Source organism: Hyla sarda, chromosome 3 (genome assembly GCF_029499605.1).
Source record: "Hyla sarda isolate aHylSar1 chromosome 3, aHylSar1.hap1, whole genome shotgun sequence".
NCBI lineage: Eukaryota > Metazoa > Chordata > Amphibia > Anura > Hylidae > Hyla > Hyla sarda.
Window position 1 is genome coordinate 51976228 of NC_079191.1, and position 144179 is coordinate 52120406.

Below are 144179 nucleotides of genomic sequence, written 5' to 3' on the forward strand. Positions count from 1 at the left end.
TTACACCGGAGTACCCCTTTTAACCAGTGGTTCCCTCCCAACCAGGGTGCCTCCAGCTGTTGCAAGACACACAGACGGAACCTATAGCCCTTTTAATACTGTAGTTAGTTGCTTGAAGGAACTTAAGTTTTACACTGGAGTACCCCTTTTAACCAGTAGTTCCCTCCCAACCAGGGTGCCTCCAGCTGTTGCAAGACACACGGACTGATATTTGAGCCCTAAAAAAGGCTTTTTTGGGTGCTGTCCTTAAAGCAGATGTTAGACTAGTGCTTTAGGAGTAGAGTGGACCCTGAATACACCACCTAGCAGCAACCTAGCTATCGCTTTCCCTATTACAGCAGGAGCAGCTTCTCTGCCCCTCCACTTTCTAAGCCTGCAGCATGCCGAATGAAGGTAAAATGGTGTCCGTGCAGGAGGTAGGAGGGTCTGGAAGGGAGGGACTGCTGCTGATTGGCTGTAATGTGTCTGCTGACTCTGACTCACAGGGTCAAAGTTTACCACAATGTTAAAGTATAGGGGGCGGATCAGACTTCACATATGTTCGCCCGGCAATGCGAACATGCTAAGTTTGGCGGGATCTGTTCGCGAGCGAACAATTCGCGACATCTCTACTAATTTTGTTTGGTTCTGATTTTGTCTATATATCCATGTATAGTGTAAGCCATGTACACGTAATCAGTGTAGGCACTGTCACCCAGTTTGGGGGATACCATTTACATAGTTTAATGTAATATTATATTTATTATCAGACCTCTGTTTTGATCTCTTACTTTTCTCTGGATTCTGATTTTGTCTCTGGCGTGCCTGTTTGGTTCTAACCCGGTTAGTATGTTAGTCTATGTATAGCGAAGGCTCTGTGCACTTAGTCAGTGTAAGAACTATCACCCAGTTGGGGGCCACCAGTTACATATTTTTAATATGATATTTTTTTTGCCAGACTTCTGTCTTTCAGACTATTCTCTGGTCTTGTCTCTGGCTTTGCTGTCTGGTTCTGTTTGTTTTACCATTTATAGCGTAAGCCCAGTGTACTCAATCAGTGTAGCAACCACCGCTCAGTTGGGGTCACTAGTTAGGGCAAATTGTGGAAGAAGGTAGGGGCAATGGAGAGGGTTCACAATAGGGCTGCACTGCCCCTCCTATTCAATACAGTTGCACTGATGAAAAGAATGAAGGCTGTGTAAGGTGCAATGAGAGGGATCATACTCCATGAACACATGAAACCCAAAGGGCAGGATATTTTAAGCTCCACCCCTGCCCTACATAGGAACATGCTTATAGAGGTCATCCCATCTTTCTAGCCACCATCAACCTGTTTGTAGCTGCTGGGGCTGGTTGAAAAAGCTGAAAGCAGCTGGAGCTGGAAAGTTACGCAATTTGCATAACTCCCCTTGTTACTCAATTTGCATAAGCCCCACAAAATATGCTGTTTATATAACTCTGGGAGTTACGGGACAACCCCTTTTAAAACTGCCAGAAAGTATTTGTGTTTTACCCATTATTTTAATCCTCCCTGTGATGATAATAAGATGGCTGCTGAGACCAAATCTCTACAGGAAGTGCAAACCTAATGCACAGCTCAGTGTCCACAGTGACAAATGCAAGATTTTAGAATTTTTTAAATCCCTGATGACATTAAACCTGCATGTACACAAAAAGTGCACAAGCTGCTCTTGCTTTATAGATGGTTAGTGGCAGCTGATGTAGATCATTTTACTCCAATGTGCCATGATCAATAGTTATCTCAGAATGTAAGAGCCTAAATGACAGATGCTGCCCAGATGCCCAATCAGTACCTCCACAACATATTTGGGAGGCTGTCTATCAATTTCTATAGCAGCAGGAGGCCTAGGCAACCATGCCTGCCACAGTACAATCTACTAATAGTCTGTCTCAGCCAGACTCTACTAGCAGAGCGCAGATGTAACTGATCAATGCTATTCAAGAGCCTACCATTGATTAGTAAAAGCAATCCCGTAAAAAATGATATATTTTTTTAAATATAAAAAAACCCTAAACCCTTTCGTATTGCTGCATGCAGCCTTGTCTGAACTATTAAAATATAACATTATTGTTCCCATATAACAAATATAACAAAATAAATAAAGAAACCTTACAATTGTTGACTTTTGGTCACATCATATAACAGAAAAAAATGATAAAACAAGATTATTAAATAATCACATCTAAACTGAAATGATACCAAATAAAAGCAAATGATCATGGCGCAAAAAGTTAGCTCTCAAACAGCCCATGTAGATTAAGTTATAACAGTCAGAATAAAGTAGTATGATAGTTACAGTCACAGACGTAAATGTTGGCACTGAAATTTTTCAAGAAAATGAAGTATGTCTCACAGAAAAGGATTGCAGTAACACATGTTTTGCTATACACATGTTTACTCCCTTTGTGTGTATTGGAACTTAACAAAAAAAGGGAGGAAAAAAAGCAAATTGGACATAATGTCACACCAAACTCCAAACATGGTCTGGACAAAATTATTGTCACCCTTAACTTAATATATGGATGCACACCCTTTGGAAAAAATAACTGAAATCAGTCGCTTCCTATAACCATCAATAAGCTTCTTACACCTCTCAGCCGGAATGTTGTACCACTCTTCCTTTGCAAACTGCTCCAGGTTTCTCTTATTGGAAGGGTGCCTTTTCCAAACAGCAATTTTAAAGGGGTACTCCGCTGCTCAGCATTTGGAACAAACTGTTCTGAACGCTGAAGCCAGTGTCGGAAGCCTGTGACATCATAGCCCCGCCCCCTCATGGTGTAACGCCCCCCCATAGACTTGCATTGAGGGGGCGGGTCATGACATCACAATGGGGCTGGGCTATGACATCACAAGCTCCAAGCACTGGCTCCAGCGTTCAGAACAGTTTGTTCCAAATGCTGAGCAGCTGAGTACTCCTTTAAGATCTCTCCACAGGTGTTAGATATGGATTCTTTGCTGGCCACCCTGAAAACTCTCCAGCGCTTTGTTTTTGTGGTATCCCGGTACCGGACTCGGTCCTGTACTTTTGGTTGTAAGTCCCTATAGTCAGAGTTCCTCATGCAGATAGGGCTCTCCTGGTGGGATAGCCCCTGGTTTCCTCCTAGTGTTCTTAAAATTGTATATATTTAATATATTATAATGTAGTGTAAGTAATATATAGGACCTTAGGTCACGTGATCAATGCTATTTGTGTTATATGTGAGATTAAGGACCTTCGGTCATGTGCTGAGGTCACGTGTTATATCCACAATCCTTTGTACTAGGACTGACAGGTTTGGGAACCAATAAGCTTTGAACCTGCCCCTTCAGAAATAAGGCCACTGTATCCAATGATCGCTCTCTTTCCTCCGGGATATGACAGCGAGTGGAGCTCTGTGTAATTCTACAAGCAAACTAGGCCAGAAGCCTACCAATTTCAGCTGCATACTGAACCGTGAGTTTATCCAACTCCATCCTAAAATCCTACATGACTACTGAACCTAAAATATACCCCTAAATTCAGTGGAACAGCTTAAAGCAAGGATTCAAAGCTCATTCCCTACAAGATCCCAGCCAACCTGTGAGGAGCCTAAATTCCGGTCCTCCTGTAAAGACATTTGTTGATTGCATCCTGCATAAAATCTGCAGTAAAGTTATTTCAAGTTCAATACAATTCCGGCTGTGTACAATCCTTTATTCCTCCATATTGTTCCTGGGACGGGTGGCGGTAGGCTCTCTCTCTCTATATATATATATATATATATATATATATACATTGAGGAAACCCGCACCCTGGCGTCACGACAATTAAGGGTTGATCCTATACCCAGTAACACTATCCTGCAACACCCCCGTTCACTCCTCATCCCAAGTCACCACATTGCCATCCATTTATGGGATCTTTTTGACATATTTTTGGGGTTATTGTCCTGCTAGAAGACCCAAGATCTCGGACGCAAACCCATCTTTCTGGGCTGTACAGTGCGACTCAAAATTCAAAATTAATCCTCAGGTTTAATAATGCACATATTCAAGGCACCCAGTGCCAGAGGCAGCAAAACAACCCCAAAACATCATTGAACCTCCACCATATTTCACTGTAGGTACTGTGTTCTTTTCTTTGTAGGCCTCATTCTGTTTTCGGTAAACAGTAGAATGATGTGCTTTACCAAAAAGCTCTATCTTGGTCTTATCTGTCCACAAGACGTTTTCTCAGAAGGATTTTGGCTTACTCAAGTTCATTTTGGCAAAATGTAGTCTTTTTTATGTCTCTGTGTCAGCAATAGGGTCCTTCTGGGTCTCCTACCATAGTGTTCCATTTAATTTAAATGTCGACGGATAGATAACGCTGATACTAATGCTCCATGAGCTTGCAGGACGGCTTAAATATGTTTGGAACTTGTTTGGGGCTGCCTATCCACTATCCGGACAAACCTGCATTGACACCTTTCATAAATTTTTCTTTTCCGTCCACGCCCAGGGAGATTAGCTACCTCTTGATAATGTTGCGCACTGTGGACAAAGGAAAATCTAGATCTCTGGAGATGGACTTGTAACCTTGACATTGTTGATATTTTTCCACAATTTTGGTTCTCAAATCCTTAGACAGTTCTCTTCTCCTCTTTCTGTTGTCCATGCTTAGTGTGGCACACACAGACACACAATGCAAAGACTAAGTGAACTTCTCTCCTTTTTATATGCTTTCGGGTGTGATTTTTATATATTTCCCAAACCTGTTACTTGCCCCAGGTGAATTTAAAGGAGCATCACATGCTTGAAACAATCTTATTTTTCCACAATTTTGAAAGGGTGCCAATAAATTTGTCCAGCCCATTTTTGGAGTTTGGTGTGACATTATGTCCAATTTGCTTTTTTTTCCTACCTTTTTTGGTTAAGTTCCAATACACACAAAGGGAATAAACATGTGTATAGCAAAAGGTACTACTACAATCCTTTTCCGTTAGAAATACTTCATTTTCTTGAAAAATTTCAGGGGTGCCAAGATTAACGGCCATGGCTGTAAAAGATGTAATTACAAGATATAGTCCTGATAAAAACAAGCCTTCATATTACTCTGTGGATGGAAAAGAGGTATGTCTGTAAATAGGAGAGGAGGAAAAAACTAAAATGTAAAAATAAAATTTGTCTTAGGCTGAAAACTTGCGCTCCCATATGCGGTCCCGTATGTAATTAATTTTAATGAGCTGACCGGAGTGAAACGCTAACTCCGGTCGGCTCATTTTTGCCCCTTATGCGGTTTTCCATCGTACCTAAAATCGTAGTCGACCACGATTTTAGGTGCGGTGGGAAAACCGCATACCGGGCAAAAATGAGCAGACCGTAGTCAGCGTTTCACTCCGGTCAGCTCATTGAAATTAATTACATATGGGACCGCATACGGGAGCGCAAGTTTTCAGCTCCCCCTGCCGTATGCAGTCCCGTATGGGACAAAATGTAGTGTGAACCCAGCCTTAGTCCTTAAATGGGTACTCCACTGGCCAGTGTTCGGAACATTAAGTTCCGAAAGCTGTGCGTGCACTGGGGGTAGGGTCGGCCATGCCCCCTCGTGATGTCACACCACGCCTCCTCAATGCAAGTCAATGGGAGGCGGTGTGGTGGCCATCACGCCCCCTCCCATAGACTTGCATTGAGGGGGCGTGACCAACTCCAGCAGCACGCGCACACGGCATTCGGAACTAAATGTTCCGAACGCTAGCCAGGGGAGTACCCATTTAAAGCTCAAAATGGCTTGCTCCTAAAGGGGGCCTCATGGACTTCTGGGTTACCTCATGGACTTCTAGGTTGCCAGATTAGACCACTGGCAAGAACTTGCCCAGTATGCCATGAGTGTTCTGTTTTGTTCACCCTCCAGTGTAGTTTCAGAGAGAGTGTTCAACACGGCAATTGTTGTTTTCACCCCTAGGCGAACAAGATTGTCAGCCAGCAATGTGGAAAAACTCATTTTTGTAAAAGTAAATCAGGCATGGATCAGTGAGGAATTAAAACCCCCTGTGCCAGATGCCGCTGATTAGACAGTACTACTACAACCTCTGCTGTCTGCTGGCTACTCTGCTGTCTGCTGGCTACTCTGCTGTCTGTTAGCTACTACAGTCCGCCATATCCTGCTGTACGCTGACTACTACTACTTATGCCAGTCTGCCATCTCTTCCTGTACACTGACTGCTACTACTAAAACCAGTCATTCACCTTCAGCTGTACCCAACTACTAGTAATACTGGTCAGCAACCTCCTGTTGTACATTGGCTGCTACTTGTAATACCAGTCTGCCACCTCCTGCTGTTTGCTTGATACTACTAGTAACACCAGTCTACCACTGGCTGTTTTCCGCTGACTACAACCACCACCAATACACCAATCTTGCTTCTGCTACTACCAGCCAGGCCTCCATATATACAACACATGATCCCCAGAAAAGGCATATATATTTTATTTTCATTGATTTTGGGACATCAATCCTGTTTCAATATTTGAAATACTTGGAAAAAGCCATAGGGAAGATTTAAGATTCCTTTTTTTTAAATAGTTTTTAGTCTAATTCGCATGTTTTTATGGATTTGCGCATATGTTTTCACTTATTTACTTACAATATGTGATTTCAGAAGATTTGTCTATGTTGGACACTTTAAATGCAAAGGTCCTTCATTTATTATTTGTGATTTTTTTTTTTAAATATGCAAAATTACAACGCAATGGTTTAAAAAAAAAAAAAAAAAAAAAACACGCAAACATACACCACCTTGAGTCCTGCTCAAGAAACCTGCTTCACAAAGTCAGAAATAGTGTTGTGAAGTCATCTTGTTAGTTTTGTTGGACACACATGATAAATTATGTTTGTGTGTCTGCCAAAAAAAAAAAAAAGTGACTTTAAAAATTATATACAAAACAACTGTGATAAATCTCCCCATTTGGTCTTCTGATACCTCCATTTTAACACTGAAAGGCATATGACAACAAAAACTGGGTACTTTTTGTGATAAAAAGCATGCAAATCTGCTAGTGCAGTGTGTTTTTAAACAAACTGTTAGTTACCATGGGTTACCGCTTGTCATCATAACCCAGCCTTATTACCACTTTATGACTACGCGAACACATTCCTAGGTGATCCTAGCAGTGTTATATAGGACTTTTTGTCAAACTCTACTGATAGCACATTTCCTGTAAGGCTCTGTTCACATCTGCACTGGGCACTCCCAGATTCTGTCCTATTTCATGAAAAAAAAAATTCTGCCAACATGATTGACATATTGGCGGTGTTGTCTATCTCAGGGCACTGTTATGTGACAGATCTAGCACTATGTTGTAGTTTGCTTTATAAATGGTATACCAAAATACAGAGATAAACAGAAAATCATTTTGCTTTTCTTACCTTTACTATTATTTAAACGGGTACTCCGATGCTCAGCGTTTGGAACAAAATGTTCTGAATGCTTAGAGCCAGCACCCCGGGAGCTTGTGATGTCATAGCCCCGCCCCTCATGACATCATGTCCCGTCCCCCAATGCAAATCTATGGGAGGGAGTGTGACAGCCCTCATGCCCCCCCTCCATAGACTTGCTTTGAGGGGGCGGGGCGTGACATCATGAGGGGCGAGCTATGATGTCAGAAGCTCCCAGCGCTGGCTCTAAGCGTTTGGAACATTTTTTTCCAAACGCTGAGCAGCGAAGTACCCCTTTAAGTATACAGTTTTTTTTTTATTTGAATTTCAGTTGAATAAAAAATGATTTTATGTAAAGTAAAATATCTGTCATGATAACTAAACAAATGCTCCGGTGCTCTGTGTATAGGCTATACAGTACTATATGATGAATACAATTTACAGTCAATAAAAAGAACAATAGATGAACATTTGCCTCTGGGGTTAGATTTTCTGCCGCTTCAGACAGAATATATGACAAAGTTAAATTATGCTTCAGCATTTTCTCTTGTTTGTTTTAAGCAAATATGCCAGGGAGACAGATGCAGTGATATAGAGAGCGATGCTCTTACATTCTTCACTGGGAAATTCAATTCAAATATAATAAATCTCTAGTGTCTCAGGTCTATAGTTGGATTGTTGTTTGCTTCGCTTTTATGTTCCGTTTCTGGAAGATGAGTTTGTAGTTGAATGGATTTGGTTCTGTATACTCTTTTAATGGAAAGCATTACTGCTTGATGCATAGAGAATCATTTACATTTTGGAGATTAGTGATACGTGAAACATACTTCAATTCCTTTTAGGTGATGGCATTTGCGGCGGCAGATCACAGAAGCTTGGAGCTTCTGCATTTGTGATGTCATGCCACACCCCCTCCATTTATGTTCATGTAGTATATTAGAAAGGTTTATGTTTTACCAAGATGTACTATCAAGTTGACCAAAATGATTCTGACTGCCAACAAATATATATATATATGTATGTGTATATATATATATATATATATATATATATATTAATACTGATATATTTATATGTCATTTCTAATGCTCAAGGAAAAATATATTTGTTGAACTATGCACCACTTTTCTGAGTTTGCAATCTGCTCGTGACTGAATAACCTTGGATCAATGCCAGAAAGCCCAAGATGGAGGTCAAAACATTTGAGGAAGATGCAGATCGTATAAGAAGGGCAAAGAACTGACATTTTCCAATATTAGAGTGAGAGATCTGCATAAATGAACTTTGGGCAAGAAAGAAATTAATGGACACTAGATATGCTAATATATAGGGACACAATATATTTAAACAACCATTCAGAATGTAATATGCTAATTGTGATGTCATTATTCACCCTCCTTCTTTGTACAATGTAAAAACCAAATTTACTTCCTGTAATAAACAGAACTCCCTGGGGTACCGAGGAGGGAACTCATATCAACCTGGCCTGGTGTGAATTTTCTTATGTCGACACTCGGAAATTAGTACAGCAGTAGTCACTCACAGATTAAGGCCGCACATTAAGGCATCCTTAACAGTACAACATAGAAAAAGTTTTGGATCCTGCAAAACAAGAGCAGATTTGGTATCTACCACTATATATAGTAGTGCAGGGCGAATGTTGGTTATATTGGTGCTTGTATAGTGATAGCATACACTAATCTTTTTGTGATTGTGTTTATATGTTCCATTTATTTCCTTCTTGTGTTAATGGTGTTGTAAAGGATATGATCAAATGTTGCAAAATTTTCTACACTGCTTTTTTTTTTTGCACTATAAGGGAAGGGGTGATATAATGTAAAGAACTGACGGGGTTTGTGAACAGGGGCCTCTTTTCAGTCCCAATCTGGCCCTGCAGCTATCCTATTCTGGGTCCCTCCTCACCAAGCCTCATAGCAGTGACATGGTCCTCTTCTCTTTTACTCTATTTGTTTGTATTCTTGTAGTTTAATTGCTGGTTATTGGTTGGTGGTCTTTATTAAGGCATCTAAACTCCACAACTGCAATCCCCTGAATAAATATAAATAAATCGACGTGCGCTTTTGTCTGCACTTTAAAGGGTTTTCAGAAGCTCCCTGGGTTGACGACACGCCTTGGGCTATTGACATATCCTTTTGTGCCATATGAATGAAACGGTAAATTGATCTCAGTGGTGTTTCTTCTGACAGTGAGCACAGTTGCCTTCTTGCAAGCAAAGTTTTCGAACACAATTGTGTTTATTATAAGACCATGCGCTAATCAGCATCCAGAATTTAGTAAGTATTTTAGGACATTTAAGTCTCATTGTTTATTGCTATGAGTAATGATTGTTGTAATGTTGATGTAAATTCATAAACAACACTGACTCGGTCGACACAAATAACGCTTACACTTGGCAGATTGTTTGATGAAATGTTTGCAACTGCCCCGAAACATCTGAATAGGGCTTTCTGAAATATATGCTTCAGAAACAACCCTATTCAGATATATGGAATTTCTACATGGAATGAATCTTCTGTATTGCGATATTGTAGTATGTAGGAAGTCCTGGTTTGTTCCTTGTGTATTGGTTGTGCATTGTGTATTGGTTGCACCTTGTTCCTGCAGCCCCGTTTCCATGTACCTGGCACAAGAGTATAACCAAGCCCAGCGGCTCTATGAGACAGCTGATTGGCTGGAATACCAAGTGTTGGTACCTCTCTGGTTGAATAAGTAGATAATCCTGAGGATAGATCATCACTTAAAACATCTCAGAAATACACATTTAATATGGGATGGTAAAATAAAATATGTGATATCATAAAGTATACAACTAAAAGTGGTGTTTAGCTTGGATGCTTCCTTTTCATTAGGAAGAGTCATCTGACATAATTATGGGACAACCAAGAGTATTGCATGTAAACTAGACAGCCAGTGTCCATGTCGAATTGTTACAGAGAAATTCAGGCTTTACACAGCCCCACAGTGCCTACATACTATTAAAGCTGCCTCACAACTACTATTATTATGATGACCTTGAGAAGAAAGGGTCCAAGTCAGGCTAGAACAATCCCCATCACTACAACCATAGCAATATCTGCAAGTGAGTATGAACCATCCATAAGGCAATCCTACAAGAGATGAGAATAGGGGTGAACTGACATTTTTCTAAATTATATTTAAAAATCAATGGCAAAAATACCAACCAAGCTGTCTGTCTGGAGTTCACAATTATGAAGTGTTACAAAATGTTGTCAAAAAACAATGGAAAGGGTCATATGGCTAATTCTTATCCATAACTTATGGGTAGTTGAGCTGCACAGGCATTAGGGCTTCGGCACCACTGCAATTTTGAGAACAATCCAAGAATACAAGAATTCCAAAGGCACTCACCGGGTATTGTGTGGCTTCCTCTTTATTTTGTGCGATACATACAAGCAGGTTAAGGCGGGAGCAAGCAGCTACGAGAGTGAGACACCAGTGTGCATTAATCAGTGACAGCTATTTCCTTCCGTAAGGAACTTCAACAGACGGTCTGTTGAAGTTCCTTACAGAAGAAAACAGCTGTCACTGACCAATGCGTACTGGTGTCTCACTCTCGTAGCGTCTTGTTGCCGCCTTAACCTGCTTGAATGTATCATACAAAATAAAGAAGTCACACAGAATTCTTGTATGCCTTTGGAATTCTTGTATTCTTAGATTGTAGTTAGAGATGAGCGAACATTTGAAAAATTTGATTCGGCCGATTTGCCAAATTTTTCAAAAAAATTTGTTTCGATCCGAATTTATTCGTGGGGAATCTATATTAAAAACTTCAATTTCTAGAATCACTGCTGCAGAGCGGCACAATGACAGAGCATGGATGTGGCATCAGTATGAGGAGACCATATAGTGGCTAAATGACACAGCATGGACGTGTTGGCAGCATAAGGAAACCATATACTGGCTGAATGACTCAGCTTGGATGTGGCTGAAGCATGAGGAGACATATAGTGGCTGAATAACAAAGCGTGGAGGTGTTGGCAGCATGAAGAGACCATATAGTGGCTGAATGACAAAGCGTGGAGGTGTTGGCAGCATGAGGACACCATATAGTGGCTGAATGACACAGTGCATAGGTGTTGGCAGCATGAGGAGACCATATAGTGTCTGAATGGCACAGCCAGGAGTTGCCAGCAACATGAGTAGACACTAGGCCTTCACAATCCCTAAGATTATAAGATGAATTCTGAATTTTAAACCAAAGATTTTGGATAGCTAGTGCTACCATAACAACATTTTTATTCCCAGGCCCATCAGTAAACCATATATTGCCTGAATGACACAGCCTGGAGTTGGAGACCCCAGGGCTTCACAATCCCTAAGAAAAAAAGACGAAGTTTGAAATTTAAAGTGAAGATTTTGGGTAGCTAGTACTACCATAAAAAAAGGTTTTATTCCCAGGCCCAGCAGCATCAGTAAGACATATATTGCCTGAATGGCACAGACTGGAGTTGGCTGAAGCATGAGGAGAACATACAGTGTCTGAATGGCACAGCCTGGAATTGGCAGCAGAGGAGGAGATAATATAGCCTCACAACCTCTACTAATAAAAGATTAATTTGGAAATTTCAGTTAAAGATGTATGTTACCTAGTGCTACCATAAACATATATAGGTAATGTCCTAGGCTCAGCAGCATCACTCAACCATGTAGTTGTTATATGACACATACAGGAGCAGGCAGCAGCATGAGTACACAAGAGGGATTCACAACCCCTAACATTAAAAGGTGAATGTTGAAATCTCTATTGAAGATGCATGTTAGCTAGTGCTATCATCCAAAAATGTAAGGCCCAAGCCCAGCAGCATAAATAACCCAAGTAGTTCCTGAAACACACAGTCAGGAGCAGGCATCAGCAGTACACCAGAGGGTTTCATAACCCCTTACATTGAAAGATCAATGTTGAAATTTCTATTAAGCATAATTTAGCTTGTGCTAAACATCCAAGAATTTAAGGCCCAAGCCCAGAAGCATCAGTAAGCCAAGCAATTCCTGAAAGACACAGAAGCAGTCAGGAGCAGGCATCAGCAGTACACCAGAAGGTTTCATAACCCTTTACATTGAAAGATCAAGATTGAAATCTCAATTAAAGCGCAGCTGTCACAAATTTGTACTCCCATAAACTAATCAAAGGGTAACAAAGTTCTTTAGAATTACTCTCCTGCTTTCTAGCAGCCTTTATCAGGCTAAAAAATGCTTTATAAGACAGCCAGCAACAGTCGGATAGGCATGGCTATGGCCCGCGGCCACCATGCCTATCTCCTGTATGTCATTGCTAGGACCGCTGTGTGATTGGTCCTAGCACATAGGCCCCTTTATTTTCCTTATCATTGGCGGTGAACATACAAATTTATAGGTAAAACAAGTGCCCATTCTTCTATCAGTTTACAATGACCGTTCTATTTTCCTATTAGGTTACAGTGCCGTCACAGCGGGTTAGTCTGCATAGCAAGCACCAGTGCATTAGGCTGTGCACTGGGGTCGGGAGGGAGCACTTGCTATGAATACTAGCCGCCCGCAGAGCCGGTGATGTGAAGAAAACTGTCTCCTGATGGTGTGGGCCGCAAGCGCTCTCTCCTGGTGGCCCTAGTATGCTGTGATCACATCACCGCATGTGAGTCAGGGTCATCCCGCCTACCTCCCTTCCCGCCTTGCCTTCCCCTGCCCCATGTACTGACATGTGGATCCACCATTTTAGGTGTCCAGGATACTGGAACGCTGTAAAATGAAGTTTAATGAAGCGATTTGCGCGATAGAATCGCGGCGATATTCGCATTTGTTGCGAATCGAATATTTCCTGAAATTCGTAACGGATTAGGGTTCATCTTCTTCAATTTGCTCATCTCTAATTGTAGTCACATGCTGCTGGTTCTACAAATGAGCACCACCCCACAAGTACCGTGTTCAACTTTGTTCACTGCGACATGCTTCTCTTATGTTAAGACTTTTACCCTGTGGTAGATTGTATCCAAAACATCTTTGTAGAGGAAATCTTGGGGATGGACATATAAACAAGTGTGTTCCACAAAAAATGAGTGATGCCGTTTTTCACTAACCACTTCTTCTGGTTCCCTACAACCTCTGGTATATATTGTAGATATACCCCAGCTTTTATCCAGTGAATGCCTTAAAAGGAATTATCCAAAAATATTAATTTATCTTCTATATGTATTTAATCAGTGGGCGTCTGACTGTAGGGAGTCCCCTGATCATAAGAATGAAGATCCCTTGTCTACCATGTGAATGAAACAGCAGTGTGCAATGTGCATGCTCGGTTTCCGCACCATTTACTTTCTAGATGACTTCTGAAGCCAAACAGCTGTCTCTCACAAGTCCCCTGCAGAGTGGCAGTCAATCATGTTTGTTACCACATAATTCACTTGAGAGACCACCATTCTTGTGATCTGTGGAGGTCCAAATGTAGGATCCCCACCAAACAGCTAGTTATTAATTCTGTGGATAGGTGATACGTTTTAATCTTTAGATGAACCAAATCAATTCTTATTTGATACTTGGAATCATCTGTGTTTAATCATAATTCATTTTATTTTAATAACTACATAATTTTATCAGAAACTGACTCTTTCTGTTGATTCATCCGATGTGTCACCCAATCCTTCGGGGATCCACAACAGTGCGGGGATTGCATCCAAAGACAGACAGGCTATCAGTCATAAGCTGGAGGTGGAATATCAAACAATGCCAGCAATTTTATCTCCACAAACTGTTTTGACTATTATATGTACAAAAACAATGTAACATTCTGTAAATATGTTTATTGGCTTTGACTTTTCCCACAGATCACATTGCATGGCCAAATACCACAAACAAAGAAAAAGACTGAAATGATAAATCTCTGTAGAATGTGAAGCTCATAGTTCTGGGCCTAAAGAAAACATCACTATTTTATCTATTCGCAGCCTCGCTGATCATCCCATCCATTTCTAGAGTTGTGTACCTGCATTCTGTAAACTGCACTGGCTAAAATATCAGTTTGCAGCCCTAAGGTGTATCTTATTCTGTGTCCAAGACAGTTGGGTGTACAACCACGCTCTGGTGTCTGGCACTGCAAGTCGTTGAGGTGTTTTGTGCTGAACTTATATGCTGTATAGGAATGTTGTTGTCACGGTGCCGGCTGGCAGGAGGTGGATCCTCTGTGCCAGAGAGGGATTGGCGTGGACCGTGCTAGTGGACCGGTTCTAAGTTACTACTGGTGTTCACCAGAGCCCGCCGCAAAGCGGGATGGTCTTGCTGCGGCGGTAGTAACCAGGTCGTATCCACTAGCAACGGCTCAACCTCTCTGACTGCTGAAGATAGGCGCGGTACAAGGGAGTAGACAAAAGCAAGGTCGGACGTAGCAGAAGGTCGGGGCAGGCAGCAAGGATCGTAGTCAGGGGCAACGGCAGGAGGTCTGGAACACAGGCTAGGAACACACAAGGGAACGCTTTCACTAGGCACAAGGGCAACAAGATCCGGCGAGGGAGTGCAGGGGAAGTGAGGTATACATAGGGAGTGCACAGGTGAACACACTAATTAGAACCACTGCGCCAATCAGCGGCGCAGTGGCCCTTTAAATCGCAGAGACCCGGCGCGCGCGCGCCCTAGGGAGCGGGGCCGCGCGCGCCGGGACAGGACCGACGGAGAGCGAGTCAGGTACGGGAGCCGGGGTGCGCATCGCGAGCGGGCGCCACCCGCATCGCGAATCGCATCCCGGCTGGAGGCGGTATCGCAGCGCACCCGGTCAGTGGATCTGACCGGGGCGCTGCAGTAGCGAGAGTGTAGCGAGCGCTCCGGGGAGGAGCGGGGACCCGGAGCGCTCGGCGTAACAGTACCCCCCCCTTGGGTCTCCCCCTCTTCTTGGAGCCTGAGAACCTGAGGACCAGACTTTTGTCTAGGATATTGTCCTCAGGTTCCCAGGATCTCTCTTCAGGACCACAGCCCTCCCAATCGACCAAAAAAAAGGTTTTCCCTCTGACCTTCTTGGAGGCCAGTATCTCCTTTACGGAGAAGATGTCCGAAGAGCCGGAAACAGGAGTGGGAGAAACAAGTTTGGGAGAGAAACGGTTGATGATGAGTGGTTTAAGAAGAGAAACGTGAAAGGCATTAGGAATACGAAGAGAAGGAGGAAGAAGAAGTTTGTAAGAGACAGGATTAATCTTGCACAAAATTTTGAAAGGACCAAGATAGCGTGGTCCCAATTTGTAGCTGGGAACACGGAAGCGGACATATTTAGCGGAGAGCCATACCTTGTCTCCGGGAGAAAAAATGGGGGGAGCTCTTCTTTTCTTATCAGCAAACTTCATCATGCGTGATGAAGCCTGTAAGAGAGAATTTTGGGTCTCTTTCCATATGGTGGAAAGATCACGAGTTATTTCATCCACAGCGGGCAAACCAGAGGGCAAGGGAGTAGGGAGGGGGAGAAGAGGGTGACGGCCGTACACCACGAAAAATGGGGATTTGGAAGAAGATTCAGAGACTCTGAAGTTATACGAGAATTCGGCCCATGGTAGAAGATCTGCCCAGTCATCCTGGCGGGAGGAAACAAAATGCCGTAAATAATCACCCAGGACCTGGTTAATTCTTTCTACTTGCCCATTGGATTGAGGATGATAAGCAGAAGAAAAGTTTAATTTAATCTTGAGTTGTTTACAGAGAGCCCTCCAGAATTTTGACACGAATTGGACGCCTCTATCCGAGACGATCTGCGTGGGCAACCCGTGAAGACGAAAAATGTGTACAAAAAATTGTTTTGCCAACTGAGGTGCTGAAGGAAGACCAGGAAGAGGAATAAAATGTGCCATCTTGGAAAATCGATCAACGGGGTAAGTCTGTAATAAAGTCCATACCAATCAGAGACCAAGGCTGTTCGGGGACAGGCAGAGGATGAAGAAGACCAGCAGGCTTCTGGCGAGGAGTCTTATCCCGGGCACAGACAGTGCAGGCCCGCACAAAATCAACAACATCCGTCTCCAGAGTCGGCCACCAATAGAAACGAGAGATGAGTTGAACGGATTTCTTGATGCCCGTATGGCCTGCGAGATGGGAGGAGTGACCCCATTTGAGGATTCCGAGGCGTTGGCGTGGAGAGACGAAGGTCTTCCCTGGAGGAGTTTGCCTGATGGAGGCTGGAGAAGTGGAGATCAGGCAGTCAGGAGAAATGATGTGTTGCGGAGAGAGCTCTACTTCCGAGGCATCCGAGGAACGAGAGAGAGCATCGGCCCTAATGTTCTTATCGACAGGGCGAAAGTGAATTTCAAAATTAAACCGGGCAAAGAACAGAGACCACCTGGCCTGGCGAGGATTCAGCCGTTGGGCAGACTGGAGATAGGAGAGATTCTTGTGATCGGTGTAAATAATAACTGGAAATTTTGATCCCTCCAGCAGATGCCTCCATTCCTCAAGTGCTAATTTAATGGCCAGTAGCTCTCGATCCCCGATGGAGTAGTTCCTCTCCGCCGGAGAGAAGGTCCTAGAAAAAAACCACAAGTAACAGCATGCCCAGAAGAATTTTTTTGTAGAAGAACCGCTCCAGCTCCTACTGAGGAGGCATCAACCTCCAATAGGAAGGGTTTAGATGGGTCAGGTCTGGAGAGCACGGGAGCAGAAGAAAAGGCAGACTTGAGCCGTTTAAAGGCGTCTTCCGCTTGAGGAGGCCATGACTTAGGATTGGCATTCTTCTTGGTTAAAGCCACGATAGGAGCCACAATGGTGGAAAAATGTGGAATAAATTGTCTGTAATAATTGGCGAACCCCAAAAAACGTTGGATAGCACGGAGTCCGGAGGGGCGTGGCCAATCTAAGACGGCAGAGAGTTTGTCTGGGTCCATTTGTAGTCCCTGGCCAGAGACCAAGTATCCTAGGAAAGGAAGAGATTGACATTCAAACAGACATTTCTCCATTTTGGCATAAAGTTGATTGTCTCGAAGTCTCTGAAGAACCATGCGGACATGCTGGCGGTGTTCTTCTAGGTTGGCAGAAAAAATCAGAATATCGTCCAGATACACAACAACACAGGAATATAAGAGATCACGAAAAATTTAATTAACAAAGTCTTGGAAGACGGCAGGGGCGTTGCACAGGCCAAAGGGCATGACCAGATACTCAAAGTGTCCATCTCTAGTGTTAAATGCCGTTTTCCATTCGTCCCCCTCCCTGATGCGGATGAGATTATAAGCACCTCTTAAATCCAGTTTGGTAAAGATGTGGGCACCTTGGAGGCGATCAAAGAGTTCAGAGATAAGAGGTAGAGGGTAGCGGTTCTTTACCGTGATTTTATTAAGTCCGCGGTAGTCAATGCAAGGACGTAGGGAGCCATCTTTTTTGGACACAAAGAAAAATCCAGCTCCGGCAGGAGAGGAGGATTTGCGGATAAACCCCTTTTTAAAATTTTCCTGGATGTACTCAGACATAACAAGAGTCTCTGGGGCGGACAGAGGATAAATTCTGCCCCGGGGTGGAGTAGTGCCCGGGAGGAGGTCAATAGGACAGTCATAAGGCCTGTGAGGAGGTAGAGTCTCAGCTTGTTTTTTGCAAAATACGTCAGCATAGTCCATATAGGCCTTAGGGAGACCGGTTACAGGGGGAACCACAGGGTCACGGCAGGGAGTACTGGGAACCGGTTTAAGGCAGTCCTTGAAACAAGAGGTACCCCAGCTCTTGATTTCCCCTGTGGACCAATCCAGGGTTGGGGAATGGCGTTGAAGCCACGGTAGTCCAAGGAGAATTTCGGAAGTGCAATTGGGGAGGACCAAAAACTCAATTTTTTCATGATGAGGTCCGATGCACATTAGGAGGGGCTCAGTGCGGTAACGTATGGTACAGTCCAATCTTTCATTGTTAACACAATTGATGTAGAGGGGTCTGGCGAGACTGGTTACCGGGATGTTGAACCTGTTGATGAGAGAGGCCAAAATAAAGTTTCCTGCAGATCCGGAATCCAAGAAGGCCATAGTAGAGAAGGAGAAGGAAGATGCAGATATCCGCACAGGCACAGTAAGACGTGGAGAAGCAGAGTTGACATCAAGGACTGTCTCACCTTTGTGCCGAGTCAGCGTGCGTCTTTCCAGGCGGGGAGGACGGATAGGACAATCCTTCAGGAAGTGTTCGGTACCGGCACAGTACAGGCAGAGATTCTCCATGCGGCGTCGTGTCCTCTCTTGAGGTGTCAGGCGAGACCGGTCAACTTGCATAGCCTCCACGGCGGGAGGCACAGGAACGGATTGCAGAGGACCAGAGGAGAGAGGAGCCGGGGAGAAAAAACGCCTCGTGCGAACAAAGTCCATATCCTGGCGGAGCTCCTGACGCCTTTCGGAAAAACGCATGTCAATGCGAGTGGCCAGATGAATGAGTTCATGTAGATTAGCAGGAATTTCTCGTGCGGCCAGAACATCTTTAATGTTGCTGGATAGGCCTTTTTTAAAGGTCGCGCAGAGGGCCTCATTATTCCAGGATAGTTCAGAAGCAAGAGTACGGAATTGTATGGCGTACTCGCCAACGGAAGAATTACCCTGGACCAGGTTCAGCAGGGCAGTCTCAGCAGAAGAGGCTCGGGCAGGTTCCTCAAAGACACTACGAATTTCCGAGAAGAAGGAGTGTACAGAGGCAGTGACGGGGTCATTGCGGTCCCAGAGCGGTGTGGCCCATGACAGAGCTTTCCCAGAGAGCAGGCTGACTACGAAAGCCACCTTAGACCTTTCAGTAGGAAACTGGTCCGACATCATCTCCAAGTGTAGGGAACATTGTGAAAGAAAGCCACGGCAAAACTTAGAGTCCCCATCAAATTTATCCGGCAAGGATAGTCGTAGGCCGGAAGCGGCCACTCGCTGCGGAGGAGGTGCAGGAGCTGGCGGAGGAGATGATTGCTGAAGCTGTGGTAGTAGCTGCTGTAGCATCACGGTCAGTTGAGACAGCTGATGGCCTTGTTGCGCTATCTGTTGTGACTGCTGGGCGACCACCGTGGTGAGGTCGGCGACAACTGGCAAAGGAACTTCAGCGGGATCCATGGCCGGATCTACTGTCACGGTGCCGGCTGGCAGGAGGTGGATCCTCTGTGCCAGAGAGGGATTGGCGTGGACCGTGCTAGTGGACCGGTTCTAAGTTACTACTGGTGTTCACCAGAGCCCGCCGCAAAGCGGGATGGTCTTGCTGCGGCGGTAGTAACCAGGTCGTATCCACTAGCAACGGCTCAACCTCTCTGACTGCTGAAGATAGGCGCGGTACAAGGGAGTAGACAAAAGCAAGGTCGGACGTAGCAGAAGGTCGGGGCAGGCAGCAAGGATCGTAGTCAGGGGCAACGGCAGGAGGTCTGGAACACAGGCTAGGAACACACAAGGGAACGCTTTCACTAGGCACAAGGGCAACAAGATCCGGCGAGGGAGTGCAGGGGAAGTGAGGTATACATAGGGAGTGCACAGGTGAACACACTAATTAGAACCACTGCGCCAATCAGCGGCGCAGTGGCCCTTTAAATCGCAGAGACCCGGCGCGCGCGCGCCCTAGGGAGCGGGGCCGCGCGCGCCGGGACAGGACCGACGGAGAGCGAGTCAGGTACGGGAGCCGGGGTGCGCATCGCGAGCGGGCGCCACCCGCATCGCGAATCGCATCCCGGCTGGAGGCGGTATCGCAGCGCACCCGGTCAGTGGATCTGACCGGGGCGCTGCAGTAGCGAGAGTGTAGCGAGCGCTCCGGGGAGGAGCGGGGACCCGGAGCGCTCGGCGTAACAGTTGTACTGTTGTACTTGTTAGGTACTCTTGGGGTACAATATTGCGCTACAGTAATATTTGCTTGGTGCTGCTGGAGAGATACTTTGTGCTGTACTGTTGTACTTGTGAGGTACTGCTGGGGTAGTATGTTGTGCTATATTGTATTATTTGCTTAGTGCTGATGTAAAGTTGTAGAGGTATTTTGTGCTGTACTGAGGTGTATGTTTGGCACTGCTGGGGTGGTATGTTGTGCTACACTAGTGTGTTTGTTTGGTGTTGCTTGAGAGGTATTGTGTGCTGCACTGTGGCATTTGGTTGTCATAAGGAGATATTTTTTGAGTTGCACTCAAAAGTCACACCCCCTCCCATAGACTTGCATTGAGGGTGTGTGGCCGTGATGCCACAAGGGGCGTGGCTGACCCCAGCAGCACGAAAACAGCGTTCGGAACATTTACTTCCAAACGCTGGCCAGTGAAGTACCCCTTTAAAGGGAACCAATCATCACTTTTTACCCCCTGTAACTATTAAAAACACGTCCTAGAGCATGTAACCATTGTTTCTACCATGTTTCTGTAGTGCATGGCAATGAATGAAAAGCTCCGAAAATCAACTTATAAATGTCCCGCGCTGTATGTAAATTTCTGTAAGTAGTCACTTGGGTGGTGCTGCATTCCTATTTAGTCACCGTGGCCAGAGCTGAAATCACGCCCCTCCTGTCCTAAACACGCCTACATGGGCGTGATTAACAGCCTGTCTGCAGTGGAATCAGCCTCGTCTCTCCTGTCAGCTCGTGCAGGGAAAGGAGCGCGTGAGTCTGCAGACTGCTGGAGTGCCGCTGGGTCCTAGTGCCAGCCGGATACATACAATCTCCTGCTGTCAGTGGAGAGCATAACATCTAGAGATCGGCGAGGGACACATAGGACATATTGTACTTTAATCCTCCTGTCCACCTGTCTTCTTGGGTAGATTACTAAATGTTAGTTAGATGTATGTATTAAATTATGTTATACACTGAAAAGAGTGGTGGTGGGGGGGGGGGATCTGATGATCACTAGTGCTGATAATCAATGAAGGGGGGGGCAGAGGTGGAGGGATTAGGGGATTAGTACTAGTTATCCTAGTTATACTAGAGTACTATGTTATAGAAGTTGCAATACTAAAACTCCCAGCATGCCCGGAAAGCCAAAGCTTGTCCGGGCATGCTGGGAGTTGTAGTTGAGCAACTTCTATAACATAGCAACACTGACTGAGTGACGCTACCTAATGAGATAAGCCAGTGTTTCCCAACCAGTGTGTCTCCAGCTGTTGCAAAACTACAACTCTCAGCGTGCACGGACAACCTTTGCCTTTCCGGGCATGCTGTTAGTTGTAACTTTGTAGCAAAATGTAGGCATACCTGTTGGGAAACACTCGCATGTTACCTATTGGTTCACAATTAGTGTGCCTCCAGCTGTTGCAAAAGTACAACTCTCTGCATGCACAGACAGACTTTGGCTCTCCAGACATACTGGGAATTGTAATTATGTTATACCCCCACACTCCCTTTTCAGTGTATAACATAATTTAATACATACACCTAACATTTAGTAATCTACCTAAGAAGACAGGAGGATTGAAGTACAATATGTCCTATGTGTCCCTCGCCGATCTCTAGATGTTATGCTCTCCACTGACAGCAGGAGAGTGTATGTATCCAGCTGACACTAGGACCCAGCTGATTCCACTGCGGCCGGGCTGTTAATCACGCCCATGTAGGCGTGTTTAGGACGGGAGGGGCGTGATTTCAGCTCTGGCCACGGTGACTAAATAGGAATGCAGCACCGCCCAAGTGACTACTTACAGAAATTAACATACAGCGCGGGACATTTATAAGTTGATTTTCGGAGCTTTTCATTCATTGCCATGCACTACAGAAACATGGTAGGAACAATGGTTACATGCTCTAGGACGTGTTTTTAATAGTTACAGGGGGTAAAAAGTGATGATTGGTTCCCTTTAAATGAGCACTACACAGTGGTATATGGTACTGCAGGGTAGCATTTCTTTGCTGGTGGTGCCCCTACATCATTATGGTTTGGCTAGTAAGGCCTCGGAAGAAAAAGTTGTGCCCTTAAAATATAGAAGGCAAGAAACTGTATTTTTATCTGCAATAAACATTGCTGAACTCTACAAATAAGGTACATGTGTAAGACAATACTGTAGCTACAGGGATGAAAGAATTTACTGTGAGAATGTGATTTAATAAAATCTGTGGGGGATTTTTTTTGATGCCTCCATTATTAGCCAAACCCAGGTCAGGTTGAGCACAGAATGTAATACGGCTATGTTTACTCAAGCCTAGATCCACAGTATCATAGGTTATAAAACAATTAAGCTGAATGTAAAATATTTTCTAAATGTATTGAGATTTCATTCTCCTGCCTGCAGGAGAGAACTCCGAGTCCTAAAGTGACCCCTGCAAAGTCTGGGTCTAGACTCCCAGTTCTGTACAGAGAATGAGTCACGAGTGCTTGGGGTTTGAGTCATAACTTACAAATTATCAATTTTCAGAAATGTATGAAACTCCGAAATGACTTAAATCAACTGAAGTGCAGGAAAAATGCAAACACATCAGACACAAAGTTCTCGAGTAGGTCTACAGATTCTTTACTTTTTATTCTAATTCCCGGCACTTATTATTATGGACTGTTGATTGTCAATGTACTTGCAAATTATGCTTTCAATCTTCTACAGAACGGGAACAATCTTGTCACAAATGTTTTAACTCCCACAGTTTAGTCGTGATTTGAATGCTAGGGTTTTTACTTTTTTTCCAATCTTTCTGGTAACGACATTTACAGATAGATTTTCAGAGGAATAAAAACAAGTATACTTGGATAAAGTGTCAATGTGCAGTTTTATGCAACTACAAGTCTACAGAGCACTCAAAAATGTTACACCATCATATATTGACACGCTATCTAAGTTTGTCTTCTTTATTTTAACAACTCTCATCCTCCCATGGAATATCATCTCCTTTCTATCTTTTGGACTTCTCCCGTGCTACACCTATTCGGTGGAACTCACTGACCTGGTCTGGAATTCCAAAATTCCACTTACAGCAGCCTCCTCTGGAATTGGCAGTTAATGTCCACGTCAATCTGCGCTGTCCCATTCAATACAGCGTAGTACCGGAACTTCTCTGACAGATAATCTTTTGTCGAAATCTAATTCCCTTTTGAAAGTTCCATTACAGAACTTATGTAGTGTGTACTCAGCAGACTACTATTGAGACTAATGGGAGTCTGCTGGAAGTGGAATCTGCTGAGAATTTCCATGCCAGAAATCTGTAGTGTGAAGGGGACTTAGACTTGGGCCATACATTCCTGGTTTTCTTAATGGCTTGACCACTTATTTCTTTAAAGAGGCACACAGTGGGTCTCATTTTCTAAGGGTTTTCCAAGTAACTTTTTTAGGGTTTTTTGTGTCACATGTGTGATGCGCCAGAATTTCTGACCAAAAATCCAAAAAATCCTACTTACTCTCCTCTTTACTCAGAAAACCCTACAAAGGGGCATTGCCATTAAGGAAAAGGAGTGTGTCCCAAAAAAAAAAACTACATTTTGGAAAGAAACCTACACATTTACTAATGTTTCCAAATAAAATGTGGTGGATTTGAGCTCTCGAAAACCCAACAGCTAAGACCATGGCCCTCATTTACTATTATCAATCCGACTTGTTTTCTCGGGTTTTCTGTTTCTGCGCCTGTCGCAATGTGTCAGACACATTGCGACCCTGTGTGCCTGTTATTTCCGATCTACCCGAGTTGGCTTTTCAAAAACCCGAAAAAGGGGAGTTACCCGACAGAAATGCCTTTTTCCAAGGTATTTATGAAGAATCCTAATTTGTCGGGTTGTCAGGATTCGGCAGGATGGAAGTGGATCCTCTGTGTCAGAGAGGGATTGTCGTGGACCGTACCGGTGGACCGGTTCTAAGTTGCTACTGGTTTTCACCAGAGCCCGCCGCAAAGCGGGATGGTCTTACTGCGGCGGTAGCAACCAGGTTGTGTCCAGCGGTAACGGCTCAACCTCACTGACTGCTGAGAGTGGCATGAGACAGGAGGACTAGACAGAGGCGAGGCCAGACGTAGAAGAAGGTCAGGGCAGGCGGCAAGGTTCGTAGTCAAGGGCAACGGCAGAAGGTCTGGTAACACTGGTAAGGGCACTAACAAAACGCTTTCACTAGGCACTGAGGCAACAAGATCCGGCAGGGACAGGAAAGGGAAGTGGGTTAAAATGCACCTGGAGCAGGAAGCTAATAGACACTGATTGGGCCAGGCACCAATTAGTGGTGCACTGGCCCTTTAAATCTCAGAGAGCCGGCGTGCGCGCGAGCCCTAGAGGGCAGAGCTGCGCACGCCAGGACGTGACAGCCGGGGAACGGGACAGGTGAGTAGATTGGGATGCGACCCGCGAGCGGACGCGTCCTGCTACGCGGACCGCATCCCCGCCGGCAGTGACAGTGCAGCGCTCTCGATCAGCAGGTCTGACCGGGACGCTGCAGAGAGGAGAACGACGCGAGCGCTCCTGGGAGGAGCAGGGACCCGGAGCGCTCGGCGTAAAACGGGTTTTGGGCTAGATACTTACCGACACCTCCTAGCAGTAGGGAAATTTGCGTAGTATGTGATCTGAAGCTGCCCTTACCCCCCCCTTTTTTTTTTTTTTTACTTTATACACTAGTTTGGCCTTTGATGTGTTCTGTTTCATTTTGTTTTTTGTTTGTTTATGTAGTATTACTGTGTATGTATTGTTTAAATCTGTTCTTTTTGTTATTTATATGTTATGTTGTCATGTTATGTTTGACAACTTATTTTTTTTTTCTTTTTTTTTTTTTTTTTTAAGTTGATTAGCATACTTTGATTCTTTGCACTTGTTTTGTTTTTTTATTTAACATAAATTGTGGATATCTAAGCATTAACAATCTTTAATTAACCATTCTTACGAAACCTTGTTGAAGTCAATACCTTTTAAAACCAATAAGTCATCCAACATTTCCACAACCATTCTCGTTTATGAACGCGCGGAAAGCCTCCGAAAGCTCCTCTTTGTTGCGAGCCTTGACGACCACTCATTCTCCACTGCCGTCACTTCCTGCGCTTTAACAACATAAAAAACATTGACGGAGGGAACTGACAAAACTTGTCGCAACACGAAACCCTCGTGCGACAAACAAAAAACCTGTGCGACACAAGTGTGCGCCACAATAGTAAATATGTTGGAAAAAAAAAATAAATGACAGGAAAAACCACAAAACCAACAGGGAAATCATAATAAATGAGGGCCCATGTGTAAAAAGAGCCATACGTAGGGAAAATTACCAAATGCAAGATTCAATAGTAAATACCATCGAAAAATACTGTACCTGTCGGAAACAAAAAACCCACAAAGAAAACTATACTCCACTCTTAGTAAATGAGGCCCAGTATGTTTGTTTTTTTATAGTTCAAGGCCTTCAGTCTTTAACAGATTTTTCCACTTCCATGTCCTCAGCTAGCTACTATTGTCAAAGCACTCTAAACTTTATATCAAAGTTGTAAAGTAGATAAAAGATGTGGCACTGGAATAGTGCTGTCCAGTAGTGATCAATACTTTTATTGAGACATATATATATATATATATATATATATATATATATATATATATATATATATAAAATAATAAAACAGTACATCAAAGGCAAAAGGATAACATATGAATAATTTTATTGAAAAGTGTATATATAAAAAACAAACAGTATATTAAAGGCAAGACGGGTTTCAGGAGGCTAATCTCCGTTCCTCAGTTGACGTACATCCGCCACTGAGAAAGGGAGATTAGCCTCCCAAAATGCGTCCTGACTTTGATGTACTTTATGCTATTTTATGTGTCAATAAAAGTATTGATACTTTATCCTAATGGAGTTCTTATTAAGCAGCACCATTTCAGTACCACATCTTTTATTTGCCTACACAGGTTTCCTACTCCGGATGCCGGTCAAGACGCTGTTGGCTTGTAGCCCAGGCTCCAGTCTTACCCCCAGGAGAGGGGTGACTTGCATGCATACAAGGTTTACTTCAGGTGAGAGTCCATTGCATCTAGGATCTCATGATCTTTATAGTATCCTCTACACTCACAGAATTACACAAAGTCACTGTCCTTTTTTCTTTTTCCCTTTCTCTTCAGCTCAGATACTGTCTGGGCGACTGGTTAATGCAGCTATATACCTATTATATCCCTTTTTCTTTGCATTTAGCTTTTAAAGTTTTATGAACAGGGACTCATAACTTTGTTCCTCTTGTATTGTTTTTTTATCACTTATCCTTTTACTTGTTTGTTACTTTTCCAACAGTAAAGTGCTGCCGAATATGTTACTGCTCTGTACAAATGCAATGTTGAAGTCTGACCTGTTTAACGCCAAACAAGTAAAGTGACTTCCTTTACACATGATCTGGATGCTGCGGCAATTGCGCTTGATTTTTAACGAAACATGCGCCACTCTTGAATATGTGGCACACATGACTCACTTTTGCCCACACACTGAAAATGCTTACAATTCTCCAGTTTTTGATTATCTTCTTCCTTGTTTTTAATCATGTCAATGTCTCTCCCAGCCTTATACACAGAGACTAGAACATGGGTACAACTGTGATTCTGTATAAATATTTACCCATTTTATGCTAGGGATTTTGTTTGATTTAAACAAAGCAATTAGAGGAGATGGTAGTATTAGTGTAACTCCTTAGCTGGCAGAGGAAGACTTGCCACGTCATTGTATGCATTCCATTCCTATGTATAACCTGACATTAAAGGGTACTCATATTTTGGAAACTGAAGGTTATTCTTGCATTAATAAAAGTTATACAGTTTTCCAGTATACTTTTTGTATTAATTCTTTGTCTTTTATAAAGTCTCTGAATTTACAAGTCATGTGATTCTTTTACCACATGACCACAAAATCTCCATTGTGGAATTTGGAGAAAAAGGGGCAGACAAAAAACAAAAAGTACAACAGCGTCCTTTCGTGAAATGGCACACAAGTAGGAGTACCTGAATTTGCTGATCCCATGGGAATGTCTAATTTGATCAACTTATCTATTTTACCTACCTGAATGCGCTACTGCCCTGTACGTTTTTGGATAACAAATAGATTAATAAATAAACAAATAAACTTTTTCATGGAAAATATAAATCTGAACTGGGTGGATTATGCAGTTGGGATATGGAACATATGGCTCTAGTGGATATGTGGATTAATAAATGACGGTAGTGAGATAAATGAACACATGGGTCACGATATCCCAAACGTTTTTTCCAGACCTTCTCGCTATGTTATTTTACTCCACACCTTTGCCGCCTGCCTTGACCTTCTGATATTTTGACTACACTACTGCCTGATCCTTTGGTACCTCGCCTTGCCCAGATACCTGTGTGGTCATGCTGTGTCAGGGGTAACGACCTGGGTGTCGCCTGCCGCAGCAAGCCCATCCTGACTTGTGGCGGGCTCTGGTGAAGACCAGTGGCACCTTAGACCCCGCTCCCCAATACGGTCTGAGTCATCAGCCACACAGTTTGGACGATCCACATCCTCTGTCAGATAACCCGGATCTCGCTTCATGGTGCTCCAGTCACAGCAGTTGGCCCAGCAGGCACAGCAGTTGAGCCAGTTATCCACCATGATGCAGCAGTTGCTAACTGCTCAGCAGCAACCGTCACAACTACAGCCTCCTCCTGCTCCACTACTGTCTTCCGCATCTGCAGTCTCCTCCGGAACGAAACTCCGCTTGTCTCTTCCCGAGAAATTTGAGGGGATCCCAAGTCCTGTCGGGGTTTTGTGACTCAGTGCTCCATGCACATTGAACTCATGGCGGAACAGTTCCCTTCAGAACGAGCTAAGGTGGCCTTCGTCATCAGTCTCCTAACTGGAAGGGCTTTTGCCTAGGCAACTCCGCTTTGGGATCACAGTGATGCTCTCACAACCAATCTCCAGGCTTTCCTGACAGAATTTCGGGGTGTCTTTGAAGAACCTGCCCGAGCATCTTCTGCTGAGACAGTGTTACTAAATCTTTCGCAGGGCAACTCCTCTGTGGGCGAGTTTACTATTTAGTTTCGTACCCTGGCATCAGAGTTATCATGGAACAATGAAGCTCTTTGTGCCACCTTCAAGAAAGGACTATTCAGCCATATCGAGGATGGGAATTGCCTTCTACCTTAAATGATCTTATACAGCTGGCATCCTGGATTGATATCCGTTTCTCTGGGTGACACAAGGAACTTTGCCAAGAAAAGGAGTCTGCATGCCCTCGGTCCTTTCCTTGTCTGGCAACAGTCTTCCAGCAACCACAGCAACCTTCTACGTTGCCTCCCGCAGTGGAGGCTATGCAAGTGGATCGGTCTCGCCTGACCCTGCAGAAATGAAGAGAATCTATGCCTCTACTGCGCCAGTGCAGATCAAAAGATTGTCCTCTACGTCCACAGTCAGGGAAACGCTCGCACCTAGAGTTTGTGGGAGAGGCCTCCCTAGGTGTGAATACCACCTCTCCACGCTTAAATTTGATGGTCCAGCTTTTTCTACCCTCCAAAGAGATTGTCTCTGTTCTTGCCTTCTTGGATTCTGAGTCCGTGGGAAATTTTATCGATCCCTCCCTAATACATAGGTATCATCTTCCTGTATCTCGCCTATTAAAGCTCTTGTACATCTCTACAGTCAATGGAAAAAGACTGGACTGTACTGTGCTTTATTGCACTGAACGGTTGTCTATGCAGGTCAGAGCCTTGCATACGGAGAACTTGACTTTTTATGTACTCCCTCATTGTACTTTTCCTCTCCTGCTTGGCCTACCGTGGTTGTAACTCTATGCCCCGTAGCTGGATTGGAAAACTGGAGAAGTTCTCAATTGGGGACCGCATTGCAACAATCACTGTATTCAAATACGTTTGGCTAAGTTGGAATCATCTTCTTGCCCTCTGCCTGGTTTGCCTTCATTCCTCAAGGACATTGCTGATGTCTTCAGTAAAAAACAAGCTGAAGTCTTACCACCTCATTGTCCATATGATTGTCCTATTGACTTACTGCCCATCTCCACACCCCCCCTGGGGCAGAATCTATCCTTTATTGGTCTCTGAAACTCAGGCTATGTCTAATTATGTCCAGGAGAATCTTCAGAAGGGGTTTATCAGGAAGTCTTCTTCCCCTGTCGGTTCTTCTTCGTAGAAAAGAAAGACAGGTCTCTGCGACCTTGCATCGACTACCGAGGCTTGAATAAAATTAAGATGAAGAACCACTGCCCACTTAAATCTCTGAATTATTTGATCGTCTGCGGGGTGCCAGAATCTTCTCTAAACAAGATCTTCGTGGGGCCTATAATTTGATTTGCATACGAGAAGGGGGCGAGTGTCCCCTTCTCGTTCAATATTCACGTTCAATATTTGTGAAAGACACTTCGAGTATCTGGTGATGCCATTTGGACTCTGTAATGCTCCAGCAGTCTTCCAGGAGTTTGTCAATTACATTTTTCATGACCTCCTAAACTCCTGTGTCGTTGTCCATTTGGATGACATTCTGATCTACTCGCCCAATCTCTACACTCATCGTTCTCATCTCTGCCAAGTTTTACAGTGCCTCCGAGACAATCACCTCTATGCAAAACTTGAAAAGTGTACTTTTGAAAAGACCAGCCTTCCATTTCTGGGGTATATTTTTACCAGTCAAGGTCTACAAATGTATCCTAACAAGTTTTCCACTGTACTGGATTGGCCTCGACCTTCTGGCTTGAAAGCGATTCAGTACTTCCTCAGCTTTGCCAATTATTATCTGCAATTTATTCCACACTACTCCACCTTAGTTGTCCCCATCGTCTCTCTTACCAAGAAAACTGCTAATCTGAAGGACTGGACTCCTGAGGCCGAAGAAGCATTCAAACAGCTAAAATCCGCCTTCGCTTCTGCTCCTGTGTTGTCAATACCAGATCCAGGCAAGCCATTTATTTTGGAAGTGAATGCTTCTTCAGTTGGTGCAGGTGCAGTTTTGGCACAAAAATCATCCGAAGGAAAAACTGTAACCTGCGGTTTCTTCTCTAAGACTTTCTCTCCTGCGGAGAGAAATTATACAATTGGAGATCGTGAGCTCTTGGCTATTAAGTTGGCCTTGGAAGAATGGCGTCATCTCTTGGAGGGCTCTGTACATCCACTTACCATTTATACTGACCACAAGAACTTACTATATCTACAGACTGCCCATCATCTCAACCCTCGACAGGCTCGCTGGTCTCTGTTCTTCTCCAGATTTGACTTTTTTATTCACTTCCGTCCAGCAGAGAAGATCTAGATCCTCTGAAGTACAAGACCAAGAATCTCACCCTCAACATATTGTACCTCCGAATCGGCTCATTTCCGCAGCACCAGCAAATCTTCAGCACCTGGCTCTTGGGAAGACCTACATTACTTCTCGCCTAAGACTTCGAATTTTGAAATGGGGTCATTCCTCTCTGTTGGTCGGTCATGCCGGTATTCGTAAGTCCTTGCAACTCATCTACCGACAGTGTTGGTGGCCAGCTCTAAAACAAGATGTCATTGAGTTTGTTAGTTCGTTCCTTCAGTCTGTGCCCAGGAAAAGACCCCTCGTGCCAAGCCTGCTGGTCTACTACATCCTTTGCTGTTCCTGAGCTGCCCTGGACCGACATAGCAATGGACTTTATTACTGACCTTCCTTCTTCTGACAGCAATACGGTCATCTGGGTTGTTGTGGACTGATTTTCTAAAATGGCTCATTTTGTGCCCTTGCCAGGTTTACAATCTGCACCGCAGCTTGCCAAGCTATTCCTTGGTCATATCTTCCGTCTCCATGGATTGCCTACTCATATCGTTCCGATTGGGGAGTCCAGTTTGTCTCGAAGTTCTGGAGAGCCCTCTGCTCTCGTCTCCAAGTTAAACTGGACTTCTCCTCAGCTTACCGCCGACAATCCTATGGTCAGGTCGAAAGGGTGAATCAGGTCCTGGGGGACTATCTGCGCTATTTAGTCTCTGCTCGCCAAGATTTTCTTACAACCATAAAGATTCTGAATCTACTGGGACTTCACCCTTCTTTGTGGTCTATGGGCTTCATTCTCGTTCTCTTCTTCCCTTGTCTACTTCTTCCTCCGGAGTACCTATGGCTGACGAACTGGTGCGTAATTTCGCTTCCATCTGGCAGAAGACTTGTCACTCCCTTCTTCATGCCACGACCCGTATGAAGTCGCAAGCGGACAGGAAAATACGTCCTTCTCCCGAGTTCTATCCTGGGGACAAAGTGTGGTTATCCTCCAAATACATCCACTTTAAGGTACCCTCTTATAAACTGGGTCCACACTTCATGGGTCCCTATACAGTCAAAAAAAGACTTAATCCTGTGGTTTATTCCCTCCATCTGCCCTCCTCTTTCTGGATCCTAAATTCCTTCCATGTCTCCCTCTTGAAGCCTGTCATCCACAACCGCTTTTCTCAAAAGGGCATCTCACTTTCCTCCATCTCTGGTACCTCTGATGTCTTTGCTGTTAAGGAAATTCTAGATTCCAAGCTGGTCAGAAGAAAACGCTTCTTTTTTGTGGATTGGGAAGGATTTGGTCCAGAGGAGAGGTCCTGGAAACCACAGGACAATATCTTGATCCAGGATCTTCTTAAAAAATTTCTGAACCACAAGAGGAGGGGGAGACCAAAGGGGGGGGGGGTACTGTTACACTCTGCGTCCCTGTGTCCCCATCTGCCGATGGGGCTGGGATTTGCAATGCAGGAAGCGCCCGCATGCGAATCCAAGCCCATCACTCACCACGCTCCACTGTCTCTGTGTCTCTGCTCCGGCGCGCACGTCCCCGTCTCCTAGGGCACGCGCGTGTTGGAGCTCTGAAATTTTAAGGGCCAGAGCGCCCATAATTAGTGTTTGCACCTGACAGCCCAGTATAAGTCTCCCACACTTCCCTGACAGAACTTCAGTGCCCCTAGCCTGAGGTTAAGCATTCCATTTTGCTTGTTGCCTTACCCGTGTATCCAGACCTTCCCACTAAGTTATTTGATTCTGCACCTTTGCCGCCTGCTACGTTGACTACACTACTGCCTTATCCTCTGGTACCTCGCCTTGCCCAGCTACCTGTGTGGTCGAGCTGTGTTGGGGGTAGCGACCTGGGTGTCGCCTGCCGCAGCAAGCCCATCCTGCCTTGCGGTGGGCTCTGGTGAAGACCAGCAGCACCTTAGACTCCGCTCCCCAATAGGGTCCGTGTCATCAGCCACACAGGTTGGAGGATCCACATCCAGCTCCGTTACAAAGGGGAAGAGGTGGCAGGAATCATGGCAGAGGACGTGATTGTGTGAGTATTTAATAAATTGATATACTTGTTTTAAGTGTACTTTGGAAGTCTACTAATCATATTGCTTCTTGATTCTTTTGCTTGTTTCCTTAACCCCTTAAGGACCAAGCCCATTTTGACCTTAAGGACCCGAGCATTTTCGCACATCTGACCACTGTCACTTTAAGCATTAATAACTCTGGAATGCTTTTTCTTATGAATTTGATTCCGAGATAGTTTTTTCGTGACATATTCTACTTTATCATAATATGAAATTTCCATCGATACTTGCAACATTTCTTGGTGAAAAATTTGCAAATTTCATGAAAAATTTGAAAATTTTGCATTTTTCTAACTTTGAGGCTCGCTGCTTGTGAGGAAAATACACATACCAAATAAATTATATATTGACTGAAGAGGGCGGCTGGATTGAAATGCAATCCCTTTGTACTCTAGAGACACAATATAAACGTTCTCAACAAGACAGTATATATAGAGACTTGATCAGAGTTAGACATGAATTGCTAGAAGTCATGAACTCCAAACACCGATATTATAAACAACTCACAGGGAAAGTCTTCTATGAGTGGAGCAATTAGCCAGGTCATCTTCTTGCCTCCGCTCTTAGAAAGAAGCACACATCCACATATATCCCAGCGATTCGGACGGCTGCGGACTCCGTATCCCATCTGACCACTGATATATTGTCTGCCTTCCACAAATACTACACTGAGCTATATAATCTCCCTAAACCTACTGCTTTGGTGACACGGTCCCCTTCTACTACTTCCCTACACCAATACTTAGACTCCACTGCATTACCTAAGCTCCCCCTTGATGTAGTCCAATCATTGGAAGCTCCTTTCTCTACTGAAGAACTTGATGATGCGATATCGGCCTTGCCGTCTGGTAAGAGTGCTGGACCTGACGGCTACACCAGTAAATTCTACAAGGCTCTCAGGTCAGAACTGATCAAACCCCTCCTTGCAACATTTAATGCGGTTTTGCAGAACTCTCCACTACCCCCCTCCTTCTTGCGAGCTTATGTAACGGTCATCCAGAAAGAGGGCAAGGACCCCCTTTTCTGCCCAAGCTACAGTCCGATATCACTCATCAATATTGATACCAAGCTGTTCGCAAAACTACTGGCGAACAGACTGGCTGACCACTTGAGCTCGCTCATCCACCCCGATCAGGTGGGCTTTGTCCGCGGACGTGAGGCAAGAGACAATACCCTACGAGCTTTCTCTACCGTACATTATGCGCGGAAGCATAACATCCCCTTATTGCTCTTGTCTCTAGACGCGAAGAAAGCCTTCGACCGGGTAGATTGGGACTTCTTAAATATGACGCTCTCTCAAATTGGCATTGGTGATGCTATGATGGTCCGAATTATGGCTCTGTACTCTAACCCCCAAGCCCAGATACGAGTAAATGGCCAGCTTTCCTCGCCCTTTTCCATTAGTAACGGCACATGGCAGGAATGCCCCCTGTCTCCGCTTTTATATGTGCTCTGCATGGAACACCTCCTTATTGACATCAGACAGAATCCTGACATAAAGGGGATATCGGTGCCGCCATGCCACTACAAATGCTCGGCCTTTGCCGATGATTTGCTACTATTCCTCTCCTCCCCACAGGTGTCCTTGCCCTCTCTGCTAGCTGCGAACCGTAGATTTGCTAGTTATAGCAATTATAAATTAAACACATCCAAATGTGAGGCACTGAACATCTCCACCCCAACACATACTCTCCAAACCCTGAAGACTTCGTACCCGTTCAGGTGGCAATCGCGCTCCCTTAAATATCTAGGTGTCCAGGTACCTGCTGATCTGGCTGATACATACAGACTTAATTCCCCCCTTCCCCCCTGCTACAGATGCTGTGCTCTGACTTGACCAGGCCTCTCTTGGCTGGGGAGAGTAAATGCATTTAAAATGAATATCCTCCCCCGCCTTCTATACTTATTTTCAGGTATCCCGGTGCTCTTGCCCCGCTCCTTTTTTAGAAAGGTTGCTGCTATCCAGTCTGGTTTTGTGTGGGCACACTGTCACCCTCGTTTGGCTAAACACATACTAATTAGGCGAAAACGTGACAGCGGACTGGCCCTCCCGGATTTCTCTGCGTACTATTTGGCATCTACCCTTACCAGAGTGTTAGACAGTTTTCACCATAGGGACGGTAAACGGTGGGTGACTTTTGAGCAGTGTATGTTGGGGATTGATCTGCGGGCGGTATTATGGCTTCCTACTAAATCTTGGGCCAAACAAACGTCATTAAATATTCCCCCTGTGATGGCCTCTGTAATTTGGCCCCATAAGATGTACTACTCTCGGATGGCCATGTTTCCGGCCACTAGCCCCCTATCCCCGCTCTTTGGTAACCCACTGTTTCCTCCTGCCCTATCCTCCTCGTCCTTTCTGTCTCGATGTAGAACCTCTGCACCGACAATACGTGACTTCCTATCCTTGACTGGTGCTTGCTGACATTATGGGCAATACTCTCTGTCTCGGCACCTAACACTTTCCAATACCTACAGTTCAAACACTTTTATGAGACTAATAAAACAAAATTAGACCTACATAGGGTTCTCACACCGTTTGAGCGTCTATGCACTTCCGCGTCACCTCTGCGTGGTACTGTTAGCATCCTATATGCCATGCTCCTGGATAGTCTAACTACGGAGCCAATGTCCCATTGTTCCGCCTGGGAGAGGGAACTTAATTGCTCCATCTCTGAGGAGGAATGGAAACAGGCGTTCACGTGCTGTCACCGGTCCTCCATCTCGTCTAAGGCACATGAGACGAGCTATAAGGTGATGACACGTTGGTACCGTGTTCCATCTCTTCTGGCCCGCATCTATCCGACTGTCCCTGATGCCTGCTGGCGGTGTGGACGACAGGGAGGCACCATGTCACACGTCTGGCTAGACTGCCCATCGCTTAGTTCCTACTGGTCACAGCTAATGGACATTGTTGAAAAGGTATTGAAGACACGCATTCCTAGGATGCCCAAAATCCTCCTCTTGTCGATTCTCCCACCCACCATACCGAGGGCCTCTGTCCGCTTGCTCCATTTATTACTCTTGGCTGCTAGAACTGTGATCCCTCGTCTGTGGAAATCGTCAAACCCCCCCCCCATTTCGTCCTGGCTTCGGGAGGTTTCACACATACATAGGATGGAGGAGTTAGTTGCAGACTCACATGGTCAATTAGATAGATTCACATCCATATGGTGGCCTTGGACTGAATTTATGTCCTCAGACGAGTTCACGACCATCCATGGGTCTGACAATTAAAGCACTCTTCTAATACTAATATTCGCTGTCAGTGTTCATGCTCCAGGTGCTCGAGATCTCCGGGCGCAGCTCCGTGCCGCAGGGTAGGTACTCTTTGACTATTGGTCTATTCTTTTCTTTCCCCTTCTTTCGTCTCTTTCTAATCCCTCACCCTTACCTCCTCCTCTTGTTTCACTTTCACAAGTGCACTGTCGACCCACTGTATACCACTGGCAGACGCGTTATGTGATGAGCGCCTGTTGCAGACAGACTAGCACACTTTAGTTCCACTTTTGGGGATGCAACTAGAGAGAACACACACTGATAGCACAACTTCTGTAGTGCCGTTTAAGGATTGTTTACAGTGCTCTTGTTGTACTATGCTATGAATACTTTAATAAATACGTATTTTGAAAAAAAAAAATATAATTATATATTGATTCACATATACAATATGTCTACTTTATTTGCATCATAAAGTTGACATGTTTTTACTTTTGGAAGACATCAGAGGGCTTCAAAATTCAGTTGCTATTTTCCAATTTTTCTCAAAATTTTCAAAATCTGGATGGGACCAGATTTTGAAAATATGTGAAACTACACCCCTTACGGAATGTAATAAGGAGTGCAGTGAGCATTTACACCCACTGGCTTTTGACAGACTTTTGTGCAGTGGGCTGTGCAAATGAAAAATTAAATTTTTCATTTTCACGGACCATTGTTCCAAAAATCTGTCAGACACCTGTGGGATGTAAATGCTCACTGTACTCCTTGTTACATTCTGTGAGGGGGTTAGTTTCCAAAATGTGGTCACATGTGGGGGGCGTCCACTGTTCTGGAACATGGGGGCTTTGTAAACGCACATGGCCCTTGACTTCTATTCCAACCAAATTCTCTCTCCAAAAGCTCAATGGTGCTCCTTCTCTTCTGAGCAATGTAGTTCGCCCGTAGAGCACTTTATATCCTAACATGGGGTATTTCCATACTCAGAAGAAATGGGGTTACAAATTATGGGGGGGGGGGGGCATTTTTCCTATTACCCCTTGTGAAAATAACACCAGAATTTTAGTGAAAAAATTAAACATTTTCATTTTCACATCCAATTTTAACATAAATTCCTCAAACACCTGTGGGTAGTTAAGGCTCACTATACCCCTTGTAACATTCTTTAAGGGGTGCAGTTTCCAAAATGTGGTCACATGTGGGTGTTTTTTTTGTGTTTATGTCAGAACCGCTGTAACAATCAGCCACCCCTGTGCAAATCACCTCAACATGGTACATACATGGCGCTCTCACTCTTGATCCTTGTTGTGCGCCCGCAGAGCATTTTACACCCATATATGGGGTATTTTCGTACTCAGGAGAAATTGCGTTACACATTTTGGGGGTCTTTTGTTCCTTTTACCTCTTGTGAAAATGAAAAGTATGGGGAAACACCAGCAAGTTAGTTTAAAAAATTACATTTTTTATAATAACATGCTAGAGTAGATTCTAACTTTCCCTTTTCATAACAGGTAAAAGGAGAAAAAGCCCCCCAAAATGTATTAAGCAATTTATCCTAAGTATGGAAATACCCCATATGTGGCACTAAAATGTTGCCTTGAAATACGACAGGGCTCCGAAGTGAGAGAGCACCATGCGTATTGGAGGCCTAAATTAGGGATTTGCATAGAGGTGGACATAGGGGTATTCTACGCCAGTGATTTCCAAACAGGGTGCCTCCAGCTGTTGCAAAGCTCACAGCATGCCTGGACAGTCAATGGCTATCAGGCAAAACTGGGAGTTGTTGTTTTGCAGCTGGATGCTCCGTTTTGGAAACAGTGCAATATCAGATGTTTTTCATTTTTATTGGGGGCGGGGGGAGGTAATTGTGTAGGGGTATGTGTATATGTAGTGTTATGCCCTTTATTATGTGTTAGAGTAGTGTAATGTTTTTAGGGTACATTCACACAGGTGGGGTTCACAGCGAGTTTTTCACTGTGAGTTTGACCTGCAGCAGAAAATTTGCTGCATCTCAAACTTGCAGTGAGAAACTCGCTTTAAACCCCTGCCTGTGTGAATGTAGCCTGTACATTCACACGGGGGGGGGGGGGGGGGGGGGGGGCAAACCTCCAGTTGTTGCAAAACTAAACTATAACTCTCAGCATGCTGTGACAGCAGAGGGGCATGCTGGGACCTGTAGTTGTGCAACAGCTGGAGGCACACTGTTTGCAAAACACTGAGAGTTTGTTACTTTACTCAGTGTTTCCCAACCCGTGTGCCTCCAGCTGTTGCAAAACTACAACTCCCAGCATGTATGGTCTGTAAGTGAATGCTGGGAGTTATAGTTTTACAACAGCTGGAGGGACACGGGTTGGGAAACACTGAGTTAAGAAACAGACAATGTTTCCCAACCAGTGTGCCTCCAGTTGTTGCAAAACTACAACTCCCAGCATGCCCAGACAGCCGAAGGGCATGCTGGTAGTTGTAGTTTTGCAACAACTGGAGGAGAAAAATTTGGAGACCACTGTGTAGTGGTGTCCAAACTCTAGCCCTCCAGATGTTGTAAAACCTCAACTCCAAGCATGCCCAGGCTGCCCAGGCATGCTAGGAGTTGTAGTTCGGCAACATCTGAAGGCCCAGATGTTGCAGAACTGCAACTCCCAGCATGCCTGGACTGTCTGGGCATGCTGAGAGTTGTTGTTTCGCAACATGTGGAAGAGCACAGATTGGAGACCACTCCACAATGGTCTCCAAACGGTGGCCCTCCAGATGTTGCAAAACTACAACTCCCAGCATGCCCGGACAGCCAAAGGCTGTCTGAGCTTGCTGGGAGTTGTAGTTTTGAAACTCCTAGAAGCAGCAGTGAAGATCACTTTACAGCGATCTTCACTGCTGCCTCTGATGTCGCCAACGCTGCCTGATCCACTTGCCTGCCGCAGGTCCCTGCTGCCTGCGTCGGTCCCAGGTAAGTGCCGCCGTTGCTCCCCCACCCTCGCCACATTGTCCCCCGCAGCTCTTGGGGTCCTCTGCCCCCGCTCTGCTCGAACTTCTAGGGGCAGGCAGAGCGGGGGATCTGAACTTTCACCCCCCCCCAGTCAGCTGAGACACTGTGATTGGTCTACAGGGACCATTCACAGATGGTCCTGGGGGACATGCAGAAGTTGTCTCCCGCCGGTAACAATGAGAGTTCTGCCTGTTAACCCGTGCAATGCCGTGCATCGCCGGGTTAACTGAATGACTTATACAGACGTTAGGATGCGCAAGCTACCTGCATAATTGCCGTTTATATAAGTCATTCCGTGGGAAGGGGTTAAAGCTTTAAAGAGCCAATGTGATTGCTTGCATTGTCAATTGAATACACTACAGTGTTTGCAAAACTATTAACAGAATCTTTCAAATTTCAGGGTGGTGCACGTGCTGGTCGGGCGAACATTGAAGGGGGGCAGGACGACCTGAAGATCATAATAGACACTGATCTCCTAATAGCGATGGCCGAGGCTTGCCCTGCTCTGTGGGACTCTTCAAACCCACACCACGTCAAGCGGCAATGTTAGCAGGCTCTTTGGATGGAGGTGTATCATTCCATCTGCACCAACTGGGAGGACCTGTCATCTAATGTAAGATGGAGTGTCTGTAAATATTTTTCTATTGAAGGTTTTACATTTTTTATTTTGAATGTTTTTATTAGCCGATCAGATTAGAAATAGGTGGGCATCCATCAGTGCCTAGCACATGTATGATCTTAGGGAGGAAGGAGAAAGGCCCAGTGGATCCGGGGCCTTCAGTAAAACTCAATACTACAACCGTCCACCCCTCAGATTTCTTCAAAAGTGTCACGAGATACGGAAGTACGTCCAAATTTTTTTTTCTTTTTAAATGTTTTTTTTTTTATAAACTAATTTCTTTTCATTCAGGACACATTCAAGTGTATCGAGAAAAAAAAAAAAGGCTCAGGCTCTCGAACATGCAACACTAGGGCATACAAGCTACCCCCTCCGATATCCTACAAGCAAAGTGTACACACAACATGCAAATACATCAGCAGTTTGCTATCAAAAGTGATTTTTTTTTTTTTTTTTTAAGTAGAAATTTTTATTTTCCTTAAGAGAGATAAACAAACAGTTGTGCAGTAACAGGCAACAATAAATTTAAATGGTTACAGAAGACAATAGGGTAGGTACCTCTGAGCTATAAAAACATTGCATTGGTAGAAGGACATCAAAAGTGAATTTAGCTTAAAAAAAAAGATCAAAAAACAGTGCAAGAAAGTTCAGAACATACGATCCAGCCAAGACACTCTGCCTGCTTCTGTCAGGAAAAACATTGCAAAATCATCTCTGAGACGCATGACAGCCTGGGTTGATCTTCTTGATGCCTCCTGTAGTCCAGGCAGAGTTGCTTCCACTTCTTCTGGATCTCTGGGGGGGAGGCTCCTTGGTTAGGACGAAGTTGTGGAAAACAATAGCTGCCTTAACCACCTTATCAACCACGTCCGGGTGCAGTTGGATTGGCCGTGTGAAGATCTGCCATTTGCCTGCAAAAATTCCAAAGGCACACTCCACATAGCGTCTTGCATGTGACAGTCTGTAGTTGAAGATCCGCTGACGGTGGTCGAGTCCTCGGCTGGTGTACAGCTCCACCAAGTTGGCACACATCCAGTGGCGTCGCTGGGGCTTGTGTCACCCGATGCGTTAGAAAATGATGCGGCTTGTATGGCAAGCAGGTACATGATTCCTGTGGGGGGGGGGACAGGGGGGGTATGTGGAGCTTCGTGGTCTCACCCCATCAGGCTGGTGTCACCCGGTGCGGGCCACACCCCCTGCACCCTGGTTGCTACGCCACCACACACATCTGGAAGGCCTTGTCCTCAACAAACACAAAGGGCATTGGAGGTACATCAGTCCCCGGAAACTACCCTTGCTTCAGGAAGTCCCATCTCACCAGAGTAGATCCTCCTCCCCATGGCAGAATTCTTAAACACACAGGAGTCGTTGGTTCTTCCATATGACCCGATGTCCACAGCGATTAATTTGTACAGCGCATCCTCAATGGCCATAAGTATGGTGCAGAAGAACCTCTTGTAATTGTAGTAATCCGACCCGGTGTGCACCGGCTTCTGGATCCTGATTTGTTTCCCGTCGACTGCTCCAACACAGTTTGGAAACTGCGTGACTTCCTGGAACTTCTCTGTGATGCCAAGCCAATGTTCTGCTGAAGGATGTGGAAGAAAGTCTGCTAGAAGGCAATCCCACAGGGTCTCGCAGGTGGTCCAGACTATCCCAGAGTTGGAGGAAATTCCCAGGCAAAACTGGAAGTGGAGCGAGGAAAAACTCTCACTGGATGCCAGGAACCTGAAATTCACAGTGAAAAAAAAAGGGGTTTTAGTATTTTACAAAACAGATTTGATGAACACTAAAAGAAATAAGATTTTAACTACATACCTGAGGGTTACGATGATGCGTTCCTCTGGCGAGGGTGTCTTGGCAACGGATCCTTTCACTGATGCATTGGAGAAGGTCATCAAAAGTTGCTACAGACAACTGTAGATATCTTGCGAACTTCTCTGGGTTCTGGCGCAGCTCCACATTCAAAGTACCGTGCACCCCATGGGTCATCTGCAGTGATGGGATGGATCCAATATCTTTGGCGATGTCTCTTATCATCTTGGGATCTGCTCCTTCTTCATTGGGCACGCCACAGCAGCACATCGAAACTGTAGGAAAGGTCTGACAGCAAGAAATCCAAGCAACAGTACTCTCCCTCTCAATGCTGAAATTCAGACTGATGTTGGATCATTGTGGCACCCTGGTATACCTTTCCCTTGGAGTAGGAGGTGGAGCTTCAGGTGTTGCCAGATGTGACAGCTAGGAGAGGTCAAAAAAGGGTTAAAAAAATGGACATTATAAAAAGTCATAATGGATGTAATAACTGGTAACGGGTAAAAGATTTCACGGTTTCAATGACGGGACTTTGAACCCGTCATCACCCGTTATTTCATCCGTTTTTTAATGATCCTTTAATACAGAGAACGGATGTACAATAATGGGTAGTGTGAAAGGAGCCTTAATCTTATCCCCTATCCGAAGGATAGGGGATATGATGTATGATTGCGGTGGTCTCGCCACTGTGGACCCCGGCGATCTCACCTGCGGCACCCAAGACATCCGTTGCACTTAGCGAACTTCACTCTGTGCCGGATGACTGGCAATGCGGGCGGAGGCTCGGGACAACATGGTCACGCCACGCCCCCTCATTGCAAGTCTAGGGGAGGGGGCCATCAGGCCCCCTCCCATAGACTTGCATTGAGGGGGCGTGGCCGTGAGGGAGCGTGGCCGTGACTTATTACACAAATATGTATATGAGAAAAGCATAGGCCCTGATTTATCAAAATGTGTGAGAGAAAAAGTGGAGAGATTTTGCCCATAACCAATCTCAGCTCAGCTTTCATATCTTATCGAGCTCTGTTAAAGTGAAAGCTGAGCTGTGATTGGTTATGGGCAAAATCTCTCCACTTTTTCTCTCACACATTTTGATAAATCAGGGCCACTGCAAGTCAATGTCTGCACAGGAAATTTCAGCAGATTGTAAACTTTGGTTTTAAGGGAAATCTTTTACACCACGTTCTACACTGTTGTACACCATTTGAAGTTTGCATATGTCTGTGTTTATTTTTAATGAATTTTTGATATGGAGAAAATGCTGAAAAATGTTTTACATCTTATATGAAATACACAGATCTTTATGGACCTATGGCCAGGGGGGGATTTTATATTAATCTACATTATTCAATATTTGATAAGACTAATTTTGTTTTGATAGAATATACCGTATTTTTCGCCATATAGGACTCTCCGGCATATAAGACGCACCCAATTTTAAAGGAGGAAAATCTAGAATACAATGTAAAGTATAGGATAGTGATCTTCAACCAGCAGACATCCAGATGTTGCAAAACTACAACTTCCAGCATGCCCGGACAGCCGTTGGCTGTCAAGGCATGCCGGGAATTGTAGTTTTGCAACACCTAGAGGTCCGCAGGTTGAAGACCACTGGTATAGGAGGTAATACTCACGTGTCCCCACTGCTCCGGACCCGTCACCGCTTGTCACCGCTGACCTTGATGTTGCCCTCCATCGCTGTCGCCGCGTCCCCGGGGTGTCCCCGTTGCTCCGGAACACCTCTGCTGCCCGGTATCCTCACTCTCCGTCGCCGCCATCACACTGCTATGCACGCCGTTCCTATTGGATGACGGGACGGCGTGTGTGACGACGTGATGGTGACGAAGGAGAGGGCCGGCCATGCAGAGGGTTCCCGGCATTGAGCAGACACCGAGGAGGCAGGTAAGGTCCCTCCCGGTGCAGCCGGGTTAGTGTCACTTTCGCTTCAGACGCGGCGGTCAGCTTTGATCGCCGTGTCTGAAGGGTTAATACAGGGCATCACTGAGATCGGTGATGTCCTGTATTGGCCGCTGGTCCCGGCCGTTGATGGCCGCAGGGACCGCCATGATAGGACAGGGTTTTAATGTGTATTCGCCGTATAAGACACACCAACTTTTCTCCCCCAGTTTTGGGGAAGAAAAAGTGCGTCTTATATTGCGAAAAATACGGTAATTTGATTTTTATACATGGTTAAGTTTGACTTTTTTGACTGTTGTGTATATATATATATATATATATATATATATATATATTCATTATTATCATTTTTTTTTAAAACACATAAATACACATAAACAAACAGTTAACCCAAATTTCTCACATGTCACATGTCCTATATTTCTATTTCGCACAATTGACCATTGAACAAGCGGAAAAGTTGTGAGGTGGGTAAATTCATTGTTTGGCAGTGTTCAAGAGTCTCATAGAGAGTGAATGGAGCAGTGGATGAACATGCTCAATACCACTACATTTGTTTGGAGGACATTTGTTCTACATTCTATGGTGCAGGTCCCAGCAATCAGCCCTCCCCCCCCCCCCCCCCACGATCAACTAGTTGACCCCCATTAGGTGGATAGGGAATGTCTTTGCCTCTTGGAATAACCCCTTTTTGGATCACACAATGAAGATTAAATCTACCTGTCATCCAGGGCCGGATTAAGAGCATCATGGGCCTGGTGCTAATCGAAATATATTAAATGATAAAATATGTTTGGTATCACTGCATGCATAATTTTCCAAACTAATAAATTATGACATTCCTGATGCTGCACGGTGAACGAAACAAACGTGAAAAAAATTCTGAATGCCAAAATTGATGATTTTTTTGCACATCACGTTCTAGAAAAAAAATGTAATAAAAAGTGATCCAAGAGACAAATATATGCAAAAGTGGTACCGTTAAAAACTACAGCTCAGGTAGAAAAATAAAAAATTTCTAGAGGTCAGAACACTACATTGAACAAAGGCTTTTTTTACCCTGTGAAAGTTACAAAGGGACATTAACCTGTTCAGGATGCAGGGCGTCCCGAGTCCTTAAGGACTGAGGGCGTATGGATACGCCCGTGGGAATTCCCGGTCCCCGCCGCTAGCCGGCTAACCCCCCATTCTGCCCACCCCTGGATGTCGGCCAGAACAGGGGGGGGAAGATGGAGGCCTTTACCTGAGGACCAGATGCGTGGGGCCCAGCGATCTTCGCAAACATCCAGCGGAGATCACGGCTCAGGTAGGGAATCGACGGGGGGGGGGGGGGAGAAATTAAAGTGAAAGTAATGTGATTTTTACTGTGGCAACCACTAGGAAGGCCGGACTGCAACTCCCAGCATGCCAAGACAGATGTCTGGGCATGCTGGGAGTTGTAGTTTTGCAACATCTGGAGGGTCACAGTTTGGTGACTACTGTTACAGTGGGGCCCAAACAGTAGCCCTCCAGATGTTGCCAAACTACAACTCTCAGCATACCTGGACTGCCCAGGCATGCTGGAAGTTGTAGTTCTGTAACATCTGTCCCTTCAGATTTAGCAATTTTCATGAAATTTGCTAAACTTTCATTATATTTTGGGATTTTTCAACAAAAAAGGATGCAAGTAACGCCGAAAATTTTCCACCAAAATAAAGTAGAATATGTCACGAAAAAACAATCTCAGAATCAGAATATTCGGTAAAAGCGTTTTTGCGTTATTAATTCGTAAAGCGACGGTGGTCAGAATTGCGAAAAAAGGCTCAGTCCTTAAGGTGAAAAAGGGCTGCGACTTAAGGGGTTAAAGGGGTACTCCAAAACATTTGTTTTTTTAAATCAACTGGTGCCAGAAAGTTAAACAGATTTTTAAATTACTTCTATATAAAAATCTTAATCCTTCCAGTACTTATCAGCTGCTCTTTGCTACACAGGAAGTTCTTTGCTTTTTGAATTTCCTTTCCATCTGACCACAGTGCTCTCTGCTGACACCTCTATCCATTTTAGGAACTGTCCAGAGTAGAAGCAAATGGTGCTGGTGCTGTTGGCTCTGGGTTCCTCCTAATGCAAGACAATGCTAGACCTCATTTGGCTGGAGTGTGTGAGCAGTTCCTGCAAGGCCAGTCCAAGGCATTGATGCTATGGACTGGCCCGACCATTCCCCAGACCTCCATCCACCAACGCCACGTTGCACCACAGACTGTCCAGAAGTTGGCGGATTCTTTAGTCCAGGTCTGGGAGGACATCCCTCAGGAGACCATCCACCACCTCATCAGGAGCATGCCCAGGCATTGTAGGGAGGTCATACGGGCACGTGGAGGCCACACACACTACTGAGCCTCATTTGACTTGTTTTAAGGACATTACATAAAGTTGGATCAGCCTGTAGTGTGGTTTTTCACTTTGATTTTGAGTGTGACTCCATATCCAGACCTCCATGGGTTGATAAATTTGATTTCCATTGATAGTTTTTGTTTGATTTTGTTGTCAGCACATTCAACTTTGTAAAGACGAAAGTATTTCATACGATTAGTTCATTCATTTAGATCTAGGATGTGTTATCTTAGTTTTCCTTTTATTTTTTTGAGCAGTGTATTTATCTTTTATATAAATGGCAGCTGGAGTAAACTCTAGAATGTAGTGTGGTAGACGGGGTAATGGCGTATATTGCAGGCTGTAGGGTGATGTGACTGAGGTGAATGTTCGTGATGCCAGGAGTGTTAACCTACCACACTCTAAGTGATGCGGTTGCTGGTGCCAAGCGCCAGGTAAAGGATACCATCAATGCCAAGTTAAGGTAACCAACTGAACTTTACTCAAACAATTACGAGAGAGGTAGTACAGACAGTTCAATTCAGCAGATGTGCAATTGTAGTGAAGGATGCAGTACGAAACCACAGTTACAATAAAAGTCTTGTGTGGTGCTGTGCGGTGTCCATTGCTGCCGTGGCACCATGTCTATGGGGAGGTGTGGTCCTGGGACTGATTTGAGTGGCATTGGGGCTGCTCTGCCAGTGGGTTGTTCTCCCTGTGGGCACTGGTGTTGGCCATGACGTGGCTAGTGGGCTTGCACTTCATGATCATAAAGTACACTAATGACCTCTTTGTTTAATAAATGTTGCTGAGAAGCATTAGATCATTGTGCATGTTGTGGATGTGCAACCATGTCTGTTTTCATTATTTGAATTTGCAATAAAAGTCTTAACCGACTGTGACGTGACTTAGGCTGAAATAAACAGGACATGAATGTACTTGACCTGCATTGATTTGACTTGACTTAAATAACCTTGACTTGACTAGACTTGACTATAGCTGACTATCACTGCCTTGCGCTGCATCACCGTATGGAATCCAAAAGGAGTGCTTACCACCAGGATGGCTTTTAATTGATAGGGGCGGCCTGAGGATCTTCACCCCTATACCTTGGGTTGCCATGGGGCCTGTCAGATACTTCTATTTTCCACAAAGCTGACTTGGATGGGACTGACAACCTGGTCAGCAGGATCCTTGTGAAGAGTGTAGTCACTCTTACTGAAATGACTTTTGCAACTGGGTCTTTGAACAAAACCCCATGTGGTGAGGGACAGGTCACACAGTAGAGGTCTTGTCTCCACCTTTTCTAACTCTGCACTACTCTAGACTAAACTAAACTGGTCATACTAGGGTGGTGAAAAGGCAGAAGGCATTGACTGGCGGAACTGCTTATGTGGTTTCTTACCCATGCTCCTACAGAAATAACATTAATTCCTTACATGACATGAAAAATGCAGTAAAAACATTTGTCATAACACAATACATTTTGAGACAGAGCTGTGGGGCCAGAAGTGGGTACCATATAGTGACATCCACCTGATAGGGCAGGTAGACAAGGGTGTTCCACTCTGGTAAACCACAGTAGATGTTTAGGCACTCAGGTTACATGGTTGGTAGGAAGGGTAAAAAATTATTTGACAAGGAATGTATGGATTGTCTACAGGTCTACAGGTGACCTAATAGGCCCCATAATATGTCTAGCAGATCTCTAGTACAGCTTGCTTGCTTGATAAAACACACTTCTAGAAGTTTCCTACTCATTTTCAGTCTTTAGTGCCTCTATACAATAAGTCAGAGTTTTCCAAACAGTGTGTCTCGAGTTGTTGCAAAACTACAATTCCCAGCATGCCCTGACAGCCAAAGGCAGAGACCCTCCAGTCCCATATTACAGACCTATAAGGACTCCATGTGCCACCAGATGGTGAATCTGTATGACGCCATATCATGCAGATATTCATCTTTGAAAAAATTCTTTTTCAAGGGGAAAATATGTTTGTAATAAAAGAACGTATGGCACAAAGCATGCTTCTTTTTATAAATGTACTGTAGTATGGGCATGCTTAGGTACAATTTGATGCCACAGATGTCTATGGGTGCTGTGGTGCTTCAGCTTCTTTAAAAGGGTATTCCGCCCCTAGACATCTTATCCCCTATCCAAAGAACAGGGCATAAGATGTCTGATAGCGGGGGGAGTCCAGCCGTTGTGACCCCCTGCAAGAACACCGGCTTGCGTTTGTGATGTCACGACTCCGCCCCCCCCTCAATTTATTTGTATGGGAGGGGGCGTGACGACTCTGTACTTCTGCTCCACAGTCATCACACCCCCTTCCATAGACATGAATGAAGGGGCATGGCATCACAAACACGGAAGCCTGAAGCTGGCTTCCTGAACATGAATGTTGCCGACCCGGAGATCCAAGTGGCCGGACCCCCTGGGATCAGACATCTTATCCCCTATCCTTTGTTAGGGTGTAACATGTCTACTCACCATACACACCCTACTGCCAGAGTACTCCTTCGATGCATTTTATATTGCACTGTACACATATTGTAATGCACTGTCAGTGACTCTAATGCCCTAGGATATGTATTGATGTATATGCACAACCTTATCATATGTATTGTGTACTTAATCCCATTTGATGGTTTCATTATTGATGTATGAACATTCTCACATGATGGACCATAAATATTATGAGCATCTTTGGCTTGATAAGGATGCTGAGAGGGGAATGGAATGTAGCTGTGTTTATGTACTCTATCTATCTCATATCTATCTATCTTATATCTATCTCATGCCTATCTATCTATATTTCTGTGTCATTTTTATCTATCTATCTCATATCTATCTATATATCTATCTATCATCTATCTATCAATCAATATATCTCCTATCTATCTATCTATCTATCTATCTATCTATCTCATATCTATCTATCTATTTCATATCTATCTATATATCTATCTATCATCTATCTATCAATATATATCCTATCTATCTATTTCATATCTATCTATCTATCTATCGAATTGTTTATTTATCTATCTTTTCTTTCCTTTTTATGCTATTTTTACACTATTTTATGTTATTATACATGGTGAATGACTTATCTCTTCTTATAACACATGTAGTCATTCTTTTACCAGGTAATTTAGTGACAGATTGTTTTTGTCCCATGTCAGATTATTAGACGTTCCAGTCCATTATAATAGAATTTTACTGTAGATATATATATTTTTTTATTAATAATTCCTTTCACTGAAGGATTATGAAGAAAATAACAGGAACTAATCCTTAAACTGGAACAAAAAAAAAAAAAATCAGCTTTTCTACAAGATTAAACAATTTTTTGGATACCATTCATGTCCTGTGAATACATGCTAATCTGTACTTAACGCTCCAGAGATGACTGTCTTCCAGGCTTTTATCAGGCACCAGGAGGTGAATGTAGACAGACACTTTATTAGAGACTGAAAGGTAGGCATTTATTCTTAAAAGCGTCCTTCCATCAAGATTCTCCACTTCCCTCGGTTAACAAACTGGATCTTGTTGCAGGTCACAGGTTCCAAGTATTGAAAGCAATTTATCGGTTTTTGAGAACTGTTCGCAATTTACTTTTCAGACGTGTAGTCTAGGAGAGGAGTTAGACAATAGTGCACTTACCATTATTCTCCTGCTAAATCCAAGAAGGCTTCCGGCTCCTGATTGCCATTTAAGAACTGTGAGACAGAGGCTTCTGCCAACTCTTCTCTCCACTTGAGGGAAAACTTTAGAAATATTCTAGGAGGGACTCATTTTGATCTGGACTCTTTAAACTGGAAACTGGAGACGGATGTGGCTAATCTACTGGGCCTTTCTAAATCAGGGTTAGCCAAAAAATTCAGAAAACAGAATACAACACTTGTTATGGACATTGTCTTCTATGACACAGAATGTCAAGATGTTTCAGACTACTGAACTTTTAATACTTTTACTCTTCATTTTTATCCTAATATTTTAAGGTTTATTTAATGTTTTAATGAATATTATTATTATATTATATTATTTTAATTAATATTTTAAGTTTCTTTTGCAGATTACTGTCAAAGAATAAACTATTTTACCAAATAATACAAAATTATCAAATGCATTTGTGATTTTTTTGTGCACATTTAGACACGTTGGACGCATTTATCGTTCAACGTGTAAATGGCATCAAAATTAGGCACCCAACCTAGTATATATATTGTTAGAAATCCTTAATTCCTTTTCATCCTATGGCAGCAACAAAGTGTGAAGTGGCTTTACCAGATTTAGCCAGAAGAGCAATAAAAAGGAGGATTAATGATTCAGTTAAGAAGCGCAGCCAATCTGATGAGGACCCATGAAATAAACACACATACAAACAATACATTTTTGGGGGTCATGAACATACATACGTACTGTATTATAAGTCAGTGCCCTAGTATAACAAGCTATTTTTGGAGTATTCCTGTTGATAATATGTAGTATAGGGGGTAAATGTCAGATCATGGGGGCTCCGACTGCTGGGACCCCGCAATCTCCTGCTTGGCCCCCCGGCTTTCCCTAAGAATGCAGTGCCCGACACACCCCCTCCATGTATCTCTATGGGGAGGTACCAGAATGTTTATGTCCCATAAAGATACATGGAAGGGGCATGTTGGGCACTGCAAGTGCGGGGGTCAACACGTCTGTTCCTAGGGAGAGCTGGGGTGCCGTACAGGTAGCCCCCTGAGATCAGACACTTATCCCCTATCCTTTGGATAAGTGTTCCTGCATCACAGTACTCCATTAATCTTCTATTCTCCCATAGATTCAAGCTCCACTGCTTCAAAAGGGAGATTGAGTTATCTGACGCTGGGCCACACATATCGGATGACAACTTTTGGTTCATCAGAGAATGCTGATCAAAAATTGTATAGAAAATATGAAAATTGATAAAGGAAGTTTTTTTCTGCTTTTCCAGGAAAAGGAAAACCCTTTACCAGGCCATCAAGTGCTAAATTCTATATTGAAGAAAGAGTGAGAGGAAAGGAGACATGAGAGACACATGAGAGACCACCTAGAGACATGGGCATTGCTTTTACTTTTAGGCTGTTTATACGCATGATGCATCTGAAGAAGAGAAGTGGAACTCAGCCGCAAGGGTCAACTCTGCAGTAGCTAAATGTAGCAGCTAAACTTTCCAGAGGATGATTGATCTGTTCTACATGGATCATAAAGGAAATTGTTTTCTTAAAAAGGTCTAAGGTGCAGGCATCTTTGTCTGCTGTTCCAGTGTCTAGAGCATTTTGGATTTTGCATCATCAACTGGGGAGAGACATCCAAGGTGGTGTACCAAGAGACAAAAGACTGGGCCAGGGTCAGGTATGGGCAGGGAAAAGTGAAGCCCTATCTGACCCACAGCTGCTGTCCCTACCTATTGCCTATCCACCCTAAGTGAGGGATCGACAAACCCTCCCTGCTAAGTGCCGTGGCAGCGTTGTCAAAATAAGAAAATACAAAAACAGTAGGAGTCAGGGAACAGCTAGAGGCACACAAACTAACAGATACACTAAGACACACACAAGGTCAAATCAATGTCAGTCTAGCCGAGGTCAGTACCAGGATATAGCAAGTACAGGAATGCAGAGCAAGAGAAGAGTCAAGGGAAAAGCCAAAGATCAATAAACAAGCAGGTATCCAGTAAGCAGGATGTGTCAGCTAAGGTATAACCTTTCGCAGACAATGAACTGATCACTTCTCTTAGCTTATATAGGCAGGTGATCAGGGATACACCTTCCTGATAGGTAGCAGAGTTGAGAACCATACCCAGACTACACAGTTGAGCTCCCAGCAGCTCCAGCCCAACTACGTTACAACCAGGTTTCCACTCAGCAGATGCCCCCCTCAAAAAAAAGAGAAAAAAAATCCTTTTGGAACATGTTAAACCAGGTCTTTTTTAGAACACAGTTGGATGGGATTTTAGAGGCCAACAAAGGTGAAACAATCATGTTTTCTCCTAATCTAGAATTACCCAAAAATTCTATAATTTTGCGTTAACAAAAGATATAGAGAAAGATGCTTTTGACAAAAATTTCATAAAAATACAGAATATGAAAAAACAAGTCCATCAAATACAAAAACAGAGTTCTGATGTTCTCTTGCTTAAAGCAAGAATGGCAGATTCTCAGATTGGACAACATCTACAATTACTTTCTAGAAATATGGTTATAGACTGGAGTTCTGAAAATTTCAAGGAGATAAATATCTGCTAAACAAAGAAAATTTTGTTATTCTAAAATAATTCTACTTAAAAGGAGCTTTAGACCCATTCCTCTGGATGAAAACAATCCAGCGTTTTTGCTGTTCCCAGGATGGATGAAACAATTAAACTGTTCTAATAGACCTTAGATATCGCAATCTATGTCTATTTAGAAAGAAGTTCAGGATCAATACAATTCGTTTAGTAACACAGCAGTGTTGCTATCCTTACATTTGAGGGCCGGGTCCTTTCAGGTTCCCTTTTACCCCCTCTCCATTAAATTTCTCAGATAAGCGATTCCCTGTCAAGGATCAAATCTTCAATTATAATTCTGACTTTTGCTGTGTGCTCTCTACCCAGCTCCCATAATATTCTTGGTTTTAGTAGTAAAATTGATGAATAAACAGCAAGGTTATGAGCAAACAGCAAGGTTCATTGATGCATTTAGAAAGCAAAGGCTAGCCTGTCTGGTCAAATTCCTTAAAGGGGTACTCCGCCCTTAGACATCTTATCCTATCCTTTGGATAGGTGATAAGATGTCTGATCGCTGGGGGCCCTTGCGATCTCCCTGCTGCACCTGGCATTTGTTTAGAGCATCAGGTGCAGCGCCGGAGGTTCATGATGTCACGGTCATGCCCTGCTCTTGATGTCACGACCACGCCCCCTCAATGCAAGTCTTTGGGAGGGGGCGTAAAGGCCATTACTCCCCCTCCCATAGACTTGCATTGAGGGGGTGTGGCCGTGACATAATGAGTCTCCGCCCCACATCCCCAGTCATCCAGCATGGAGCAACGTTTGCTCCAAGCACCGGCAGCTGAGATCGCGGGGTTCCCCAGCGGCGGGACCCCGCGATCAGACATCTTATTCACTATCCTTTGCATAGGGGATAAGATGTCTAAGGCCGGAGTACCCGTATAATAGAGATACTGTAGCACAAATTGCTGTCGGCAGTGATAGTTATCAGAACACGCAGGGTATAACACCTTGCTACATATAGGGGTGGGTTACTGCAGACTGATCAGAGTGCCCTTGCTGACCTGGTCCACCACCAAAGTACCTACATGGAACAATGTAAGAAGTAGACCCGGTCTGAGGAATCAAATGACATTTTCTTTTACATCATTCCTTGTGTGTCACTTACTTGGGGAAGAAAATGAACCAGGATGCACTATGACAAGTCAAGCTGGCTAACCCAATATGATGCTCCTGGCAATGTTATGTTGGGAAACCTTTGTTCCTGGAATTCCTCTGGATGCTAGTTTGACATGTACCACCTGCTTAAACATCATACAGACCAAAAAGCCCCCTTCATGTCAACAGTTTTCCATCGCCTCTTTCTGCAGGATAATACTTCAGTAATAGAGCAAAAAATAGTTCAAGAATGGATTAAAGGGGCACTCCGCTGTTTAGAGTTTGAAACATTTTGTTCCAAACGATTAGAGCTGGCTCCAGGGCTCGTGATATCACATCCCCGCCCCCTCGTGGCATCACGCCCCACCACCTCAATGCAAGTCTATGGGAGGGGGTGTGACGGCCATCATCCCCTCTCCCGTAGACTTGCATTGAGGGGGTAGGGCGTGACATCATGAGGGGGCGGGGCCGTGATGCCACGAGCCCCGAAGCTGGCTCTAAGCATTCAGAACATTTTGTTCCGAACACTGAGCAGCAGAGTACCCCGTTAAGGAACATGTAGTTTGAGGTGTTGATTTGGCCTTCATATTCCCCTCTGATGGGAGGCATGGGGAAGAAATGGAACCAGGATGCATTATGAAAAGGCAAGCTGGCTAAGGCAAAGGAAAGTTCTGGGCAATGTTACTGTATGTTGGGAAACCTTTGGTTCTTGACATGTACCATCTGCCTAAACATTATACAGACCAAGTAGCCCACCTCATGTCAAAGTTTTTCCATAATGGCAGTGGCCTCTTTCAGCAGGATAATACTTCAGCGATACAGCAAAAAATTGTTCAGGAATGGGTTAAGGAACATGACAAGTAGTTTCAGGTGTTGACTTGGCCTTCAGATTCCATAGATCTCAATCTGATGGGAGGCGTGGGGAAGAAATGGAACCAGGATGCACTATGAGAAGACGTTCTCACTAAGGCAATGTGATGCTCTCGGCAATGTTATGTTGGGAAACCTTTGGTCCTAAAATTCATCTGGATGTTATGTTGACATGTACCACTGGTCTAAACGTTATCCAGACCAAGAGACAATGGCCTCTTTTAGCAGGATAATACTCCAGCAATACTGGAATGGATTAAGGGACAAGTGTTGACTTAGCCTTCAGATTCCCTAGAACTCAATCTGATGGGAGATGCCAGAAAAAGGCTGCACCTCATAATTTACAGAATATAAAGGATCTGCGACTAACAAGTTTGTGCCAGACACCCCAGGACACCTTTAGAGGTTTTATGGAGTCAATGCCTTGATGGTTTATAGCCTTAGGGTTCTAAGCACTTCACCGAATAAAAATGGCATGGTGCAAATGTGAAGAAGCCACAATGTTTTTTAGGGTATACAACAGGGACAACACCTTTTACTTCTCTCCTCGCCAGCACAACCTACTCAATATCAGTGCAGCATGGTGGCTCAGATGTTAGCACTGTTACCTTGCAGTGCTGGGGGTTCAAATCCCATCAATGACAACACCTGCAAATAGTTGTATGTGTGGGTTTCATCCCACGTTTCAATATATGCTCATAGGTTTATATTGTGAGCCCCAATGGGGACAGGGACCAATTGGAGTATGGCTACAGAATCTGTGTGTGCCATATCAGTAAAGAATTATTATTAGGTGGATGTTTTTAATTTTATGGCTGATCTGTGAATATCATTTTGTAAATGTGTTCCTTGTTTACTTCACCTATACACAAGGGGAAAAAGGATCCCCGTGTTCTGTTCCTGAACTATCTGTGCACATCTTCGGCATTTAGCTAAAAATTACACGTATTCCAGTTAACAGGCTGCGATTGTGGCTGCGCTCCTCTAGGCGAGAGAGTTCAATTGAGGTGACACAGTCAATGCAAGAACATGCTGCACTAAACCTGCATTGAATTTTAACTCACATCCCCCTGCGCCAAGGATAATAACCGTGAACTGCAGGACAGTATCCTCTCACAGCAAACTAATGAGTTTTCTGTAGAACCTCCCAAACATCCTGTACGGACTGACGTCTTGTCTAAATCTTAGCAGAAATGGAACTGTCATTTTTACGGCCACGATTCATTCACAGCATTGAAGAAACTGTTTTTATCGAGTCCCATAAAGGCGCACGCAGGAGTCGGCGGCCGGGCCTGAGCTGTGCTGCGCCAAAGATCGGCCCATTTTACCGGCACATTATTGGTGACATTTCACAAAGGTTATCGAGATTTTATGCCACAAAAGAGATTATTAAGCGAGATTTATGAAGAATGTTTTTTTTTCCCAGTTCTTATGACAATTTTCAGTGATCACAGAAAAAAAAGACTGAAACATTTCAAAGGATGACAGCTAAAAAAAATAATAATGTGATTAAAAACATTTCTATCCAGTTCAACTACTGCACTTTTTCCTTTTTTCTTTTTGCAATAGCCAAAAAATAATACAGACAAAATATATTTATTCTGGTATTAATAGGAGCTGATTATAAGAATATCAATTACATTGAATTATAGTGGTCCCTCAACATACGATGGTAATCCGTTCCAAATGGACCATCGTTTGTTGAAACCATCTTATGTTTTGGGATCCGTGCAATTTAAAGTATAGGACAGTGGTCTACAACCTGCGGACCTCCAGATGTTGCAAAACTACAACACCCAGCATGCCCGGACAGCCGTTGGCTGTCCGGGCATGCTGGGTGTTGTAGTTTTGCAACATCTGGAGGTCCGCAGGTTGAAGACCACTGGTATTGGAGGTCATACTCACCTGTCCCCGCCGTTCCGGACCGTCACCGCTCGTCACCGCTGCCCTGGATGTCGCCTTACATCGCTGTTGCCGCGTCCCCAGGTTGTCCCTGATGCTCTGGCAAGGCCTTTGCTTCCCCGGCATCCTCGCTCTCCGTCACCGCCATCACGTCGCTACGCACACCGCTCCTATTGGATGACGGGACGGCGTGCGCAGCGACGTGATGACGACGATGGAGAGTGCCGACGATGCAGGGGATCCCGAAGAGGACGCGCCGGAGCCCCGAGGACAGGTAAGTGATCGTCACCCGACCACACGGGCACCGTAAACGGCTATCCGGTGGCAGCTGAAGCAGTCTGCGCTGCCAGATAGCCATTTATGCGATGGCCCAGACATACAAAAGCATCGTATGTTGATGCTGCCTTCAACATGCGATGGCCTCTGAGAGGCCATCGTATGTTGAAATGATCGTATGTCGAGGCCATCGTAGGTCGGGGGGTCACTGTTTAGTCATAGCAAAGTGGTTAATTTTATATACTGTAAAGATTTCATTAGAGCAGTGTATTCCAACCAATGTTCCTCAAGCTGTTGCTAAACTACAACTCTCGGCATGGCCAAAGGATATCCGAGCATGCTGGGAGTTATAGTGTTGCAACAGCTCGAGGCACTGTGGTTGGGAAACACTAGATAAGAGACACCATATGCCCCGACAATTGTAAGCAATATTTTAAACAAGCAAGTTATTGCTGTTTTTTATTTTATTTTATTTATTTTTTTAGCCTCACTATTTCCCTTAAATGCTCTTAAAGTGTGCCGGTCATATCACAGAAAAAAAATATGCTTCTATTGGTACACGCTCCTATATTTGGCTCACAAATCCCTCTGTTCTCCTGCTCACTTATTCTGACATCCACTGCTCAGGAAGGGGTGTGTCCGAGGCAAGCACTGAGCCCACCTTCACTCGTCATCCATTCATTCTGTTCTGTAACCCTCGTATCATATGCAGCACAATGGAAGATAGCATACATCACACAGTTCTTAACTTCTAAGACCCAGCTGGGTAGTAACTCACGATACAGATGGCTCGCTTCTTATTCTTTGTTTATTCGTCTTGAAGATTCATGATATCTTTATGCAAAATAAAAGTGGCGCTTGATAGCGGATAAAGACATAGTGAGAGCTGAGTTCACCTTCCTGCTCGACACCTTGGACCACCATTGTTCAGTTATTTATCTCCTATCCTATGCATAGGGAATAACCCTAAATTGTGGTATAGCCCCTTTAAAAAAGAGAGGGAGGGAAAGTGCTTTACTATAGACAATTGCTTCCATATGGAAGCCACGATGTTAATCATTTGCAGGAATATCTTCTTACACCCCTTTCAAATAGCTTGAGCCCACCAGAGTGGCCCACCATTTGATATAAACTGGGCCTTTCATTAGATCTGTAGACAACACTTTAAACTTTTTGGTTCTTACCACAACAACTTCCTTTTTTAATTTCCCTATCTTTCCATAACAAAATCCTAATGCTTTTGGGTGGCCTTCTTTTTCTTTGATATTTCTGGTCAGGTAATCTTAAAGACTTGGTAGACACCTAAACTCATTGCATGGTAGAGTCAGTAAACTACCTGGCCTTGTGCTATGGATGTTAAAGTTTAATATGATCTTTTATGGACCTTTCATAAGCAGGCAATATGAAAACCAGAGTAGGAAAATCAGATTATATGTAGCTACTATCTCTCGCAAGTCAACAGTATTCAAGAGTCAATTTAGGTACCTGTATTCTGATAATGAAGAGAAGCCACTGTAATGGTCCCGAGACCCTTTCTAGAAGGACGATACCGAAGGTTAAGGTTCCTTAAGTGGTTCTTTTCTTACCTTATGATTCATTGGAATGTGATTTTCTCTCTTCTGTTCTCCCATATTATCAGAATCCCTGACTCGTAAGAGAGAGACTTGGAAAACAAGAAAAGACAATAGTAATGCTGGACACACTATTCCTTGAAATAAAAATAAAAAGTTAACAAGGTTAAAACCAGCAAATTATGTATAGAGTTGGTGAAACGTTTCATAGACCTCTATCTCAGGAGTCTGACCAGTTTAAGTGTGAGAACTAGTAGATCCTTTAATGTTAGGCCACTATTTAAGGCTTTATTTTCCTAACTGCTAAATAAAAGTATGAAAACCATCTCCATGCTTATAGGTAGAGATAAGTAAGTCAATCTGGAACAAATCACATTAATTCAGAATTTTACAAAAAAAAAATGTTAATTGGTTCAAATTCAACTTTTGTGATTTGCTTTTGGATTCACTCTGTGGCAAAGAATAAGCTGTATATCAGGCCTATCAGCCACAGAAATGTTCTGTATACTCACCTGCTGACTGCTCCTGTCTGTGGCCAGGTTTGGATCGGCTCTTTCCTTGGCCTCTAGTGACCAACTAGTGATTACAAGATTGAAAGTAGACACGGCCCTATACCAAGTGGTCTGAGATATTGTTCCCTGGAGAAGTGGCATTGTGGTGCAGGCAGCACCCAGATATTGATAGCCCTCTTCTGATGTTGTGTCCACAGAACTGTTAGGATGCGGCAGGCTGGATGTGGTTCCTCTGTGTCAGCGAGGGATTGGCGTGGACCGTGTCGGTGGACCGGTTCTAGGTTGCTACTGGTATTCACCAGAGCCCGCCGCAAAGCGGGATTTTCTTGCTGCAGCGGTAGCAACCAGGTCGTATCCACCGGTAATGGCTCAACCTCGCTGACTGCTGAGAAGACGTGGGACAGAAGGACTAGACAGAGGCAAGGTCAGACGTAGCAGAAGGTCGGGGCAGGCGGCAAGGTTCTTGGTCAATGGCGATAGCAAGAGGTCAGGAACACTGGTAAGGCAAACACTATAAACGCTTTCTCTGGCACAAGGCAACAAGATCCGGCAAGGAAGTGAAGGGGAAGTGAGGTATATATGAGCAGGGAGCAGGTGGAGGCTAATTAGACTGATTGGGCCAGGCACCAATCATTGGTGCACTGGCCCTTTAAATCTTAGAGAGCTGGCGCGCGCGCTCTAAGGAGCGGAGCCGCGCGCGCCAGGACGTGACAGCCGGGGACCGGGACAGGTGAGTGACTTGGGATGCGATCCGCGAGCGGGCGCGTCCTGCTATGAAAATCGCATCCCCGCCGGCAGTGTCAGTGCAGCGCTCCCGGTCAGCGGGTCTGACCGAGGCGCTGCAGAGAGAGGAACGCCGCGAGCGCTCCGGGGAGGAGCAGGGACCCGGAGCGCTCGGCGTAACAAGAACAATGCTGTAAAGTGAGCGTACATCTACTCAACAGGGTTATCTGCACATGTAGCACCTTGTTGACTTTTCTTTTTCTTTTTTCACATTGTCTACAGGGAAGGGGAACCCTAAAGTTGAATTATTTCACATACAGAACAGGAATTCGTATCTTACTTTTAGACCTAGTGGCCAGAATTAATTTCTGGATTATTTTACATTATAGACAGTAAAAAACATCTGCACAATTTGTATATATATATTTTTTTTTTTTTTTACAAGAAAACCCTATTTAAGCAATATTGACATTTTTGGCCTCAATTCTAAGCATCATGTCTTTGGTAAACCATGCACTGCTTCTCAACTGCCCAATACCATCTCAAGACTGGTCAGGAATAAGGGAAAGTAGAGTGGAGTCAAGTACAGGAATATTATTTATGAAAACCAACAATACAATAACCCTAAGTACCCAGCCAAGAGTCAGACAAAACAGGAGCTGCCTAGGGACAACGCTGTGAATGTCCTCGAGTGGCCCAGCCAGAGCCCAGTGCCCTGACTTGAACATAATGAAACATCTGGGGCAGACCTGAAAATGTCTTCCACCCATGGTTCCCATCCACCCTGACAGAGGTATTGAGGATCTGCAGAGAAGAATGGTGGAAAATCCCCAAATCCTGGTGTATAAACCCGGTGAATTCATCCTCAAGAATACTGGAGGCTGGAATCACTGCCAAAGAGGCTTCAATTAAGTCCCAAGTAAAGGGTCTGAATATTTATGTCACTGCGATATTTTAGTTTTGAAAAAATTTGCAACAATTTCTAACATTCAGTTTTTACTGTACTATCATTATGGGGTATTCGGGGGAAATTTATAAAAAAAACTGTCCAAAGGAAAAGTTGCTGAGTTGCCCATAGCAGCAAATCAGATCGCTTCTGTCATTTTTAATAAGGCCTCTGCAAAATGAAAGAAGTGATCTGATTGGTTGCTATAGGCAACTCAGCAACTTTTCATCTGGACAGATTTTGATAAATGTTCCCCAAATTGAGTGCAGTATGATGGGGGAGGGGTACATGATGTGAAAACTTATTTCTCGTGTAATATGCAATTGTTAGTAACTAAACACTATCGAGGCCTCCTGGATAGCTCTTTCATGCCTTTCGTTTACTGCACACACAGCCTAAAAATAGCAAAGTTTTTAATATGCTTTATGATGTGAAAGTCAATAGAAAAGAGGTTACATATACACACAATGGAGCTGGAGAAGCGTCACTGCTAGTACGAACTAAGTATTAAATCATAGGTGAGGAGTGAATCAAGGCTAGTTGAACAGTCTTCCTATCCAAAGTATGAGTAGACGGTGGTGCTAGGATATAATATGAAATAGCGAATCAATAAACTGTATATCAAAGAACTGGAATACATATCCGCACTCACCACAAAGTAAGCAACTCGATGATCCTCAGACCGGGACCGACCGGGGACTTCAGCAGCAGATGTGCATGGGGCTCAGAGGCGAACAACCGGCGTTTTCGCACACTTAGTTCTTCATCCGGCTTCTTTTATAGAAAGATATATATTTTTCAGCATACAATTTTGTATAAAATCATGTGTGAAATATGAATGTTGTAGTTATGACTAGAGATGAGCGAAGTTACAGTGATTCGATTCATCACGAACTTCTCGGCTCGGTAGTTGCTGACTTTAGCCTGTATAAATTAGTTCAGCTTTCAGGTGCTCCGGTGGGATAGAAAAGATGGATATAGTCCTAGGATAGAGTGTTCTAGGACTGTATCCACCTTTTCCAGCCCAATGGAGCACCTGAAAGCTGAACTAATTTATGCAGGAAAAGTCATCAACTGCCGAGCCGAGAAGTTCGTGATGAATCGAATCACTGTAACTTCGCTCATCTCTAGTTATGACCTAATTTTCTGATGTATGAAATTAAATAATGTTAATAGAGTAGCCACTTGAACAAGTCTATGGGCTGTTCAGCTTCTCTACTACGCAATGTTTACGTCGAACCTCCAGCCGATTCATTTATTAGGAATGGGCGACCAATCACAGGGATGGGAAGACATGACGTCATTTCCTGTGTTGAAGCCGAAGCCGAATACTTCAATATAAGAAGTCACGTGGTCGACCAATGCCTGCTGTCCGATAATCTTTTTCCAAACGGTGAAGAGCCAATAATACTCGTGCCGACACTATCTTTATAGTATCGTATTAGTATAAAAGCGCTTTTACGCTGATCTTCTAATTTAAAAAAAATCCGATGTATGTCACTTCTTTTGGCGCTGATATTCCTATTTAAAAAAGAGCTGGTTAACGTATCAGGTTATTGCTGCTGTTTTCTCGCTTTGGTAATATTACTCCTGAAGGCTGTATTGTGGCGGCCAATCGGCTGCTTGATGCTGCAAAGTTGTGGTAGACGTACCTCCTCACTGCTGGGGATGAGAGGGAATTTTTGAATAGATGCTATTGCAGGTAGGCTCCATATTGTGAGAGTCATCGCGGAGGGCTGTGAGGCTCATCGCACAATACTGTTGGGTCTCAGTTCTCTCATTGGTCGTTAGTTTTTAGGGTAGGGACCAATCAAATTGACACCTACCACAGGTCAATGGAGGGAGGAAGAATCAAGTAATTGAAGTGATGTTGAAGTATGTAATTGTTATTTTCTAACGATAGTTTGTTTTCCCTTAGTCCTAACAGTGGCACAGATGGGTTATTCCGCCCCCCGTGGACTGGTTAGGACCGGTGGAAATTTATTGACAACCTAAAATAAATGCTTTAGACCCTCCCACTCCCCCTATAAGTAGGGAAAAGAGCCCAACCCCCTTGTGAAATTACAGATAGAAGAAAAGAATAGTCAGTAAGGGAGGGATTGTTGTGCCACTGTTAGGACTAAGGGAAAAAAAATTATCGTTAGAAATTAAGGATTCCCTTACGTCCTAACCAGTGGCACAGATGGGAATTTAGCAAGTAGATACCCCCATGGGAGGGCACTCATGCTTGGCGGAGGATAATACCGACCGCCCAAATGAGGAATAGCTAGCTATTCTGGAATCTACTCTATAGTGAGAGATGAAAGTGGAGTGAGAATTCCAAGAAGCAGATTTACAGATGAGTTCCAAAGAATAGAGCTTCTTTCTGCAAAAGAGGTAGCTACTGCTCTGGTAGAGTGAGCTTTAACAAATTCAGGGGCTCCAGACCCTGGGAAACATGAGACTCCCGAATGGCTTCCTTAATCCACCGACTAATAGTTGGTTTGGAAGCCCTGTGTCCCTTATGGGCGCTAGAAAAAAGGATTAGAAGGTTTTAATCCTAATGGAATTCCTTGGATCGATCCAGTTAGGACTTAAGGGAATGGACAGTTATTCGATATTCAGGATTCTTGGTCTGGTATAATGGCTCTTGATGTAATATTTAAAGCGTACCTGTTTGATCACCAAAAATAAAAAAATAAACTGTTATATGTTGCTCAGTATCTCATTCTGATCATGTACATATAATCTTTATGTGCCTATGCCCAATATGTCTCTTAGAAGTCACTTTATTTACTTGGAGTGATTGCAAAGTGAAGGTACTTTTCATTTACAGGCAGAGGGGGGGGGGGGGGTCCCTTACTGTGATAACCACTCTCCCTCTCTCTGCTTTGGGAGCAGTAACCCTTTCCTTTCTGGTTTTATGCTATTCACACATAGGGCCTCATTTACTAAGAGTGTTGGGCTTTTACTAGTGGGAAAAGTTTTTTCAGACTTGCAGGATTCCTCTCAATTTACTATTGGGAAAAGTCAGGAACATGTTTGGACCAGCTTTTTCTAGGTGGATATTTCCAGCCATTTATCCACAGGATTTTCTGTGAATTCAATAGTAAATTGGTCGGGTTGTGAAACCACGCCTGTTTTTGGGACAGCTATGCCCCCTTTGCGACACACCACTCCCCCTTTTTGGCTTTTCACAGTGCAATTTCAAGTTTGTCAGATTTTCCATGCGCATACTGTCGCACACTGGCGCAGACTGGCGCAGACTGGCGCCAAAATAACCAGACAAAAACTGTGTTGAGCGCGAATGTTCGAAATGCAAATTTTTACCGCGTATATCGGCACTTTGCGATTTTGCGAATATTTACAATATCGTGATATATTCGTAATGACAAATATATTATTTTTTTAATGCAAATTTCTATTCAAATTTATGCGAATATCGTCACTTCCAGACTGGACACTGATCCCTCTCTTTTTTTAGGTGAAAGATATTATTGTGTATGCGTACTATGCTAATTTCATTGCAAATTTTCGAATGAAAAAAACAAACATAGCGAATATGCAAATTTCACGAATATAGGATGAATATTTGTTAATATATTCGCAAAATATCGCAAACTTTAATATGGCCCCTGCCGCTCATCACTATTCACACACACACACACCCACACACAAGCTGTGTGCCTACAGCTTTTACAAAACTACAGCTCTCAGCATGCCCACACATTCTTTTGAGTTGTAGTTTTGCAACAGCTGGAGGCATATGATTGTAGTTCCTCTGTATCACACACACACACATTCACTCCATATATTCACTGATATACACACATACATATATGCAATACAAAAAGAGAAACACATCCACACATCCACCATTTGTAATTTGATCTACTTGCTTCTCAGCATAATTTCAAAAACTAACAGGTTGTTAGTATACATTTTGATCAAAAAGTACAAGCCCACTCGCCACGTCAAGGCCACCTCGTTAGAGTGGGTCCCTAACCTGACACTGGTGTAGCGCCAGGTGGCGACCACTGCCTCCGAGGCCCCATGCTCAATGGGGGGAGTGACCCAGTGGCCAGGCAGCCCCACTACTGCCCGACCAAGCCCCTGGCTCTGGGCCACTCCACCCCACAGACAAAGCATCACAGAAACAATGACCGCCACAGAGAACTACACCAGTATGAAGCCTAACATGTGCTCACTGCCAGAGGGCTGGGAGAATGGTAGGAGAAAACCCTTATGCAGTTGGCTCCTGATTAAAAACACCTGGGCCAAATGGGTGGAGTGAAATGCTGGCCATGGAAGAAGGGAGAGACTACAAATGTGCAATACAAAAAGAGAAACCGCTGGGGGCTACGCCAGTATCAGGTTAGGGACCAACTCTAACTAGGTGGTCTTGACGTGGCGAATGGACTTGTACTTTTTGATCAAAATGTATACTAACAACCTGTTAGTTTTTGAAATTATGCTGAGAAGCAAGTTGATCAAATTACAAATGGTGGATGTGCGGCTGTTTTTCTCTTTTTGTGTTACACATACATATATATCCACACAATATACATACATGCAGGGACACTTACTTTTTAAACAAATAAATCCTCTATTCACCAGCTGCAGTGTGTTTCTGCCCCTCTGCCCCTGAGCAGACAGTCAGTGAGAGCCCAGCTGCAGTGTGTTCCTGCCCCACCCCTTCTCTTCACAGGGCACACAAGTAAACACAGGCAGTGATGGAGCTGAGAGCAGAGCAACTTGCTGTCAATCATGAAGCGGGTCCATGACGTAGTGACACAGCAGTGGACACAGCAGGAGTGGAATGCTTCCTAGTAGGCAGAGGGGGGGGGGGGGGGGGGGAGTTCTTTGACTATGAAATACTAAAAATTTTCTAATGAAAGCAATTGCAAAACCTTTTGGTTTTGCATGCTTTACAACATATCAAAAGTTTTTATATCTGACAGTGCCCATTTATGGCAGAGCAGAAAATCATTTTCTTTTACACAGTATGTTCCATATATTTATTTAGTCCTAACAGGATCAAAGTTTTTAACTTGAAAATCCCAAAATTTTCCCTTTTGCATAGTTGTGTGTGCTGTCGGTTACTGGTAGTGGGGACATATTCTATTGGTAATGCAGAAACATTTGAGAAATTCCAGTCGTGATTTAGTGCAGCACGTGGTCAGACACTATGCAGCTGATGCTGCAGTTCAGGGTGCAGCATTGGAAAGACTGTGATAGGTTGAACAGCTCTTTTTTGAATAGAAAGATCAGCACCAAAAGTCATGACATACACCTTATTGGTTATTTTTGAATTAGAAGATCAACGCTAAAGCGCCTCTATACTAATACAATGCTATAAATATAGTGTCGGCACGGGTATCATTGGCTGTTCACTGTTTGAAAAAAGATTACCGGGCAGCAGCCATTGGTCGACCGGGTGACTTTATATATTAAAGTATTCGGCTTTGGCTTCAACACAGGAAATTACGTCATGTCTACCCATCCCTGTGAATGAACCAGCAAGAGATAGTAGAGAAGTTGAACAGCCCCAAGCCTTGTCTTCAATACAGAATTTCCAAGCCTCGTTCAAGCGGCTACTCTATTAACATTATTTAATTCCATACATCAGAAAATTAGGTCATAACTACAATATTCATATTTCACGCATGATTTTATACTAAAAGTTATGCTGAAAAATGTATAAAAGTGCTATTTTAACCACTAATCTGAATCTTTCCCGTCACACCCCCTTTGACCCCTGAACCTTGTACGGCGCTCTAAATTTAGTGTGTACTATACTGTATGCTTTTAGACAGTTTTTCTGCAATTGAGAAAGGGGGAACTTGCCCCCGAAATGTGTCTTGCATGTCTGTCCTTTATACTTATGCGTCAATAAAGGAGATTGATACTTCACATGGATCTCTGAATGGCAGCACCACCGCACTTTCTTCCCTATTACTTACCTAGGGAAAGGGGAGGAAGGGGCTCTGCCCACCACCTCTGTGAGAACTGCAAATAGGCTGATGGAGGTTGTAGTTTAGCAAAAGCTGGAGGCACCCTGGTTTGGAAACACTGCCTTATGAGCCCAGTTACACTTGCTACCTCTGCATCGTCTTTATCTGCAGCATACATAGGCATGTCCTGCAATATATACTCACTCACATTGTTCTTTCATAAGCCACATTTATCACAAAATAATATAAAGTCAACTTTCACTTGACTTGGCAGCTGTGATGAATAGATTATAGGTTATTTCACTAGGATATGAGATATTTTAGAGTAATAAAGATGGAGCCATTGCAGAGGAGAGGCTGGCGGGATACATGGAGATTAGATAAGGAGCATTTCACTTCAATCAGCACTGACTGCCAGTTAATATCCTTTATCCAGCGTTGTGTGAATACTGACGATAAAATCTAATAGGGAATTGTCACGATGCCGGCTGGCAGGTAGTGGATCCTCTGTGTCAGAGAGGGATTAGCGAGGACCGCGCTAGTGGACTGGTTCTAAGTCACTACTGGTTTTCACCAGAGCCCGCCGCAAAGCGGGATGGTCTTGCTGCGGCGGTAGTGACCAGGTCGTATCCACTAGCAACGGCTCACCTCTCTGACTGCTGATGACAGGCGCGGTACAAGGGAGTAGACAGAAGCAAGGTCGGACGTAGCAGAAGGTCGGGGGCAGGCGGCAAGGTTCGTAGTCAGGGTGGATAGCAGAAGTACTGGTACACAGGCTTTAGACACACAAAACGCTTTCACTAGGCACAAGGGCAACAAGATCCGGCAAGGGAGTGCAAGGGAGGAGACTAGATATAGCCAGGGAACAGGTGGGAGCCAATTAAGCTAATTGGGCCAGGCACCAATCATTGGTGCACTGGCCCTTTAAGTCTCAGGGAGCTGGCGCGCGCGCGCCCTAGAGAGCGGAGCTGCGCGCGCCAGCACACGACAGCAGGGGACGGGAACGGGTAAGTGACCTGGGATGCGATTCGCGAGCGGGCGCGTCCCGCTGTGCGAATCGCATCCCCAACGGCCATGACAGAGCAGCGCTCCCGGTCAGCGGGACTGACCGGGAAGCTGCAGGGAGAAAGACGCCGTGAGCGCTCCGGGGAGGAGCGGGGACCCGGAGCGCTAGGCGTAACAGTACCCCCCCCCCTTAGGTCTCCCCTTTTTTTTGTCCGGTGACTGCCTCCCCTGGGATGAGGACACCGGGAAGGAATGGATGGTTTCCTCAATGGCAGGCAGTACAGCAGGAGTAGGAATGGGGAGGGAGGGCAGAGGGTGAAGCTTGGCACGGGGCAGGGAGACACAAGGACGGGAGCCAAGAAGGGACATGGAGGCTTGCCTGATGGGACTGGGAGGGGGGGAGAGGCATTTCCTGTGGAGGGCAGAGTCCTTAATGACCTTAGGGGGACCGGATACAGGAGGAACCACAGGGTCACGGCAGGGAGTACTGGGAGCCGGTTTAAGGCAGTCCTTGGAACAAGAGGAACCCCAACTCTTGATCTCCCCAGTGGACCAGTCCAGGGTTGGGGAATGGTGTTGAAGCCAGGGTAGTCCAAGGAGAATTTCGGAAGTGCAATTGGGAAGGACCAAAAATACAATTTTCTCGTGATGAGGTCCGATGCACATTAGGAGGGGCTCCGTGCGGTAACGCACGGTGCAATCCAACCTGGCTCCGTTGACCGCGGAAATATGGAGTGGCTTGACAAGACGGGTCACCGGAATGCGGAACTTATTCACCAAGGACTCCCGAACAAAATTCCCAGAGGCACCAGAGTCCAGGCAGGCCACGGCTGAGAGGGAAGAGCTGGCTGAAGTAGAAATCCGGACAGGCACCGTGAGACGTGGAGAAGCCGACTTAGCATCAAGAGACGCCACACCCACGAGAGCTGGGTGCGAGCGTGCGTTACCCAGACGTGGAGGACGGACAGGGCAATCCACCAAAAAGTGTTCGGTACTGGCACAGTACAGACAAAGATTCTCTTCCTTACGGCGATTCCTCTCTTCCAGGGTCAGGCGAGACCGATCCACTTGCATGGCTTCCTCGGCGGGAGGCCTAGGCGCAGATTGCAATGGAGACTGTGGGAGAGGTGTCCAGAGATCGAAGTCCTTTTCCTGGCGGAGCTCTTGATGCCTCTCAGAAAAATGCATGTCAATGCGAGTGGCTAGATGAATGAGTTCATGCAGGTTAGCGGGAGTTTCTCGTGCGGACAGAACATCTTTAATGTTGCTGGATAGGCCTTTTTTAAAGGTCGCGCAGAGGGCCTCATTATTCCAGGATAGTTCAGAAGCAAGGGTACGGAATTGTATGGCGTACTCGCCAACGGAAGAATTACCCTGGACGAGGTTCAGCAGGGCAGTCTCAGCAGAAGAGGCTCGGGCAGGTTCCTCGAAGACACTTCGAATTTCCGAGAAGAAGGAGTGTACAGAGGCGGTGACGGGGTCATTGCGGTCCCAGAGCGGTGTGGCCCATGACAGGGCTTTTCCAGAGAGAAGGCTGACTACGAAAGCCACCTTAGACCTTTCAGTGGGAAACTGGTCCGACATCATCTCCAAGTGCAGGGAACATTGCGAAAGAAAGCCACGGCAAAACTTAGAGTCCCCATTAAATTTGTCCGGCAAGGACAGGCGGAGGCTAGGAGTGGCCACTCGCTGCGGAGGAGGTGCAGGAGCTGGCGGAGGAGATGATTGCTGATGAAGTTGCGACTGAAGTTGGTGCACAATGGTGGACACTTCCGACAGCTGGTGGGTTAGATGGGCGATCTGTCGGGCTTGCTGGGCGACCACCGTGGTGATATCAGAGGCAACTGGCAGGGGAACCTCAGCGGGATCCATGGCCGGATCTACTGTCACGATGCCGGCTGGCAGGTAGTGGATCCTCTGTGTCAGAGAGGGATTAGCGAGGACCGCGCTAGTGGACCGGTTCTAAGTCACTACTGGTTTTCACCAGAGCCCGCCGCAAAGCGGGATGGTCTTGCTGCGGCGGTAGTGACCAGGTCGTATCCACTAGCAACGGCTCACCTCTCTGACTGCTGATGACAGGCGCGGTACAAGGGAGTAGACAGAAGCAAGGTCGGACGTAGCAAAAGGTCGGGGCAGGCGGCAAGGTTCGTAGTCAGGGTGGATAGCAGAAGTACTGGTACACAGGCTTTAGACACACAAAACGCTTTCACTAGGCACAAGGGCAACAAGATCCGGCAAGGGAGTGCAAGGGAGGAGACTAGATATAGCCAGGGAACAGGTGGGAGCCAATTAAGCTAATTGGGCCAGGCACCAATCATTGGTGCACTGGCCCTTTAAGTCTCAGGGAGCTGGCGCGCGCGCGCCCTAGAGAGCGGAGCCGCGCGCGCCAGCACACGACAGCAGGGGACGGGAACGGGTAAGTGACCTGGGATGCGATTCGCGAGCGGGCGCGTCCCGCTGTGCGAATCGCATCCCCAACGGCCATGACAGAGCAGCGCTCCCGGTCAGCGGGACTGACCGGGAAGCTGCAGGGAGAAAGACGCCGTGAGCGCTCCGGGGAGGAGCGGGGACCCGGAGCGCTAGGCGTAACAGGAATGGAGGCAGCCATAGACCGAATGAGTCAGAAGGAGAATGCCCTTGGCCCCATGAACAGAATGTTAGAGCATACCCAAATTCTCTGTTTTTTGGTATATTTTATTAATCTAAGCAACCCGTCATATCATAAGTCATGGCCGTAAATGTTGGCATCTCTGAAATTTTTTTATGAAAATGAAGTATTTCTCACAGAAAAGGATTGCAGTAACACATGCTTTGCTATACACATGTTTATTCCATTTGTGTGTATTGGAACTAAACCAAAAAAGAGAGGAAAAAAAGCTAATTGGACATAATGTCACACCAAACTCCAAAAATGGGCTGGACAAAATTATTGGCACCCTTCAAAATTGTGGAAAACTAAGATTGTTTCAAGCATGTGGTACTCCTTTAAACTCACCTGGGGCAAGTGACAGGTGTGGGCAATATAAAAATCACACCTGAAAGCAGATAAAAAGGAGAGAAGTTCACTTGCGTGTGCCATACTAAGCATGGACAACAGAAAGAGGAGAAAAGAACTGTCTGAGGACTTGAGAACCAAAATTGTGGAAAAATATCAACAATCTCAAGGTTACAAGTCCATCTCCAGATATCTAGATTTGCCTTTGTCCACAGTGCAAAAGTTTGCAACCCATGGTGTGGACGGAAGAGAAAAATTGATGAAAGGTGTCAACACAGAATAGTCCGGATGGTGCATAAGCAGCCTCAAACAAGTTCCAAAGATATTCAAGCTGTCCTGCAGGCTCAGGGAGCATCAGTGTCAGTGTGAACTATCCATCAACATTTAAATGAAATGAAATGCTAGACCCAGGAGGACCCCACTGCTGACACAGAGACATAAAAAAGCAAGACTAAATTTTACAAAAATGAACTTGAGTAAGCCAAAATCCTTCTGGGAAAACGTCTTGTGGACAGATGAGACCAAGATAGAGCTATTTGGTAAAGCACATCATTCTACTGTTTACTGAAAATGGAATGAGGCAGTGAAATATGGAAGTTCGATGATGTTTTGGGGTTGTTTTGCTGCCTCTGGCACTGGGTGCCTTGAATGTGTGCCAGGCATCATGAAATCTGAGGATTACCAATGTATTTTGGGTCGCACTTTACAGCCCAGTGTCAGAAATCTGGGTTTGTGCCCAAGATCTTGGGTCTTCCAGCAGGACAATGGCCCCAAACACACGTCAAAAAGCACCCAGAAATGGATGGCAACAAAGCGCTGGAGAGTTCTGAAGTGGCCAGCAATGAGTTCAGATCTGAATCCCATTGAACACCTGTGGAGATATCATAAAATTGCTGTTGGGAAAAGGCGCCCTTCCAAAAAGAGAGACCTGGAGCAGTTTGCAAAGGAAGAGTGGTCCAACATTCCGGCTGAGAGGTGTAAGAAGCCTATTGATGGTTATAGGAAGTGACTGATTTCAGTTATTCTTTCCAAAGGGTGTGCAACCAAATATTAATTTAAGATAGTATGTAGGAGGAGTACAGCTGGCACTGCCACTGATCTCAGCTGACTCCAGGTCCCCCCTTCCCCGGAGGGTGCACTGCTATCGCAACTGACCAGCAATGCCGTAAAGCGGTGCTCCATCCCTTGAATTCAAAACCTGCTGATATATGTACAAGTAGAGATGAAGCAGACGGCAACTCACTTGAATCCACAACTTCTTTATTTGCTGAATAAGGTGCAAAGGCAAACAGGTACAAACTGATAGAGCAATGTTTCGCGTTACACGCTTCTACCAGCTCACTGGTCATGACGTGGTACCGGCACGGCTAAATACGTCAGCCGAAGTCCTCACCGTGGCAACCATAAAACGGCACATCAGCGCCGCTACTAGACAGGTAATACCTACATGTGAATTTAAAAAAAAGGTAGAAAAAGAGCACATTTAACTAGAAGAAGTCACAAAAAACACTCATATGGTTCTTATCGTTCAATCCAGGTGCTTCTAGGGTGTTGGTTTTCAGGTTCCTGGCTGATTCTTTCTGGAGTAGAATCTCGTGATGGTCTCCACCATCTCTTGGTGTATTTACGGCCTCCAATCCTGAGAATGACAACACATCCGCAATACCTGCATGGTAATAAGGCGACGACATCACTGACCTGTTCTAATCGAGCATATGTGTTCTTGTACCCTAATGTCCCTATATATAGAAAGACTTACAAGGGCACAGAATCACATAAACTATGAACTTCGTCTTGCATGGGATGAAGTGAGGTATCCTCCAATCTACTCCACCCAGCTGACAAATCTTCAATTCGCCGTTCAATTTACACATAGAACAATGCCTACACTTAAAATGACCCTTAGGTGGCATTCTCTCTAGCCAATTCTCATTGTTCTCAACCAATCTTGTTCTCAACCAATGTGCATCTATAGGAGAACAGTGGTTACCTGAGTGCCACTTCTTTAAGGTCGGCATCATGCTCTATAAGATGCCAATGGCGTTGTATGGCAGACTGGATGACCGTATTCATGGATGAGTGCTGGAATGAGAAAATTTACCTTTTTTTCCGCCATAGGATTTCTCCTATGCATCAGGAGCTGATGTTGCTTATTCCCCCTAGCTCTCTCTAATGCTGACCTAACCTCTCTAGGGGGGTAACCCCTCTCAATTAACTGGGTGATAAGTCCTTCTACCTGTCTTTCAAATTTAAGGGCATCATTATTTAGTTGTCTAAGACAAATAAACTGGCCATTGGGGATGGCTTTCTTGACGTGAGGGGGGTCATAGCTTTCATGATGGAGCAATGCATTGGTCGCTGATTTCTTTCTGAACCGTGTTGTCACCAAGCTTCCATCTGCTATCTCCACCCTCACGTCAAGAAACTCAAGAGACTGACCTCCAAATACTGATGTGAACTTCATATTCATTTTCAGATCTTTGTTCAGATACTCCACGAACTGTGTGAACTGCAATGGGGACCCAGACCAAACAATAAATGTATCGTCAATATAATGAAGAAATGTGAAAATCTGAGCAGCAAATGGGTTTTCTAAAGAAAAAATATACCGTTTTTCAAAAGCTGCTAAAAATAAATTTGCAAACAAGCTACTGGGGTCCCCATTGCTGTTCTAGAGTCCTGGTGATACCACTTATCCTGAAATCTGAAGGCATTATGGGATATAAGAAAACTGTGTGGCCTCTCCTACGAAATCAACTACCCCCTTTGGTTTTCCAATGTCTCAGAGGAAATCCCTCAACACCAGGACCCCTTCATCTTGGGGGATCCAGGCGTAGAGGCTCTCCACATCTACAGAGGCGAGATGGTACCCCTCTTGCCATGAGATATCATATATGGCCCTCAAAAACTCACTTGTGTCCCTAATGTATGTAGGGAGGTATTTAAGTAAGGGGTGGATAAGCCAATCCATGTATTTTGACAGGCTTTCGGTCACTAAGCCAATACCCGGGGGATGGCTCAATGACTTATGCACCTTTGGGAGATGATACCAATACGGATTCTATTGCAATTTAGAAAAAAGCTTGTCTGCTGTTTTCAAAGAAGTCACTCCCTGTTCCACGTATTTATGTTGCAAAGACTGTAGTTGCCCCAAATATTTAGGAGTAGGATCCGCTGGCAATGCGGTATATACTGTAACATCGCGGAGCTGACGATGAGCTTCCTCGATGTATTGCTCCCTCGTCATCACCACAATGTTACCTCCTTCGTCCGCTTTCCGGAACACTAAGTTTTTCTGAGTTTTAACCATTTGAGGGCCTGCTGTTCTCTAGGCTCGAGGTTATTGGTAGCCTCAGGATATATCAATGACCTGATATCGCTAGTAACCAGGTTGGTAAATACTTCCAATGACTCTCCCGGCGTAGGCAGGGGACAAAATACGGATGGATCACCCCCTATAAAAGGTTCTGGTTCTGGTAAAGCTTCAGATACATGTTCAGAACCATCTTCAATGAGGCTACACAAAATCTCAACACCCTCTCCCACCTCCTGAGTGAGGTTAGTGACCACACTAAAGCCCAAAGGGCCCACCTCAGCTGGTATCTCACCAGGTATTGCCTCTAGTGCGTAAGTCTCTTTTTTTAGAGAAAAATGTATGCAAGTTGAGCTTCCGAAAAGATTTAAACAAGTCTACTTGGAAGTCTGTGAGATCAAAAGTCTCAGTTAGGTAGAAATTGAGTCCATAGGACAAAACCATGAGACAATCGGCTGACAGTTCAACTTTAGATAGATTAATCACATTATTGGTAGGTGTCTAAGGCTGGGTTCACACCACGTTTTGTAACTATGGTTCCCGTATACGGCTGGGAGGAGGGGGCGGGGCTTAATCACGGTGCCCGCACTCATCTGTATTCGTGAACCGTATTTAATGCATGTCTATGAGCCGACCGGAGTGAACCGCAGCCTCTGGTCGGCTTCCTTTTCGGCCGTATGCGGTTCCCCGACCTTAGGCAAAAATACGGTCGACCACGTTTTTGCCTGCGGTCGGGAAACCGCATACGGCCGAAAACGCAGCCGACCGGAGGCTGCGGTTCACTCCGGTCGGCTCATAGACATGCATTCAATATGGTTCCCCTACACAGCTGAATGTGGGCACCGTGATTAAGCCCCACCCCCCTCCTCCCAGCCCTATATGGGAACCTTAGTTAACAAAACATGGTGTGAACCCAGCCTTACCCGGTTCTCTTATTGCTTCCAGGACACTTCTGCTTCATCTCTATTTGTACAAATATTAAGGTAAGGGTGCCAATAATTTTGTCCAGACCATTTTTGGAGTTTGGTGTGAGATTATGTCCAATTTGCTTTTTTTTCTCCCTTTTTTGGTTTAATTCCAATACACAGAAAGGGAATAAACATGCGTATAGCAAAACATGTGTTACTGCAATCCTTTTCTGTGGGAAATACTTTATTTATTTTTTTTAATTTCAGGGGTGTCAACATCTACGCCCATGACTGTACTCTCTCTCTCTCTCTCTCTCTCTCACTCTCTCTCTCTCTCTCTCTCTCTCTCTCTCTCTCTCTCTCTCTCTCTCTATATATATATATATATATATATATACATATATATATTTTCATTCTGTGTCCACTGCCCACTATAGATATTAATATATATATATATATATATATCCAAAGAATAAATTGGCCAGCACTATTGATCCAAACTATTGTAAAAACCTGGCTTGCAGGCTAATTTGCAAGCTAAGTACCTCATAATTTCATAGTTTCATATCTTCATTTATTGCATTACAGCTGTATAGCTTTTCATGTTCTATCTATATACTCACGTTTTATCTATATACTCATGTTTCATCTATATCTTTGTGCTAGCAGTGTGCTGCTGTATTCTCCTGTTGCTGTATATTTAGCCCAGCAGCCTGCACCTGCAAGCCAGGTTTTTACAATAGTTTGGATCAATAGTGCTGGCCAATTTATTCTTTGGTTGTATTACACATACGGGGGAGTAGCTACCTCCATGTTGGCTCCTGCACCCCACCCACCTCTATTAGGTGTATATAAGGTGCCTTGGATGTTTCAGACCTTGCATGCCTGCTATACTGTTCACACAGAGGCATATTCACAGTGTAGGGTCCGTCCCAGAATGAGGTCACCTTACCGTGGTGGGACGGTCCACGCTATTTGGCGCCAAATTTGCAAGCTAAGTACCTCATAATTTCATAGTTTCATATCTTCATTTATTGCATTACAGCTGTATAGCTTTTCATGTTCTATCTATATACTCACATTTTATCTATATAATCATGTTTCATCTATATCTTTGTGCTAGCAGTGTGCTGCTGTATTCTCCTGTTGCTATATATATATATATATATATATATATATATATATAATATGTGTCACCGGGACCTGTTGCTAACGCCGAGCATCACTGATCGGGGTGATGCCTGGCATTAACCCTTTAGCAGCCGCAATCAAAGTAAAAAGTTTTAAAAAATTACATCCCGGCTGCTCAGCGCTGCTGATTGGGACCACAGCCGTGAAATTGCAGAGGCCTGATCAGCTGAGAGGACGGCCCTTACCTGCCTTCATTTTCCGATCGGTGCTCCAATGCTCCAGTCAGCCATGGAAGGCTGGAGCAATGGAGCACCGATTAGGCTGTTTCCACTTGATTTTTTTTTCTGGCAGTTTTTGGAAAACTGCCACTGCAGTTTTGAGCCAAAGTCAGAAGTGAATCTATAAGGGAGGAGAAATGTAAGTCCTTCCTTTTTATGTCCTATTCCTTTTTAATACATTTCTGGCTTTGGCTCAAAAACTGCAGTGGCAGATAACCAAAAACTGCCAGAAAAAAAAAAAACAAGTGGAAACAAAACCTCACACTGATCAATGCTGCTCTACGGAGTAGCATTGAAGAATATATACAATCACAATATTGCATGTAATAGTCCCCAATGAGAACTAAAAAAAATAGTAAAATGAAAAGGTAGAAAAAAGTTAACACATGGGATTTAACCCCTTCCCTAATAAAAGTTTGAATCACCCCCATTTTTCCATTTAAAAAAAATATACATTTGTAAATAAAAATAAGCATGATTATATGTGGTATCACCGTGTGTATAAATGTCTGAACTATAAAAATATATTTTAATTAAATTGTGCGGTCAATGGCATATCTTTGGTCACTTTGTGTACCATAAAAAATTTATAAAAAGCGATAATAAAATCCCATCGAAAAAAAAATGGTACCGATAAAAACTACAGATCACGGCGCAAAAAATGAGCCCTCACACATCCTTGTATATGGAAAAATAAAAAATGTATAGGGGTCAAAAGAGGACAATTTTAAATATACTGATTTATCATTTTAAAAGTATAACAAAATAAAACCTATATAATTTGGGTATCTTAATCGTATGGACCTACAGCATAAAGATTGGGTGTAATTTTTACTGAAATGTGCACTGCATAGAAACGGAAGACCCCAAAAGTTACAAAATTGTGTTTTTTTTGTTTGTTTGTTTTTTCAATTCTTCCCAACAAATATATTTTTTTTGTTTTGCTGTAGTTTTCGTTGTGGAATGATTGATGTCATTACAAAGTAAAATTTCTGACACAAAAAACAAGCCCTTATATGGGTCTGTAGGTGGAAAATTGAGAGTGTAATGATTTTTAGAAGATGAGGAGGAAAAAGCTAAAATGCAAAATGGAAAAATCACTGAGTCCTTAAGGGGTTAACTTGTTGGGGACCAAGGGCGTACAGGTACTTAATGACCAAGGGCCTCCTGTATGCCCTTGGCATTTCCGGTCACCACCACACTCTGGACAGTGATCGGAACGGGATGACTGCTGATATCTATCAGCAGCCATTCCAGGACATCGCCTAGGGGGGTCCTGAGACCTCCCTTGTCGGCTATCATCGTGATTTGCCAGTCACAGCTGTTTCTGGCCAATCAGGTCACTGGTAACTGTCAGAGACCGTGCTGATCACCCTGAAGGATAGGAGAGAGGTGGCAGGGGTGCCACCTCCTATCCCCTACAATTGGTCAGTCAGGACTGATGACCAATGGAAGGAGGGGGACGGGGTTAAAGTGACGATCCCCCGCTCTGCATACCAAATGAAGTCCAGGCAGAGTGAGGTTACCATGGTGGCAGAGGGCTGCGGAAGGGCGGGACTCAGTGGTGGCAGCGGCAGCAACTATGTGAGCGACCGGCGGCGGCAGCAGCAGGAGGGTGGTCGTGATGATCGGCGCAGGAGGGCCACAGACCAGTGAGTGATATTCACCTGTGGCCCCCTAGCCCAGTGGTTCTCAACCTTTTTTGCCTGAGTTCCCCTTGACAGTCTATTCCCAAAAAATTCTACCCCTAGATTAGAGACATTTTGTAATGATTATAGTATAATTCATATGCTTTACTTTAATCTATAACATATCCCCTGTTCCTATCCCTATCTCCCCAGTACCCCGATTTACAGGTGACGTCTTCTCTAACCGGAGTTGTTTACTTTCTTTTCTTCACTATCTGGCCCAGACCGCCATTAAGATTTCTCCCATACAAGACTTCTCCACAGAACCAGCCAAACAAACATTTTAAGCTTCTTTATGCAGTACAATACCCACATATTTACAAACTCCCCATGTTTATTATCACACAGTAATAGCACCTGCTTTGCGTGCCCCTCTGTGGCCCCAAATTTAGCTATAGGCCCCCGAACTGCCCCATGTAGAGTGGGGCAAAAAAGTATTTAGTTAGCCACAAATTGTGCAAGTTCTCCCACTTAAAAAGATGAGAGAAACCTGTAATTTTCATCATAGGTATACCTAAAGTATGAGAGACATAATGAGAAAAAAATCCATAAAATCACATTGTCTGATTTTTAAAGAATTTATTTTCAAATTATGGAAGAAAATAAGTATTTGGTCACCTACAAACAAGCAAGATTTCTGGCTCTCACAGACCTGTAACTTCTTCTTAGAGTCTCCTCTGTCCTCCACTCGTTACCTGTATTAATGGCACCTGTTTGAACTTGTTATTAGTATAAAAGACACCTCCACTATGGCCAAGACGAAAGAACTGAAGGACACCAGAAACAAAATTGTAGACCTGCACCAGGAAAGTCTGAATATGCAATAGGCAAGCAGCTCAATGTGAAGAAATCAACTGTGGGAGCAATTATTAGAAAATGGAAGACATACAAGACCACTGATAATCTCCCTTGATATGGGGCTCCACGCAAGATCTCACCCTGTGGTGTCAAAAAATCCTAGAATCACACGAGGGGACCTAGTGAATGACCTGCAGAGAGCTGGGACCAAAGTGACAAAGGCTACCATCAGTAACACACTATGGCACCAGGGACTCAAATTATGCAGTGCCAGACTCTCTGCTTAAGCCAGCACATGTCTGGGCCCGTCTTAAGTTTGCTAGAGAGCTTTGGATGATCCAGAGGAGTATTGGGAGAATGTCATATGGTCAGATGAAACCAAAGCAGGACTTTTTGGTAAAAACTCAACTTGTCGTGTTTGGTGGAGAAAGAATGCTGAGTTGCATCCAAAGAACTCCATATCTACTGTGAAGCATGGGGATGGAAACATCATGCTTTGAGGCTGTTTTTCTGCTTAGGGACCAGGACTACTAATCTGTGTAAAGGAAATATGTGGCTTAAACTGTACTAATATTGTGTGCAATCATTGTATCAATTTTGATGTGCTTACAAATTGTATACTCACCAAATATTTTAGCTGAGGTTTTCTACAAACCGGCTAAGTAATTGCTGGTGAAGTGCTATACATTCTGCACCCGGTACCTCCATTCCCTCAAGAACCAGGGAGAGATAGGAGGTTCCTGTTGCAGGTTGGCGTTCTCTAGGAAGGCTTCCTTTCAGTAACAGGTAGGGGGTCCTTTTGGACTAGTAGGGCCAGTATAGCCTAACTCCAGCAATAGATCCAATATCTTGGATCAGCTGGGCTTGTAATATAGAAATATTGTTTTTGTATCTTTTTTGTATCAATATTTCTAATTAATGTGTGCCTATATTTTAAATGTACACCAAGAAAAGTATGATTTTATGATCCTAGTGTCATTCCTATTGCTAATCTGTGTAAAGGAAATAATGAATGGTGCCATGTATCATGAGATTTTGAGTGAAAACCTCCTTCCATCAGCAAGGGCATTGAAGATGAAACGTGGCTGGGTCTTTTAGCATGACAATGATCCCAAACACACTGCCCGGGCAATGAAAGAGTGGCTTCGTAAGAAGCATTTCAAGGTCTTGGAGTGGCCTAGCCAGTCTCCAGATCTCAACCCCATAGAAAACCTTTGGAGGGAGTTGAAAATCTGTGTTGCCCAGCGACAGCCCCAAAACATCACTGCTCTAGAGGAGATCTGCATATAGGAATGGGCCAAAATACCAGCAACAGTGTGTGAAAACCTTGTGAAGACTTACAGAAAATGTTTGATCTCTGTCATTGCCAACAAAGGGTGTATAACAAAGTATTGGATGAACTTTTGTTACTGACAAAATACTTATTTTCCACCATAATTTGCAAATAAATTCTTTAAAAATCAGACGAAGTGATCTTATGGATTTTTTTTCTCATTATGTCTCTCATAGTTGAGGTATACCTATGATTAAATTTACAGGCCTCTCTCATCTTTTTAAGTGGGAGAACTTGCACAATTGGTGGCTGACTAAATACTTTTTTTGCTCACCTGTATAGTTGCAGCCCACCATACTGTATTGCTTTGGTGCTCCATTGCTCCTCTGGTCTGGGGACCTATTGTTATGGCTAGAGATGAGCGAATCGAAGTTGACGAACCCAAATTCATTACGAATTTCATGAAAAATTCGATTCGCAACGAATACAAATATCACCGCGATTTTATCACGCAAATCGCTTCATTAAACTCCATTTTACAGCATTCCAGGCTATTGGGGACCTAAGATGGCGGATCCACATGTGAATACATGGGGCAAGGGATTATGGGAGGGTGGGAAAAAGAGGCGGGAATGAAGGTAGGCGGGCTAACCCTGAATCACATGTGAGATGCAGCTTATCAGTGTTCACTGACCCCTGTGATGTCACAGCCCCTATATAATCGGCGGCCATCTTGCCTCTCTTCATTTAATCTATGCACTCAGATGGAGAGGATTGAGCATTGCAGCAGAAAGGGGCAGATAGCTGTCAGCTGCCTCATACAGATCTTCAAGCTGCCTGAACTTTCTGAAGCATCTTATCTCCTCATTGTTCAGCCCAATTGAGTTTATTTTTATTTGCTCCACAAAACTTCTGCTGCTCAGAATTGTGTGACAGAAAGCAATTTAGGGTTTAATCCCTGGATTTTTTTTTTTTTTTGTGTGGTGCTGCACTGTTGGGTCCTGCTGCTGTTCAGAAATGCGTGATTGTTCAGTGGACTGTAGTGCATTTGCACAATTTTGTACCTGTTAATCTGTCAAGGGGTTGGCTACATACTGTGCAAGTCCAAACAATGCTATTCACCGGCTGTTTTTTTTTTTTTAAACAGTTTTTTCTGCGTATTGTTATGCATATATAACTGCCCTCATCAGTGCATACCGCATAGGTACATGCAAGTATTGTACCATTTAGTACCTGTTAAGCTGTCAAGGTGCTCCATACTGTCAAAGTCCAAACAATAGTATCCCCCGGCTGGTGTTTTACAAAAATACAGAGTTTTTTCTGCTAATAGGCATATTACTGCCCACATCAGTGTATACCGCATAGGTACATCCAAGTATTGTACCATTTAGTACCTGTTAAGCTGTCAAGGTGCTCCATACCGTCAAAGTCCAAACAATAGTATCCCCCGGCTGGTGTATTACAAAAATACAGATTTTTTCTGCTAATAGTTAAGCATATTACTGCCCTCATCAGTGCATACCACATAGATACATCCAAGTATTGTACCATTTAGTAGCTGTCAAGGTGCTCCAATCCGTCAAAGTCCAAAGAATGGTATCCACTGGCTGGTGTATTACAAAAATACAGAGTTTTTTCTGCTAATTGTTAGGCATATAACTGCCCTCATCAGTGCATACCGCATTCGTACATCCAAGTATTGTACCATTTAGTAGCTGTCAAGGTGCTCCAAACCGTCAAAGTCCAAACAATAGTATCCCCCGGCTGGTGTATTACAAAAATACAGAGTCTTTTTTGCTAATAGTTAGGCATATTACTGCCCTCATCAGTGCATACCGCATAGGTACTTCCAAGTATTATACCATTTAGTAGCTGTCAAGGTGCTCCAAACCGTCAAAGTCCAAACAATAGTATCCACTGGCTCGTGTTTTACAAAAATACAGAGTTTTTTCTGCTAATAGTTAGGCATATTACTGCCCTCATCAGTGCATACCACATTCGTACTTCCAAGTATTGTACCATTTAGTAGCTGTCAAGGTGCTCCAAACCGTCAAAGTCTAAACAATAGTATCCACCGGCTGGTGTATTACAAAAATACAGAGTTTTTTCTGCTAATAGTTAGGCATATTACTTCCCTCCTCAGTGCATACCGCATAGGTACATCCAAGTATTGTACCATCTAGTACCTGTTAATCTGTCAAGAACGTACATACTGTTCAAGGACAGCCGTAAGTAATCACCCTCTGTTGTTCTAGACAAATACTGTTTAAAGAGTAATGTAGCGTATTGTAATACCCTCATAAACACACTAAGTATGTCAGGCAGAGAAGTGCCAGGACATGCACAGAGGAATGGCAGAGGCCTAAATACTTCAGGCAGAGTTGGCAGCAGACTTGGGGCGAGTGGGAGCAGGAGTCGCAGCGAGAGGCCTGAGCTCCCGTTATCAGCCAGCGGTCGTGTCTCCACCAGCAACCCATCTGCCGTCGTTGATTGGTTAACACGCTCATCCACATCATCACAAGTGACATCTGACACCCCCAGTCAACAGTCGGTGGGTTCCTCAGACACAACCCTCAGTTGGCATGGCCTGGGAGCAGTCCATGTCCTCCCATTGCCTTTCTCCTATGCTGTTCCCTCTCCTAAATAAGTATCTTATGCTGTGGGTTCAGCTCCACTATTTACTGAGGACGAACCAATAGAGGACAGTCAGCAGCTACTGGACAGCCAAGAAGGGGAGGAGACATGAGCCGCTTGCTCCGCTAGGCGGCCGAGTAGTGATGCGGAGATTGATGTGGGAGGCGGTGTTGCAAGTGTTCAGGGTCCTGAAGCAGACACTGTTGGGGAACCTGAGGAGGACATCAGTGACGTGCACACAACTGTTGATGATGATGAAGCCAATCGCAATTGGGAGCCGGGTGCAGAAGGGGCTTCATCATCATCAGGAGAAGAGAGTTGCAGGTTGCCCTTGAGGCAGCAAGGCGGTAGCACGGTTGGCAGTCAGTGTGGTGGAAGTAGTGGAAATTTAGGAGCCAAACATGCCCGGGGGAGACCACCTGATTCGCGGCAGCCTACCTTTCCGGGAGGTAGTGGAACAGGGGTTCCTGGAGACGGCGCCAGTAGCAGTGAATTAGTGCGGACTGCGGGTGGAAAATCAGCTACTCGGCGGTGTGGAAGTTTTTCACACACAGGAGGAGGAACTGCTAAAGTTCATTCGTAAAGAAATCCAAGTATGGCTTACTCCACGAAATCTGGAAATGGGAACCATGGTGACAGACAAAGGGAAGAACATTGTGTCCGCGCTCCGACTAGGAAGTGTGAAACATGCGCCCTGCATGGCACATGTGTTGAATCTGGTTGTCAAGCACTTCCTCAAGTCTTCACCCCATTTGCAAAACATCCTGAAAATGGCAAGGAAACTGTGCATGCACTTCAGCCACTCGTACACCTCCAAGCACACCTTCCTTGAGCTGCAGTGTCAGAACGGTATCCCACAACATAGTCTTATTTGTGACGTTGCCACACGTTGGAATTCCACCCTCCATATGTTGGACAGACTATACGAACAAAGAAAAGCCATCACCGATTTCTTGATGATTCAAGCAGATAGGAGTACTCCCCTGTGTAACTTCAATGTGAACCAGTGGCAGCTCATACGTGACACCTGCCGTTTGTTGAGGCCCTTTGAGGAAGCCACATTATTTGTGAGTCGCCTGGATTACGCCATGAACGACGTAATTCCACTCCTACATTTCCTACAACAAATGATTGAAACCATGGCTGGTCACTGCAATGGAGATGTTGCGCCTACATCTCAAGGCTACATGAGCCCTGTGGGGGCTGAACTGGAGGAGGAGGATGATAAGCGGCAGAGCGGAGCACAGTTTAGGTTGGATGAGATGGCCGGTGTTTCTAGTCTTCGGACAGGAGAGGAGGAGCAGCCAGAGGAGCTGGAAGGTTATGAGGAAGTTGAGACAGAGGACCCAGACACACTGTGGCAGTATGCAGTGGAGATGGAGGCAGGTAGTCCCTCCGAGTCACTGGCGCAAATGGCACGATGCATGCTCAGTTGCTTGCGTAGTGACCCCCGAATTGTCAAAATTCGACAGCGGGATTACTTCTGGATCTCCACCTTATTAGACCCTCGCTACCGTCCCAAAATGGGGGCCTTTTTTACACCCACTGAGAGGGAGGACAAACTGACCTACTACAGAGACATTCTACGTAGTCAGTTGGCTGATGCCTATCGGCCACATGGTCCATCCTCTCGCAGGTCTGACTCGGGGGGCCCTCTGCGCTCACCTTCCACTGCCATGGCTGCTGGGGAGGGGAGGGGTGGGAGGAGCAGTACCAGCTCAATCAGCAGAAGCCTGAGTCTACAGTCGCTGATGAGTAGCTTTCTTCACCCTCATAGTGAAGCAACTCATCAGCAGCAGGTAGACATGGAGCAGGACCTGAACCAACAGGTGGTGGCATACCTTGACATGGCCATGCCAACAACCATTGAAGATCAGCTGGACTTCTGGGCAGCCAAACTTGATTTATGACAACAACTAGCAGAGTTTGCCCTGGAAAAGCTGTCCTGCCCGGCCAGTAGTGTGCCATCAGAGCGGGTGTTTTTAGTTGCGGCCGGGGCCATAGTCACCCCAAGGCGAACTCGTCTGTCCACCAAAAATGTGGAGAGACTTACATTTGTCAAGATGAATCAGGGATGGATCAGCCAGGATTTCCAGCCATCAATGCCAGATGCCTCAGAGTAGATTGACCAAGCTGATACACCAACATTTCCCAATTATGGTTGGTTATGAAACCCTCTTGGGTTATCAATTAGGGTTATGGAACCCTCTTTGGTACTGCGATTGCCTGCTCCTGGCTCATCCTGTGTCTTTCAGAAACTACTTGCCTCACTGATGCTTCTGGCCTTGGGCCTTTAATTTTTGGATGTTCAGCAGTACCTAAATATATGCTTAATGCAAATGTCAACATTGATCTTTAAATGTAAGGGGTTATGAAACTCTCTTGGGTACTGCGAATGACTGCTCCTGACTCATTCTGTGTCTTTCAGGAAATAATTGCCTCCCTGATGCCTCAGGCCTTGGGCCTTAAATTTTTGGAAGTTTGGCAGTAGCTAATACATGCTTAAAGCAAATTTCAACATTCATCTTTAAATGTAAGGGGTTGGTTAGGAAACCCTCTTGGGTACTGCGATTGCCTGCTCCTGGCTCATCCTGTGTCTTTCAGGGACTACTTGCCTCACTGATGCTTCTGGCCTTGGGCCTTTAATTTTTGGATGTTTAGCAGTAGCTAAATATATGCTTAATGCAAATGTCAACATTGATCTTTAAATGTAAGGGGTTATGAAACCCTCTTGGGTACTGCGAATGCCTGCTCCATACTCATTCTGTGTCTTTGAGGAACTACTTGCCTCCCTTCCCTCAGGCCTTGGGTCTTCAATTTTTGGATGTTTAGCAGTAGCTAAATACATGCTTAATGCAAAGTTCAACATTGACTTTTAAATGTAAGGGGTTGGTTATGAAACCCTCTTGGGTACTGCAAATGACTGCTCCTGACTCATTCTGTGTCTTTCAGGAAATAATTGACTCCCTGATGCCTCAGGCCTTGGGCCTTACATTTTTGGAAGTTTAGCAGTAGCTAATACATGCTTAATGCTAATTTCAACAATGATCTTAAAATTCTCGGCACTCTGCTAGGGCCTTCTCCTACCCTGCCGGGGCTGATCCGAGGACCTCACTAAACCATCAAATCGGTAGTAGAGACATGCGGTGTGTACAAAGGGCAGGGACTTAATGAACCCGAGCTTATGATTAGTTGTGATTCTTCTTTCCTGGCAAATAATTGCAATCCCTGATCCCTATCGCGAAGGGGGTTCAGCGGGTTACCCGCACCTGTCGGTGAAAGATAGACACACGCTGGTCCATTCAGTGTAGCACGCGTGCAGCCCTGGACATCTGAGGGCATAACACACCTGTTATTGCTCGATCTCGCGAGTGATCGTGCAATGTAAGGGGTTATTAAAGCCTCTTGGGTACTGCTGATGCCTACCCCTGACTGCTCCTGTGTCTTTCAGGAAGTACTTGACTTCCTGATGCCTCTGGGCTTGGGCCTTTAATTTTAGGATTTTTGAAATACATACATACATACATGCTTAATTAAAATTTCAACATTTATGTTGCAATGTATGGGGTTATTAAACACTCTTGGGTAGTGTTTTTTTCAAATTTTCTGATAATTATCACAGTAATAAACTTGAATTTTCCACAATAATAACCATTACACCATTGAGCGTGTGATTTTTTAAGTAAAATTTTCAAAAAAAAATACGCAGAGGGATGAACTCTGCTTCTTTATTTCATAAAAAATTATTTTATAGAAGAATGTCTTTTGGTGGTCTACCATCCTGCATTATAGAGTCTTCTGGACTCTTGGATATGCGATTGTTCTTAAACAAAGGTACAAAAACAAAAAATGGCCTGTCAGGGCTATGGAGACGTTGCGCCTACATCTTACGGCCACATGAGCCCTGTGGGTGCTTGTGAGATTAGGTCCTTTGTACCCACACGGCTGGGTCCGGGACACAAATTTTGATTTAAATTTCAAATAAAAAAATCACACATTTCAATGGTCTCCTCATGCTGCAGCCAACTCCAGGCTGCGTCATTCTGGTAATATATAGAGAGCACTCGCTGTCCTAAATTTTCGTTTGTTTGTTTGTCTTTTTTATTAGGGATTGTGAAGCTTTGGGGCGTACTCATGCATCAGCCAACTCCAGCCTGTATCATTCAGGCAATATATGGTTTACTGATGGCGCTGCTGGGCCTGGGAATTTCAAATTTTCTCATAGGTAGCAGCCGCTATCCATAAGTCTTCTTCATAAATTTCTACAATTGTTGTGTTTTTTTTGAGGGATTGTAAAGCCCTAGTGTGTACTCATGCATCAGCCTACTCCAGGGTGTGTCATTCATGCAACATATATGTAGCACCCGCTGTCCTAAATATTCTTCAAATTATTTTAAAAATGGTTGTTTTTTCTTTGGGATTCTGAAGCCCTGGTGTGTACTCAATGCTGCTTCCTGCTACACTCTGTCAGCCCGTTGGTCCTGCGACAGTGTGCTACTCCGCCTCCACATCCTCCTCTTTGTCTTAAGCCTCCACTGCCCGGACAAGTCTCAGTGGCCCTTCCATGTGTGCAGGTCACGGCGGTGTCACGCTGTTCTTCACATGGTTTGCCTTGGCGAGAAGTCTTGGAAACAATGGCCGGTCAGGGAAATGGAGACGTTTCGCCTAAATCTCACGGCCACATGAGCCCTGTGGGGGCTTGTTGGATTTGGTCCTTCGTACCCACATGCTGGGATCCAGGACACGCAAAGGTTATTTTAAATTTCAAATAAAAAAATGATGGCACTGCTGGGCCTGGGTCTGTTCATTTCAAATTTTCTCATGGGTAGCACCTGCTATCCAAAATCTTTTTCAAAAATTTCTAAAATTGTGGTGTTTTTTGGGGGGGATTGTAAAGCCCTGGTGTGAACTCGTGCATCAGCCAACTCCAGGCTGTGTCATTCAGGCAATATATGGGTTGCTGATGCCGCTGTGGTGCCTGGGTCTGGTAATTTCAAATGTTCTCATAGGTAGCACCCTGTATCCAAAATCTTTTTCAAAAATTTCTAAAATTGTGGTGTTTTTTTGGAGGGATTGTGAAGCCCTGGTGTGTACTCATGCATCAGCCAACTCCAGGCTGTATCATTCAGGCAACATATGGGTTACTGATGCCACTGTGGGGCCTGGCAACTCATGCTGCTGGCAACTCCGGGCTGTGCCATTCATCCACTATATGGTCTCCTCATGCTGCCAACACCTCCATGCTGTGTCATTCAGCCACTCTATGGTGTCCTCATGCTTCAGCCTCATCCAAGCTGTGTCATTCAGCCACTATATGGTGTCCTCATGCTGACAACATGTCCATGCTGTGTAATTAAGCCACTATATGGTCTCCTCATGCTGACAACACCTCCATGCTGTGTCATTCAGCCACTATATGGTGTCCTCATGCTTCAGCTTCATCCAAGCTGTGTCATTCAGCCACTATATGGTGTCCTCATGCTGCCAACACCTCCACGCTGTGCCATTAAGTCACTATATGGTGTCCTCATGCTGCCAACACCTCCATTCTGTGTCATTGAGCCACTATATGGTGTCCTCATGCTTCAGCCTCATCCAAGCTGTGCCATTCAGCCACTATATGGTGTCCTCATGCAGCCAACACCTCCACACTGTGCCATTTAGCCCCTATATGGTGTCCTCATGCTGCCAACACCTCCATTCTGTGTCATTGAGCCACTATATGGTGTCCTCATGCTTCAGCCTCATCCAAGCTGTGTCATTCAGCCACTATATGGTGTCTTCATGCTGCCAACACCTCAACGCTGTGCCATTCAGCCACTAAATGGTCTCCTCATGCTGCCAACACCTCCACGCTGTCATTCAGTCACTATATGGTTGCAAAACTACAGTTCTCAGCACGCCCAGCCAGGCATGCTGGGCATAGTAGTTCTGCAACATCTGGAGGGCCAGATGTTGCTGAATTATAACTCCCAGCATGCCTGGACAGTCTGGGCATGCTGGGATTTGTAGTTTTGCTACATTTTAAGAGCCACAGTTCGGAGACAACTCCCATGTAAATGTACAGGGTACAATCACACAATCGGGTTTACAGTGAGTTTCTTCTGCAAGTTTGAGCTGCGGTGAATGTTCTGCTGCAGCTCAAACTCCCAGCGGGTGAGTGTGAATGTACCTCGAAAACACTACGCTACACTGCACTACAAAATAAAGGGTAAAACAATACATATACACACCCTTACACTGACCCCCCCCCCCCACAATAAAAATGAAAAACATCTTGTACCGCATCTTGTACGGAGCCTCCAGCTGTTGCCCTGTTGTATTTCAATGCAAAAGTTTAGGGATTCATATGGGGTATTTTCGTACTTGGGTAAAATTGGGTCACATAATTTTTGGGGGGCCTCTTCTCCCTTTACCCCTTATGAAAAGGAAAAGTTGGAGTCTACACCAGCATTTCAGTGAAAAAAATTTTTTTTTACACTAACATGCTGGTTAGAGATGAGCTAGTCGAAGCTGAGGAACCCTAATTCGTTACGAATTTCCTGAAAAATATGATTCGCAACGAATGCGAATATAGCCGGGATTCTATTGCGCGAATCGCTTAATTAAACACCATTTAGTGCCATCCAAGCTCCAGTGCATCTAAAATGGTGGATCCACATGTCAGTACATAGGGCAAGGAACGCTGTGAAGGCGGGAAGGCAGGTAGGCAGGATGACCCTGAATCACATGCAGAATGCCAATCAGCAGCCAGCCACCCCTTTGATGTCACAGCTCTATATAATCAGCAGCCATTTTGCGGCTCGTCACTTCATTCATTGCACTGCAGATAGATGGGACGGACATCGCTGTGTGTGTGTTACACAGAAAAGCTTATTACAACAGCGTTTCACCTCTTAGTCACATCATCGTTCTGGTGGGCAGAGAGCAGTGGTTTTTTTTCACTGATAATGATTTTTGCTGCAGTCATTAACCTCCCAGCCACTTTCTTCGGCATTGCATTACAGAGAGGGCAGATAGCTGTGTGTTGCCCCATACATTTCAACAAGCTGCCTCAACTTCATAAACCTTAGCAGATGAGGCAGGAATAATTTTTCAGCGTAATTCTGTGTCTTTGTTCCACAATAAATCATCTGCTGGTTGTACTAGTCTGTAGACAGTATAACACCCAGCAGTCCATTCCTAATAGTCTGTGAGAGAGTGCAATTTTAGGTTTAGTACACAGCGACTGGGTACTGCTGGTGTTGTGCAAAAATATGTATTTGTAAGCGTACTGTAGCGCATTTTTCTGCCCTCAAAAGTGCAGACCACATACCTACATCTAAGTAGTGTACTATTTTGTACCTGTAACCATGCTAATCCCATGCACGTGGCCCCCAATCATTATTTTTGAGACTGTGATTTATTTGCTCTACTAAGGGGATGTAACCTAAGATTGGACTTATAAAGTAAAAGAAATGTCCTTTGAATCGATATCTAAATCGACTAATAAATCAGCAGATGTCTACGCATTCACCGAGGGTGAAAGAAACAGTATATTACAGGCGGCAGAACAAGCTGGATTGAACCTCTCGGAAGTACAAGGAGATATCAAAATCAACTATGCAAAAAAGTTGAATTACTTAAAAAGGAAAGAGGTCAGCCTGACACTGCACGCCTCGACATTGACGGAATATCTAAAAGTGCAGAGAATTCCGCGAGGATTGCGGAGCACAGTACACCCAGTGTTGCTATATGATGATAAAGAATATCAAAGTAAATGGTATGCACTATGTAACCGACATTCACTGGATTTGATGTGCCTAACGGTACAACACTTATAGGCAGCCATACAAGAGACACAAGAAGAGCTGAATAATATAGACTCGGAATTTAAAAAATATGATACAACAGAAAATTGTTTTCAAGTGAAACTTTCTAAGTTCAAACGGGACACTAAAGATTATCTTTACGACCGAGTCTACACGTGGGCAGAGGAGAAAAGACGCAGAGTGAACCGGGAGCGAAAGAGTGAGTTTGAACCCTTCGAAGCGGGATCCACGGACAGTGAGACAGGGTCTGTCTCCAGCACTAAAAACAAGGCGTCTAAAGATTTTTTAGGGGCGCGCCCAAAGGATACAAAGCAAAGAAAACCACCAAGTGTGAATACCGTAGAAGGGACACAAACACGAGCGCAATGGAAACAGAAAAAGAAAGCGGTGAGCTACTTATAAACCTGTCGGGGATTGAACTGACAGAGACACAAAAGACAGTAATTAATAAGGGACTGGGATTTATTCCAAGAGAAAAATGTGACAGCTTTGACTTTTTGGTGGATTTTCATAAATTTTGTAGATCTATCAAATTGAAAATGTTTTTTCAGGATAAACAGGGTAAAATTGAGAACAATGCTGCACCCCTTCATCCTAAACTAAAAAAGAAGAGTAGATTTGAGCCTCTAATCCAGTGACCCCTGTTGGATTTGTTCCAACAGGTGGTAACTAAAGAAATATTAGAAAAATGGGATAAGATTAAAGATTATAGTGAATCAAATTTTAATGTAGAGGAGAAAAAGGCTTTGAAACAATTGCAAATGGATGATAGAATTATTATTAAAAAAGCTGATAAAGACGGTGCAACAGTGGTGCTCGATAGAAATATGTATATGAACGAAGCCTATAGTCAATTATGTGAACAACAGGTTTATAGAAAGTTAAAGGGGGATCCAACTATGGAATTTAAGAAAGAGATTGATATGGTGCTTGAAGAAGCGTATCAAAATGGTGTGATTGGTGCACAAGAAAAAAGTGCACTAACTAAAGAAAATCCTAGGACCCCTGTCCTATATTTGTTGCCAAAGGTGCATAAGAATATGGAGAAACTATCGGGACGTCCTATTGTCTCGGGGGTGAACTCCATTCTTAGCCCTTTGGCAATCTATATAGATGGTCATTTACAAAAAATAGTGACTGCCCTTCCCAACTGCCTGAGAGACACCAATCAATTTTTAGACTGTATCACTGGTATTACTGATTTACAGGACGTCCTGCTCTGTACTCTTGATATCAAGAGCCTTTATACCAATATTCCCACTCAGGAAGGGATATTGGCGATTAAAGAACACTTGATGTTGGATAGCAATTTGTCCAATTCAAAAATCGCATTTTTGATTGAATTGTTAGAAATTGTTCTGCTTAAGAATTATTTCAGATTTGGTGAGGATTTTTTTCTCCAGGAACAGGGGACTTCGATGGGGTCCCCTGTCGCACCAAGCCTCGCAAATATTTTTATGTGCAAATTCGAAAGCCAGTTTATTGCTCTAAGACATGATCTAAGTGCCAAGCTGAGACTGTGGGTCCGCTATGTGGACAATGTGTTCGTCCTCTGGGCGGGCACACAGTCTCAGCTACAGACTTACGTAGAATATCTAAATGGTTGTCACCCCCTCATTGAATTTTCATCAGAAGTAAGTGAAAAAGAGATTAGTTACTTGGATGTAAAAGTGATTAAAAATAGAGAAGGTGGACTAGATACCACATGTATGTGAAAGAGAGCGATCGTAATAATTTACTGCATCGCAAAAATGGACATGCCCCACAAGTCTTCAAAGGAATACCGAAGGGACAACTTATAAGAACTAAAAGGATCTGTAGTGACGAGACAGAATTTCAGAAGAATAAAGAGATCATGATTAAAAAGTTTTTACAGAGGGGTTATGATGAAAAGGAAATGGAAGAGATAGCCAGGGAAGTAGAGAAAATACCTAGAGAAGACCTTAGGAAGAATAAAAAGAAAAATCAGAAAAAAGATAATGATTTAACATTTTTTTCAGTATATGACTGTCATTCAAAATTGATAAAACAAACTATTTATAAGTACTGGGGACTATTAACAGCGGACGACAAGATCGCACGTCTGTTTAGAAATCGTCCGAGATTTATTTATCGGAAAAATAAGTCCCTGGCTAATGATTTGATAAGAGCCGATATTAAAAAGAAACAGGTCAGTAAACAGACTTTTTTGAAAGCAAGACAAGCAGGAACATTTGCATGTTTATCATGCCAAAACTGCAATGCCATCATTAAAGGAGATGTTGTAGTACATCCTAGAAAGGGAACTAAAATCCCTATTAAGGGGTGGCACTCGTGCAACAGCACCCAAGTGATTTATTTTCTTAAATGCCCTTGTGGTATGGGCTATGTTGGCCAGACCACAAGGAGCATTAAACAGAGAATAAGCAAGCACAAAAGCGCAATTAGATCTTTTCAAAAAGAACAGGACAATGTGAACAGGAACGAAGGTGATGTCATAATTAAAGAAAAATTTGAAACCAGTGTAGCGAGGCACTTTGCTGAACATAGACACCATGTAAATGAGCTTAGATGGCAGATACTTGAGAACGTGGAGGGAAAAAATAAAGAACAAATAAAAATTAATTTATTGAGAAATGAGGTACGCTGGATACAGAAACTGGGCACTTTAAAACCGGACGGAATTAATGAAATCTGCAACTTCAATGTTTTTCTACAATTTAGTATATACTGGATCTTTGTAATTTTATATGTTTTTAACCCTTTTGATACTGTTTTGATACTTTTTGTAATTTTTGTATTCTCGTTGTCGAACTGATATCTTGCGAGAACCATAGATGTATTTATTATGGTGATGGGCATTATTCACATGATGCTTGACAAAGAAGGTGTTTCCTTCGAAACGTTGCATTTACCGACACACCCTCTGGTGTAGGAGATGGCCGTACTAATGGACACAGGTCACACAAGGATTGAGAACCTGGCGAGCCCATGAAATCTACGGCTGGACACTGCTGAAATATTATTGCGCACTTGGGTGAATATTTTTCTTTTCCTGTGAGATGTATTAATCTCTTGAATATATAAAATAAGTCTTTGAGCAGTTACTATTGCGTGTGTTGCCATTTTTTCTGTTGGCTATTTTGTACCTGTTATTGTCAAGAGCCTAAATACTGTGAAAGGACAGACAAAAGTAATCACCGGCTGGTGTTTTACTCAAATAATTTTTGAAGTGTAGAGTAGCGCATTTTTCTGCCCTCATAAGTGCATACCACATACCTACATCTAAGTGGTGTACTATTTTGTACCTGTTAATATTTCAAGGGTCAACATACTGTGAAAGGACAGCCAAAAGTAATCAAAGGCTGGTGTTTTACACAACAGTGACTGTGTGTTGTAGCACTGCTGTGTACTGCTGGTATTGTGCAAAAATAAATTTTTTAAGCGTAGTGTAGCGCATTTTTCTGCCCTCATAAGTGTATACCACATACGTACATCTAAGTAATGTACTATTTTGTACCTGTTAATCTGTCAAGGGCATAGATACTGTGAAAGTCCAAGCTAAAGTACTCACCGGCTGGTGTTGTACTCAGATACTTTTTTAAGTGTACTTTAGCGCATTTTTCTTACCTCATAAGTGCATACCACATAACTACATCTTAGTAGTGTCCTTATTTGTACCTGTTAATCTGTCAAAGGCCTAGATACTGTAAAAGTCCAGGCAAAAGTAATCACCGGCTGGTGTTTTACCTCAGTGCTTTTTTAAGCTTACTGTAGAGCATTTTTCTGCCCTCATAAGTGCATACTACATACTTACATCTAAGTAGTGTACTATTTTGTAGCTGTAAATCTGTTAAGAGCCGAGATACTGCGAAAGGACAGCCAAAAGTACACACCTGCTGCTGTTCTAGACAAATACTTTTAAGCGTAATGAAGCGTATTGTACTCCCTTCATATACGCACCAAGTATGTCAGGCAGAGAAGGGCCAGGACTTGCACAGAGGAGTGGCCGAGACCTTAATTCATCAGGCAGAGGTCCCAGCAGACTAGGGGCAGGGGGCAACAGGAGTCGCAGTGAGAGGTCTTAGCTCCTGGTATCAGCTATCAGTCGTGTCTCCACCAGCACTCATCTGCTGTCATTGATGGGTTAACACTGTCATCCACTTCATCACAAGTGACATCTGATACCTCCAGTCAACAGTCAGTGGGTTCCTCAGACACAACCCTCAGTTGGCATGGCCCGGGAGAAATCCCTGTCCTCCCTATGCCTCTGTTCTATGCTGTTTCCTCCTCTAAAGAAGTATCTTATGCTGTGGATACAGCTTCACTATTCAGTGAGGACGATCTAATAGAGGACAGTCAGCAGCTTCTGCCCAGCCAAGAAGTGGAGGAGACAATTGCCACTTCCCTCGTTAGGCGGGCATGTAGTGATGAGGAGAGTGATGTGGGAGTCGGTGTTTACCAGCATTCAGGGTCCTGAAGCAGACACTGTTGAGGAACCTGAGGAGGACATGACGTGCTGACACTTGTTGATGATAATGAAGCTGATCGCTATTGGGAGCCAGGTGCAGAAGGGGCTTCATCATCATCAGGAGAAGAGAGTTGCAGGTTGCCCATGAGGCAACAGCTTAGCCAGCAAGGTGGTAGCGTGATTGGCAGTCAGCATGGGGGCAGAAGTGGAAATTCTGGAGCCAAACGTGCCCGGGGACGACCGCCTGCTTCGCGGCCGCCTACCTTCCCGAGAGGTAGTGGAACAGGGGTTTCTGGAGATGGCAGCAGTAGCAGTCAATTTGTGTGGACTGTTGGTGGGAAAATGCGCTACTCTGCAGTGTGGCAGTTTTTCATCAAGCATCCGGAGGAGGTTAGAAGGTGGAGCATGGGTCCCAATGTTGGCACCATGGCCCTGCATCAACATATGCTGCACCACCATAAAGCGGCCTGGGAGAACCATTGCTCTGATGTAGTGGTCCAGCCTGCTGCATCACCCAGTGGCACGCCGCTCCCTCTTTCAGCCAGCCAAGGCTCCACCACCTCAGCCGAAGGGAGCTGTGTGTCATACCCTCCTTCTGCTCCAGATGCTTCTGCTCCTCCTACTTCGAGTCAGTCATTCCACCAGCAATCCATCGGCGAAGCCATGTCCAAGAGACAACAGTATGCGCTCACTCATCAAACGGCACAGAAGCTGAATGTGCTCCTGTCCAAGTTGCTGGTGCTGCAGTCCCTCCCTTTTGAAGTGGTGGACTCTGCACCTTTCAGAGAACTGATGGCTTGTGCCGAGCCGAGGTGGAGAGTGCCAAGCCGTCATTTCCTTGCAAAGAAGGCAGTACCAGCCCTGCACAATTTTGTGGAAGAGAAGGTGGTCCAATCCTTGAGCCTGTCGGTGTGTACCAAAGTGCACGGCAGCACCGACGTCTGGAGCGGTAACTATGGTCAGGGACAATACATGTCCTTTACGGCTCACTGGGTGAATGTGGTTCCTGAACAGCCACAACACCTATTTGGACAGGTCACGCCGCTTCCTCCTCCACGCTCTCAGGCTATTGGTCTTGTGACAGTGTGCGATTCCGCCTTCTCATCCTCCACCGTGTCCTCAGCCACCACTGCCGAGACAAGTTTCAGTGGCCCTTCAGCATACCATGTGTGCTGAGAGGTGGTGTCACGCTGTTCTTCACATGGTTTGCCTTGGCGAACTGAGTCACAAAGGGGAGGAACTGCTAAAAGTAATTCATAAAGAAATTGGAGAATGGCTTATTCCACGAAAACTGGAAATGGGAACCATGGTGACTGACAACGGGAAGAACATCTTGCATGCACTGCAACTGGGAAGGCTGAGCCATGCGCCCTGAATGGCACACGTGTTCAATCTGGTTGTGAAGCAGTTCCTGAAGTGTTCCCCGTTTGCAAGACATTCTAAAAATGGGAAGGACACTTTGCATGCATTTCAGCCACTCGTATACCACAAAGCACACCCTTCACACCCTGCAGTGTCAGAACGGTATGCCCCAACATAGTCTGATTTGTGACATTGCCACACATTGGAATTCCACCCTCCATATGTTGGACCAACTGTACGACCAGAAAAGCCATCATCGATTTCTTAATGATCCAAGCGGATAGGGGTACTTCCCTGTTAAATTTCTATGTGAACCAGTGGCAGCTCATACGTGACACCTGCCGTTTGCTCAGGCCCTTTGAGGAAGCCAAATTATAAGTAAGTTGCTAAGATTGCGTAATGAACTACGTCATTCCACTGCTTCATTTCTTACAGCAAGTGTTGGAAACGATGGCTGGTCATGGCAATGGAGACGTTGCGCCTACATCTCACGGCCACATGAGCCCTGTGAGGGCTGAGGAGGAGGAGGGGGGGAGGAGCACAGTGGAGCACAGTTTAGGTTTCGCCAAATGGGCGGTTTTTCTAGTAATCTGACAGGACAGGAGGAGCAGGAGCAGCAGGAGCAGCCAGAGGAGCTAGAGGCTTATCAGGAAGGTGAGACAGAGAACCCAGACACACTGTGGCAGTATGCAGTGGAAATGGAAGCAGGGTGTCCCTCCGAGTCACGTGCACAAATAGCACGATGCATGCTCACTTGATTGCGTAGTGACAGCCAAATTGTCACCATTCGGCAGCAGGATGACTTCTGGTTATCCACCTTATTGGACCCTCGCTACCGCCTCAAAATGGGAGCCTTTTTATTGCACTCAGTGAGAGGGAGGACAAACTGACCTACTACAGAGGCATTCTATGTAGTCAGTTGGCCGATGACTATCGGCACCATTGTCCATCCTCTTGCAGGTCTGAATCGGGGGGCTCCCTGCATTCACCTTCCATTGCCATGGCATCTGGGGAGGGGTGGGGTGGCAGGAGCAGTACCAGCTCCATCTGCGTCTACAGTCGCTGATGAGTACCTTTCTTCACCCGCATAGTGAAGCAACTCATCAGCAGCAGGTAGACCTGGAGCAGGACCTAAACCAGCAGGCGGTGGCATACCTTGACATGCCCATGCCAACACACCTTGAAGATCCACTGGACTTCTGGGCAGCCAAACTTGATTTGTGGCCGCAACAAGCAGAGTTTGCCTTGAAAAGCTCAGAGCGGGTGTTTATTACGGCGGGGGCCATTCCAAGGAGAACTTGTCAGTCCATGAAAAATGTGGAGAGACTGACCTTTGTGAAGATGAATCAGGCATGAATCAGACAGGATTTCCCCCCACCAATGTCTGATGCATCAGAGTACATCCTGCCACACCAACCCTTCACAAATATGGATAGTACCAAACAGATTTACGGTGCTGCTCCCCAGTTACAAACATTCCTCCGCACCAGACCATTTTTCACCCACCTTCCTCACTGGGTACTGGTATTGCACTCCAGGCTGTGCCATTCAGCCACTAAATGGTTTTCTCATGCTTCAGCCACCTCCAGGCTGTGCCATTCAGACACTATATGGTCTCTTCATACTGATGCACCCTCCAGGCTCTGTCATTGTGCCGCCATGTGACATGTGACTCCTTGTTAGATTTGGTCTTTGTACCCACACACCAGGGCCCAGGACACTAAAACTTGGGAGTGTTACCTAAAATTTCAATTTCAAAATCTTAAATTTCTATTTCAAAATCTTACATTTCAATGGTCTCCTCGTGCTTCTGCCAACTCCAGGCTGTGCCACTCAGTCACTATATGGTCTCCTCATGCTGCCACAAACTCCAGGCAGTCATTCAGCCACTATATGGTCTCCTCATACTGATGCCACCTCCAGGCTCTGTCATTGTGCCGCCATGTGACATTCAATTCTCCCTTAAAGTACATAAAGAAATGTCTTTATTACAATTCCCTTCAGGGTATCCTCTGTGACGCAGGTCTCCTTCTTTGTTTACATCTTCTTCTCGGGTCATGTGCTGTATTGCCACCTTCTATTAAATTTTAAGGGGTAACCCTAGTAAAAGGGCCTAGTCCTGGAGGGGTCTTTTCATACGCTGAAGGGAATTGTAATAAAGACATGCCATGTGACGTGTGACTCCTTGTTAAATTTGGTCCTTACTACCCACACGCTGGGGCCCGGGACCCTAAAACTTGGGAGTGTTAGCTAAAATTTCAAATTCAAGTTTTTTTTATGTCAAAATCTTACATTTCAATAGTCTCCTCATGCTTCAGCCACCTCCAAGCAGTGCCATTCAGAAACTATATGGTCTCCTCATGCTTCAGCCAACTCCATCCAGACTGTGCCATTCAGACACTATTTGATCTCCTCATGCTTCAGCCACCTTCAGGCTGTGCCATTAAGACACTTTATGGTCTCCTCATGCTTTTGCCACCTCCAGTCTGTGTCATTCAGACACTATATGGTTTACTGATGCTGCTGGGCCTGGGACATTACCTACAAATATTTTACGGTAGCACTAGCTAACATAATTCTTCAATTTCAATTTTAAAATTCTTTTTTTAATCTTAGAGATTGTGATGCCCTAGTGTCTACTCATGCTGCCGCCTGCTCCAGGCTGTGCCATTCAGCAACTATATGGTTTATAGATGCTGCTGGGCCTGGGACATTACCTTAAATTCCAATTCCAGGCTGTGTCATTCTGCCAGATTATGGTCTCCTCATGCTGCTGCCAACTTTAGGCTCTGTCATTGTGCCAACATGTGACTCCTTGTTAGATTGGGTTTTGTAGTCATGCAGTATTAGTTCAAAGTAAACACTGGGACATTAAACTTTGAAATCTAATATAAATCTTAAATTTAAATAAAAAAAAATTGATGTAATCTTTTCAAGACTGAGGCCCTATGGTTGTCAACGTCATATTACCTGTGGAATTATCACAAGAATCCAATGAAACAGCATGGAGTGATAACAATGAACCATAACTGATTAACCCCTTAATGACCACGGATCTGGTTTGGTGGGTCTTCCCGCACCAGGACGTACATTTACGTCTTGTGTATGACCGCGAGCATCGGAGCTGTGCTCGCGTCATACACGGCAGGTTCCGGCTGCTACCCGCCGATAATGGCCGACATCCGCGATCGCGTGGATGTCTGCCATTAACCCCTTCAGGACCCATGACGTACATGTACTTCAAGGGACCCCGGTACTTAAGGACCCATGACATACATGTACGTCGTGGTATATTCCGGTCCCTGCCGCAGCGCCCGGCAGAGATCGGAATGGCATGACTGCTGAAATCGTTCAGCAGGCATGCCATGCAAACGCCGAAGGGTGTCCCGGGACCCCCACATGTCGGCGATCGCAGCAGAGCATTTTTTAGCATTTTATGCTTTTTTAGCCTCCGACTCCGAATCTGCCAATGAGGACGAGGAAGATCCTACTTTTTCGTGTTCTTCCTCGCCCTCCTCATCATCTAGTAGTGATGATGAGTCCCCTGTACGGCGGCAGAGACGCCGCCAGGCGAGGCCACGCACCCCCCATGAAAGTGACCCAGTTGCCGACACTAGTACGAGTGGCAATGCCACTCGTAATAGGAGTCTGGCCCCCCAGACAAGTGCACCGGAGCCCCCTTCCGATGACCCTGTCTGGAGCCCCCCAGTGGATTATCAGCCACGGATTCCTGAGTTTGTTGGCGACTCAGGAATCCGAATTGACACGGCTGGCTTCACTGATCTAGACTTTTTTCAGTGACAGCCTGGTCAATCACATGGTGGAGCAAACAAACTTGTATGCCCAGCAGTTCATTGCCCACCACCCGATTCGTTTTTGGCAAGGTCCAATGAATGGCGCGCCATTGATGCAGCGGAAATGAGGACATTTTGGGGCCTCTCGCTGCATATGGGCCTGGTCAAAAAACCAAGTGCTCGTCATTACTGGAGCGGGGACGTCCTCTATCAGACCCCGCTTTACAGTATTGCGATGACACGGAAGCAGTTTGAGGCCATTCGGAAATGCCTGCATTATGCAGATAATGCGGCATGTCCGCCCTGAGGTGATCCCACCTATGACTGGTTTTACAAAGTGAGGCCGGTCATCGATCACTTTGGGGCCCAATTTTGGAGGCCTACGTACCGCTCAGGGACCTCTCGGTAGATAAGTCTCTCATCAGTTTTACATAGTGTTGAGCGGCATAGGCCATATTCGAATTCGCGATATTTTGCGAATATATGGACGAATATTCGTCATATATTCGCTAAATTTGCATATTCGTAATATTCGCGTTTAATTTTCGCATATGCAAAAAATTTGCATATGCGAACATTAGCATATGTGAAAATCCGCATATGTGAAAATTAGCATATGCAAATTTCCGCATATATGCAAAAATGCGCACGCCAGTCTCACACAGTAGTATTAGAGCTTTCTTTACACCACACAAGCTGGAAGCAGAGAGAGATGATCACTGTGATGTGTACTGTAAAAAAAAAAAAAGAAAAAAAAAAAGGAATATTCGTAATTACGAATATATAGTGCTATATTCGCGAATATTCGCGAATATGCGATATTCGTGAATAAAATTTGCATTGCGAATATTCGCGAACAACACTAGTTTTAAGGGGAGACTCATCTTCCGCCAGTATATTCCCTCGAACCGGGCGCGGTTTGGCATGAAACTCTGCGAGAGTACCTCCGGGTACACTTGCAAGTTTAGAGTATATGAGGGACGAGATTCTCGTATTGAACCCCCAGAATGTCCCTCCACTCTGGGTGTTAGCGGGAAACTCATTTGGGACCTTATGCACCCATTGCTGGATAAGGGTTTCCACATGTACGTGGATAACTTTTATACCAGCATCCCTCTGTTCAAATCCCTTTCCACCAGATCCACGTCCGCTTGTGGGACCGTGCGGAAGAACCAGAGAGGCCTCCCTCTAAATTTGGTCCAGAAGCCTATCCCCAAGGGTGAGTCCCATGCCCTGACCCATGATAACCTGTTGTTGGTGAGGTATAAGGATAAGAGGGATGTCCTTATACTCACCACTATTCATGGGAAGGGCCGCACCCCTGTCCCTGTGCAAGGTACCGTGGGACCGGTCCTCAAGCCCGATTGTATTCTGGACTACAATCGGTATATGGGGGGATTTGATCTCTCAGATCAAGTCCTCAAGCCATATAACGCCATGCGGAAAACACGGGCTTGGTACAAAAAAGTTGCGGTCTACTTGGTACAGTTTGCCATGTACAACGCTTTTGTACTATCCCAGTACGCTGGCAACACAGGGACATTCCTCCAGTACCAATAAGATGTCCTAAGGTTCCTGATCTTTGCTGACCGGGAAAGATCAGGCCGGACTTCCCAAGGGTGTGGAGTTATAGGCGCCAGGATCGTCCCCCGCACTGGAATGACGGGACGATCCCAGAAAAGATGCAGAGTGTGTCGTGTGTCACAGGAAGGGGATACGGAAGGACACCACCACTCAGTGTGACACTTGCCCTGATAATCCGGGCCTCTGCATAAAAAACTGCTTCAGGAGTATCACACTTCCATGGAGCGCTAAATTTTCCCTTTTCATTGGAATTTTCCATAATTTGACCAATGTACCAAGTCCAGAGTACATTCAAAATTTTAACCCCCATTAACCACTAAATTGCCCCAAAAAACCTGGAGAAAAAAAACCTGATAAAACCTCTGGGGGTGTTTTTTCAGAAATGGGTCATAGGTCACTGAGTCACTGTCATCGGGGACTTTTTATGTTGCCTCAAATGCGCAGCGCTCTCTCTCCCCCTGAGCGGGTGCGCATTTGAGGCAACAGGTTAGGGACGGCCACGCACATCACATTCCCAGAATGATGATTCAGAGCATAGGGTTTGGGGCGGGCATATTTTTTTTAGTTTTGTCTATGCTCTGGGTCATCATTCTGGGAACATATCCAGTTTTATTATTATTTATAATTTTCTGGCCCACTGTACCCCATATTACGGGCCTCTGTACCCCACCTGTCTACCCCAGTTGAAGCCCGTTGTCCCTCAAGTGTTCCCCTATTTTAGGGCTCAGTGCTCCCCCATTAACAGTCCTTGAGGAGGGTCCCACATCCTGGCTCCATATGAAGCTCAAGGCCCCTGACTGACCTCACGCTATAACAAGACCTGGTGTGCACCCGCCGAGCTGCTGTCATAAAAAAAAAGGTATGTCCTCACTCCAAAGAAATGTATTTACACATTTTGGGAGGTCTTTTCTGCTATTAACCCTTTTAAAAATGAAAAATTTGGGGGAAAACCAACATTTTAGTGACATTTTTTTTTTTTTACATATGCAAAAGTCACGAAACCCCTGTGGGGTATTAAGGCTCACTTTATTCCTTGTTACGTTCCCCAAGGGGTCTAGTTTCCAAAATGGTATGCCATGTGTTTTTTTTTTTTTTTTTTGCTGTCCTGGCACCATAGGGGCTTCTATAATGCGATATGTCCCCCCCATTTCTGCAAAGTTGGCAAATATGACTCCTTCTCTTCTGAGCATTGTAGCGCTCCTGCAGTGCATTTGACGTCCACTTATGGGGTACTTCCATACTCAGAAGAGATGGGTTTACAAATTTTGGGGGGTATTTTCTGCTATTAACCCTTGCAAAAATGTGAAATTTGGGGGGAAACACACATTTTAGTGAAAACATTTTTTTTTTTTACATATGCAAAAGTCGTGAAACCCCTGTGGGGTATTAAGGCTCACTTTATTCCTTGTTACGTTCCTCAAGGGGTCTAGTTTCCAAAATGGTGTGCCATGTGTGTTTTTTTTTTGTTTTTTTTTTGCTGTCCTGGCACTTCCTAAATGCGACATGCCACCCAAGCAAAATTGGCTCTCAAAAAGCCAAATATGACTCCTTCTCTTCTGAGCATTGTAGTTCACCCGTAGTGCACTTCAGGTCAACTTATGGGGTACCTCTATACTCAGAAGAGATAGGGTTACAAATTTTGGGGGGTATTTTCTGCTATTAACCCTTGCAAATATGTGAAATTTGGGGGGGAACACACATTTTAGTGAAAAATTATTATTATTATTTTTTTTTTTTTTACATATGCAAAAGTCGTGAAACACCTATGGGGTTTTAAGGCTCACTTAATGCCTTGTTACGTTTCTCAAGGGGTCTAGTTTCCAAAATGGTATGCCATGTTGGTTTTTTTTGCTGTTCTGGCACCATAGGGGCTTCCTGAATGCAACATGCCCCCCAAAAACCATTTCAGAAAAATGTACTCGCTCCTTCCCTTCTGAGCCCTCTACTGCGCCCGCCGAACAATTTACATAGACATATGAGGTATGTGCTTGCTCGAGAGAACTTCTGCTACAAATATACATATACATTTTCTCCTTTTACCCCTTGTAAAAATTCAAAAATTGGGTCTACAAGAACATGCGAGTGTAAAAAATGAAGATTGTGAATTTTCTCCTTCACTTTGCTGCTATTCCTGTAAAACACCTAAAGGGTTAAAATGCTGACTGAATGTCATTTTGAATACTTTGGGGGGTGCATTTTTTCTAATGGGGTAATTTGTGGGGTATTTCTAATATGAAGACCCTTCAAATCCACTTCAAACCTGAACTGGTCCCTGAAAAATAGTGAGTTTGAAAATTTTGTGAAAAATTGGAAAATTGCTGCTGAACTTTGAAGCCCTCTGGTGTCTTCCAAAAGTAAAAACATGTCAATTTTATGATGCAACCATAAAGTAGACATATTGTATATGTGAATAAAAAAAATTATTTGGAATATTCATTTTCCTTACAAGCAGAGTGCTTCAAAGTTAGAAAAATTCTACATTTTCAAATTTTTTATCAAATTTGGGGATTTTTCACCAAGAAATGATGCAAGTTACCACAAAATTTTACCACTATGTTAAAGAAGAATATGTCACGAAAAAACAATCTCGGAATCAGAATGATGAGTAAAAACATCCCAGAGTTATTAATGTTTAAAGTGACAGTGGTCAGATATAAAAAAAATGGCCGGGTCCTAAGGTGTTAAATGGCTGGGTCCTTAAGGGGTTAATCCCTCAGATGCCGTGATCTGTACAGATAACGGCATCTGCGGCAATGCGCATAATAATATAGATGATCGGATCACCCGCAGTGCTGCCGCGGCGATCCGATCGTCTGTAATGGCGGACGGAGGTTCCCTTACCTGCCTCCATCGGTCTCCCCGCATCTCCTGCTCTGGTCTGAGATCGAGCAGACCAGAGCAGGAGATAGCCGATAATACTGATCAGTGCTATGTCCAATGCATAGCACTGAACAGTATTAGCAATCAAATGATTGCTATAGATAGTCCCCTATGGGCACATAAAAAGTGTTTAAAAAAAAAAAGTTGAAAAATGTAAAAAAAAAAAAAAAAAGGGAAAAAAAGGGAAAAATCTCCTCCCCCCAATAAAAATTTCAATTGTCAGTTTTTCCCATTTTACCCCAAACCACGTAAATTTTTTTAATAAACATATTTGGTATCGCTGCATGAGTAAATGTCCGATCTATCAAAATATAATGTTAGTGATCCCAAATGGTGAACGGCGTAAACGTACAAAATTAACAAAGTCCAAAAATGCTGCATTTTTGTCACATTTTATAACAAAAAAATAATAAAAAATGATATAAAAGTTTTATATATGCAAATGTGGTATCGATAAAAAGTTCAGATGACGGCGCAAAAAAATGAGGCCTCATACCGCCCTATATACAGAAAAATGAAAAAGTTATGCGGTACATAAAATTTAAAGTATCTAGCCATGGGTATCATTTTAATCATATGATTAAAATGATAAAGAACACATGTCATTTTTACCGTAAATTGTACAGTGTGTAAAAGAAACCCTCCAAAATGTGCAAAATTGTGGTTTTCATTAAAATTTCCTACCTAAAAATAAGTTTTTGGGGTTCGCCGTACATTTTATAGTAAAATTAGAGGATTCATTACAAAGTACAATTGGTCACACAAAAAACAAGCCCTTATATGGGTCTGTAGATGGAAATATGAAAGAGTTACATATTTTAGAAGGCGAGGAGGAAAAAACGAAAATGCAAAAATAAAATTGGCCTGGTCCTTAAGGTGAAAATTGGCTTGGTCCTTAAGGGGTTAAATGAAACATTCACACTTTCATAGTCAGGGGGGCGCTGAGAAGCAGGGGCTGGAACAGGTGGCATCTCACCTAGCGGAGGGCCGCCAGCTCGATGCTCAACAGAATGGGTACTCAAAAAATGTAAATAAATTCTAATTAAATTAAATAAAAATGGCATGAAAAAATCTCTTTATCCTCTTCAATTTTTACACCATATGGTCTCCCTGCTGCCACATCGACGCTCTGCAGCAGTGATTCTAATAGCGATGCCTGTAATCTGCAGGTCATACTGAATAACAATATTATTCCACTAACACAGAACACTCCCTATGTGTGTTACACCCCTATTGAGGCTCCCTGTAGGCCAGAAATAGCCGTTTATAATACAGATTTGACGCAAATAAATTCGACCCAAAACTATTTTTTTCTGATAATTTGACGAATCACCTGAATCGAATTTTTCAAATGTTTGCTCATCTCTAATGCTGGTGTTACCCCATACTTTTCATTTTCACAAGAGGTAAAAGGAGAAAATATGGAAATACCCCATATGTGGGTGCAAAGTAAAATAGCCACAGATGTTTTTTTTTGTGAATTTCCTGTTGGAGTTAATTCTCTAAAAGTCCCATAATTCCTTGTTTGTTACTGTGAAGTGACTTTTCTCCAAACCACACATCAGCCACCCCACCCATTGAAACACACCAGTGCTCCCTTCAATGCAATAGGCCAGTATTGCCTCCAGCTGTTGCAAATTCTTGCAGAATGATCTCCCTTCCACCCAACGGTTGCTCCACCCATTGAAGCAAAGATAAGCTCCCTCTGAACACCTGACTAGTGATGTAATATCTTGGGCATCACTGAACCTGGGAAAATGTGAGACAACACTCATTTTGTATGCTGTGAAAAATCAACCTTGGGGCACAAATCACAGAAAAATTGCAAGATCACATCACACACAGGAACAGACACTATATTATGAACTAGACAAATAAAAAAAATACAGGAAAACTCATTTAAGCTTGGTGGCTATATAATTGTGTAATGTACTTTGGGTCTAGGTCATTAAATGTGCAACACAAAAAGAGAAACATAGCCGCACATCAACCGTTTGTAATTTGATCTAATTGCTTCTCAGCATAATTTCAAAAACTAACAGGTTGTTAGTATACATTTTGATCAAAAAGTACAAGCCCACTCGCCACGTCAAGGCCACCTCGTTAGAGTGGGTCCCTAACCGGACACTGGCGTAGCATCAGGCGGCGACCACTGCCTCCGAGACCCCATGCCCAATGGGGGGAGTGACCCAGTGGCCAGGCAGCCCCACTACTGCCCGACCAAGCCCCTGGCTCTGGGCCACTCCACCCCACCCTACAGACAAAGCACCACAGAAACAATGGCCGCCACAGAGAACCACACCAGTATGAAACCTACCCGGAGGGCTGGGAGAATGGTAGCCCAGTAGCGGGGCTGCATGGCCACTGGGTCGCTCCCCCATTGGGCATGGGGTCTCGGAGACGGTGGTTGCCGCCGGGCTCTGCGCCAGTGTCAGATTAGGGACCCACTCTAAAGAAGTGGCCTTGACGTGGCGAGTGGGCTTGTACTTTTTGATCAAAATGTATACTAACGATGTAGGTATAGCTACAGCAGAAAAATTGGTCTCATATACTCGGCATAAATACTACTTGAGAGCGAACAAACCTCATACTCTGCTGGCCTCACAACTCAATGCCCAATCCTTACAGACGAACCCCTTTGCTATCAAGAACAACTCAGGTCACCTAGAATATAATCCTGAAGGAATTGCAGAATTATTCAAGAATTTCTATTCTAAACTATACAACCTACCCTCTCCCACCACCCATAATGTGACGGATAGAGAAACTATGCTCCAGAAATATCTGGAAAATTGCAGCCTCCCCAAAATCACAATCCCAGACCTACAAATGTTGAACTCTCCGATTACTTTAGAGGAAGTACAAACTACAATTAAGCAATTGCCTAATGGGAAGTCACCTGGCCATGACGGACTGACATACCTATATTACAAGACTTTCTTAGAGATTTTATCACCCCACATGTTAGTACTATTTAACTCTTTTATGATGAATACTCAGATCCCACGCTCAATGTTACATTCCTTTATAACAGTCATACCAAAACCTGAAAAAGATCCTTCGGAGTGTGCTAGCTACAGACCAATTTCTCTGCTAAACTCCGACCTAAAATTTTTTACTAAATTACTCGCCAACCGATTGAGCACCATCCTGCCATCACTGATACACAGGGATCAAGTTGGTTTCATACTAAACAGACAAGCTGGAGACAGCACGAGGAGAAACATACCGTAGACATCATTGATATATTAAATAAAACAAATAAACCTGGAGTGCTGATCAGCCTTGATGCCGAGAAAGCTTTTGACAGAATAAGCTGGACTTTTCTGTTATCTACTATACAAGCATTCGGCATTACAGGTCCGTTTCTGTCGGCTGTCTCTGGACTTTACACTAAACCAACTGCCCATGTTAAACTTAAACATGCTACTTCTACATATTTATCTATTTCAAACGGCACTAGACAAGGGTGTCCTCTCTCCCCATTACTGTTCGTCCTTAGTATAGAGCCCCTTGCGGCCTACATAAGGGAAAACGTCGCCATCCATGGAGTCAATGTGGGTTCTAGTGAATTTAAGGTATCGTTATTTGCAGATGACGTCTTACTAACATTAACTGATCCACACGTGTCCCTACCTAATTTACTTACGGTTATTGGTCAATATTCAAAAATTTCGGGTTACAAGATTAACTCGGACAAAACGGAAATTCTACCAATACGCGTCCCACCCAAAGATCTTGACACCCTTAAATTAAATTATAAATACAGATGGCAAATGACGTCCCTTAAATATTTAGGTATAAACCTTAGCCCTAATATCACCTCTTTATTCAAACAAAATTTTCCTTCTCTGGTATGTGAAATTAAAAAATTATTACTTAAATGGAGGTCACTTCCTTTGTCCCTCTTAGGTAGAATTGCTGCAGTAAAAATTACAGCTTTACCAAAAATATTATACTTGTTAGAGACACTTCCTATCTTGATCCCCAAGGGCTCTCTTCTCAACCTGCAGTCTATGCTACTTAAATTTGTCTGGAGAGATGGTAGACATAGAATCCCCTTTGCGGTCTTGGCTATGCCTAGGAGGCTTGGAGGATTGTCGTTTCCAGACTTATATAAATATTATGTGGCAACGCACTTGAGAAGACTTCCAACATTATTTACATCCCAGCCACTCCAGAGGTGGTCGGAAATTGAGATGGGTTGGATATTACCCACACACCTGGATTCATTGATCTGGACCTGGCGACATACCCAGTTTCCTAGGAAACTACTGAAGACGACCTCAGTCATGCTTAAGATCTGGGAATCAGTTAAATCAACTTGCGGGTTAACGTCACACATGTCAATGCTAACTCCTTTGATCGCGAACCCCTCCTATCCAGCAACAAAAGAAAGTGTAGTAACTGATACATGGGTAAAGGCAAACTTGCGTCGATTAATAGACATAGTTGACCCCTTGAGAAGGACACTAATACCATTTGCCACCCTTCAGTCCACCTACCACCTCCCGGAGTCATCCTTTCCGTTATATCAGGAAATACTCTCTATACTATCTTCGAATGCACAAAACACAACTTTACCCTCATTGACTCCCTTTGAAAATATTTGTAAGAACTATGTATCAACCAGAGGACTTATCTCAGATATATACACTTTATTGATTTTGCCTAAAGATATCTCCGAGATCCGTCACACATATATGGACAAATGGGAACTATATCTGGGGCGAAAATTCTCTTTTAATCAGTGGCGAACTATCTGGCCTAATGCAGCCAGGTCGTCTACATGCACAACATACCAGGAAAACCAATATAAATTCCTAACTTTTTGGTATCATACCCCTGAATTACTCCATCGATTATTCCCACAAGTCCCTCCGATATGCTGGAGATGTCAAAAATCAACGGGAACGCTTCCACATATATTTTGGGATTGTCCTGGGTATTGGAATACGGTCCGGGAGCTTATACAAAAAGTGATGGGACTGACATTGCCTAGGGATCCTGCCATATTTTTACTTAACATGTTTCCCAGTGGCCTAAGTAAAATACAAGTTAAACTTCTATTACATATTCTCACGGCAGCTAAATGCATAATTGCGAGCTGGTGTAACGAATCCACCCAGCCTCCGATAAATATGCTTTTAGATAGGATTAGGGACATAAAGAGAATGGAATATCTCTCGGCAACACTTGATAACACACTTTCTAAGTATTATACAATTTGGCAAGTTTGGGAGACCTATGATACATGATTGATGGCTTTAGTACTCATGCTCGGGCAGAAGGATAACCATGCAGCTTTCTTTCTTTTTCTTCTTCTCTTCTTTTTTTTTCTTTTCCCTTTATCTACCTTTTTTTTTTTTCTCTTTCATTTTCTGACATTTCAAGGGAAGTAAACATTGTGCAATGTTCCTAATGAAAATGTTTTATACATGATCCTGTTTACAATATCCATTGCGATGATCAGAATTAACATTTCCTAGAATTCCCACCTATTCTCTGGAGAATTATTGTTCTATATCATTATCCCTTTTTCTCTCTCCATTGTAACATTCTCAAGTTTTTGAGGAATCACCTTGTTGATGTACCAGCATTTTCTTCTGTTGGTATGATCCTTCAAATTGTTGTAATTTTCTCTATATGATAATATTTTTTTCCTCCTGTTTCATTGTTTTGAAAACATGTAAAACTTATAAATAAACAGTTATATAAAAAAAAAATGTATACTAACAACCTGTTAGTTTTTGAAATTATGCTGAGAAGCAAGTAGATCAAATTACAAATGGTGGATGTGTGGCTGTGTTTCTATTTTTGTGTTGCACACTAGGTCATTAACCCCTTAAGGACACATGACGTACTGGAACGTCATGTGTCCGCTCCCGATAGCTTCATAGCGGGTCGGGCCCGGCCTCTAACAACGGCCAGGACCCGTGGCTAATAGCGCGCGGCATTGATCGCGGTGCCACGCGCTATTAACCCTTTAGAGTCAAAGTTGAACGCCGCATCTAAAGTGAAAGTGAAACCATACCAGTTAGCTCAGTGGGCAGGTCCCTATAGGAGCTATAACACTGCAAAAAAAAGTTTAAAAAAAAAGTGAATAAACATCATTTAACTCCTCCCCTATTAAAAGTTTGAATCACCCCCCTTTTCCCATAAAAAAAAAAAAACCACAGTGTAAATAAAAATAAAAATAAACATATATGGTATCTCCGCGTGCGGAAATGTCTGAATTATAAAAATACATAGTTAATTAAACCGCACGGTCAATGGCGTATGCGCAAAAAATTCTAAACTCCAAAATAGTGCATTTTTGGTCACTTTTTATATTATGAAAAAATGAATAAAAAGTGATCAATAAGTCCTATCAATGCAAAAATGGTACCGCTAAAAACTTCCTGTATGAAGTTATGATTTTTTCCAAAAGTACGACAAAATCAAACCTATATAAATAGGGTATCATTTTAATCATATGAACCTACAGAATAAAGATAAGGTGTTATTTTTACCGAAAAATTTACTACGTAGAAACGGAAGCCCCCAAAATTACAAAACTGCTTTTTTTTCCAATTTTGTCTCACAATGATTTTTTTTGCCGTTTCACTGTAGAGTTTTGGACAAAATGACTCACGGCATTACAAAGTAGAATTGGTGGTGCAAAAAATAAGCCATCATATGGATTTTTAGGTGCAAAATTTAAGAAAAAACGCCATTTTGTATCTTTTGGGGGCTTCCGTTTCTACGCAGTACCTTATCTTTATTCTGTAGGTCCATACGATTAAAATTATACCCTACTTATATAGGTTTGATTTTGTTGCACTTCTGTAAAAAATCATAACTACATGCAGAAAAATTTATACGTTTAAAATTGTCATCTTCTGACCCCTATAACTTTTTTATTTTTCCGCATATGGGGCGGAATGAGGGCTCATTTTTTGCGCCATGATCTGAAGTTTTTGTAATGATCTGACTTTTTGATCGCTTTTTATTAATTTTTTCATTATATAAAAAGCGACCAAAAATACGTTATTTTGGACTTTGGAATTTTTTTGCGCGTACGCCATTGACCGTGCGGTTTAATTAATGATATATTTTTATAGTTCGGACATTTTATGCACGCGGCGATACCACATATGTTTATATTTATTTTTATTTACATGGTGTTTTTTTTATGGAAAAAGGGGGGGATTTGAACTTTTATTAAGGAAAGGGTTAAATCACATTTATTAACTTTTTTTTTAGACTTTTTTTTGCAGTGTTATAGCTCCCATAGGGACCTATAACACTGCACACACTGATTGCCATAGCTTTGCAATGATCAGCGTTATCGGCGGTCGATTGCTCAAGCCTAAATCTCAGGCTTTGAGCAATCAATCGCCAAGGGGACACGCCGGAGCTGATCGGGACACCGCATTTTCTCTTTCGGTTTAGACGCGGCGTTAAACTTTGAACGCCGCGTCTAAAGGGTTAATAGCGTGCGGCACCGTGATCGCTGCCGCTCGCTATTAGCCCTGGGTCCCGGCATCAGACACATGCTGGGACCAACCCAATATGACGCGGGAGCCTGCCAAGGACATAAATATACGTCCTTGGTCATTGAGGGGTTAAAGGGGTACTCCAGTGAAAAACTTTTTTTTTAAATCAACTGGTGCCAGAAAGTTAAACAGATTTGTAAATTATTTCTATAAAAAAATCTTAATCCTTCCTGTACTTATTAGCTGCTGAATACTACAGCGGAAATTCTTTTCTTTTTGAAACACAGAGCTGTCTGCTGACATCATGAGCACAGTGCTCTCTGCTGACATCTCTGTCCATTTTAGGAACTGTCCAGAACAGCATATGTTTGCTATGGGGATTTCCTTTTACTCTGGACAGTTCTTAAAATGGACAGAGATGTCAGCAGAGAGCACTGTGCTCACGATGTCAGCAGACAGCTCTGTGTTTCAAACGGAAAAGAATTTCCACTGTAGTATTCAGCAGCTAATAAGTACAGGAAGGATTAAGATTTTTTAATAGAAGTGATTTACAAATCTGGCCCCAGTTGATTTAAAAAAAAAAAAAAGTTTTTCACCGGAGTACCCCTTTAAATGATAAATTAAGTTTTATCAGTGGAATTGACAGCATGTGCAGGCAATGAAGCTTCACAATAATAAAATAAAAACTTTTAATTTAGTACAGGTTTCTATAACATGCATATCCAGAAAAATTAAGCAGTAATAGAATATGGTGGGCGGGAAGGTAACAGCGAGTTAATAACATTAGTGACATGCATGATTAGGAGATGTAACATCCAGGATTAATGAAAATACATTTCCCTAACACTTTCTGCCTACATATTAAGACACAGATCCATATTAGACTTGCTACATGTATACAATGAATGGTGTATTGAAGAGGGAGTACTCTGCTTTAGTTAGGGGTCTAGTTAAACAGGGGCCTTCTGGCTACCAACCACCTACATAGAATCACTGTATAGAGCCACATACGGTAAATAAACTTGTATTTAATATTAAGGTTTATATAGTGTTCAAACATGTGTTGCCTTTCAACAGCACTTTATAGGTCTTTGAGCTGCATTATGATCATAGTATAGAAGAAGGGGGAAGAGCTTGAGGAGTCCGGACCATTTGATTCTATGGAGGGGATGTCCAAACATTCTGTAATCAGCGGATCTGGTTCTGACTGAAGCATTAAATTCTTCTGAGTTGGATGAAGCATTCTGGTTGCTATGGGGACGCCAGGCCAATCTTGGGTTTAGATCCTATCTCATCTGGTCACAGTGTTTAGGCCCTTCTCAGGTGGATATATAAACCCAGTCAGTCTGTATCTTAGGTTACTTGTGCTCAGTTCTTCAGCACTAGCTCTTGTATACTCCTCGCTTGTTCTATCCGGTGTATTCTGACAACAGCTCATGACATTGCTATTTTCTGCTTGTTGGTTTGGTACCTTTTTTGCTATCCTATGTTTGTGCGTTTATTCCCTGTGTTTGCCTCTTGTACTTTGCCTGTTAACCATTTGTTCCCTGACCTGCTTCACTGATGTCTGTATTGTGTTGTTTCTTGTTTTTGACATTGTTATGCCTCCTGCACATACTCATAACGGGGACCGCAGCCCAGTTGAGGATTCGTCGCTTAGGGTGGATACTAAAGTAAGCAGGGAAAGTGACTGTGGGTGAGATCAGAACTGTACTTACCCCTACCCTACATGACACATACCCTACCATTCTATGTAATATTGCACACAACTGTCCATTATACTGGCCTCATGCCTACTTTTTTTTTTTACACAGGCTACATCTATTTCGACTAGCTTTCCTCTTGGGCTGTCCATATTTTCTTTGGTGCCATTTCTCAACCTATTAACACCTCTGAAGGCTTCACCAAAGGTCATTACATGCTTCCCCTTTACAATACTTGGCTCTTACAGGGCCTATATCAGTACCTTCACCTCTCTCTGTGTTTGCCAGCCCAGAAGATTCTCAGATGTTGCCAGTCAAAGAAATTCATCATGGTGATGCTCTTATCCATTGCAGTCTACTGTCTAGTAATTCTGGTAATGAAATAGAATGTGAAATAATATATGTTCACACCCAACTCATCCACATATTTACAGAGTCAACCATTAGACAGTCTATTAGGTGCACAGTGGCCATTACATGTGATTGGCAGCTGTATAAAAACATACAGTTCCTGGAAGGGAGAATATATAGTCCATTTCCCTTGCACTAGTTTACAGAATGCCACAAGAAGGAAACTTAGGGACCCTGATAAACCTGCTTTTCTACTCCTATATTTTTAATTTTCAATTAAAGGGGTACTCTGCTTTACTCTGGGACCACCGCAATCTTTGTGCAGCACCCAGAGTTCGTTTAGAATGCTGTGTGCAGGCGGTGGGGCTGTGATGTCACTGCCACGCTCCTCGTGACTTCACGCTACGCCCCCTCAGTGCAATTCTATGGGAGGAGGTGTGATGGGCAACATGCCCCCTCCCATAGACTTTCATTGAGGGGGCGTGGTGTGACATCATGAGGGGCGTGACAGTGGCATCATAACCCCACTGCCTGCACGCAGCATTCTAAACGAATGCTGGATGCTGCACTAAGATCGCGGGTGTCCCAGCGGCGGTACCCCCCACGATCAGATATCTTATGCCCTATCCTTTGGATAGAGGATAAGATGTCTTGGGGCGCAGTACCAGGTCTACGCATACTCAACCCATGCATGTCAGCATCACCAGTCCAGGAACCATGTAATTTATTTATATTTTAAAGATCCTATTGAAGTGGAATCCTATTGACTGACGCAAAGCTAAATGCCAAAATTTTAGTGGTCAGGTTGAATAGCCACACGTTATAAAAATAGAAGTGTATTAAATAATATCCACAGGGTCATTGCTGGTATTCAGGTGGGAGATGAAAGTGGACACTCCATCATGTCGTTTGACGCAATGAAGACATTCAACAGGGTGGAGTTGCAATTTATTGTTCTGGAAAAATTTGGGTTGGGTAAGAACTTTATTGATTTGGTTAATATTCTGCACAAGAACCCTAGAGCAAGTGTAAATGGAGGAAGGTCAGATGACTTTCAGCTATTTAGAGGAATGCGTCAAGGGGCCCCCCTCTCACCTCTGTTATTTATTTTATTTGTGGAACCTTTAGTAAGATATTTTAAGAGATCTAATTCCATTCGTGGGCTTTGGATTGGAAGGCCCAAAGAGCAAGGTGATTGGATATGCAAATGATTTACTGCCATTTACAAAAGCACCCGAACACATATTAATTCAATCATAATTGAAATTGGTAAATTTGGAAAAATATCGAAGCTTTTGATAAATTGGACCAAATCCTGTTTACTCACCTTGGAGAAGAATATTGAGACTGATATGGGACCATTAAAAATCTTGACCATAAATGACAGTATTGAATATTTGGGTATGAAGATCTTCCCCCAGAGAACCGATTACTTTGGCTTAAATCTAGGTCCAGTCAGCAAAAAATTGGAAAAGAAAGGCACGATATGTTTGAGCCTGCATCTCTCAAGGGCAGATTATGTAGCACTAGTGAAGATGGTGGTTTTGCCACAGGTGCTTTATTTCTTAAATGCAGCTCCAATTAAAGAGTGTTGGTTCAAAACAAAACACAGAACTGATTGTTTTAGCCAGTGGGCATTTATGGGGCTTTTGTAGTGTCCCAATAGGACAATACTAGTAGGAACTGTTTAGCATTTTAAATGTTCTCTCATGTTATACTGTGTCTTTAACCCCTCTGTGACTCGGAAAATGTGTTTTTTTTCTCCTCGCCTTTCCGTTTTTTTTTTGTTTTTTTTTACCACTTTTAAATAATTAAAAAATTCTTTAAAGAAATATACTTAAAATTGCCCTATTCTGACCCCTATAACTTTTTTATTTTTTGTGTTTATGGGAAAAGCATGGTTATTTGAACTTTATTAGGGAATTGGCTTTTTATATGTTTGTAACCTTTTTAGTTTTTCTTTTGTGACACATTTTAACGCCCCTATAAACAATAATTGGGTATTGGGTTTCTCATACTGGTTAATGCTATGCTATTGCACAGCATTGATTAGTTAGATTGTTAGATCGGCGTTCTGCTGGTACTGTCTGCCTGAGGCAGACTGTATCAACAGAGCTAATATGGCTGACACGGAGGCCATCAGAAGACTTCCACCCACCATATTAACTGATTGGCACCCTTGGGGGTGCGAATCAATTACCCCAAACTCCCAGCAGCTGCCATTCGTTCTTTTCAATGCGATGGTTGCTATTTATCACAGTTAGAGATGGGCGAAAGGAAGCTGACAAAGTCAAATTCGTTCTGAATTTCAGGAAAAATTTGATTCTGAATTAATCCGAATTTCCTCGCGCTTCGTGGTAACAAATCACTTCATTCACTACATTTTGTGTGGGCCGGGGGGGGGCTAAAATGGTAACTACACACGTGAGGAAATGGTGCAAGAAAGTCTGGGAAGGCGGGTAGGCAGGTTCACACTGAATCACATGGCAGCATGCAGCCTATCAGCAGCCAGCCAGCCCTGTGATGTCAGCCTTATATATTTGGCAACCATTGCTGAAGACGGGCATTTGTGAGAGCAGAGACTGTGTGTGCACACTAATCACCGTTACTGACAATACAGATCTTTACAGCACGGAATTAATTCACCTCAAGCCCGCATTCGTTCTGGCTAGAGAGAGCAGACACTGTTTGGTCACTAATCAGCTGTCAAGGACTGACCAGGCGGACAGGGAGAGTGAGCCCTAAACTGAACCTTAATTCCACTCTCCTTGCCTACTTGCCCATCCACCCTAAACAATGGATCGACAACTTGGCACCGGTCCCTTCCTGCGCTAAAGTGCAGTGGCGTAAAAACACACAATATACATAGTCGATCACAGGCCAGAAACGGAAAACTACTAGACAACCAGACATACCAAACAGGATACAAATACTAACAGAGCAGAATATAAACAGGCAAACTGATAAGGAAACATAAGACACTGTTCACACTGGGACACAGAACAAACAAACTGGACACCCCACTCCACAAAAGGAGTAGCCATTAATAATAAAGCCAAATAGGCTACTGGCTAGCAGACACACTGCACTGCGTGGAAACGGAAATATAATACATGAAACACTAGACTAGAACTGGATAGACTCTAGAATATCAAAGAGCAATATAACATATAGGGCACAGGTAACAAGCAAGACTCAGACATAGTGTGAACAAATATATAACAGAAAGTATATTCAAATCCAAAAACCAAAAAAATGTAACACAGACTAAAATCTACAAAGAACAAGACTATTTAACCATGACTAAAAATCTGATAAATACAAGGTAAATGCTCAAGCAGACTTGAAAGTGTGTTGCACAAACAGACACGGTGGCATTAGATTAACAGACATAATAGTACTGCACTGAATAACCAGCTCCAGAATGCATTAACTATTAGCAATCAAGGTAAAATACTGCTCTGAACAAACTAGTGTGTGAATACACACCTAAACAGAAAAATACAAAAACTAATAAACGGACATTACATCAGCATTACTGACCATGCAGATCAGCACTGGGGAACTCCATTGGCCTTAAAGGGGTTCTCCCTTGTTTATACTGTTTTTTGTTATTATGTTTGTGTGTTATGTGTGTATAAGTATGTGTTTTTTTGTGTGTTGTGATTATGTATATATGTATTTTCTTACCTTTTGTGAAGATCCGGAAGCTGGCCCCTTTTTCTTCCAGTGGGTTGCTGTGCACCTCGGCCTCCGCAATGTTGTGTTCGGTAAGTGGGATGTCGGGGTGTGTGTTCTTGCTTCTGTCCTTCCTATCTTCTGACGTCCGAATCTTTTCTTCCTGTTTCTTCCGTGGCTCAGAGACGAATCTGCGGCCTCTTCCGGCACATGCGCAGGTAGTATGTTTGTTTTTTTACCAATAAAGTTTTTCGGCCGTATGCAGTTTCCCGACCGCAGGCAAAAACGTGGTCGACCACGTTTTTGCCTGCGGTCGGGAAACCGCATACGGGCGAAAACGAAGCCGACCGGAGGCTGCGGTTCACTCCGGTCGGCTCATAGACTTGCATTAAATTCGGTTCCCGAATACGGCTGAGTGCGGGCGCCGCGATTAAGCCCCGCCCCCCTCCTCCAAACCGTATACGGGAACCATATTTAAGAAAACGTGGTGTGAACCCAGCCTAAGCAAGGGAGAACCCCTTTAAGCACATATCACTGCAGGCAGGCAGGGAGAGATTAGAAGTTGTTTCATGGTCTGCCAATTGAGATCATCACAGAAAGCACTCCCCATTCAAAGACTGCAAGCAACCATAGTGCATCCAGACTCTGCCTGTGATTCTAATAGCGATGCCTGTAATCTGCATGCTTTTTGGCAGGCATTACTATGCCTAGAGTAGGTAACTTTAACATTGAGTCATTAAGTACCTTCTGGAAGGTAGGTGAAGTTTAAGCAGTGTAAACCTGTCCCACTCTAGTCCAGAAATCAAAGCTGTTGAAGGTAATGTCATCTGGAAGTCAGTCACAGCAGTTTAGCTCAGTCATAGAAATTTAGTCAGTCACTGTTCAGTCTGTGAGGAGACTGCCTAGTAGAGTGAATAATGCTGCATATAAATTAAGATCAGGGGGTGTATAGTGTAAAACTCACAGCAGTAGTGGATCCTCTGGACCTGTGTGGATGATGGCTTGGGCCGTGTCAGGAAGCGAAGCCTAAGGTGCCACTGGTTTTCATCAGAGTCCGCCGCAAAGCGGGATGGACTTGCTGCGGCAGGCGGCACCCAGGTCACTACCCCTGACACATAGTAATATAGTAAAATAGTTAGTAAGGTTGAAAAAAGACCAGAGTCCATCAAGTTCAACCTATATCCCTAATGAGTCCATACTGAGTTGATCCAGAGGAAGGCAAAAAACCCTCATACTAGAGGTAAAAATTCCTTCCCGACTCCAAATATGGCAATCAGAATAAATCCATGGATCAATGCTCTGTCCCTATAAATCTAGTATACATAACAAGCAATGTTATTACTCTCGGGAAGCGGGGAGAATTTTTTTATTTTCATCTCTAGATATTTCTATTCATAATGACTCCACATTATCGTTTCCCTCCCGTATATCCTCCTGCAGTGCGGCCTTCAGACTGGATTTTACATAATGACAAACTCCTTCCCCTTTCTGTTTTGTCCGATCCTTCCTGAATAGACTATATCCCTGTATGTTGACAGTCCAATCACAGCTATCGTCCAACCAAGTCTCTGTTTTACCCACTATGTCATAATTCTCCTCAGACATAAACCACTCCAGTTTGTCAGTTTTATTGTTCAAACTTCTGGCATTAGTCAACATGCATTTCAAAGGTGTATGTTTTTTTTTTCCTATGAAGCCTATCCCTATTAACTATTCTAACCCCTCCTTCCCCTCCACCCCCAGGCACATTAATAAATCCCCCCTCTCTATCCATATCTTCCCCCTCTATGTTGTAGGTACCCCCCAGTCCCTAGTTTAAACACTCCCCCAGCCTTCTAGCCATCTTCTCCCCAAGCACAGCTGCACCCTCCCCATTGAGGTGCAGCCCGTCCCTACCGTAGGGCCGGTATCCGAAAGTGAAGTGGGCCAATTCTCCATGAACCCAAACCACTCCTTCCTACACCAGCTTCTGATCCACTTGTTTACCTCCCTGATCTCACGTGACTGGCCGAAGTGTCACAGTACACCCCCTTTGGTCTCCCCCTCTTTTTGGGGTTCAAAAGGTTCCGGAGTAAAGCATGGTCCAGGATATTCTCCTCTGACTTCCAAGATCTCTCCTCTTGACCAAATCCCTTCCAGTCGGCCAAAAAGAAATGTCTCCCTATCACGGTACTAGTGGCTAAAATTTACTTGACTTCGTAGACATCCGAGGAACCAGAGATAGGCTTGGGAACAAAATTATTTTGAGAGAAGTGTTTGATCACAAGAGGTTTGAGGAGAGACAGATGGAAGGAATTAGGAATATGTAAAGAGGAAGGTAGACAAAGTTTATAGGAGACCGGATTAATTCTTCACAACACCTCGAAGGGACCCAAGAAACGGGTTCCCAATTTGTAGCAGGGAATCTTGAAACGGATGTATCTGGAGGACAGCCAAACCTTATCACCAGGAGAGAAGGATGGAGGAGGTCTTCTTTTATTTTCCACCTGGGCTTTAATATGTGAGGAAGCTAGAGACAGAGAATGCCGAGTCCAGGTAACAGAGGAATGGATAAAATCGGTGACATCGCATTCAAGGTGCGGCCACCAGTAATTCCGGGAGATTAGTTGAATAGTCTTTGTTATTCCAGGGTGACCAGGCCGCAAAGAAGAATGTCCCCAATTCAAGACTTTACATCTCAGTTTAACAGGCACAAAGGAGATATAAGAGATTCTAATGATCTGAATAGATGCTGACCGGATGAGAAGAACCTTCTAATAAATGTCGCCACTCTTCCAAGGCAAGCTTAATAGCAAGGGTCTCTCAATTTCCAATAGAGTAGCTCCTCTCAGCAGGCAAGAAAGTCTTAGAAAAGAAACTGTAGGTTACAATCTTGCTCTTGGAGTTTTTCTGGGTAAGAACGGCACCAGTTCCTACAGAAGAAGCATCTACCTCCAAAGCAATAGGTTTCTCTGGATCAGGTCTAGAAAGCACAGGATCAGAGGCAAATGCTGTCTTTAAGCGAGTGAAGGCCTCTTCGGCCTCCGAAGGCCAAGTCTTGGGGTTGGAGTTCTTCTTAGTGAGAGCCACAATCGGAGCAACCAAGGCAGAGAAATGTGGGATGAACTGACGATAATAATTGGAAAATCCCAGAAAGCTTTGAAGGGCCTGAAGACCAGTAGGGCAAGGCCAATCCAATACCGCAGTCAGTTGGTCAGGATCCATCTGAAAGCCTTAATGAGAAACAACGTAACTGAAAAACGGAAGACAATATCTTGCGAATAGTCATTTTCCCAGTTTGGTGTAAAGATGATTCTCCTGGAGGCGCTGAAGAACCAGACGGACATGTGAGCAATGCTCCTCCAAGTTGGGTGAGAAGATCATGATGTCATCAAGATATATGACAACACAGGTGTAGAGAAGATCTCGGAAGATATCATTGACAAATTCTTGAAAGACAGCTGGGGCATTACAGAGTCCAAAAGGCATGACAAGATACTCAAAATGTCCATCTTGGGTATTAAAGGCGTCTTCCATTCTTCTCCCTCGCGGATACGAATAAGATTATATGCGCCCCGTAAGTCCAACTTAGAGAAGATCTTGGCACCCCGTGGATGATCAAAAAGTTCAGAGATCAGAGGAAGAGGATAGCGATTTTTTTTTTTGTGATCTTGTTAAGACCTCTGTAGTCAATCTTGCCGAAGAGAAAGACTTTTGGATAAATCTCTTTTGGAGGTTCTCTTTGATATATTTTGCCATGGCCTGTGTCTCTGGAACAGATAATGGATAGATTCTTCCTCGAGGAGGCATGGCTTCAGGCTGTAAGTCCATGGAGCAGTCGTAGGGGCAATGTGGAGGAAGGGTCTCGGCCTGCTTTTCACAGAATACATCTGAATAGTCTTGATAAGGAAGAGGCCAACCAGGCATAAGAGGAGGGGAAGAGAAAGCTTTAGACTGGATTGGCACAAGACAGTGATTTTGGCAAAACTGTCCCCAGAATGTGATTTCACCGGATTTCTAGTTGAGTTGTGAAGAATGAAGTTGAAGCCATGGAAGACCGAGAAGAAGCTCTGAAGTACAATGTGTAAGCACATGGAACTCATTTTTTTTCCTTATGCAAGACTCCCACTTGCAGGATGAGAGGTACTATGCGGAATAGCATCTTACAGTTCAGATTTTGTCCATTAACAGACGAAATATACAAGGGCTTAACAAGGAGGAGGCATCAATAAAGTCGCCAGCAGAACCAGAGTCCAGAAATGCAGAAGCAATGAAAATCTTGGCAGGAGTAAAGACTTGAACAGGAATGGTCAAACGATGAGAAGTAGTATTCTCACCTAGTGATGCCTCTCCCACGTGTCCTAGGTGAGAGCGTTTCCTGGACGCTGTGGACGTATAGAACAGTCTTTGAGAAAGTGCTCCGGACTGGAACAATATAGGCACAAATTCTCATTATGTCGTCGGGATCTTTCAGCTGCATTAAGCGAGAGCGGTCCACTGCATAGCCTCTTCGGCAGGAGGCAAAGAAGACAGTAGAGGTGGACGTTGGAAAATGGGTGCCAGACGAGGGAAATGCTGTATTCGGAAGGTTTTCTTTCCATGCAAAGTTCCTTCTGCCTCTTGGCAAAATGCACATCAATAGGAGTGGCTGAATGGATAAATTCCCTCAGGGTAGATGGAGGATCTCGTGCAACGAGAGCATCCTTGACTCTACTGGAAAATCCTTTTTTAAATGTAGCACACAAGGCTTCGTCGTTCCATGCCAATTCAGAAGCAATAGTGCGGAATTGAACCGCGTAGTCGCCAAAAGAGGAGTTCTCTTGGCAGAGGTTCAGTAGAGCCGTCTCAGCAGAGGAGGCTCGTGTGGGTTTTTCAAATACACTGCAGAATTCCGCTATGAAGGCCGGCAGATTGGAGGATAGCAGATCATTACAATCCCAGAGAGGAGTAGTCCAGGCCAAGGCTTTTCCAGACAATAAACTGACCACAAACGCCACTTTAGCTCGCTCCGTCGGGAACTGATCTGCCATGAGTTCCAAATGCATAGAGCACTGAGTCACGAAGCCACTACACAACTTAGGATCTCCTTCATACTTTGTGGGCAAGGAGAAATGAAGCTTGGATTTGGAAGGAACAGCGGATGCAGAAGGCGAAACAGGAGCAGGTTGCGGCTGCTGAAACTGTTGTTGCTGCTCGGCGGCTAGAAGCTGTTGCATCATGGTGGGCAATTGATTCAGTTGTTGCACCTGACGAGCTAACTGCTGAGACTGTTGAGCCACGACGGTAAAAAGATCCGAAATATCAGGCAAAGGCACCCCAGCAGGATCCATGGCCGGATCTTACTGTAACACTCACGGCAGTAGTGGATCCTCTGGACCTGTGTGGATGATGGCTTGGGCCGTGTCAGGGAGCGGAGACTGTGGTGCCACTGGTTTTCACCAGAGTCCGCCGCAAAGTGGGATGGACCCAGGTCGCTACCCCTGACACATAGTAACATAGTTAATAAGGTTGAAAAAAGACCAGAGTCCATCAAGTTCAACCTATATCCCTAATGAGTCCCTACTGAGTTGATCCAGAGGAAGGCAAAAAACCCTCATACTTCCCGACTCCAAATATGGCAGACAGAATAAATCCCTGGATCAACGTTCTAGCCCTATAAATCTAGTATACATAACCAGCAATGTTATTACTGTCCAAAAATGCATCCAGATGCCTCTTGAATTCTTTTACAGAGTCCCCTATGACCACCTCCTTTGGCAGAGAGTTTTATAGTCTCACTGCTATTACAGTAAAGAATCCCCGTCTTCAGAGTCTAAGGTGCCGCTGGTTTTCCCCAGAGCCCACCGCAAAGCGGGCTGGATTTGCTGTGGCAGGCTGCACCCAGGTCACTACCCTGACATGACTCGTCCACACAGGTTGCTGAGATGAGACTTGGCACAGAAGGATACAGGCAAACTCGTAGTCTGGATAGCAGTAGGTCAGGACAGATGGCACAGGTACGAGGTCAGTAAAGTAGCAGAAGGTCAATAGGCAGGCAGTACAGGAGCAAGGTCAGGTCACGGAACGTAATGGTCTGGAACACGGTAGAGCACGGACAAAAACGCTTTCTCTAAGGCACTGAGGAAAACTAAGTTCTGGCAGGGGTTAGTGACAGGTGCTGATACTATAGGATAGGTGCTGGTGTAGATGATAATTACAGGTGCACTGGCCCTTTAAAGCTTAGAGCTCCGGCGTGTGCGTGCCCTAGGAGGCAGGGGTACACGTTCCAGCGCTGCAAGAAGACCAGAGGGACAACAGAGTGCAGAGGTGAGTGACGGGCTGGGATTCGCATGCAGGCACATCCTGCAATGTGAAATGTGAATCTCAGCCCCGCCGGCAGAGGAGGACAGAGGAGGGGAGCACTCATGGCTAGTATGACTGGCCGGAGTGCTAAGTGTCACATATAAGTGGTGAATACCTAAGCATCTGCATAAGATTGAGATGGTGAAGAAATGAAATAAGAAAATTCATCTGCACCATATGAAAATTAAGAAAGCATAGTCAGGTGTTCTTGTCTAAGAAATATGAATTATATCAGAAGACAAACAAAAGCTTATAGTGTTATTTTGATTGTATGTAGTTGATTTGTTTACTTTATTTTTCTTCCTTTTCCTTCTTGTCCATTATCTTGAATATTCAGCATCTATAGAGTGACTAATAAATTACACGTAAGCTCTTAACCTACAAAGGGCCTTACATTTTTATAGTCAAATAAAAAAAGCCTTTATTCATTATGTCAGAATTGCTCAAGGTGTATAATATCTCCAGGAGACATATTATCTAAAAATTGGATTTCTCATTTTATGGATGGTGCACATACAAGATTTTGCTACCGGAACGAAGAATGACTCATCTGAAAAATAATTTCCCATGGCAAGTGACAAAATAAATAAAGTATGATATGGAACAATATTAAATATTAGGAGAGATATGAGGGAGAATTACTTGAATAGTTAATCTGTATGCTACCTGAGAAAACCTAATAACATGAGTGAATTGAAATATTCAGGTCTGACATAGTGTGGAAATTTTCAATTTTATTTTCCAAGCAAATATAAAGTCCAGGTATAAAATTATAAGGCGTTATTAAAAGATTCTAAAACAACTGACGCTTTAAGATGGTGTTTCCCAAGCGCGGTTCTCAAGTGCCCCAAACAGGATGTCCTTAGTCTTTCACAGGTGATATATATGTACAAACAGGGCATCAGGCAATGATATCACCTATGAAAGACTAAGGAAAACATGACCTGTTGGGGGAACTTGAGGACTGCAATTGGGAAACACTGCTTTAAGAGAATCAAATGGGACTGTCATGGTTAATCATCTCACCCATTCACTGCTGTTCTCCTCTTCTTTATTGGCACTTTCTTTGCTCTGTTCCTGTCCATCTTGCTGCTCCCTGGTGTCATCCTTCTGTTAGGACCACTTCTGCTCTCCTGCTCCCGACCACTGCACTCTGAAGCTCTGCTTCCCCATCCAACTTCTTTTCGCCCCAGGTTATTTAAAGGGGTACTCTGGTGGAAAACGATTTGTTTCTAATCAACTGGTGCCAGAAAGTTAAACAGATTTGTAAATTAAAGAAAATAAGTGTGTAGCTCACAACCGAGAATCCGAGGTATAAGTGATTAAAAGATCGATCCCCACCGACCCAAAATTAAGAGAAACTATAGAAATATATTAACCACACCTCAAGGATCTCACCATACCAGATGGTACACAACAATAATTGGAAACAATATATTTCAAAAGGTTAATACATTTTATAACCTTTTGAAATACCGTATTTATCGGGGTATACCACGCACCCTCATTTTACCAAGGATATTTGGGTAAAAAAAAGTTTTTTTACCCAAATATCCTTGGTAAAATGAGGGTGCGTGTGTGTGCATGCCTTTTCCTCCGATACACTGTTTCTGACCCGGCAGAAGCCCCCAGGAAAGGCAGGGGGAGAGAGGCCGTCGCTGCCCGCTTCTCTCCCCCTGCCTTTCCTGGGGTCTAGAGCCCTGCTGCCGCCGCTTCTCTCCCGCTGGCTATCTGCGCCGCTGCCTGTTCTCTCCACCTGACTATCGGTGCTGGCGCCCCATTGCCGGCGCCGATAACCATGGGGAGAGAAGGAGTAGCGGCACCCATTGCCGGCGCCGCTGCCCCGTTGCCTCCCCCATTCCCGGTTGTATAATTACCTGTTGCCGGGGTCGGGTCCGCGCTGCTTCAGGCCTCCGGTGTGCGTCCCCTGTGTCGCTGCTATGCGCTGCGAGACGCAATGATGTCACTCGTCATTGCGCCATGCAGTGCATAGCAACAACGCAGGGGACGCACACCGGAGGCCTGAAGCAGCGCGGACCCGACCCCGGCAACAGGTAATTATACAACCGGGGATGGGGGAGGCAACGGGGCAGCGGCGCCGGCAATGGGTGCCGCTGCCCCTTCTCTCCCCCTGTCTGCCGGCGCCGCTGCCCCATTGCCGGCGCCGCTTCTCTCCCCCTGGCTATCGGCGCCGGCAATGGAGCAGCGGCACCGATAGCCAGGGGGAGAGAACGGGCTGTGGCACCGATAGCCAGGGAGAGAGAAGGGCCGGCAGCAGGGCTCTAGACCCCAGGACAGGCAGGGGCAGAGAAGCCGGCAGCGACGGCAGGTCTCTGCACCTGCAAAGCCGCTGCAGTTCATTGATTTAAAGCGCCCACTTTAAATTATTGAACTGCAGCGGCTTATTGGCGTAAAACACGCAGATAGAATTTAGGCTAAAAAAATTTGCCTAAAAAGTGAGTGTTATACGCCGATAAATACGGTATATTGTTTTCAATTATTGTTGTGTGCCATCTGGTATGGTGAGATCCTTAAGGTGTGGTTAATATATTTCTATAGATTTGTAAATTACTTCTATTAAAAAACCTTAATCCTTACAGTTCTCATCAGCTGCTGTATACTACAGAGGAAGTTGTGTAGTTCTTTTCTGTCTGACCACTTTGCTCTCTGCTGACACCTCTGTCTCCGTCAGAAACTGTCCAGAGCAAGAAAGGTTTGCCATGGGGATTTGTTGCTGCTCTGGACAGTTCCTGAAATGGACAGAGGTGTCAGCAAAGAGCACTGTGGTCACACTGAAAATAACTTTACAACTTCCTGTGGAGCATACAGCAGCTGATAATTACTGGAAGGATTACAATTTTTAAATAGAAGTAAATTACAAATCTAGAAAGAAAAGAAAAAAATACGGGTATGTGCAGCTCACAATTAATGATACACACCGAGGCCAAACTAGGGCATGCAATTATACCTTAATTGCTCAAAAATAGGGGAACCAAGAATAAAAAATAGCCCGGACCTTCTAGGTGAGTATATATATATATAGAAATAAATTTCTGGATTGTGCTTCAATAATAATAATATACAATTTATTAAAATAAATGCAGATTATGAAAATACATTCAAATTGTGATTAGTTACTTCTCACAGGGCCCATGTAAGAAGAACATATATAGTAAAAGCAACCAATCAATGATGTATGTGCATAGAATTAGAAACTATAACAATGTGACTGGCATAAACATAGTTTCTGATGTGCAACCGGCATAAGTTCGCTAAAGTGAAAGCGGACTCCAACAGCACTAGACAAGCAATATAAAAACACAGCTGAAGTGCTTAATTAGTAGTTTCCCTCTTTTGAATGTTCAGAATAAAAGTGTATCCTTTTTTAGTATTAAACAGTTTGTAACAGTTTCAAGATTATATTACCGGTCCTTATTGTAGCAATCCGGGCAGTAGATGTTATTGTAGCAGTGTCTGGATGGTTTAGGTGCACTAGGTCCTCTGTGCAACGGTCTCAGATATTAACAGTAAAGTCCAGCAAGGTCCAATTGGGAGCGGTAGCGGTTGCTTAGGGCTGATAGCGCTGGCAGGCGCTTATGGTCACAGAGTGCCGAGAGACCGCTGGCGCTGGCAAGCGCTGGAGATGGTAAAATCCTCACCACTAGCTGGATAAAAGCAGAGGCCGTGCACTGGATGTGAGGAGCTCACCTCGTGTTGCCGGCGTGTGACGTCAGATGGTGTTAGAGCCGGGATCACTGCACCAGCATTGAATATACAATGACTGGAACGGACGGATACCGGACTGGGTGCGCTGATGGTATTAGCAGTTGATAAGAGGTAACCATAATGACTACTGAGGAAAGGGTTATACCATACAACCCTGAAATGCGTCTAGTCTTGTGTATATGGCCACTGGCATAAACGCTGTATATGTACTGTGTTCACTAACCACGGCTGGTTACCTCTTATGAACTGCTAATACCATCAGCGCACCCAGTCCGGAATCCGTCCGGTCCAGTCATTGTATATTCAACCCTGGTGCAGTGATCCCGGCTCTAACACCATCTGACGTCACACGCCGGCAACACGAGGTGAGTTCCTCGCATCCAGCGCGCGGCCTTTGCTTTTATCCAGCTAGCGGTGAGGATTTTACCATCTCCAGCGCTTGTCAGCGCCAGCGGTCTCTCGGCACTCTGTGACCATCAGCGCCTGCCAGCGCTATCAGCCCTAAGCGACTGCCACCGCTCCCAATTGGACCTTGCTGGACTTTACTATTAATATCTGAGATCGTTGCACAGAGGACCTAGTGCACCTAAACCATCCAGACACTGCTACAATAACATCTACTGCCCGGATTGCTACAATAAGGACCGGTAATATAATCTTGAAACTGTTACAAACTGTTTAATACTAAAAAAGGATACACTTTTATTCTGAACATTCAAAAGAGGGAAACTACTAATTAAGCACTTCAGCTGTGTTCTTATATTGCTTGTCTTGTGCTGTTGGAGTCCACTTGTCACATTAGCGGACTTATGCCGGTTGCACATCAGAAACTATGTTTATGCCAGTGACATTGTTATAGTTTCTAATTCTATGCACATACATCATTGATTGGTTGCTTTTACTATATATGTTCTTCTCACATGGGCCCTGTGAGAAGTAACTAATCACAATTTGCATGTATTTTCATAATCTGCATTTATTTTAATAAGTTGTCTATTATTATTATTGAAGCACGATCCAGAAATGTATTTCTATATATATACATATATATATATATATATATATATATATATATATATATATATATATATACTCACCTAGAAGGTCCGGGCTATTTTTTATTCTAAATTACAAATCTGTTTAACTTTTTGGCATCACTTGTCTTTAAAAAATTTGTTTTCCACCGGAGTAAGGTCCCTTTTCCAATTGCTCCCTTTGTGATCAATAACATTACGAAGGTGTTCTACATTTTTTAAAAGAAAAATGGTGGTTCCAGCTCCTGTAAATATGTAAGTCTTTAATTAATCCATTAAAAATTGTTTTTAAACATGTTTCATTTGGCTTTTATATTTTTGTGTTTTTGTACCATCTTTTAATGGATTAATTAAAGACTTACATTTTTACGGGATCTGGAACCACCATCTTCTTTTTATTATGTGTCTTCACCTAGGACCGGGTCAAGGTCCCCATAAACCTTCCCTATGATGTGACTGAACTGAATCTGCAGAATGGTGAGCTAACACTTTGCTTTTTCGATTTGTTCTACATTTTTCACCTTTTTGTAGCCATCAGATGGAAGTGTTCCAATTTTAATTCAACTTGTTCCCTGACTTCAAAAAATCGTCTGCCACCTGACTTCCTAAGCATCTCATGTGAACTTTGCTAACCCTGTTCACTGCCTGTCTATGGTAACTGTTTTCCAATTTAATATAATGGACAGATTTGTCACCTGGCGCTAACATTGACTGAACTTAGGGCAAAAAAACGTGTGGTTCCCTGCACTGAATCTTGTACAGGGGTTAAAGTGCAAGAAAGGGGGGACTCCTTATTCTTTGCTCCCCAGATCATCTCTATGTCAAATCTGTTGTTATTTAGGGTATTTACTTCATTGTTTAGTAGGCAGAAATCATCCACCAGTCAGGCACTACAAGGAACTAGACTTATTTCTTCTCAACAATATTGACATCTCATCCCTCATCCAAATGATGTCTGCGGGCCGGTACGATCTCCGGGCCGGTACTGTGGCATTCCGTGTTCGTGACATCACTCCACGCCCCTTTAATTCATGTCTATTGGAGGGGATGGGATGGCTAGTATATAGCAATCACGCCTCTCCTATAGACATGAATGGAGGGGAGGTGACGGCTGTGATCAGGGGCCAAATCCTGGGAAAAAAAGGGTGTGAACTCATCCAAGATTTACACTCAAGGGCTGGTACTGCTAATGGGAATGATGTTCCTGCTGTGGAAAAAGTGTAGGAACTCAGTTCCCACGTATTCCGGCAGGACTTGAGCCCTGGCTGTGATCGCCTGTCATCCGGCACAAAATGGAGTTTGCTCCGTGCACCAGATGACTGGGGTGCTGCGCCACAGATTGCGGAGGGTCCCTCCGCAATCAGACATTTCCTTTGGATAGGGGATACAATTTTTAGGGGTGGGATACCCCTTTAAGATTACAGTGGGGGAGAAAAGTATTGAATACATCACTACTTTTCTCAATACATCACCAAAGGTGCTATTGACATGAAATTATCCATCAGAGACCCTGTAGTGTGAGACTCTGTAGTGTGTAAGATCTCTGCTGGCTTTTTCTGTTTACTGATGCAAGGTTCTTTGTTACATCTAACAAAAATGGAAAGCTACAAAAAGAATATGAAAAATAAAAGAATAAAGAATGAAATCATCTAATTGTAAGTGATTTTACATTCATAGTATATGTGTTATTGCCGCTAGAAAATCTATCTATCAGTAATGTAAAAGCAATCCAGCCCATTGTCAGTGCAAATGAATATCAGCTGGTTCAGTCCCATCTGATGGCTACAAAAAGGTCTCATTGCCAAAGTGTCATACAAGACACATCTCATGATGGGTAAAAGCAAAGAGCTGTCTCAAGACCTTCCCAACCTGATTGATGTAAAACACAACAATGGCGTTGGTTCAGGAGCATTTCTAAGCTTCTGAATGTTCCAGTGAGCTCTGTTGGAGTCATAATACAAAAGGCGAAAGACAATCATTTCACCATAAATTTGCCTCATCCTGGTGCTGCTCACAAGATTTCTGACCTGGAATTAGCAGATACTGTTGTCTCAAAGAAATCATCTTCACTGGGAAAAAGGTGACATGTGAGTGATGTCCCAGTACGGGATGATGTGGCCCCGTACTGTTCTCCTGCCCTGTCAGGCAGAGTCCCTGCATGTCCCCAGAGCTCCCCTGCAGCATACCCCCATTATATATATATATATATATATATATATATATGTTTGTATAATTTAATGTACTGTTGTTTGTACCACATGATTGCTACCCAGAGGGCTCCAGTGACTAGGTGACCCCCCAAGTGACCTATGGGCTCCTTTCACAGCCCCCCATATAACAAGGGGAGGGGCTTCAATCGCTCTCTTAGCACATTGCTGCTTCTGCTGAGGTCCAGTGCAGTCAAGTACCTGTGGCCAGCCATTGGAGGCATCAAGCCTAAATTACTGCAGCAACCAGTCGGTCCTAAGTAAGTCAAGTCATCTCAATTGTCTGTCACCATCTCAAGTCAAGTCATCTATAGTCACCGTGGCCTGCATTATAGTCTGTCACACTGCAAGTCCCAGCAAGCCTGCGAGGTCCCCCTGTGTCACTGGCTACCTCTTTGGGATATTGGCTGTACTACAAAGACTATATCACTTGTCTTGCCTCAGTTAAGCTGCCATTATCCTTAACCCCTTAGCGCATATGGACGTTTATGAACGTCCATATGTAGGTCTCCATATCTAATGCAACCAGGACCCACGCTAATGCCGGACATCGCAATCGGGCTGATGTCCGTCATTAACTCTTTATACGCGGGGATCAAAGTTGATCGCCGCGTCTAAAAGTGAAAGTAAAAGCATCCTGGCTGCTCAGTCGGGCTCATTGGGACCATCGCGATAAAATTGCGATGTCCCGATAAGCTAGGATGCAGCAGGAGGTCCCTCACCTGTCTCCTGCGCATCCGAATGTCGATTGATTGGCCTAAGCCTGAAATCCAGGCTGGAGCAATCAACCGCCGATAACCGGATCCCTGCCATTGAATGCAATGGCAGTGATCAGTGTATTGAATCAATGTACTGCATGTTATAGTCCCCAATGGGAGCTATAACATTGCAAAAAAAAAGTAAAAAACTAAAAGTTTATAAAGATCATTTAACCCTTTCCCTAATAAAAGTTTGAATCACCTCCCTTTTCCCATAAAAAAAAAAAACCTGTGTAAATAAAAATAAACATATGTGGTATCGCCGCATTCGTAAATGTCCGAACTATAAAAATATATTGTTAATTAAACCACATGGTCAATGGCGTACACGCAAAAAAATTCCAAAGTCCTAAATTGCGTATTTTTGGTCACTTTTTATATCATAAAAAAATGAATAAAAATCGATCAAAAAGTCAGATCAAAACAGAAATGGTAGCGCTAGAAACTTCAGATGAGCCCTCATACCGCCCCATACATGGAAAAATAAAAAAGTTATAGGGGTCAGAAGAGGACAATTTTAAACGTATACATTTTCCGTGCATGTAGTTATGATTTTTTTCAGAAGTACGACAAAATCAAACCTATATAAGTAGAGTATCATTTTAACCGTATGGACCTACAGAATAAATATAAGGTGTCATTTTTACCTAAAAATGTACTGCATAGAAATGGAAGCCCCCAAAAGTTACAAAATGGCGTATTTTCTTCCATTTTGTTGCTCAATGATTTATTTTCATTTCGCTGTAGATTTTTGGGTAAACTGACGGATGTCATTACAAAGTAGAATTGGTGTCACAAAAAATAAGCCCTCATATGGATTTTTAGGTGCAAAATTGAAAGGGTTATGATTTTTAAAAGGTAAGGAAGAAAAAACGAAACAGCAAAAACAGTAAAATGCTCTGTCCTTAAGGGGTTAATCTGGCATTGGTGTCTTCATTGCCTCTGCCTAACCCAGGCTCAGCGGTATTACCTTCGGGTGGTTAAGGCTAAGCCACGCCCTGGCTTCACAACAAGAAGGGGTTAATACCATCTGCCCCTTGGGCCATAACATCTGCCCTGCATCTACCCTGTACCTAAAACCCCAACACCACATGTGTGCCCTAAGTGTGTAGTTAGCACCTAAAATAAAAAATGGATGAGAAAGAAAGTTAAATCAATTGGTTTTCACTGACACATAGATTATGGTGCAGATATTGACAGATCTTATGCTTCCTTAACCCCTTGGGGACAAAGCCGATTTTGACCTTAAGGACGGCGCCAATTTCATTTTTTGCACTTTAATTTTTTCCTCCTTCCCTTCTATAAATCATAACGCTTTCAATTTTCTACACAGTGCACTTTTCTAAGTGACACCTTGTCTAAGTGACACCTTGTCTTTATTCTGTAGATCCATATGGTTACAAGGATACCCAATTCATGTAGGTTTTATTTTATTTTACTACTTTAAAAAAATGATAACTATATGCACCAAAATTAGTATGTCTAAAATTGTCATCTTATGAGCCCTATAACTTTTTTTGCCCCGTGTTCTGTAGTTTTTCTTGGTACCATTTTTGTTTTGATATGACTTTTTGATCGCTTTTTATAAAAAATGTTATGGTATATGAAGTGACCAAAAATGCATAGTTTTGGACATTTGTATTTTTTTGTGTGTACACCATTGACCGAGCCATTTTTATTGTTTGGACATTTAGGCACGTGGTGGTACCACACATGATTATTTTTATTTATTTATCCTTTTATTAGGGAGGGGTTAATAAACTCTTCTAAACTTTTTTTTAATACTTTATATTTTTTTTTAGCCCCAATCTTTTGATTGCATATACTGATCAATGCTGTGATATACCGTAAACGGCGCTCTGCTGCTCCAGCCTGATGAACAGGCATGGAGCAGAAGTTCACAGATCGGACAGTGAGGAGGCAGGTGAGGACCCTCCTGCTGTCCAGTTAGCTGATCGGGACATCGCGGCTTCACCCCGATGGTCCTGATCAGCTCTGCTGAGCTGCTTGGACATTTAACTTTAGTTTTTAGATGCCGCAATCAACTTTGATCATGGCATCTAGAGGGTTAATATGTGGTAACAAAGATGATGCAGAAATTGGACTAAGCTGGGTTCACATGACAAAAGTGAAAATACATTTCCTAAACATATGGTTTTATTTTGCAGAACTCAGATGATGGCCTACAGCATTCCAACAAAATAAAAGTATACCTTTATAAAGCACATTAGTCCAATGAAGTGAATATGCCTATCACAGGTACCTTTCTTCTGGTATACAGCTATATACCACAGATGTACAGAGCTTTTGGAATGTTAACCTTAATGGTGTACTCCACCCCTAGACATCTTATCCCATATCCAAAGGATGTGGGGTGGAGGCTCGTGGAGGCTCGTGGCGCTGAACCCACCACTCTAAACTAATGCCGAGTGCAGCATGGAGATCGCAGGGGTCCCCAGCAGTAGGACCCCTGTGATCAGACATATTATCACAGGATGCACAGGACAATGCATTTCGGCACAAACTAGTGCCTTCCTCAGGTCCACCATATAGAAAATTCTGTGAAAAGTTCTGGAAGTGTGGCGCGTGCATCTGTGGTGCTGTTAATGGAATTGACAGTGGGAAAAATAACTATTTATGTGCTGATATTTTATTAACAGTTTCTAAGCCTTTGATCTCTCCTCCAAAGTTAATGAAAGTAATAGGAGAAATTGGAAAGATTTCAGTACTGAAAATTAATTATGAAAAGACTGAAAACCCTTTACATAATATATCAGATCACTCGAAAAACTCAACTAACTGAACAGAATTTTGGATTCAATAAGAGGAAGATATAAAATAACTCAAATCACATTCTAATTTTATTAACTGAATTACGAGGAAATGTTTGAGATAAAAAAAAAAGGATTTATCAACATGGGATTGAAAAAATAATATTTTTTCTGGATTAAATACATGTAGTTAAAATGAGGGCACTCCCGAGATGATTATATCATTTTGGATGTTTGCCTTTAAAAATTGAAGATAGAGAAGATAGAGAGGAAATGCAAAATGCAGCGATGCATTTTATATGCAAAAGAAAGAGGCCTGGAGCCACAAAGAATATTGATTTCCTGTATGAAGATAGGGTTGGTTTTTCTGTACTAAATGTAATGGATTATGAGGCTTCGAGAGCGGGATAAATGATGTGCAAAAAAACAAGAGAAGATCACCGACATTGGGTTGAAATAGATGAGTTGGTGGGAGTATGGTGGATAAAAAATTTAATTAGGTAAAAGTAAGAATTATCCAATAAAAAAAAGACTCATTGGTGATTTGGAGAGATATGGTTAGGACTTTGAGGCACATACTTTGGCTATCCAGACATACTGGGAGTTGTAGTTTTGCAACAACTGGAGGCACTCAGGTTGGGATACACTGGTTTAAAGGGGTACTCCGCTCATCTTATCCCCTATCCAAAGCATAGGGGATATGATGTTTGATCGTGGGGGTCAAGCCGGTGGGATTCCCCCTGCAACCTCCATGCAGCATACATGCCGTTCCAGGGCCGTCACGCCCCCTCCCATAGACACAAATGGACGTGGCATAGAGCGACGTCACCAGGGGGCATGGACTGATGTCACGTCTTTGGCCCTGGAAGCCCAGCGTTCTAAAAATACTGCCGGATCCCCGAGATCAGACATCTTATCCCCTATCCAAAGGATAAGATGTCTGTGAGTGGAGTACCTCTTTAAATGTAATTTTATGCTTCCAAGTCCTAACCATATCTCTTCAAATCACCAGTGAGTGTTTGATTATTGGATATTTTATAGTTTCACTTAAATGAATCTTTACTTGGTTTACTTTGATGCCCTTTATTAACTCTGCAGTTGCTTCTGTGACATAATGCTTAGAAAGGGCATCCAGGTAAGTCTTTCTGACATAGCAGACAGGCAGCTCTATCCTGACCATAGACCAACCATAGAAAGAAATTATTGTAATTTAGAGTGGTCCTTGTTCAGCATTCTCCTCTCTTACAAAGACAAAGTTATCACTCTAGGTTCAGGTATTGCCTAGCAATAGTATTTGGGAATTATACACTTTGGCTGACTTGTCCTAATAAGTTTAGATCCTGCCCTCCTGGGATAGAAAAAAAAAAAAAAAAAAAGCATTTTCAGTTTTTTTGTTTGTTTTTAAGTTAATTACATCTGTAACATAACCTTTTTATTAACCCTGTTTAATTCCTGAAAAATGGGGGGAAAAAAACAGAAAACCTCAGAACATATGATACCTAAATGATGCTGCATTGACAAAAATGACACAAATCCCCCTACAAGAATCAAAAAATTCACACCACCAAAACCTCAGTGAAAAGAAAAGGGTACAAAAAAACAAAACATGATGCCATAAAAAACATTAGATTCTCTAACAAAAAAAATTAAATAATAATGTGTGAAAACCTCCCTCGATGTAATACTAATTCTTTAGTCAACACAAAAAAAAAAAAAACAGTATGTTCATTTATAGGAGCAGATGGATAACAATTACAATTTGTTTGATCCATACGGGTTTGACATGTTTTTTATATATTACTTTGTGAAAGAACACTTTGAATAACACGAAGAGCTAGATTTATGTCTTTCTTATCGTACAGCTTGCTCTCACAGGTTTTCTTTGTTTTTCTTTATTTTTGAACGTTGCTAGGGTTCTTGTAAAAATATTAATATGTAGTATGTAATGCAGATCAGGAGGGATAACAGACTGTACAGTACAGTGGATGACAGATAAAAAAAACTGAAAATAACCTTTAAGGGGTACTCGCCACATGACATCTTATCTCCTATCCAAAGGATAGGGGAGAAGATGTGTGATCGCGGGACTTCCTCCGGCTGCGGCACCCCAGACATCTGGTGCTTGGAGTGAACTTCGCTCTGTGCCAGATGACTGGTGATGCGGGGTGGAGGCTTATGACGTCACGGTTATGTCCCGCTTGTGACGTCAAGGGCATGCCCCCTCAATGCAAGTCTATGTCACGCCCCCTCCCCCGGGCTTGCATTGAGAGGGCGAGGCCGTGACATCATGAGCGGGTCGCAGCCGTGACGTCAGGAGCCTCTGGTGCTGCACCCGACGCTCTAAAAAAACGTCTGGTGAAGCAGGGAGTATGCGGGGGGTACCCAGTGGCGGGACCCCCGCGATCAGACATCTTATCCCCTATACTTTGGATAGCTTGAGTTTCCGAGTGCGTCCATGTCTGCAGATAGCAATAAACAAGACCACTTTTTTGGCAGCAGAATTTTACCAGCAGACATTTTGTATTGCAGTGGAATCCTATTGCCAATCCTAAATTGGGACTCTGCTGCACCGGAATTTTCAAGTAAAATTCCTAAGCGGAATTCCGCTTGGAAATTCAGTATTGTGAACCTTGCCTAACAGTTGTTACGCCGAGCGCTCCGGGTCCCCGCTCCTCCCCGGAGCGCTCGCAGCGTCCTCTCATTCGCAGCGCCCCGGTCAGACCTGCTGACCGGGTGCGCTGCGATATTACTCCCAGCCGGGATGAAATTCGCGACGCGGGACGCGCCCGCTCGCGATGCGCATCCCGGCTCCCGTACCTGACCCGTTCCCCATCTGTGTTGTCCCGGCGCGCGCGGCCCCGCTCCTTAGGGCGCACGCGCGCCAGGTTTCTGCGATTTAAAGGGCCACTGCGCCACTGATTGGCGCAGCAGGCCTAATCAGTATCCTCACCTGTGCACTCCCTACTTATACCTCACTTCCCCTGCACTCCCTCGCCAGATCTTGTTGCCATTGTGCCAGTGAAAGCATTTCCTTGTGTGTTCCTAGCCTGTGTTCCAGACCTCTTGCCGTTGCCCCTGACTACGATCCTTGCTGCCTGCCCTGACCTTCTGCTACGTCCCAACTTGCTCTTGTCTACTCCCTTGTACCGCGCTTATCTCAGCAGTCAGAGAGGTTGAGCCGTTGCCGGTGGATACGACCTGGTTGCTACCGCCGCTGCAAGACCATTCCGCTTTGCGGCAGGCTCTGGTGAATACCAGTAGCAACTTAGAACCGGTCCACCGACACGGTCCACGCCAATCCCTCTCTGGCACAGAGGATCCACCTCCAGCCAGCCGAATCATGACAGTAGATCCGGCCATGGATCCCGCTGAGGTCCCGCTGCCAGTTGTCGCCGACCTCACCACGGTGGTCGCCCAGCAGTCGCAACAGATAGCGCAACAAGGCCACCAGCTGTCTCAACTGACCGTGATGCTACAGCAGCTACTACCACAGCTTCAGCAATCATCTCCTCCGCCAGCTCCTACACCTCCTCCGCAGCGAGTCGCCGCTTCCAGCCTCCGAATATCCTTGCCGGATACATTTGATGGGGACTCTAAGTTTTGCCGTGGTTTTCTTTCGCAATGTTCCCTGCATTTGGAGATGATGTCGGACCAGTTTCCAACTGAAAGGTCTAAGGTGGCTTTCGTAGTCAGCCTTCTGTCTGGGAAAGCCCTGTCATGGGCCACACCGCTCTGGGACCACAATGATCCTGTCACTGCCTTTGTACACTCCTTCTTCACGGAAATTCGAAGTGTCTTTGAGGAACCTGCCCGAGCCTCTTCTGCCGAGACTGCCCTACTGAACCTGGTCCAGGGTAATTCTTCTGTTGGCGAGTACGCCATCCAATTCCGTACTCTTGCCTCCAAATTATCCTGGAATAACGAGGCCCTCTGCGCGACCTTTAAAAAAGGCCTATCCAGTAACATTAAAGATGTGCTAGCCGCACGAGAAATTCCTGCTAACCTGCATGAACTTATTCATCTTGCCACCCGCATTGACATGCGTTTTTCCGAAAGGCGTCAGGAGCTCCGCCAGGATATGGACTTTGTTCGCACAAGGCGGTTTCTCTCCCTGGCTCCTCTCTCCTCTGGTCCTCTGCAATCCGTTCCTGTGCCTCCCGCCGTGGAGGCTATGCAAGTTGACCGGTCTCGCTTCACACCTCAAGAGAGGACACGACGCCGCATGGAGAACCTTTGCCTGTACTGTGCCGGTACCGAACATTTCTTGAAGGATTGTCCTATCCGTCCTCCTCGCCAGGAAAGACGCACGCTGACTCCGCACAAAGGTAAGACAGCTCTTGATGTGAACTCTGCTTCTCCATGTTTTACTGTGCCTGTGCGGATGTCTTCTTCTACCTTCTCCTTCTCTGCTATGGCCTTCTTGGATTCCGGATCTGCAGGAAATTTTATTTTGGCCTCTCTCATCAACAAGTTGAACATCCCGGTGACCAGTCTCGCCAGACCCCTCTACATCAACTCTGTTAACAATGAAAGATTGGACTGTACCGTGCGTTACCGCACGGAACCTCTCTTAATGTGCATCGGACCCCATCACGAAAAAATTGAATTTTTGGTCCTCTCTAACTGCACTTCAGAAATTCTTCTTGGATTACCGTGGCTTCAACGCCATTCCCCAACCCTTGATTGGACCACAGGGGAAATCAAGAACTGGGGTACTTCTTGCCACAAGGACTGTCTTAAACCGGCTCCCAGTACTCACAGTCGAGACCCTGTTGTTCCCCCGGTATCTGGTCTTCCTAAGGCCTATCTGGACTATGCTGATGTTTTTTGCAAAAAACAAGCAGAGACTTTGCCTCCTCACAGGCCTTATGACTGTCCTATTGACCTCCTCCCGGGTACTACTCCACTCCGGGGCAGAATCTATCCTCTGTCTGCTCCGGAAACCCAAGCCATGTCGGAATACATCCAGGAGAACTTAAAAAAGGGGTTTATCCGCAAGTCCTCCTCTCCTGCCGGAGCTGGATTTTTTTTTGTCTCCAAAAAAGATGGCTCCCTACGCCCTTGCATTGAATACCGCGGACTTAATAAAATCACGGTAAAAAAACGCTACCCCCTACCTCTTATCTCGGAACTCTTTGACCGCCTACGAGGCGCCCACATCTTTACCAAGCTGGACTTAAGAGGTGCTTATAATCTCATCCGCATCAGGGAGGGGGACGAATGGAAGACTGCATTTAACACCAGAGATGGACACTTTGAGTATCTGGTTATGCCCTTTGGCCTTTGCAACGCTCCTGCCGTCTTCCAAGACTTTGTAAATTAAATTTTTCGTGATCTTCTATATACCTGTGTTGTGGTTTACCTGAACGATATTCTGATTTTTTCTGCCAACTTAGAAGAACACCGCCAGCATGTCCGCATGGTTCTTCAGAGACTTCGGGACAATCAACTTTATGCCAAAATGGAAAAATGTCTCTTTGAATGTCAGTCTCTTCCTTTCCTAGGATACTTAGTCTCTGGCCAGGGACTACATATAAACTATCTGCCGTATTAGATTGGCCACGCCCCTCCGGACTCCGTGCTATCCAACGTTTTTTGGGGTTCGCCAATTATTACAGACAATTTATTCCACACTTTTCCACTATTGTGGCTCCTATCGTGGCTCTAACCAAGAAAAATGCCAATCCTAAGTCCTGGTCTCCTCAAGCGGAAGACGCATTTAAACATCTCAAGTCTGCCTTTTCTTCTGCTCCCGTACTCTCCAGACCTGACCCATCTAAACCCTTCTTATTGGAGGTAGACGCCTCCTCATTGGGAGCTGGAGCAGTTCTTCTACAAAAAAATTCTTCCGGGCATGCTGTTACTTGTGGGTTTTTTTCTAGGACCTTCTCTCCGGCGGAGAAAAACTACTCCATTGGTGATCGAGAATTACTGGCCATAAAATTGGCGCTTGAGGAATGGAGGCACCTGCTGGAGGGATCCAAATATCCAGTTATTATATACACTGACCACAAGAATCTCTCTTATCTCCAGTCTGCCCAACGACTGAACCCTCGCCAGGCTAGGTGGTCGTTGTTCTTTGCCCGTTTTAACTTTGAAATCCATTTTCGCCCTGCTGACAAGAACATTAGGGCCGATGCCCTCTCTCGTTCTTCAGATGCCTCTGAAGTGGAAGCCTCTCCGCAACACATCATTCCTCCGGACTGTCTGATCTCCACTTCTCCAGCTTCCATCAGACAAACTCCTCCAGGGAAGACCTTCGTTTCTCCACACCAGCGCCTCGGGATTCTCAAGTGGGGACACTCCTCCCACCTCGCAGGCCATGCGGGCATCAAAAAATCCTTTCAACTCATCTCTCGATTTTATTGGTGGCCTACTCTGGAGACTGATGTTGTCGATTTCGTGCGGGCTTGTACTGTCTGTGCCCGGGATAAGACTCCTCGCCAGAAGCTTGCTGGTCTCCTTCATCCTCTGCCTGTTCCTGAACAACCTTGGTCACATACTGACTTGCCCTTATCCCGTGGCAACACAGTTGTTTGGGTGGTCGTTGATCGATTTTCCAAGATGGCACATTTTATCCCTCTTCCAGGCCTTCCTTCAGCGCCTCAGTTGGCAAAGCATTTTTTTATACACATTTTTCGCCTTCACGGGTTGCCCACGCATATCGTCTTGGATAGAAGCGTTCAATATGTGTCTAAATTCTGGAGGGCCCTCTGTATGCAGCTCAAGATCAAATTAAACTTCTCTTCTTCTTATCATCCCCAATCCAATGGGCAAGTAGAAAGAATTAATCAGATCCTGGGTGACTATTTATAACATTTTGTTTCCTCCCGCCAAGATGACTGGGCAGATCTTCTACCATGGGCCGAATTCTCATACAACTTCAGAGTCTCCGAATCTTCTGCTAAATCCCCATTCTTCGTGGTGTACGGCCGTCACCCTCTTCCTCCCCTCCCCACTCCCATGCCCTCTGGTTTGCCCGCTGTTGATGAAGTGACTCGAGATCTTTCCACCATATGGAAAGAAACCCAAAATTCTCTTTTACAGGCTTCAAATTTGCTGATAAAAAAAGAAGAACTCCCCCCATTTTTGCTCCCGGAGACAAGGTATGGCTCTCCGCTAAGTATGTCCGCTTTCGTGTCCCCAGTTATAAACTGGGACCACGCTATCTTGGTCCTTTCAAAATCTTGTGCCAGATCCACCCTGTCTCTTACAAACTCCTTCTTCCTCCTTCTCTCCGTATTCCCAATGCCTTCCATGTCTCTCTCCTTAAACCACTCATCCTTAACCGCTTCTCTCCCAAAGTTGTTTCTCCCACTCCTGTTTCCGGTTCGTCTGACGTCTTCTCAGTGAAGGAGATTCTAGCATCCAAGACAGTCAGAGGTAAAAGATTCTTCTTGGTTGACTGGGAGAATTGTGGCCTAGAGGAGAGATCTTGGGAACCTGAGGACAACATCCTAGACAAAAGTCTTATCCTCAGGTTCTCAGGCTCCAAGAAGAGGGGGAGACCCAAGGGGGGGGTACTGTTACGCCGAGCGCTCCGGGTCCCCGCTCCTCCCCGGAGCGCTCGCAGCGTCCTCTTATTCGCAGCGCCACGGTCAGACCTGCTGACCGGGTGCGCTGCGATATTACTCCCAGCTGGGATGCAATTCGCGACGCGGGACGCGCCCGCTCGCGATGCGCATCCCGGCTCCCGTACCTGACCCGTTCCCCATCTGTGTTGTCCCGGCGCGCGGCCCCGCTCCTTAGGGCACGCGCGCGCCGGGTCTCTGCGATTTAAAGGGCCACTGCGCCACTGATTGGCGCAGCAGGCCTAATCAGTATCCTCACCTGTGCACTCCCTATTTATACCTCACTTCCCCTGCACTCCCTCGCCGGATCTTGTTGCCATTGTGCCAGTGAAAGCGTTTCCTTGTGTGTTCCTAGCCTGTGTTCCAGACCTCCTGCCGTTGCCCCTGACTACGATCGTTGCTGCCTGCCCTGACCTTCTGCTACGTCCGACCTTGCTCTTGTCTACTTCCTTGTACCGCGCTTATCTCAGCAGTCAGAGAGGTTGAGCCGTTGCCGGTGGATACGACCTGGTTGCTACAGCCGCTGCAAGACCATCCCGCTTTGCGGCGGGCTCTGGTGAATACCAGTAGCAACTTAGAACCGGTCCACCGACACGGTCCACGCCAATCCCTCTCTGGATCCACCTCCAGCCGGCCAAACCGTGACAACAGTTAGGCATTAAAGGGGTTATCCAGGAAAAATCATTTTTTTTGATATATCAACTGTCTTCAGAAAGTTAAACATATTTATAAATTAACAGGTGTGGAAAGAAAAACGGCACTCACCCAGGTAAGTTGTGCTGACGATTATCTTTTATTTCATATTGTCCATAACTTCATGCATGGAGGTGCAGTGTCAGGCAGGTATTAGCGGCCAGAACGCTGGCTCTCACAGTTCTGGACGATAATACCTGCCTAACACTGCACCTCCCTGCATGAATTTATGGACGATATGAAATAAAAGATAATCATCAGCACAACTTACCTGAGTGAGTGCCGTCTTTCTTTCTACACCTGTTGGTTTTGGATGGTCTTTGCTATATAGACCGAGAACCCCCGGTATTTGTTTGACTTGCCTCCACACCTGCACTGAAATCAGACAGTTTCCACCACAGCAGTGCCGGACTCTGTTTCTATTACACATATTTATAAATAACTTCTACAAAAAAACGTAATCCTTTCAGTACTTATGAGCTGCTGAAGTTGAGTTGTTCTTTTTTGTCTAAGCGCTCTCTGATGACACCTGTCTCGGGAACTGTCCAGAGTAGAAGCAAATCCCCATAGCAAACCTCTTCTACTCTATGCAGTTCCCGAGACAAGCAGAGATGTCAGCATAGAGCACTGTTGCCAGACAGAAAAGAACAACTCAACTTCAGCAGCTGATAATTATTGGAAAGATTAAGATTTTTTAATAGAAGTCATTTATAAATATGTTTAACTTCCTGGAGCCAGTTGATATATATAAAAAAAAAAGTTTTTTTTTTGCTGGAATACCACTTTAACCCCTTCATGACCCAGCCCATTGTCACCTTCAGGACCTGGGCATTTTTTGAACATCTGACCACTGTCACTTTAAACATTAATAACTCTGGAATGCTTTTACTTATCATTCTGATTCCTGATTCCGAGATAGTTTTTTTGTGACATATTCTACTTTATGTTATTGGTAAGATTTCACTGATATTTGTATCCTTTCTTGGTAAAAAATCTAAAAATTTCATGAAAATTTTGAAAAATTTGCATTTTTCGAACTTTGAAACTCTCTGCTTGTAAGGGAAATGGATATTCCAAATACATTACATATTGATTCACATATACAATATGTCTACTTTATATTTGCATCAAAAAATTGACGTGTTTTTACTTTTGGAAGACACCTGAGGCCTTCAAAGTTCCGCAGCAATTTTCAAATTTTTTCAAGATTTTCAAAATCGTACTTTTTCAGGGACCAGTTCAGGTTGGAAGTGGATTTTAAGGGTCTTCATATTAGAAATACCCCATAAATGACCCCATTATAAAAACTGCACCCCCCAAAGTATTCAAAATGACATTCAGTAAGTGTTTTAACCCTTTAGGTGTTTCACAGGAATAGCAGCAAAGTGAAGGAGAAAATACAAAATCTTCATTTTTTACACTCGCATGTTCTTGTTGACCAAATTTTTGAATTTTTACAATGGGTAAAAGGAGAGAAATCACCCTAAAATTTGTAACCCAATTTCTCTCAAGTAAATAAACACCTCATATGTGTATGTCAAGTGTTCGGCGGGCGCATTAGACGGCTCAGAAGGGAAGGAGCGACAATGGGATTTTGGAGAGTGAGTTTTTCTGAAAGGGTTTTTGGGGGGCATGTCCCATTTAGGAAGCCCCTATGGTGCCAGAACAATGGACCCCCCCACATGTGACCCCATTTTGGTAACTACACTCCTCATGGAATTTAATAAGGGGTACAGTGAGCATTTACACCCCACTGGCATTTGACAGATATTTGAAACAGTGGACTGTGCAAATGAAAAATTGTATTTTCCATTTTCCCAGACCACTGTTCCAAAAATCTGTCATACACCAGTGGGGTGTAAATGCTCACTGCACCCCTTATTAAATTCCATGAGGGGCGTAGTTTCCAAAATGGGGTCACATATGGATATTTATTGTTTTGCGTTTATGTCAGAACTGCTGTAGCAATCAGCCACCCCTGTGCAAATCACCTCAAATGTACATGGCGCACTCTCCCTTCTGGGCCTTCTTGTGCGCCCCCAGAGCACTTTGCGTCCACATATGGGGTATCTCTGTACTCAGGAGAAATTGCATTACAAATTATGAGGGTCTTTTTTCCCTTTTACCTCTTGTGAAAATGAAAAGTATGCGGCAACACCAACTTCACCTTTTCATAGGGGTTAAAGAAGAAAAAGCCCCCCAAAAGTTGTAAGGCAATTTCTCCCGAGTACGGAGATACCCCATATGTGTCCCAAAACTGTTGCCCTGAAATACGACAGGGGTCCAAAGTGAGAGAGCGCCATGCGCATTTGAGGCCTAAATTAGGGACTTGCATAGGGGTGGACATAGGGGTATTCTATGCCAGTGATTCCCAAACAGGGTGCCTCCAGCTGTTGCAAAACTCCCAGCATGCCATGACAGTCAATGGCTGTCCGGCAATACTGGGAGTTGTTGTTTTGCAACAG